General features: G+C 38.9%; 9 protein-coding genes across 19 annotated transcripts; 3 read left to right on the forward strand and 6 right to left on the reverse strand.

Moving 5' to 3' along the window:
• The first annotated feature begins 3,179 nt into the window (after positions 1-3,179).
• Positions 3,180-22,476, forward strand: rcan3 (regulator of calcineurin 3). Its single transcript, XM_079458246.1, has 4 exons — positions 3,180-3,448; positions 17,292-17,465; positions 18,452-18,623; positions 20,090-22,476. The coding sequence occupies exons 1-4, from the start codon at positions 3,362-3,364 to the stop codon at positions 20,242-20,244; spliced, it is 588 nt and encodes a 195-aa protein (XP_079314372.1). The 5' UTR covers positions 3,180-3,361; the 3' UTR covers positions 20,245-22,476.
• Positions 22,477-28,351: 5,875 nt separating this feature from the next.
• ncmap (non-compact myelin associated protein) lies at positions 28,352-36,222 on the forward strand. Its single transcript, XM_079459473.1, has 4 exons — positions 28,352-28,672; positions 33,989-34,071; positions 34,399-34,483; positions 35,321-36,222. The coding sequence occupies exons 2-4, from the start codon at positions 34,002-34,004 to the stop codon at positions 35,595-35,597; spliced, it is 432 nt and encodes a 143-aa protein (XP_079315599.1). The 5' UTR covers positions 28,352-28,672; positions 33,989-34,001; the 3' UTR covers positions 35,598-36,222.
• On the reverse strand, positions 36,100-43,047 carry jade1 (jade family PHD finger 1). Of its 5 annotated transcripts, none has more exons than XM_079459471.1 (12): positions 42,915-43,047; positions 41,188-41,271; positions 40,890-40,954; positions 40,588-40,745; positions 40,313-40,497; positions 39,979-40,190; positions 39,725-39,892; positions 39,447-39,563; positions 38,841-39,356; positions 38,379-38,496; positions 37,827-38,296; positions 37,265-37,584 (listed from the first exon to the last, which is right to left on the reverse strand). In XM_079459471.1, exons 1-12 carry the CDS (start codon positions 43,003-43,005, stop codon positions 37,561-37,563), a joined length of 2,208 nt encoding a protein of 735 aa, XP_079315597.1. In that variant the 5' UTR covers positions 43,006-43,047; the 3' UTR covers positions 37,265-37,560. The 5 variants fall into 5 exon arrangements, with proteins under 5 accessions (XP_079315594.1, XP_079315596.1, XP_079315595.1 ...); XM_079459472.1 differs by lacking the exon at positions 42,915-43,047 and adding an exon at positions 41,734-42,082 and having other exon boundaries at positions 37,266-37,584; XM_079459468.1 differs by having other exon boundaries at positions 36,100-38,296.
• A 422-nt stretch (positions 43,048-43,469) lies between these two features.
• Positions 43,470-48,388, reverse strand: asmt2 (acetylserotonin O-methyltransferase 2). Of its 4 annotated transcripts, none has more exons than XM_079458788.1 (10): positions 48,083-48,285; positions 47,744-47,908; positions 47,556-47,653; positions 46,617-46,791; positions 46,328-46,457; positions 46,001-46,069; positions 45,397-45,515; positions 45,112-45,249; positions 44,803-44,925; positions 43,470-44,450 (listed from the first exon to the last, which is right to left on the reverse strand). In XM_079458788.1, exons 3-10 carry the CDS (start codon positions 47,634-47,636, stop codon positions 44,239-44,241), a joined length of 1,047 nt encoding a protein of 348 aa, XP_079314914.1. In that variant the 5' UTR covers positions 47,637-47,653; positions 47,744-47,908; positions 48,083-48,285; the 3' UTR covers positions 43,470-44,238. The 4 variants fall into 4 exon arrangements, with proteins under 4 accessions (XP_079314914.1, XP_079314915.1, XP_079314916.1 ...); XM_079458789.1 differs by having other exon boundaries at positions 43,471-44,450; positions 47,744-47,814; positions 48,083-48,201; XM_079458790.1 differs by having other exon boundaries at positions 43,471-44,450; positions 47,759-47,908; positions 48,083-48,179.
• pgrmc2 (progesterone receptor membrane component 2) lies at positions 48,083-58,051 on the reverse strand. The gene is made up of 3 exons (XM_079458791.1): positions 57,616-58,051; positions 55,380-55,535; positions 48,083-50,920 (listed from the first exon to the last, which is right to left on the reverse strand). The coding sequence occupies exons 1-3, from the start codon at positions 57,965-57,967 to the stop codon at positions 50,823-50,825; spliced, it is 606 nt and encodes a 201-aa protein (XP_079314917.1). The 5' UTR covers positions 57,968-58,051; the 3' UTR covers positions 48,083-50,822.
• Positions 58,052-58,537: 486 nt separating this feature from the next.
• On the reverse strand, positions 58,538-81,398 carry larp1b (La ribonucleoprotein 1B). 2 transcript variants are annotated; one of them, XM_079458716.1, is made up of 18 exons: positions 80,637-81,398; positions 76,203-76,273; positions 72,923-72,982; positions 70,914-71,136; positions 69,263-69,385; positions 68,892-69,054; positions 66,885-67,029; positions 66,605-66,779; positions 66,200-66,438; positions 64,913-65,275; positions 62,979-63,096; positions 62,389-62,546; positions 62,061-62,167; positions 61,805-61,968; positions 61,564-61,708; positions 61,061-61,170; positions 60,399-60,526; positions 58,538-60,290 (listed from the first exon to the last, which is right to left on the reverse strand). In XM_079458716.1, exons 1-18 carry the CDS (start codon positions 80,995-80,997, stop codon positions 59,880-59,882), a joined length of 3,264 nt encoding a protein of 1,087 aa, XP_079314842.1. In that variant the 5' UTR covers positions 80,998-81,398; the 3' UTR covers positions 58,538-59,879. The 2 variants fall into 2 exon arrangements, with proteins under 2 accessions (XP_079314842.1, XP_079314841.1); XM_079458715.1 differs by having other exon boundaries at positions 70,914-71,139.
• A 118-nt stretch (positions 81,399-81,516) lies between these two features.
• LOC306895900 (phospholipase B1, membrane-associated-like) lies at positions 81,517-86,654 on the reverse strand. Of its 2 annotated transcripts, none has more exons than XM_079459480.1 (16): positions 86,506-86,654; positions 86,315-86,376; positions 85,744-85,834; positions 85,418-85,476; positions 85,124-85,191; positions 84,876-84,919; positions 84,661-84,781; positions 84,432-84,483; positions 84,234-84,314; positions 84,071-84,136; positions 83,875-83,966; positions 83,265-83,346; positions 82,978-83,079; positions 82,717-82,812; positions 82,367-82,438; positions 81,517-82,274 (listed from the first exon to the last, which is right to left on the reverse strand). In XM_079459480.1, the coding sequence occupies exons 1-16, from the start codon at positions 86,558-86,560 to the stop codon at positions 82,155-82,157; spliced, it is 1,263 nt and encodes a 420-aa protein (XP_079315606.1). In that variant the 5' UTR covers positions 86,561-86,654; the 3' UTR covers positions 81,517-82,154. The 2 variants fall into 2 exon arrangements, with proteins under 2 accessions (XP_079315606.1, XP_079315607.1); XM_079459481.1 differs by having other exon boundaries at positions 86,315-86,405; positions 86,506-86,634.
• Positions 86,655-87,575: 921 nt separating this feature from the next.
• nrde2 (NRDE-2, necessary for RNA interference, domain containing) lies at positions 87,576-100,206 on the reverse strand. The gene is made up of 14 exons (XM_079458535.1): positions 100,082-100,206; positions 99,539-99,654; positions 97,749-97,857; positions 97,427-97,600; positions 96,035-96,178; positions 94,223-94,682; positions 93,725-94,133; positions 91,328-91,461; positions 90,730-90,853; positions 90,382-90,554; positions 89,837-90,226; positions 88,123-89,151; positions 87,966-88,037; positions 87,576-87,844 (listed from the first exon to the last, which is right to left on the reverse strand). Exons 2-14 carry the CDS (start codon positions 99,597-99,599, stop codon positions 87,719-87,721), a joined length of 3,405 nt encoding a protein of 1,134 aa, XP_079314661.1. The 5' UTR covers positions 99,600-99,654; positions 100,082-100,206; the 3' UTR covers positions 87,576-87,718.
• Positions 100,207-101,100: 894 nt separating this feature from the next.
• calm1a (calmodulin 1a) lies at positions 101,101-108,981 on the forward strand. 2 transcript variants are annotated; one of them, XM_079458196.1, is made up of 7 exons: positions 101,103-101,227; positions 105,113-105,143; positions 105,335-105,478; positions 107,088-107,194; positions 107,599-107,734; positions 107,969-108,042; positions 108,814-108,981. In XM_079458196.1, exons 1-6 carry the CDS (start codon positions 101,225-101,227, stop codon positions 107,995-107,997), a joined length of 450 nt encoding a protein of 149 aa, XP_079314322.1. In that variant the 5' UTR covers positions 101,103-101,224; the 3' UTR covers positions 107,998-108,042; positions 108,814-108,981. The 2 variants fall into 2 exon arrangements, with proteins under 2 accessions (XP_079314321.1, XP_079314322.1); XM_079458195.1 differs by lacking the exon at positions 108,814-108,981 and having other exon boundaries at positions 101,101-101,227; positions 107,969-108,140.
• The last annotated feature ends 7,774 nt before the right edge of the window (positions 108,982-116,755 follow it).

The following is a 116,755-nucleotide window of genomic DNA, read 5'->3' on the forward strand; positions in this document are numbered from 1 at the left end:
ATTCAACCTGGTGTGTGGCAAAAGAAGAGCCCGTTCTCCCTCTCGCACAGATACATACGCTTTTATAGTTCTGTCATTTGGCTTTGTTGTTTCATTTAAGACTGTTGACCTGCTTTGGTGGCACGTGGCTCGATTTGACTCCCCACCCCCTTCTGTCTCCGTCCAATGAGCTTTGCCGGGGGTTAAAATCCTGATAAAGGACTCTTCAGATGGAGGGGCAAAACAATGGATGTGAGCCATGTATCCTTAGATTGGTGTCTATAAATAGTCCTAGTCAAGAAACCAGGCTGTGGATGGATTTGATAAACGTTTTAATGTACAGTCAGTCAGTCAAAAAATAAACTCCTGGGGGTCATAATGGATTGCCCTCTCTAGGTTTATTTTCAAACTGTACATTATCCAACTTATTCAATGGCTGTATATCAAATAAATAAGTGTAATCCATCTATTCTCTTTACAGTATGTAGAGTTTTGGGGCTGATGGCAAGTAAACATTTTGGACAGGTAGTCAGTATAAAGTACTTGGAATTGTTTAGATATATGGACAGTGATAATAAAGTTTAAATTGACTAAACATAATGGGTGAACCTTAAAGGGATACTTCACCCAAAAATGAAAATTCTATTAAGAATTACTACCCCACCCTACCCCCGCGAGTTGTTCCAAACCTGTATAAATGTCTTTGTTCTGTTGATCATAAAGATAGATATTTAGAAAAATGTTAGCACCTGACATATCTGGGACATCATTGAATACCACAGTAGAAAAAATGTAAATGTAGTCAAAGGGTCTTTGTGTTCAACAGAACAAAGAAATGTATACAGGTTTGGAACAACATGAGGGTGAGTACATGATGACAGAAGTTTCAGTTTTGGAAAAAGTAAAAGGATGAAAAAGATTATATGACCCAGAGCCATTGAGAGAGAAAGAGAGTCATGTCAACTATGTAGACTCCAATGGAAGGTTTTTTTCACAGTAATGGCTGTTCATGGAGCCTCTCAATAGTTCCCAGAAGTTACTAGCAAAGCAAGGAGCTGCAGGAAAAAAGATCTATTGAGGTGAACTTTTAACCCATTTAAATATTTAAGTCGTTTAATGAATTAAAAAAATTAAGGAAATAAAGAATAAAAAGAAAAAAATAACTTCCTGGAACTATTTGAAGGCTCCATGAATCACGCGAAAATGTTGAACTTCTGTTGTCTCAAATCTCTCTCAACGGCTCTGATATGGCCTAAATAATATGTGATGCTTAAACTCTTTCCTTAAGTATATGTGAAGTCAGATTATACTTTGTCGGTTTAGGAAATTCCACATGACATTGTTTTACATCACTAGTTCACAACTGGTGAGTTGGGACTCAAAATGAGTCACAGGTGTGTTAAAATCTTCTACTGCTGTTCAACTTAGGGTCCTAAAGGAAAACCAGTTGATAACCACTGCTCTACATGACACATCAGCACACTAGTTATTATATAATAAGGTGCATAAATAGATTTACCGCATTGCTTATTTTAGTGCCCCGGTGAGCAGTCCAGAAGCCTGCTGCTGACCCATTGATGATACTGAATGACATAGTTAGTAATTGTTCAGAATGATGTGGCTCATTTGCATTAGTGACATTTTTGTGATATGTGTAAACAGATTCCAGAGGAGAAAAGCTGCCAAAAGCCTGACTGATTGATCAACACACTAAGTTACGCATTCCTCTGTGCTTTATAATTTCCTCTTCTGTAATGTAAAATGTTACATACAATTACATTTTTGTCCATGTCCAGTTTATGAAATGTTCTTGCTTACTGTTCATAAACGTTGACTCAGCTTGTCCATCACTGTCTGTCAGCGCTTTCTTCCGTATCTCCTCTCCTGCAACCCATATCTGCTGCATCACCTGCTCCTCCTAGTTCTTGCACTCTTCTGCACCTGAACTCACTCGCTTTCTCTCTCACCCATATACACTCAGTCTCTCTCTCTCTCATTCTCCTCTCTGTGATATAAATAGCATGCCCTAGTTTGTGATAGCTGCAGTGGTGCCAGAGGGTGGTATAGCAATTCATGAGTGAGGTAGACTGGCAGTCTTTACACATGCACGTTTGCTATGATGGTGCATGTGTGTTGAAGCTGCACCCTGCTGAGCGTTGGTGTCTTTTAAACATTCTTTTCATAGAAAAGGAAGATTATGGATTCATGTGTGAATGAACAGTAACATGTTCATGGGTGTTCAGTTACTGTACTTGTCATCTCTTTGATGATTTACATTTTAGGCATTTGGCAGACGCTTTTATCCAAAGCGACTTACATAGCATTACCCTATACATTTTACATGGGTATCTGCAATCCCCTGGGACCGAACACACAACCTTGTGTTGTTAACACAATGCTCTTACCACTGAGCTACAGGAAAGCTTTTTTTAATCTAAAGCAATTAATGTGGCACTAATTGGAGGAATGGCCCCTTGGGAGCAGCTGGGGTTAAATGTCTTGCTCAAGGACACAATGTTGGTAATACTAAATTATGATCCAGTTTATTCTGTAATTGGGTGTGAACTTCTAATCTTTACATTACCCACACCAGGAATCAGGAATGGTGCAACACAGGAACGGACCTCCTGATCTTCATCAAACTTGTATCATTCCCTGCAGTTTTGACACCCCCTTAATTCTTTTTCACAAAATAAACTAATGTTTAACTAGTTTGACTAGAGTATATGTACAAAGCCATAGTACCCACAAATCAACCTGTTTCTCTTGTAACGGTAGATTAACCAGGATATTTGTAGTAAAACTATGGTACCAGACGTTAGCTAATCAAACATACAGATAAAATAAAAACACAGCCACTACACTATAAAACCACGGTTAATGTTCCTCTGGTGAGCACCTGCTTCAACAAACACTTACTGGACACTTTTCTTTTCTGTACGACTTTTCTATTATATATATTTTTAAAGGACCTCTTTGTTGTTTTGATTCTATTCTAAGGAGTTTATGAGCTCATGTTGACTATTAAAAAACCAAAATGTTAAATATTGACCACACCATCATTATATCAAAGGAACGATGACGGCATCGCTTGATGGCTTAAACAACCCGTTATGCAGCGGTCTGTGCGCGGGCCAACGAGGGAGGCGATGACGTCCATGTGGCGGCCGAGAGCTCTGATTGGTCCGTTCGCCAGAGCCAGAGCAGTCTTCACGCGCACAGAGTAGCATCGCTCTCAGATACAGAGCCGTAGAGTTCGAGTCAGTGAGTCAGTCAGCCAGTTTACCGACTGACTTTAAGCCTCAGAGAACCACATGAAAGTGTAAGCGAGAGAGAATAGAAGAACATTTTCTCTATCTGTTTGCAAGCAGCAAAAGAGGGAATGCCATCAATAAACATGAAACTGGAGATGCTGACGCTCATCGCCTGCGATGTAGACACTGATGTGTTTACGTCCGACAAAATGCAGGTAACGCAAGTTCATCTAAGAGTAGAAAAATGTGCACGTTGTGTTTATAAGCACCCGCGCAAGGAGCGCTATAACTGCATGCGCGCGCTCATATGTGTGACGTTTCACTCAGGCTGTTCGTTGTTTCTCAGCGTTGGAATTTTTGTCAATGAAACCGCAGTTCACATTAACATTCAGCTGCATGCGCACAGATGGCGTCAATGATCTGAACTACTGACGCGCGCGCCGCCTCGATGCGGAGAGCCTCCACACGGGCTGCGCCACCCGTTTTACGTGATCGTGAAGCAGTCGGTGTGGTTTTAAGTTTCATGCTCAAGAAACTGATATATAGGAATAGACAGTTTTATTGTGTTAGTGTAAATGTGATGATATCTAATGTAGACGCAGTGCCAGTTGCCCTTATACACCTGCCACCCAGAATATTGCAGGTGTGTCAGGTAGGACTTCAAGCAAGCACTGTTGCTGTGGTAGAGAAGCATGGAGCTGTGACATGATGTTTGCTACAGAAATGTCAGTGGAATTTTGATTTAAAGGAGAGACAGATGACAATAAGAGTCTGGGAGTGTCTGTCAGTTCCTCCGCTGGATTTTGCCTTTCGTGGCTTATTCATAGACACGAGAGCCACTGTGTTTTAGACAGGGATTCCAAGGAATCTTTTTTTACATTCCGGGATGAGCAGGGTGGTTTTTGCAGCATGCAACATTTGTACACATTATATAATTTAATTTAATTTTATAAATATATTTTTTACAATTTTATTTAATTTTGTTTTACTTGCCTATGTTGTCTTGTAGATGCAACGCAATACCCTGCTTACAATACACATTTATTTTGCTGAAACTATTAAACATTTGCCTTACGCAAGCCAGAAGAAAACAAGTTTTATGCTCTGTAGATTAAACCTCCTATTTTTATAAAATATCCTGTATATATATCGTATGTATACAAGTATTTATGTATTGTGTTTGTGACTGTCATTTATGTCACATTAAAAGATGTCATTAACTTCAAAATGAAAATAATGTGATTATTTACACGCCCCTTTGTCATTTCAAACCTGTATGACTTTCTTTCATAAAAGAAGATATTTTGAACAAAGTTGGTAACAGAACAGCACAGGCCCCCATTCACCTCTGTTGTAACAAATGCAAGTTAATGGGGGATGTTAACAACATTCTTCAAAATATCTTCTTTTCTGTTCTGCGGAAGGAAGGAAGTCATACAGGTTTGAAATGACAAGAGGGTGAGTAAATGATGACAGAATTTTCCTTTTTTTAGGTGAACTACTCCTTTAAAGAAAGCTCAAAGAATCAATAAGAAAAATGACAAGAATGCCATCTTTAAGTGACCATCTGTTTCTTGTAAGCAAAATAAAGAAATGCAAATAAAAGGATGGAAAGATAGGTGTTTCTGTGTTGGTACTGCAGACTGCAGTGGCTATGCATTCATCTACCCTGCAGTATCCTGCCCTGAGCGGGTACCAACAGCAAAGAAAGCAAAACAACATTCACAAGGAAAGCAAGTGGATGAAGGTGCTGGTATGTGTGTTTACATATATGCATATCTGTTGCTTCTAATCTGGGTTTTTAGCTGGTTTTGAGGACATGGAAGATAATATGGAGCAGCACGTGGGTCATGGTCAGTGATTACACTCATCTCTGCATAACAGCTTGCCTTTTTTCTTTTCTTTTTTAGCTCAAGGCTTTTTCTTTTAGTCTCTGATCTGCTTCTTTTATCTACGGATGGCAGAGAGTATCTGAGTCTGTGAGAACCGTGGATTGAAAAAAAAATTCTTTGGTAGAAGAGTTAAGAAAACAGGAACGGGCTTTTGGTAGCCGTTTGACCTGCAATGTCCACTTGGTCATCCTGGTCAAGAACTGCCCACCTAGACAGTAAGAGACTGTCTGACTGACATGTCAAGGAAGTTACTATTCATTCAAAATACATGTTATTTTTTGTGTTTGCTGGGAATTGAACCCACAACATGCTTGACCAGTTGACTTACAGCAATCCCATTTACACAAATGGATAATGCAATGCATGATTTTTAATAGGGAATAATTTGCGCTATACCTGACATAGGCTTGTGATGTGTGAGATATACGATCCTATTAGCTGTCCTTGCATCAATACTGTGTGTCGGATTCTGAGAGCAGCTGGGATCTGAGCATGGCCACTTGAACAGGTGTGGCCTGTAGTGTGCATGTGTGTTCCGTGGAAAATGATGTGCTATGGAAAATATGCAGACATCAGCACATTGTATCTGAAGGTTATGGGTAGGACCCTTGTCATTCACATGAGGACACATACACACACACACACACACACACATACCCTAATCCTTTAACACGTTTGTGCTTTGCTTGTTTAAATGATAACGACTAAAGCTTGATAGGCACTTTGTGTGTTGCCTTTATTAAACATCCTGTTGTGTTAGAAAGCAAGTACAGCCACAGTGATTCCGGTGAATTTCCATCAGCATGCTCTGTGTCATTGGATGTGATGATACTGTTGCAAGACAAAGGCCTTAAGTTATAATTGCAAGCAGTGGTGGTGCATGAACAGGAGAGGTATTGATATCAAAAGTCTGCTCCATCCATCCATTGTGCCCTTGATCTAAGCATTTTACTCCAGTGGCTCCCAGAGGAGACTTCTCATACAATTAGCAAACTGTAAATCAAGTAGGCTAAATGACAGCGAACAAAGTTCAATCTTTTAACTGGTGAGATTTCTAACGTTGAATTTTAAAGCTTGTTTACTGAAAATTATCCTTGAGTTTGGTAGAACTGACTTTGAGCTTTCATTCATTTTCTCTATTACACACGGGCCTTGCCAGTTGCAATTATGGGCACAAATTCGGAGATGTAGGTGGTTTTGTAGCTTGATGTTTGCTTTGTAACTTTAAATTAATTTACATATACATACTTAGTGGCTAACTACTTTGACATATACTCATTGGGGCGTGTGCTTCTGGAGATGTTCCACTAAGTATACTCATTGGGGCTGAGTGTGCATGTTGTGTCTACACATAGTTACTAAACATCTTGCCTCTTTAATGCATGATGGCTGTTGAACACATATTTTTTGTTGAAAATGTTATTACATTTTCTAATAAAAAATGGGCAGACTAATCATTCTAAACAAAGTATTGACTCAAGGTAGATGCCACATCATATGGTGCTAGAAGAAGAGATAGTGACAGGTAAGACTGAGGATTGCATAGGACTATGGATCAGGTTCTACTCAGGTGAGTAATAAGATCTGAGTTTTGGCAGGTGGGGAGACTGAAGCCTGTGGCCTGAGATAGCCCTCCAATGAGCATGCTTAGTTATGCCCACGTGCTTTATCTCTCTCTATCCTCTTTGATAGACTGATAGATGGATGAAACAGAAAGATGGATGGAGGAGAGATAGATATATCTGTAACCCAAGAGCAAAGCCAGAGCTCAGATGTCACTGTGAGGTTAAAGGCATTCGTAGGTAATGATGACGTTAGACAAAAGGCTTCTGGTCACCCACTTGTGTCCATTTTCCTTTGTGTCGGGTTACCATCCATCACAGCATGCACAGCAAATATCTTTCCTGCAAACTTGGTTCTCGGGAGGCAGCTGACCTGCTCCGAGAATATACTTACATTGATGTGACAACTGTAGAGAATTATGTAACTTTGGTGTTTTGTTCAAATTTTGACATTTAGTAGGATTGCATCATGTAATGTAAACGTTTTTCAAGGAGCATTGGTTGAAACCATGTTTACTGGATTTCAGAATAAAATTGTCAAAGACTCCTTTATGTTAGATGTTAAATATTAGGCTTTTTGTGTATTTATGGTTTTACATATATTCATAATTTATCAAATTAATTTCTGTATTGATTAAACAAGCATTTGCAGCAGGTATACTGGGTAGATACAATATACACAGATCTGACACGACTGTTATGTTGAGAATTGAGAAACACAAATGGAATTATTTTGAAGATTGTTGGTAACCGAACAACGGTGGTACCCGTTCACTTTGTTATTGTATGGAGACAAAACCAAGGCAAGTAAATGGGTACTGCTGTTGTAGGGCTACCAACATTGTTCAAAATATCTACTTCTGTGTTTTGCAGAAGAACGAAAGTCATACAGGTTTGAAATGACAGGTGAGTAAATTATGACGGAATTTTCATTTTTGGGTGAACTATCCCTTTAAAATAATAGAGAAGTACATTAAACCTTTTCCAGAGTCTGAGAAATTCCCATAATGGCATGAAATTCTGGGTGTGAATATCACTGTGAATCCTGGAAAATCCCCTGGGGCTTTTTCACCAGGCCTGTTAATTGGATATGTACTCTTCCATTGATTCTAGTACAAAAACCACAACAGAACTGAGTGATGGCACCAATTCCACTGGAACCAATCAGAGTGACAGCATTTGTTGTTGTTGTTTAACTGAGTGCTGATAAGAGTGAGGAAAGACCCAGCGCCCTCTGGATTTACAGCACACGTGATGAACCGCTCCTGCCACTATCCAGATTTCCTTTCACAGAAGGTCAGGGATCAGCTTCTTTTGTGCAAAACTGTTTTTTTCCTGGCAAGTTGGCAATGCAGAACAGCTACTTGGCTAAATGAGTAATGCTTGACATTATGATAACATTTAGATTTTGTCTTCTGGGTTGGTCCTCCTGTTTCCAGGCTCTGTTTTGCAGACTTGATTTAAAGTGGCAAACATTCACTCATCTGACAGGCGAAACAATGAATGAATGAACGATGGGGAACTAGTTGTGATATGGAGGAATGTAATGAACTGTGTAGAGTGAAGATTTGTTGGTGGTTTGGAAACTGGATGGTTTTATTATTAGACCATTTATTTAGAAAATGCCCATCATGTGCAACTGACTTCTGAGCATATGTTATGTAAAATTAGCTTTTTTTTGGATATTCAGTATTAATTTGTGTTTTGTTTGTGTATAAATAATAAAGTGTTGTTGTGACTCCTGCACGTTCTGGTTGTTGCGATTGACAGGTTATTTTAAACGTTTCTCCTTATTTAACAGATTCCTCTTCTTAATTATTTATTAATGGTTCTATTCTCAGCATAAACTCATGAGTCATGACAGAATCCCACAGTGCCATATGTCACAGATCGACCTTTTATGGCTTTTTAATCATTTTGAGAAATTGAGTAATTTAGTGAAACCCCCAATGAACACTCATTGAAGACTAGATGTTCGCACACAGTGGATCATGTGAATTAGAAATTTGCTGACCATCGTGTGAAATGTTGATTATATCAAGTTAATTTATTGTCTAACTGGACAAAATGTTATTAGCTTTTGTTTAACTTTTGGGTTGTGCTTTGCGTGGTGTTTAACGATCATGACTAGAACGCATGGACTGGGGTGACTTTTGTCTTTATTTAACTGCTGCACATTTTAAAGGTCCAGTGTGTAGGTTTTTGGGGGGTCTTTTGACATAAATGCAATATAATATACATAACTATGTCTTCAGAGGTTTATAAAGGCCTTACATAATGAAGCGTTATGTTGGTATTATCTTAGAATGAGCTATTTCTATGTACATACTCTACATACACCGCGGGTCCCCTTACATGGAATTCGTCAGGTTGTTTCTACAGTAGCCCTAAATAGACAAACTGCTCTACAATCCTTTGGCAAAGTAGTGAAATCGTTACATCTTAGTCCTGTGTTAGCCACCGTGGTGCTTCGAAAGGGAGGGATGGGTGGTGTAGCAGTCGGTTGCAATTCACAACCTCACCATTAGATACCGCTAAAAAAAATTTAAGCAATTAAGCAACAAAATAGGAAATGCAAAAAATATGCTGTCACTCATTCTATAACAATTTAGAGCTGGAACTCTTAGTTTTATAATATGTATTGTGGGACATCAAAATGTACTGCTTCCTAGAAATTATGCTTTCTGATATTTGTATATTTGTATTTATCTACTCTGTCTTTCTCAGACAGAGAGAATTAAAGATTTGTGCAGGCGGCCTTATAAAGAAAGATAAAGAATATCAACTTCCCTTACATATGCATTCCATCTTTTTGAAAGGTTTTAACTGAAACTCAAAGATTTCCAGGCTAATACGGGACTTATGTGTGACTGGACCTGATCTGAGAAACAGAAAGTTTGGTTTGTTGCAGCTGAACTATTTTACTTGCGAAAAGTCCTGGGCTGCGTCTCCCAAAAGCATTGTAACCGTAAATTGATCATCGAACCATTGTCACCAATGGAGCTACGATCAACGTGGGTTTATGATGCTTTTGGGAAACTAAGTCCTAATGTGAATGGAAAATGCTATTTTGCTGGTGATAATTTCTGTTAGTAGTGATAAACGCTTCTCTCTGTCCTTCAACAAAGTTGACCGCGGTGATCTCCTGTGTTGCCACATGTTCATGCCTTCCAGGCAGTTAAAAGGTGTGTAATCCATGTGATTGGCAGAGGTGTGAAGTGAGCCAGCGTGTACACACCTGTGCTGTTGCATAAAAGGCTTACATAGGCCTTACATCACATCAGTGCCCTATACAATGTCCGTAGCCTTCCTTTAAGAAAGGCCCTTTATCCCTGCCAAGTGTAATGTTGGTATCAAGTTAAATAATGAGGTTTTGTTTACTGTTTTTGTGTTCACTCCCCTACAGTCCTCTCTCTTACCCTCCTGTCTTGTCCTCTCCTCAGATGTCATACTGAACAGTCATTGGAACAGGCTGTACTCTTGTGTAACAAACAGAGATTCAGACTTTAAAAGGAAATCTACCTTGGTCACATGCACTGGCGTGTTGCATTTCAGATGCTGGAGCTCCCACCGGGGTTCTTAAGTATAGCTCAATGGAATAGTTCGCCCAAAATATATATATTTTATATCATGCAGTTTATTTCCCATGGCACTTGCTCTCTCACTCACACATGAACACATTAAAAGGTACCATCCTTTAGCTGTTTTCCAAGATTTGATTATGTTTTTTGGGTGATTAAAAATGGATGTTCATATTTCTAGTTTCAAAAAACGCTTTATATTTCACGTCTATTGTTCACATCTGTCCTTCTTTTCACAAAACGATGAGCTTTTTTCCGGTTTGTTTTAAGTCCCTGCTTCCGAAATGCTCTGATTGGTAAAGCTGACCCATTCTGTCGTGATTGGTTCCCCGCTTATACTGTGTGTCTGAAGATGTCCCACCCATACCATATCAGCAAGCTTTCGCTTCTTATGCTTAATTGGTCGGTCCCCCTCTCAGTGCACGTGTATTCAAAAGCTTTGGCTTTTAGCAATAAGCAGTCACAATGGCGTCAACTTCACTTCATCAGTTGAAAACATAGGGATCGATTGAGGTGTAACAGAGGTCTGCCAGTGCATGTGCAAACGTCAATCTTTGTTAGAGATTGAGTTTTCTTCCTACTATGGCGAGGGAAATTACGACTGGTTATAATAACATTAATAACAGAAGCATAAGTTTTATCTTTTTATATTGGACCTAAGTTGAATAGTAAAACAAGCAGATTGACCAGGAGACATTTGCAAGCAGGAAGTCAAAGGATATCAAGAGTTTTAGAGGTATACACACACACACATCATCATAGCTGTCCATCGTTTCCGATGATGCAATTGCTTCGGGGTTGGGGAGGGGATCAACGACATTGCCGTTGGTGCCACTTCTCGTGGGCGTTGAGGCCGATCCTTGAGCCGCACACTCGTCCCCAGGTGGAACAGGGGAAACCGAAGGACAGAGAAGCCCCAGCTGCCCTCTGTTATCTTCGTCTGCGTCTCGCGGCTCTCTGCTGTTGGTCTTTGTCGTGGATTTGTGAAACTACTCGAGCTTCAAGCTGCATGGCATTGATGTTGGAATACTTTAAAAGTCCCTTGGTGTAGTCCTTATAGCGCTTCTTTTGTCCGCCAGCTGCTCGTTTGGCGCCTTGTAGTTGGCCATAGAGGACTTGGCGGGGCAAGCGGTGGTCCGGCATACGGATGGTATGCCCTATCCATCGTAGGTGTTTCTTAGCCACTGCGGCTTCCATGCAGATAGAATTGGTGCTCTGTAGGATTTCCGCATGTTGGACTCGGTCCATCCAGGAGAGGTCGAGGATCTTCTGAAGGCAGCGGATGTGGAAGGATTGCAAGAGGGTGATGTGTCGGCTGTATGGAGTCCATGTTTCCGCCCCATAAAGCAGGGTGGAGACACACACAGCATTATAAACAGCAACCTTGGTGCTGATCCTCAGATTTCGATTTTCAAAAACCCTACTACGATGGGGGGTGAAGAGGTTTGAGAGAAGACTTGGGAAATAACTTCAGTTTTTTTAATGTTAACCTGAAGACCAAAGAATTGGTAGAGACAGGTTTTTGTGTTGAGGGCGTGCTGCATGGATTCTGGACTATATGCTAGAATTGCGCAGTCATCAGCATATTGTAGTTCACCTATGCAGCAGGATTTGGTCTTTGTGTAGGCCTCCGGATGTTAAAGAGGCTTCCATCAAGGCGGTATTCAAGAAGAACACCGTCCTTGTGTCCTAAAGCACAATGAAAAAGGTGCGTGACGGCAGAGAGAAGGAGGTTAAGAAGGACTGGAGCCAAGACACAGCCCTGCTTCGCCCTAACATTAAAGAACTCTGACTGAAGCTCTCCTGTGGTGACTCTAGCTTGCATCCAATTGTGAAGCTGCTGTAGAATGGTGAGGAACTTGGGTGGTACCCCAAGTTTGGAAAGTTGTTTCCAGAGCATCTCCCGGTTGATAGTGTCAAATGCATTACTGAGGTCAATGAAGGCTATGTAAAGGTCTGTGCGCTGCTCTCTGCTTTTTTCTAGCAACTGCCTTAAGACAAAAATCATGTTTAATTTTGAGGAGTGTCTGTATCTCAGCCGAATTGCTGTCAAACCAGTCCTGATGGTGTTTCCTCGGCTGGCCCAATGCCTCTGAAGCTGCACTGTGGATGGCTTGGCGCAGCGTTGGCCAGTCAGCTGATTCCTCCGGGATCTCTTTGAGGTTATCAGGGGGGAGCTGTCGAACGAGGTCTCGTGAAGTGGGGCTACTGAGTGCTGAGCAATTGATTTTTTGTTTTGTAGCTGTCCTCTGACCACGGGGTTTAAAATATTCATGAGGAGTTTGGATCTGACCATACGGTGGTCAGTCCAACACTCTGCTCCACGCATGACTCGAGTGGAGAGGACATCTTTCCGGTCATTTTGACGGACTATTACGTAGTCAAGGAGGTGCCAATGTTTTGAGCGTGGGTGCTGCCAGGTGGTTTTGAATCTGTTTGAGTTTGTCTGTGGCTGGAGTTTTTCTTATGGCAGAGTCGAGAGCAAGGTAAAAGTCCTCTTTGATGATAGACTCGGCAGCAAGCGTTGGTGCATAGGCACTAATGAGGGTGGCAAAGAATCCTTTCGCAAGGGGGATGCGCCAGGTCATCAGTCTCTCATTGATGCCGACAGGGGATTCAGGGATGAGCTGCAGTAGTTCGGTCTTCACTGCAAAACCTACTCCATGGGCGAGTGGCTTCGGGGACCCCTTTCCAGAAGAAAGTGTACCCTGCACCAATCTCCGTCAGGGAGTCCTCTCCATGAAGTCTGGTCTCACTGAGGGCTGCAACGTCTATGTTGTACCTTGCTAGCTCTAAGGCCACAAGTGCTGTTCTACGATGAGGCTTGTCAGGTCTTTCCCCATCTCGGGTGAGCAGCGTGGAACTGCTCAGTCGCAATGGAAGCTGCCGAGGCAATCTGCTGCTCCATCCCACAATTGCAACGACCATCACTCCATTGCCGCCTGTGTGCATGGTTTGGCTAGGCACTCCTAGCCACATCCTTGGCCTGTGCCTACCACCATTCCACGTCGCCACAGGACCTTTTTTTTGGGGGGGGGGGTAAATGGTGGGGGGAGCAAGGGGGAAGCAAGAAGCTTGCACATAGGTAAGGATTAAGGTGAAGGTGCAGGTGTGCATTCCACACTCCCACCGTCTTGGCTCCTTCCAGAAGGATCTCCGGTGGCATGAGAGAAACCCATGACGACCTTCGTCTGAAAGTAGTTGCAGGGGGCTGCCGGTAGCCCGGTCTGCTGGGTTCCGCCTATGCCTGTCCCCAAAGGCAGATTTGTGATCAGGGTTTACTCCCCTAGCCACTGTACACCTCCGGGTTTACCCACGTGGCAGTGGGGCTGCCTTCTTCAGATTTTTCCGCCATTTTGGTGGTTCTCTCACACCCACCATTTTCCGGCGACTCCATCGTTGAGGCGTTTGGGATCACTCTTAGTCTAGCCTCTACCCTTTGACCGATTCGGCATGGGTGGCCCTACCAGAAGTAGATTAGATTAGATTCAACTTTATTGCCATTACACATATACAAGTACAGTGTAACGAAATGTAGTTTAGGTCTAACCAGAAGTGCAGTTAGCAAGTGCAGGATATACAGTTAGAATAAATACAGAATACAATATGAGAGAATATAATACAATGGGCATGGACTATAAAAATATTTAGCAGTAGGAATGTTCTATGAACAATATATACAGATGGCTATATACTATGAACATTAATGTACAGGTGGATATGAACAGATAATAATTTAGACTAAAATAGTGCAAGTGACTTAGGTATGCATAAATTATTGACATTGGCTATTAAAGTTGCAGTGCAATAGGTGAGTTAATGCAGTTGTTGAAGTTAATGCAGTTATTAAAGTTACGGTGCAGTATACGATTTAATGCAGTTAATAGTTTGCAGACCAGAAGATGAGTTAATGCAGTTTATAGGTTACAGAGCAGTAGGTTAGTTAATGCAGTTATTGAAGTTACAGTGCAATAGATGAGTTGATGCCTACCGGAAGGCAGGAGAGTAAACAGTCTGTGAGCGGGGTGAGAGGAGTCCTTGAGAATGCTGCGAGCTTGACGCAAACAGCGTTTCTTCTGGATGTCCTCAATGGCAGAAAGTGTAGTCCCTGTGATGCGCTGGGCTGTTTTCACCACCCGCTGCAGTGCCTTGCGCTCAGCAACAGAACAGGTCCCGTACCAGACTGTGACACAGTTGGTCAGGATGCTCTCTATCGTGCAGCGATAGAAGTTCACCAGGATAGTTGAAGACAGTTGGTTCTTCTTCAGTGTCCTCAGAAAGAAGAGACGCTGGTGAGCCTTCTTGACCAGGCATGAGGTGTTGGTGGTCCAGGACAGGTCCTCCGAAATGTGAGTCCCCAGGAACTTAAAACTGGAAACACGTTCAACAGCCATCCCATTAATGTAGATGGGGTCGTGTGTGCCTCCTTTCGCCTTCCTGAAGTCCACGATGATCTCCTTTGTCTTGGAGGTGTTAAGGAGCAGGTTGTTGTCGGTGCACCATGTGGCCAGGTGCCGGACCTCCTCCCTGTATGCAGTCTCATCGTTGTTGCTGATGAGACCAATCACTGTTGTTTCGTCTGCAAACTTGATGAAGGAGTTAGATCCGTTCACAGGCCTGCAGTCGAGTGTGAAAAGGGAGTAGAGAAAGGGGCTCAGTACGCAGCCCTGTGGTACACCAGTGTTACGGGTGGTGGTGGTGGAGCAGATGGGGCCTAACCTAACAAGCTGAGGCCTGTTCGTCATGAAGTCCATAATCCAGTTGCAGGTAGGGTTGTTGATGCCTAGGTTCCCAAGTTTGACGATTGGCTTGGAAGGGATGACGGTATTGAAAGCAGAACTGAAGTCTACGAACAGCATACGTGCATAAGTGTCCTTATTGTCCAGATGTGTGAGCACAGAGTGCAGCGTCATGGACACTGCATCATCTGTGCTCCTATTGTTGCAAATTGGTATGGGTCCAGTGTGGGTGGTAGAGAGTTCTTTCATAGCAAGCTTGGCATCAGCATCCGGTGGAATATAAGCTGCCATTATAATGGTGGAAGTGAATTCCCGTGGCAGATAAAACGGTCTACATTTAACCATGAGAAACTCAAGGTTAGCCGAGCAGTGTCTCCCAACAATAACAGAGTTCGTGCACCAAGTTTTGTTGATGTAAATGCACAATCCACCTCCTCTTGTCTTATCGGATTCCTCTGCCGTTCTATCCGCCCGGTGTGTGTTGTAGCCCGCTAACTCAATAGCGTTGTCCGGTATGCCGCTGTGTAGCCATGTTTCCGTGAAGATTATGACATTGCAGTTCAAAAGTCTTTTGCTGTTGGTGATGCGGAGTCTAATCTCTACCATTTTGTTCACTAGTGATCGAACATTAGCAAGGAAAATGCTGGGTAAAGAGAGCCGGTGTGGTGTTAGCTTTAGCCTAGCTCTTAGCCCTCCACGCTTCCCCCGCCTTTGTTTACGATCTCGACGCCGCCGACAAGCACTTCCGCCCGGCCGTGTAGGGTGGGTAGCATCGGATGTTCTGACGATCTCAGGGACGAGTTGAATGTTGCTGATACAACTTCCGGACATGCGTAAACTGATATCCAAAAGCTCCTGCCGATGTAAATGCACGTAAATGCACGTAAATGATACGATGTAAATGCACAACTGTTCTGGACGAACAGACCCGAGATGAGCAAGAAATACACTATATAAATGCTAAAACTGGAGAGACGCTGAGCCTCGCGATGTTCACGCGCCGCCATCTTGGTCTACTAGAGTACAAGACTCCCGCCGACATAGCTCTAGGGGTCAAGGAGACACGCAAAGTGCCCCACCACGATATGGTGGTGATCCGTCGGGACACACACACACACACACACACACACACACACACACACACACACACACACACACACACACACACACACACAATATCAGTCTATTACACAAAACAGGTTTCACAGCCGATGTTGAAGTCACAGAGGCTGTTATTTGACCGTTGGTTATCGCAGAATGAGTGTTGGTGAATTCTTATTACCAGCTGTAGGACTTTGATGAAAGTGAAAATAATTAAACGCGTAGCTCAGTCAAATGTTTTCAATATCGGATAACCAAACATTACTCCAGAGGCTCTTGCTCTTCCCTAAGGAAGGCCTCGCCCCTTTTTTGGCGTATTCCTTTGGGCCGAGGTTATCCAAAAACTTGAATAGTGACATCATGCACCCGGGAAGTAAAGGGCTATAGCTCGATTCCAGCCATTCTCTGTAGTCCTTGAAAAGCTAATTCTGTTCAAGACAATATCTCGCTTGGCATTGAACTTTGAGCTTTATCATTTTGAAGATATTATTTATTATTATTATAACAGCAACATCACACACTAACTAAAGTTTGAAAAATGGCATCACGTGGGAATGGCACCTTTAAGAGCTGGCGTGTCATTGCGGTGTATGTTTGCACCTTCCCGGGTAGAGTGTGTAAGTCAACACCGCCTGCAGGAAACGCTCAGCGCTGCACATGAATTAGTGATTGACACATCCCCTCCTGTTACACAATATCTGACTTCAAAACACACGCTGTGGTCAGAAAAACACAAGCACACACACATGTCCATGTTGCGTGTGAAAAGGAAATGATGATCGTTGTGCCCAAATATTGTAGTTTTAATTCATCAGCAGATGAAGCTCAGGTCATAGTTTATTCTTATATACTTGCATTTCACTTGCGACTGCCATTATTTGTGCTGTCCAGATAATGAACAGAATAATAAAAAACATCAGCAGATAATGCATGAGATCTGTTTCAAACCAAGTGAGCTCACACAAATATTTTTGGAATATTCATTTATTCAGTTCAGGAAGCTTTTTATAAAAATCTTTCAGTATTAAATTAATTGTTTCTTTGATGCCAGCGCTGCCTTGGAACTTGTTTTGAGGTCAATATAAAAAGTCACCTTATTTAAACTGGAGTAGATAATTGAAACGAATTGACGTTTTAGCAATGCAAGTATGAAATGCGTGTTCCCTTTTTTTATTGTCCCCAGGAGCGGTTTGAAGCTCTATTTAGGATCTATGATGACCAGATGTCCTTTCAGATGTTCAAGAGTTTCAGAAGAGTTCGGATCAGCTTCAGCACCCCAGAAGCGGCTGCACGCGCACGTATCGAGCTCCATGAATCCGATTTCAACGGCACTAAGCTAAAACTCTACTTTGCACAGGTTTGTGTGTCTAAGGCTTTTTTTCATATTTCAAGTGATGATATCTGATCCTTTTGATTCATTTTCAGTGTATCTACATCACTTGCATTAAAAGGGCCACTGTATAAAATGTAGCTGCATCTAGTGGTCGGGTCTGCGAATTGCAACTAACAGCGAAGCACTACGGTGGCTTACATAGCACTAAGTTTTGTTGTCATGTCTTTGCTACTTTGCCGAAGGAGATAATGTATTTACAAAACGCGCTCTGTAGAGCAGTGTATGTAGATGCAAATAGCTCATTCTAAGGTAATAAAAATATCACTTCATTCCTCTGAAGACATAGTTATGTTTTTTATATTGCTTTTCCGTCAATAGATCCTCCAAAAACAATTACACACCAGCCCTTTAACACAACACCAATTGACAGATGATAAGACTAATTTCCATTATGAAATCTTGCCGCAGTGCTAAACTCACCAGGCAGCATACTTGTCAGCATAAGGGAGGAACATGAGATCTTGGGAATTATTATATAAATGTATTATTGTAGTGTATTATTATTAACAGGAGACCCAAGAAGAGAACAGGACAGTTTAGTTCCTGATTTATCTTTTCCTGAAGGTTTTTCAGCTGGGATTACTAAAAGAACACGTAGTTCTCGGCATGGCAACACACGAACACACCTTCATGTATGGCAGATCATTGTTATCATTAATTGTATGAATCAGACGAATACAATTATAGAACCATTATATAGTAAATGTGGTGGATGTTATTGACACTTCTTATTGTGCATTTGTGTGTGGGTGTGTGCAGATAGGATCTAGGACATTGTGTGTCTTTAACAGTTTAAGAATAACCCGGTTCCTCAGTGGGATGGTGAGACTACGGTCAGATATCCTGTATGAAAATGACTTCAATTACATCTAAGCTAGAAATGTGTTATCTGCTATATTTAGCCTGAAAACCAAATTTGTTGCAGTAAAGTTTTCTTTCTCTGGCCGCAGGTGCAGAATTCAGGCGAGGACGTGGACAAGACCTACCTGGCCCCGCCTCAACCTGTCAAGCAGTTCCTTATCTCTCCACCTGCATCCCCACCCGTGGTGTGGAGTCAGAGTGAGGACGCCACACCTGTGATCAACTACGACCTGCTGTGTGCTGTGGCCAAACTAGGTCCAGGTAGTGTCACACTTATTTCTTACATAGAGAGACATGCTGTATGTGGAACCACACACACAAACTATCAACATGCAAGCATATGCCACACATGTACACATACAAGCTGGTGTATTGTGTGTGTTTGTGTGTTGGGGACCATCTGGTCTAAACATCTGTGTTTTCTGTGACACACAAACTGCATATCAAGTAGATACAAAGGCTTCTGAATTTTCTGTATTTTGACACGGGAATCAGATAAACATGTATGGACGTTTTTACTTTATAAACAAGTATTGTCCATTGTAAACGTCACATTTGAAAATTGCAAAATGTGCTGTTGGCGAACACTTCTACAAAGAATTTGGCTTTAATAAAACAAATGTGAACAGACTGTTAAACTGAGTTTTTGTTGGTGCGAGTCAACGTTTTCTGCGCCCTCTGCTGGTTCGTATTAAAACTCACATAAGAAACCTGTTATTTGTCTGCCCTATTACAATAGCACGCTCATTTTGTTTCGTATGTGTTTGTACAGTGCTCAGTTGTGGGCTTCCTATTACTTATTCTCAGTTAAGTAAAACACAGGTAGTGTTTGCTAACAGGCATAATCTATTAATGGTTTTCACATTTAGAAACAATTGACCAAAACATTATAACCAAAGCAGTTCGATTGAGAAGACTGATATAGTTTCTCCTTTAACAGTTTATTACATTTATTGATCAGACAAACATTAGCTTAGGAATGTTCAATATTTGTTGTATTGTGTGAAGAACATTGAGGTGAGTAATGTTAGCAGCACAAATATCTGGAACCTCTAGTTCTTAAAGGGATACTCCAGCCAAATGTTTTTATTCTGTCATGAATTACTCACCCTCTAGTTGTTCCAAACATGTAAACATTTATTTGTTTCGGTTGAACACAAAGAGAGATATTGCCATTGTATGAAAACAGTTTTAGTCATTTTTTGGTTCTGTTGAACACAGAAGAAGATTTTTTGAGGAATGTAGGAATACACTTCTGTGGGACTTTTGACTACCATTTAAAATGTTCCTACTATTGAAGTCAATGGTGCTTCAGAACTGTTGGTTGCTAACATTATTACAAAATATCTCTCTTTGTGTTCAACTGAACAAATCAATTTATACATGTTTGGAACAACTAGAGGGGGAGTAATTAATGACAGAATTAAAATTTTTGGTTGGAGTATCCCTTTGAAGCAGAATTTTGAAACCTTGCTGCATAACTTTGTTATTTCTGTCAGGCCGCACACATGAAGTACTAAATGGATGTAAGAGCTTAACGTCCTGCATAGTTTAGTGGCGTGTCACTTTTCTGGGAAAGTGTGTTATTGGAAGTGCAGTGAATGTCTGTTGATGTAATGAAAGCTAAAAACAAACAATTTGTTCTCTTATACACCCTATAAAATATGGCTACAGATATCCAGCATCATTTAAGTGTTTCTCAAAAAAAAACATCTGTCATCCACCAGGTGAGAAGTACGAACTGCATGCAGGTACAGAGTCTACTCCCAGCGTGGTGGTCCATGTGTGCGACAGCGAAACCGAGGAAGAGGAAGAAGCTCAGCCCAAAATGAAGATCTTGCAGACCAGACGTCCCGACGCCCCCCCGAACGTCTACAACTAAATCCTTTGCCGCACTGCACACGTTATTTCTCTCTATCTTTCTCTCATCCAGAGAAAGACACGCTTTATTTAAACAACAAAAGGCTAAGAAACGGATGCATTTGAAGGGGTGCTGCTTAACGCACCAGAGGCTTATGGTGTTCTGAACTGAACTAGTGGAATTAACACAGTCTCACCGATGCCTCACCGGGACAGCCAGGGGGAAATGAGTTTGCAACCTCACCCCCTCATTTATACCACTTTCATTCCCTCATTCCGAGTCTTTGTACTATAGCATTACGGAACAGTAATTGTATTTAACAGTCGTAGAAATAGGTTACATGTAAACTTTGTTACGGTTCGTCACTTTGATCATCAACCAAAAAAGGGAACTTTTATGTCCACCGTTTCTCTCTGATGGCTGTGTCCACGTTTTTCTCCATATCGGTCTGCAGAGGTGCCGGACCAGAGTCTGCGTGTGTTTGATCCACACCAGAGCGGCATGAGATTTTCAATGAAAGCATTGAGAACGAAGGGTTTAGTTGAAATGTTTAAATAATATTGAAACGTTTGTGACGATGAACGATTTTTGAGAGCGAGGGGTGTTAAACGTGTTCGTTTACTAGGATGGATGTGCATTATTCTTACCGTGTATTTTAATACCATACCCATTTTTGCATGCTAACTGGTATATTTTATACTATGTTTAAGATTAAAGCAACTGCTGTTGAGCATATCTGACCGCTGTCAGTCAGTGATATGAACCGGCCTATAGGAAATTGAAGAGGTTTGACAGACTTTTGTACTTGTGGAACTCAATGTTCACGTATGGGCCTAGTTAGATCATAGTGAAAAATGAATCTATAATGCAAAAGCACACTGAGTTGTGTCTTTCTTTCCTCCAGTTTCTATTTGGCGCTCTCCTTTCGCTTTTATGATCAAATTATAATGGGGGCTTTCTGTACTGCTTGCATTGTTAACCACATAAAGTGTTGGGGATCTCTGCATAGATTTACTAAATCTAAATGCTGGAGTTTCAAGATTATGTGCTGAATACGGACAGTATCAGAAAGTTCCCAGCTCAATTACTATATTCTGTAATATATTACTATATATTACTATATTTTCAAAGAGGAATTGTCAGGGCGTCAAAAACTCTTAGACTAACTTTTTGTTATGTGCAGTTACCGGCCCAGTACTGCTTTGTGAATATTTCTTTACTGCTCTTTGTTGTTAGGTTTGTACTTGACATTGACAAAAATTAAGATATTTTGTGTCTTGTATTTGGTTTATTTTGGCCATTAACATCCACTGTGTTAATTCATACCAAAATTCTTAATACTGAAAACCTCTGCAATAATGTGTTGTACCCATATTAGAGTGTAATAGCACTCCAGTTTGCTTCACAAAATCACATTTCCGTGTAAAAGGGATGAGACCAGTTGATTGTTGTTAAATTCAATCGTATGTCCAAATGTGATACCAAATGTTGCAGACGCTTATGTGAATCACAATAGATATTATGCAAACAAATTACTGTGATGTGACTTTATAATTTGCCTTATTTTCACTGCTCACACGAAAGTGTTTTGTTTAAAAGCTAATTCTTTAAAGACAAAGGACTCCTTTAACAAATAATACAAAAAGTCTGAGAAAGTGAAAGATTTTAATTGTTTTGTAATTCAGAATTTTGATTCATGCATGTTGTCACTGGAATAGATGTCATTTACAGTTTCATTTCATGTTGAATGCAATGATTCTTTCCATCATGTTGTGTTTCAGGTGTTCGATCAGCGCGGTGGGAGAAACAAGTTACTGATATTCAGCTTGAAATAATTTTTTTTTCTTTGTGTGTGTTTAAGCTCATGTTGAAGACAAAAGATTCAGAAGAGAAGTGAAATACAGGAACAGATGATGCAGGTTTGCAGTAAATGGCAGTGTAATGTATTGACATTTTTTTACTGGCGTGTTGTTGCAGTTGCGTCGTAACGCAGTGAAAATGATCTTGTTCTTTTTTCTAAGTGTACAGATGGTCAGTGTTGATGTTCTGTTTGGATGTAGATATCGTCTCGTATCGTAACTGTAGTTCATGAGTAGTGACTACAAAGCAATAATTTAGAATTATATACGTCTCTGTCCAGTATGGTATGTATTTATTTGCAGAGTTGATTCTAAGCTTGCTTATGTGTGTGTAAATATGATTGTTATTTGTTTCTCGTTAACATATAAATAAAGGTAGAGAAATGATTCCTTAAAAAACTGGTGTTGTAGTGTCTTTTGCACACTGATAGTCAGCTAGCAGAAAAGAAACAGAAAAGGGTGCGTCTAAAATTTAGACTGATGTTTTAGATGACGTCTCATTTCTCTGTTAAAGCTCAAGTACCATATCAGTCAAGTGTTACCATGGTGCTCTTTTACAATAGAACTCTTTTAAAACATGCAGGACAATACAAAAGCAATGGAAGTTTAAGCTTGAGCAATAATAATAAACATAGACGTAGACATACACTTATATATGCAGTTTCTATATATACATGTGATTGATTTAAGCCATAATAACAGATAACAAAATAAAACACAGCAAAAACATGATAAAATAATAAAAAATATAATTTTGGAAACCAAACTCTTCATATATAGATATATGGGTTGTTGATGTGACGTGGCATTTTCACTGTCAAACAATATAAAAATGTATATAATTAAGCTTATATTACATGGACCTATCTTTTTAAGAAGCATTTTTAATAAGTTAATAATACATTTTGATAATTTGCAGTGATCTTAAATGTAATGGTTACATTGATAAAAAAAATTCTGATGCTTAAAATTTATTGTTGTAGGTGTTATGAAAATACTGTCAATAAAAGGAATGGAAGAGAGAGCACACAGGTGTATAGAGAGAAATTGTACAGGGATCCACAAAGAAGGGAGGAGATCCTAAGAGAACAATGCAGAAAGACAATAGAATAAAAAAAGATCCCTTAAAAAGAGACTTATACTTAGAAAATTAATTCAGATAATGAATATAGTTTGAATATCAACTAGAAACGTGTCAGTAATATACTGATTGACTGAATGAGTGACATAGAAATGTCCACATTTACTAGGGGAAACTTTTAGCAATTATATTGTGAATGAATTTATTAATTTATATCTTTTAATTTTTAAAGCATAGTCAAAATTAAATGAAAAAAAGATGTACTATCGTTTAATACAATAACTACCATTTCCGTCCTTTAGTAAGACATAATGTCCTTTGAACATAAAGAACCACAAATTATCATTATAATTATCATAATCTCATAATATCTTAAAGACCTTTTGGGTATTGCAATAGGGCAGTTATTGCCATCGCTCATCTTTAAATAGTATAATTTTCAGTAGTTTTGAAAGGTTGACGGCATATCAGTTAAGTAACTCTTATTTCATGGTCTTTTGTCTTCACAGGAACCAGCGCAACATTTGAATTTTCTCATGCAGTAAGCCCTGAACAGGTGGAAATAAGGTCGAGCAGAAGCATTCCTTACCAAAGTACACTGGTAACAGTGTCACTGTAGCCTTAAAGGTCCAGTGTGTGACTTTTTGGAGGATCTATTGACAGAAATGCAATAAAAGATACATAACTATGTCTTCAGGTGTATAAAGACCTTACATAATGAACCAGTAGATTTTTGTTGCCTTAGAATGAGCTATTTCTATCTACATACACCGCGGGTCCCCTAACATGGAATTCACCATGTTGTTTCTACAGTAGCCCTAAACGGACAAATTGCTCTACAGAGCGTGTTTCGTAAATATCTTATCTCCTTCCGGAAAGAAATGAAAACATTAAGACATCTTAACTATGTATCAGCCACCATAGTGTTTCGAAAGGGAGGGGAGATTTGCAATTCGCAACCTCTCCACTAGAAGCCGCTCAATTTCATACAATGCTTTTAAAGCATTCGATAAAACCACTTTAACCACCAATATTAGTTTCCTGATTTGTATTTAGCTTTCTTAAGGAGGGCTTTTTGGAGTGGACTATTTGCTGGACAGCCACTTCAGAGGGTGGACCCGGTTGCAGATTAGACAGACCAGCTGCTGGAGGAGGTTGGTATGGAACAACAGGAAGACGAAGGATTGGAAAAACTCCACTGTTGATACTACAATGGCATTACTCTCTGAGGATATTGCTGCCACTTCTTAAAGGGATCCATCTAGAATTTCACCTCTCCCCACACTTCCACCTCCTGCGCCGGCCTTGCCAGCCACTGAGACATCCATAGTTCAGTCTAAAAGTGCTCCAGATTCCCCATTCAAGTACCTGGAAAATGTCAGTATTTCCAAAAAATTTGTTGCCAATAAAATATGTTTGAAAACAAATCTTGGTCTCCTCTCTCAGATAACTTCCCATAACACCCTCAAGGAATTGTGGACCCAGCCACTCTTGCTACCCACCCCACCCCTGCTTTCACATTCTTTCTTGTCCCTATACCCTCTGCCACCCCTTTGTTAACTCCACAGGCCAGCAGTGTCCCATCATCTTCTGCAACACTCCACAGCATAAACGGCCATAGCACAGAAGATTGGAGGTAAACAATAGTAAAACAGTAGAACAGTAGAAACTGGACACAGCCGGTATAGGCACTATATAGTCCAATATCAGAGACCTTGACAAAAGAACAGTGGCTTGAGCAAGTTTAGAAGAAATAGATACATACCTTAATTGTTTTAATACACTTTAATACACGCATCTTCATCTTATATTTGTTTTCATCTAAAAAAATGAAGTTAGGGTTTAACAGTAATAACCTATTAAAGCAATCAATTCAAAGGATATTCTCTTCGTTAGAAGTATTCATGTTTTATTGTTTTACAATGTGTGCATAAGTACTCATTGCGCATCATGTCAGTACTTAATGGATGAACTTTGGCTGTGTGGACAGGTCCCTTTCAGCTTTGCACACCTGGTTTTCCCCACAATATTCACTGCAATAGTGCTACAGTTATTTTTCCCTCACAAGCCTTCCTGGGCCTTTTGCAGAACAGAATCTTCAAATCATGATGTGCCTAGAATGGGGTATTTCGGATGACTAAAATGTTTTTTTTATTCGCTTTGAGACTTCGAGAAAGGCATCATTTGAAATCGCGAGAGACGTATATTTTTTTCTGTTGGGATTAGTCTGGTAATTATAGAAAATAAAAAACAAGAAGTGATGGTGTCCCCATTTACGTCCTCATACCATTAGGAACAGTCATAAGGTTCTGTAATGAATAGACACCCTTTTAGGGTCTTTATTTGACACTTTAATGAAAAGATCATTGTAAATTCAGTTTGTGCCAGTTAGTATAAATATATAATAGCTGACGTAAATTTACACACAATTCGAACCTGCACTATGTGAAAGAAACCGTGTGGACAACCACTTGTCTGTCTCATAAAATGTAAAGCAAATATACTGAAAGTTATATGTTCAGAGGTCATGTTGTATAAAAATACTTTCATTAACTTTGTGCCTCTCTTATAATATTGACCTGCTGAAGGAATATGTGTTTTTGCATTTTGACGTGGGTTTTGTTTTACTTGAAAGGTCCTGACTTAACTGTAGGTTACTTTACGCACTTCTCTAGAATCATCCAAATGATCTAAGTCAAATGACGACAAATTTTCATTTCCCAAAAAATTCTACCCAACAGATTAACATGAGGTTTGATTTTCTAAGATTTTTTTAAAGTGGATTTTTGATGATTTCCTATCACCAAAAGGAAGTTACGGATTGCAGTTTAAATCATTTTTCTGTCATCTGACCCAAAGATGAATATATGTGTGTATGTATTAGCGCCTTTGACTTCAAAGGACTACAGAAGCTTAAATATGATAAAGGGGTAAATCAAGAGAGTTAAAACTATGTCAACATTCTAATCTTGAAGCCGGATGTGTAATGACCTCAGGGTTGTTGAGTGATTGCAGTACTGTATGTACATGTGGTCGTCATGTGTTTGCTAATGGCCAATGGAAACACAGCCTGGCTTAAGGTTTAATCTTTAATACCTGTAAAGCAGATGGTGTATGCAAGAGATTCCACTCTCACATACCAACTTAAGTATTGTTTATGAATTAGTATAATTTCATTAACCTTGTTTCTTTAACTACAGACAGATTTTGTACAAGATGCTTTGTTTTATTGAAACTTACAAGGTTAGTTCACCCAAAAATGACAATTCTTTCATTTACTCACCCAGAGATTGTTCCAAACCTGTATTCATTTCTTTGTTTTGCTAAACACAAAGGAAGATATTTGGAAGAATGTCAGTAACCGAGCAGATCTCATCCCCCATTGATTCCCATGGTATTCATTTTTCCTACTATGGAAGTAAATGGGGGATGAGATTAGTTTTTTACTTACATTCTAGCCAATATCTGTGTTCATCAGAACAAAGAAACTTTACAGATCAATCAATCAAATCACATGATGTAACACGCTCGTGGCGGTGGCTATTATACAATATCAGCTTTGTTTGAACTAGATTAAGGCCAAGGAAACTATATAGTTACTTCTGCAAATCTCTCTCCTCCAGTTGTTTGTGAAAGCTGAGTAGGACCTTTAAAAGAGCTCTTGTTATATAATGATCCCTACTGACAAAAAGCTTCCCACAGAGGAAAAAAGGGAAAGGTGCCAAATACAGGAACCACATTAGCCCACTGGGACTATCAAGCTTAGTTACACCTCACCCAAAAAAGACGGACATAGAAAAGTCAGAAGAAGAGAAAGAAATGTAAATACTGTATATGAGTGTATCTTGATATAGAAATAAACAACAACATGTTGCATGTGGATGCTATGATAAAAAAATGAAATGAAACTGATTGTCTCATTTGAAAAGAATGAAAACAAGTTTGCTCTTTACAGGTAACTTGATTCTCATTGTGGCACCTTGCCCTGGCTGGCCGAACGGAAACCCCATGAGTGAAACTTTGTCATGAGATCGCTTCGAGGACGGAATCCCTCAAAAGAACAAATGTCTCCTTTCTTTTATTGATGCATGTGTGTGTGTGTGTGTGTGTCGGGATTAAATATACCCTACACAAGGCACAAAATACACCAAAGTATGACTCATCTTAACCAGACTTAATTATGTTGTTCTGCTACATAACTACACAAACAATTACACAGAACATAATCGCTACATTCTCAGAAAGATTTAAATGGTTAAATGGTTTTGCCAGTTTATTTAGAAAATATAATTACTCCATTAGATTGCACAATCTAATGCATAAAAGCAGGGTAAGATTACACTTTATAATATACAGTACATTAGTTATAACAGCATTTATAAAAAGTACTTTAATCACAATTAATCGATTCCAAAATAAATGTTTGTGTGTATATATGTGTGTGTGGCATATATATCTTTATGTAAATATAAATGTATATAATTATTAACATACAGGCACACGCACATATATATATATATATTTATATATGTGTATATATGTATTTACAGTACATTTAAATATGATGTAATATCACTATATTACTCATATTTCTTAAATATATACATGTATGCTTGTATATTTATTTATACATAAAAATGGATTCATCGTGATTAATCATCAAACTAAAATGAACATTATCCAAGATTAATAAATGCTGTAAAATGCTGTTCAAAACGTTAAAATTTACGCCTCTTTTAAACTCACATCAAGCTATGCAAAACATATCATTTATTCTGGTATCTGTTCGAATCATCTCATTGTGCCGAGTGTGTGTCAGGAATGCACTGATAGAAAATACGGATATTTTAAGGCTGTAAACTATCAGCTCACTCAGCCCTTGATTTGCATGGGAACATTACAGGTGGCATTACAATCCTCTAACAAATTTGAACTCTAACATTGTATCAAACATAGGCAGAAAGTCAATGAAAAGTGCTGCTGTGTGTTTAATTCACGTTTACATTTAGTCATTTAGCAGACGCTTTTATCCAAAGCGACTTACAGATCAGGCTTATTGCTCAATGAATTCTTTGTAAGTCACTTTGGATAAAAGCGTCTGCTAAATGACTAAATGTAATGAAAGGTGAGTTTTGACTAAGAACGGAGCGTGTGAATTGTGATATGAATGTGGCACGCCTTCGGGGCCAGGCCAGACCTGAAAAACCAGCTACCGCATTTAGTCCAGAGTGCTCTGATATGGCACGTCGTGTTTACCTCACTGCCAAGGACTGAAACTCTTTTTTTGCCTTTTTCATTTTCTTTCCCAATACACCTTAAGTGAATTTTTCTTTTATCTAACCCATTCAGATGCAATTTTCAGTCGTGGACTATTCGGTTTTGTTTGTTCTAAGTTGTGTGAACAGTGTTGACTGTGTGGACTATGCTCACCTTAGCCGATTAAAGAAGGGGGAGTGGAGGAATTGATTCTGTGGAGTGTGAAGCTCCACAGCCGAGACTGATCGTACAGGTGAGCCACAAGAATTGAGTCAAATAATGTAACCGAGCTTTGCTGTGTTTATACCCATTAGCTCTTTGTACTATTCTTTGTGTGTATTTGATCTTAACAGCTGTTAGGGGATCTAAGGGGATCTAAGGGTATGTGTGTGACAAAGCGAGTCAAATGGACAGATTTTGAGTAAAGCGAGTTAAATAGTTGTGCTTTGTGTGCTTTTGACATTGAGTACAGCATTGTACATCTGAAGTTGTTAACAAATTATAACCAAAATGAACAAACCCAGTTTAAAAAGTCAGTTCAGTGTTTCTTCAACCTTGTTTAAGAAAAACGTGAAATTACTATTTGTTACCTTGAGGAGCTATTTTTACCTGATCTGTCCTTTTCAAATTGTGTGTGTTTGGTAAGTTGGCAGACGCTTTTGTTTTTGGATAAAAGCATCTGCCAAACAAATAAATGATTCACACCTATTCAATTTTACAAAACTGGTTGCCACATGCGAGCACATTCTTATGTTGCCTGAATATTTTGTAAATATATGACAGAACTCCAAATTCTATGATAATATTGTACCCTGGTTTATCATATAAGAATATTTCATGTTATGACATCAGAGTCGTATTTTTTTCTTCATGGCAGTCACATGATGATAATATTGAATCAAGAAGATTCTGGAGTTTTGTCAGGCTGAGCAACTGTCACAGGACGGTTTTGATGTCATCGAGAACACCCAAAAGAGTGTTTTGTTCTATACATCTAATAATCTGATAAACAAACAATAACGTATAGTCTCGAGTTTTGTTCACCCCAACTACTTTCTTTTCCAGCCTCCTTTGATGTGATTGCAACCTTAGCCTGACATTGAAAACAAAGCTCTGGCAGGGCTCGGAATGTCTTATTGTTTCCTGGTGTTCAGGAACAATACGCAGGGTTTCTGTAAACAATCAGGCTGGATCCATTAGATGTTCAGTTAACGTTTTTTAAGATCTGTTTTGAGACATGAGGTGGCTTAGCAAGTGAGTGGGCAAAGGATCAAAAATCCATTCTCGGACGAATGCATACCTGTGATAGAAAATGATGAATCGACCTATTGTTTGAGTAAGGGGAGCAGAGGATTTAGGGCTGGGATCAGTAATAGTGCTTGTATAGAAACATTGTGACGTACATTGCACACCAGACGTGAGAGCACACCTGTGATTTACAGGTGGAGAGATATAATTGCTTTATTAAACATATATATGATTTTTTTCCCATTTAATTTTTCCATTTAGTAAAATGACACCAGAGAAAATCAAAACATACACAGCAAACTGGAAAATTAATAAAAGCCTATATAAGCAGAAATGTGATGTTTTGGAAACAAGTTCTGAGCACACCTGTACTCTTGCGAGAAATATTAAAATGCCCTTGAAAGGGTGGTGAAATCATGAGAAAGGGATCACATTTAGTAATTTCTTACACTGGAGTAGTCGTATCAAACCATCACAAATCACGATCAAATATTAAAAGGGATCATTTGCATGAGGGTGACTCCCCTTTTTGGTGTTGCTCTTGATAATCTGTGTTATTACTGAACAGGTTTATCATTAATGCTTATTTTAAAATAAAGCAAATATTCAAAACAATGAGAAGTGAGATAACAGAATAGGAAGTTTCAAGTATTGAACTTAGCGTGGGGGCATTTGTTTTTACCCATTCGACCAACACTCTTCTCTGGCTGTAATGTAGTGCTCACAAAAATGCTATTTTAGTATGTAATATAAGTATAAATATATTGTATATTATTATATCATTTAATGTTGTATTGTATTTAAAGCGGGTTTATGTCCAAATCGGAACACCACACCAAACCTGACACTTTCATTATACAGTACATAGGATTAAGACTGGGTTATTAAAATATGAATAAATAAACACAGAATGTTGTGTTAATGGCTATTATGTGAATGTTTAATAATCATTTCCGAGGGCAGAGATTAATAAATTAGTAAATGCCGAGAATATATTTTTTGAAGATCGTCTTTGAAGACTTTCTGAAGCTTATTTTTGACCTATTAGACAATAACAGGAGCCCTGGTTCATATAAGCTTTTAATTGGTAATCTGATCAACAAAATTAGATTCATTTCAATTTCATAATCTTTTGATTCGGAGAGAAAAGTGAATTGCTTTTAGAAAAATATTTAACTTTGAGTTGAATATCCAGAAGACTCGGCAAGAATGATATAGTTTGTCTTGTTCTGTCCAAGCTGCCCTGTTCTTCTGAGAGAGTTTATAGTGGCTATAAATTAAATCAAGTGTTACGGGCTGACACCTGTATCAGTGAGTGTATAGTAGCGTTTTATGGCGGTGTGAAACAGAACTCAACTAGATATTGATGTTTTATGATTCACCATGTTGCCCAGGCAACAAAATTTACAACTATTTGCTGTTCTTTGGTGGCAGCGGGCTTGTTATTTTCTTTCCATCAACTCTGATTGCTTCTGTCAGAAATACTCATGTGAGCCAATATCAAATATTATGGCCTGTCGGGAACTAAAGAGGTTGTTTTATGAAGCTGTTCAGATTATAACAAAGATGCACTCGGCAACAGTGCAGATCAATGCAGGCCTTTATGCCCGGTATAAGGTTTAAGACTAAAATGAAAGTTTGAGCAGTATTATGTAACAATTATTTGCCCTGACATAGCTTCAAATATGAAATTGCCATTGTTTTGTCTCAAGATGCGCACAAGTAATGTTTTTATCGAAGGTTTTCTTATGTGACTTAAATATTGTTATTTAACTAATATATAGTCCTGGCTTAAAGGGATGGTTCCCCCCAACATTTCTGTCATCATTTACTCACCCTCATGTAATTTCAAACCTGTATACATTTCTTTGTCCTGATGAACACAGAGAAAGATATTTGGAACTATGTCAGCAATTTTCTGTTCAGTGCATCTTTGACAACCATAGGAACAATAAAATGGGAGTCAAAGGTGCGCCAAAACTGTTTGTTTCCCTTTATTCTTCAAACTATCTAATTTAGTTTTCAACGATAATGTACTAGAACTGAAAAAACGAGCATTCTTTCAAATATCGTCCTTTGTTTTCAACAGAACAAAGAAAATTATACAGGCTTGAAACAACCTGAGGGTGAGTAAATGATGACAGAGTTTTCCTTTCTGAGTGAACTAAGCCTTGTCTGTGAAACTGGCCTTGAAGTCTAATGCCAGTGACATACTTCTTTTTTTACGTGCACGCGTGCAGGCCGCTGTATCCCTTCTATTCTACAACTATAACAAAATTCCGGCGGAGCACGTTTATAGGCGCATGCTATTCTGATGATGAAAGTAAGCTAACCCTCGCGTACGCATAAAAAGGGAACTATACTTCAGCCTTAAGCCGGTTCTTTTTTTATGTCCTTCGAAGGCTGAAATATATGATGAGCCAAATCTACACTACTATGTTTACCCGAAAATAACAGACAGATTGATAAATAAAGTGCCCAAAATGTAAACTTGTGAAAAAAGCTAAAAATAAATATATAGAACTATAATGGAAAAACTATCATTGAGAACGTAAATCTCCTTTCACCTGGATTGGTAAAAATGGCTATTGAATGCCAAAATGACCTCAGAATCAACTGTTTTTGGTTATAAACGGCAAATTCTCTAAACCCGCTTAATCTCTGCAGGGGTCACAGCAGATGGCCCAAGCATCTCAGGCCACAGGCAAACAAACAGTTAATCTGAGTAAAAGATGCCCATAATATGTTTTTTTTATCATTTCAAAGTTTTAAACCTAAAGAAATAAAAAGCAAAAAATATATTTAAAGTCATGCACACTCACATGAGAGGAAGATTCCAGTCATGTTCTACATGGAGCAGGTCGCCTCATGGAGATCACACGACCAGCTTACTATTAGCGTAGCTGTTTTATCTTGACAACTCTCCTGTGCACACATTCACTTGCCAAATTATCAAACAATGAACTGATTTTGACACGTTGCAGTTTTCTATCATCCGTAACCACAAATGATTGATTTCGCATAATGCTTCATCCACACTGCACATATGCTAGTGCGACGTAACCAGAACATTACAAACCACATCTTTTAATGTGCCACAAAGAATGATGTTTTTCCCCCAGGCTGGTGCTGTTAAGCCAGCGCTGTCACAAAACATGAGACGTAATGAAACTAAAAGATTTGCATGTTTTGTAGTTGTCTGTCTATTTGAATATAATCAGCAAGAGAATGATTGACTTTGCCTATGTGAGCTTGTGAAAGACATGAAGGCAATAATAGTCCCTGGAGACAAATGCACTTTAAACTCAACTGTGTAATTTGCGTGATTTATGGGTTATTCTGGGTTGTTGTGATAAAAATGAAAAGATTCGCCCCTTCTGGGTGTCCAACTTTTAAAAGGCAATGTAAATAGCAGGGGCTTCTCTAACTGTATTGTGGAAGAAACAGTATTCGCACAAATAAAAGAACGAATCCAGCTTTAGAATTTGATGTTATGGTTTGCCACTGCAGTCCTACATCAGGTGATGCACAACAGACAGTGAGATGGTGAAGTACAAAAAGCCCTAAAGTAAATCAAATTAGACCTGTTTTGGGCAATCCCTCTGATTCAGAAACATTTGAAACTGGTGACAGTTTTAATATTAGTGCTGAATATAGGAGATAAAAGGGGAAGTTCATGGGTGTGTGAGGTGTTTATATTGCTGGGATGTATATACAATAATTTTATGTTCAACAGATTCACTTCAATCATTTCATGGGTTTCTGTCAATATGGTACCTTTAAGGTGGGCTGACTTAAATCACATGTTCAAAGAATCCATAAAATCCCCCCAAGCTGAATTTCTTTCTTCTGCACAACACAAAAGAACAAAATGTGAAAAATGTTCTGCCGTACGAAAACTGTGCAAGACAATGTGTACCGCCATTGTTGGGTTACCAAAATATCTTCTTTTATGTTATGCAGAAGAAAGAAAGTCATACAGGTTTGAAATTACACGAGTAAATGATGACAACAATTTGGTTTTTGGAACAATTTCTTTAATAGTCAGAAGTCAGTCTACATTAGAAACCAAAGCACAATGCATTTGATGACGTAAGCAGTGTGGTTAAACCAAACAGTTCCCAAAGATGTAGCTTTGTTTGTTTTGTATGAGGCAAAACGTTTTTTAACATGCTTTTGAACAAAACTTTACGTTGAAATCTGCAAAGCATTATGATGATTCACCAAACTAATTACATTAAACTTTCTCTGTTTACAAATGGATTGTAGGTTTCATCACCTAAAAGGGAATCAATATGTGTTTTGTTTGGTTTATTTTCAGAACAATTCTAAAGATGCAAAGGAACACCACAACGTCTGTGCCCCTGAATACCACCAAATCGAGGGAACAAATCCTCACCCAGAGTAAGTTTGTTTTCGCTGTGAATTTTAGCATACCTTTAGATAAAGAAATCTAAAATGCACCACCATTGTCCTCAGCATCACTTCCTGAAACCTGTTCTACAACAATCTGAAAATTAATCACATTAAATTAGCGCATTCAATATAATCATTTTCCTCAGTTTTGTCTTAATATGAAATAACTTTCTATATAGAGCAAAAGTTACACTGTGCTAAAAAGAATCTAAAATTTGAGAGATTATGTTCATAAGCATGTATATATATATTATCTCACCAACCTCTAACGTTTGCAGTAGACCGTGAAATATCATTTGTTTCTTTTGTTCACAGGTTCCGGAGCCATGATAGCTGTAATCGTCATTGGAATAATCATCATTCTTACATTTCTGCTCATAGTTCTCAAGACATACAACAGGTATGGCAACATTTTGATGTGACGCATTATGATTCAGTCGCACACCATGAGGTGAACTCATTGTCTCCTAACAATAGCAGGCTATTTTAAGGCTGAGGACTAAAAAAGAGTTTTAGCAACAAGAGTTTGTAGGCTATGAGTTGTGTCTATCAAATCTGAGAGAAGAAGCCTGTGTTATTATGCAACAATAATCTGTCTGATATTGCTTTTGTAATAAAAGGTTTACAGACATGGAAGAATACAGTATATGCAAATAATTACATCAAATGTGTTCTGTTATTTTTAGAATGATAATATTGTACAGTTTATAAATTACTTTAAAATGTACATTAACCATTTGTAACCACCAAAATAGTTTATGTAAATGTATGTCATTTTTGGTTTTGCCAATTTTATGCAAATGTTTTTCTTTTTATATATATCGTTTGCGTTCGTCCCCTCATTGTTAATTGGGATGTAAGCAATTACAAAAACAATTCTATTATGGTCTCTATTTTAAAAATTATATAGATAATGTTTTTGTATATTATATGCCCTACATCAGTAATGTATAAAAAAACAGTAAATATACCTAAAGTGGGTTAAGCGTCCCAGTGGTTTTGATCCTAGTCAGGACTCTCCTCTAATCAGATTTCCCATTTTCTCATTAAACTTATTGAACATAATGAAGAAAAAAAGCTAGGAAAAAGGTTAACATTTTGGCAGTTAGGCTACAGATACATTAACATAATCTTTTACTTTTTTATATGAATAGATATATTTATATATATATATAAATGATTTTGTTGTTTAATTTAAATTGAATTACATAATAATTTATCATGAACTCCATGACAGGAGGACCCATGTGAACAGGATGCTGACAGGGAATTCCAGCAAACCCAGAAAGAAGACATCTTCTACTACCACACACCTGGCCATGAGCAACATGGGGCAAGGTTCAGCCAATGGAAGCATCATCCAGTCTGACTCTAACACACCTTCAGAAAATGGATTTCGCATACCACGGGTGGACCTTACAAACATGAATTACAATAATGGGGAACATTTCAGCAACACAAGTGGTTCAACCATAGTGACGATACATGACATGCCATCAGTGGATAACACATAGCAGACATGCTCTGGAGTCACATGTGGAAAAACGGTCACACTAACATGAACAAATCTGTGGAACAGTCCCATGGAAAATGAGCCTTGAGCCCCTGTTGAACATTCACTGCACCAACGGGGTCTTGTGGAAGACTGGGGACAGGCCAGATAGGCTTGGCATTACAGAAAACTTTAAAAGACCACATATATTATAATGAAGGACCTAAGGAATACTAAATTCCAAACACTTGATATGAATATAGTTTAAATTCACACTGAATTTGTTGATAAAATATATTATGTAATCTATATTTTTCTGAAGTGAGCAGAAAACTGTTTTTAATAACAATGGAAATGGACCATGCTTTCTGATCCCTCTGAAAGCCAGAGTTGTCATAATGTCCAGTTCATTTTTGTGTATTATAGCATTTGCACTCTTATTGTAAAGTCCTTGTTGTCAACAAACACGTTCAAATGTTTGGCCGTGCTAAATATACCATTTAAATGTAAAAACAGTACACAGTAACTGTTGTTGTTTTTTAATCAATTTCACACATCTCCAAAAGAAACCTCAAGAAAATGTATTCACAATCTGCAACAAAACTAATGTATCGCATAAGGACACAAGAACGAAGAAAAACACAGCAGCGTTCCGTTTATATAAACATGTAGAAATACATTTCGAGAACAGTTATAGCAAGCTCTCTGGCTAATGTTCTAGTGCAATATCTCAACAAAAATCACAAAAGCACTCAGGCACAAGAGAAACATTTTTGAAGGAGATCAACTCACAAATTACAAGCTATAAAGAAAATATTTCAAAACACATTTTATTTTAGTACTACTCCAAGGCAACCTTGTCAAGAAGAATAGTCCTTTCAATGCAATAGTGTGTTATTAGAACAATTATAGTGTTTTATGTTATTATTAAATATCGAGTGCAAAAGTGAATTCTAGGTAATGGATGTTGCATGTAAATGAAGTACCTGATCACAGCTGCTAATGGTTTCAGTCCTCAAACAGTGTCCATCTATTGCTGAAGAATATTTTTAACTGAAATAGTTGGAAGGTTTTTTCTAATTTCATGGAAAGGTATTATATGACCAAAGAGAGTACATAAGGCATTGACCTGTTACACACTTGGATCATTTGAAAGAGAAGAAAAAATTACAAAACATGATACTATAAATTAAAGTACACGTACAAGCAGATTTTACCTGAGAAGTAAAAGGTGCCAGAAATATGGCATATGTCACAAATGCAACACACGATGGCCTTTTAAGTTAGTAGAATACTGAGAATTAAATAAAAACAAACTTCTCACTTTTGGGCACTTATAGTGGTCAGAAAATTAAGTGCTCAGTTATGTGCAGTAATTCTAGGGGACTTATAGGAATATTTCCCCCAAAATGGTTCCCCATTTACACTTGACCATAGTAATTTTTATTCCTACAATAGGGACAATTTTTGGATGAACTATTCCTTTAAGACGGTTTGGCCGTACAAGTTTTTTTACGCTGGTTATATCAGGACAATTGCTCAAAAGTAACTATAAACTGTGCCAGTTCAATTAACCTGATTTTAAAGGGTTGAACTAAAAATTAAGAAGATATTTATTCTTCATCAGGTTTCTTTGAAACCTCTACATGTATGTTTTGCACACTAAAGCCAAAGCATCAAAACAAGAGAAAAGGTTATACACACAAATTTATAGTTTTAGCAATTACTGACATATTACAGAATAGAAAAATAAATATTGTTCCGCTAGTTGAAGTGCTGATTTTACTTAGAGCAAATCAACGAGAAAATTATATATATTTCTTGACACTTAATGTCATCGTTTTCATGACGCAAGAACTCCACGTTGGATGACATCAGAACCGTAACGTCCAGTCATTGGATCATGACTTCGAAGTCTTTGGGTGTGACACCTTTTGCCCTGCTCCGACTGGCCATGCTCAGAGTCTCCCACGTGACTTCGGTTCTCACTGCCTGTCCTTAGCCGGGTTCTAATCGGAGGGGAGGAAGAAGTAGGAGTTGCATTAGTTTCCATTAAGGAATAATTTAGGTTGTCACTTTCTTCCTGTCCACCTTTACCCCCCGCTGTTCTCTCGCTCCTTTTGGGAATTCTGAAACTGCCCCAGTTTTTCAGATGTCTCCCATTTGGCACAGGTTTTCTCTGATGCTGGCTTGGATTCGTCTTTCTTGGCGATCCGTTGTATGTTGTTGGTGAGTCATTCATATCGCTTACCTCCACTTCGTTCTTCACTGTATCCTCCAGGAGCTTTGACTGCCTCAGTTTATCTTTCACAGAAACCTGCTCCAATAGCTTGTTTCGCCTCCTCCTGTCCTCTAGGGGGCACTCAGTCTCATCATCTTTTCTATGAGCAACATTCCCTCTCAGCCTGGACTCTGAACGTTTTGCTGTAGCTGATGCTGCCGGCTCGTTTTTCGAAACCTTGCAACCTCCCGAGTTGAATTCGACGACTCCCTCGGAATTATAAAACTTGTCTATAACCAAGCCCTCCAGCCTGGTCATATGAACTGAGGCCTGTTTTGAAATTCTGTAATGGTTGCTCCCCTTCTCGTGAGTCTGAACTGTGGACCCCAGTGCACTGTTCTGCCCGCAGTGACCTTTCAGAGGTTGGGGGGAAGCTGGCACTGGAGGTGCCTTTCGGAAGTAAAACATAGCCTCCTCCAAACGTCTAGTAGAAGATACACCTGACCAAAAGCGAAACAAGGATTAAACAAAACCGGTCATGTTTTATTAGTGCAGAAGTCTAGTGTATGGTATAATGCTCACCAGCAACCCGCCCCTGCTCGAGCAGTTTAATGTGATGGTGAAAGATCTGCTCCTGTACTCGACACAAGGTTCGTTTTATCCTCTCCCGGCGACTTACCATGTACGTTAAATTACGCACCTGAACACAAACATATGTAGGTGAGACATTCCACTGTCTAAGCCAAAATAAGCAATGTTATTTGTTTTTAAGCTACTGATTGATTCACAGCTTCATGTTAAATAGAGGAAAGAGTTTCAACTCTCAACCTTAATTTGGACTGTGGTGCTTTTAAAGCACTTTCAATTAGACACACCTGCTCTAGACTGCCAAAAAGACACAAAAACCTACACTAAAAGGTTAAAAGACGAACTAAAGAAGACCAGGGACTGGCTGTTTACATCACTTGTCTTACAATGCTGAGTGGTGATTGGCTGCTTGGGATCTCCCTTACATTCATTAATGAAGGCGGAGTCGCTACCTACCCGCTCAAGATCTTGTCGCAAATGGGTGAAAAGGCGAAGTCGCCGCAAAAGCACTTCCTGTTCCCGCCGGGCAAGGCTGTCTTCTTCTTCCTTCTTGGGCATTATCAGTGGCTGGTTAAAGTTTACCTTTCGTTTTAACTTCCAAAATTGGAAAAGGAAGTCCACCAGCTCCAGAGGCAATTGCAGGTGTTCGGCAACCTCATCAGCAGCGACGAAGCGATAGAACTCATCCTCGAGCTGTTGCACCCGTAGCTTTCTCTCGCTAATTCTCGTCTCCTCTTGGGTTTGTACGGTTTTGTGTTCGGAAGAGAAATCAATCCCCCTATTTTTGTCTCTTTGCTCTTTCAATGGTCTAATTTCCTCTCCCTCTTCCTCACTCCAGTACATGCCTGAGTGCTTGGGACAAAAGGATTTAAACTTGACCTCGTCCGCCTCTGTTAGGATTGTGTTCATCTTTAAACCATAATGTAGACCACAGGTCACGTGGAAAGCCACACGGCAACTTTTGGCAGAACACTGGTTAAGGTAAAGAGAAGGCGATCGTTTTTGCCACATTTATAGACTCTACATTTTAAACATTTACTTATAAATATCCAAGTGATATACCTGTATACAAGCTCCTGTTTTCTCTTTACACAGACAGCAAATTAGCGCCCATCTGTTGCCGGGTATATGAGACACATTAGTGATAGGCTCCATCTTCTCAGGGTTACCAATGCTCACCTTGATAGAGAGATAAAGAGATTGTAACAAAGACCAGTTTACATACAATTGATAATCTGACCAGTGGTACCACAACAATAAAGATAAAAGGTTTATAAATGTTTATATTTTTTGCTGTATGTTTTGTTCATGACAGGCTCTGTAAAGGGATCACTCCTTACTTCTGGTATCCAGAGAGCACAGCTGACGTGTACCCACTTAGTTCCACTGCGGGTGGGTTTCATGGCTCCGCCTTTCTTAGGGCACAGATGGCACTTGGGAAAGATGCCCAGAGCACAAGTACGGCAGAGCCAGCTGCCCTCCGGAACCTTCAGTATACCGTAACATGCCTGTGGGAAGGTACAAGGATATTATTGTCATGAAATACATATGCGCTTGCCCATACATTTATACACTTTAAAATATGCACACACACCTGGTGCACGCATATGTTGCATTTGTCACAGAAAACCATCTCGTTGCCGTCCTCGCCGTCAGGTGACTTACAGACGTCACAGACCACATCCTCATCATATTCGATTCCAAGCCCCTCCTCTGTCTCCATGGCGTGACTCATGTTGTCATAGCAACGCCTTTCAAACTCCTCCATGACCCGCTCCATTGTCAGCTCGTCCAGGGATTGCATACCTACAGCCAAACCAGTTTGACTTAGTATGGCATTTGTTTACATTAGTTTACCACTGTTTCATAAATTTGTCTTTTTGAGTTCATCATAGGTAAATGAACATTTTCGATCGCATTTAACTCACCCATCTTACTGAACTCTGCATTAGCAATCTCTAGCCAAGCTACGTCCTCTTCATTCAGGTTATATCGACACATGCCATCAGCTAGAGCCTGAATACCCACATAGCCCAGCATTGATGACTCAGAAGAGCGAATCAGCTTCTTTGGTCTGACGAACAGTGCAGCGGGACATTTCTCAGCTACAGTGCTAAGGGAATAACAATACACCACATGATAGTAAACATCTGATGTCTCCAATACTAAGAATGCAAAAATGGAAAATGAGATGTCACCCTACCACACTTTAGGCTGCGGTATGGAGTCAGGACTGACGGGCACTTGAACTCCTTTCTCCCACTCCTGTCGCCATGGATCAGCCAACTCATAAAAATCTTCTGGATTCAGCTGGTTTGAGTCATGCAACTTCATAGCCGTGATTAGGTCTGTTCTAAACACCTGGAAGAGGGGGAAAAGGGAGTGTGACTATTAGAAAATTCAATGTTTGGTGTGAAAGCAAAGATTAGTCTAAAATAATTTATGTTGATGTTTCCACATTTGGGTATGTTACATTTATATGACATTGGAGTGGATGGAACTTACTTCTGAAGGTCTCTTTCCATTCTGTTTCCTGTGCTTGGAGTGCTGCGACCAGGATGTGGAGTTACCTGAGAGAAATATAAAAATAGGGTACTCTGAATTACAAGGCTTGTGATCCCTAATAATTACACATAAACATTATAACAGTTTCAAGTACACCAACTTCCTAACTTGTATAAACAACCCTATAGAAACGTGATATAGCTCTTGATAGTCCTCATTTTAATCGTTCAACTGAAGTTTTAGCAGAAGGATTAAATAAATTGCCTAATTCACACTGGTCCTTAGGAAAGGCACTTACTTTCATTGTCCGAATCCTCACTGGTGCTTGGGACGCGGCTTCGCTTCATCATCGGCTGCCGTTGTCTTGCGGAGACCAGGAAATCTGCAGAGATGATCAACATTAAAAGAACATTCCTGAAAACTGATCCTACACACTTCATTGCTGAGTGTGCTTTCCGATCCAGCCAACCAAAACTTGTCAGACACTAAAGTCAGCACAACAGGCCAGACAGATGCAACATTCACAATAGGCTGTGATTCCAGAAGAGTTTTCCTCAGCTTATGTTATGTTGCTTTGATGAGATGAACCCGCCCCAACACACACTTTTGTTTTGCTCTATTTTTCGCGCATGAAACTGAAATTCCAGGAATGTAACAATCAATTAACAATCCATATCATATATCTAGTTACACTTGCAAAATATGTTAAATAGGTTCTTATTCATTTTTAGCAAAACGTCACCGTTGGAAAAATAATATAAACAAGCTGTCAGAGCTAAATTATCATTAAACTTCGTTTTTTAACAACGATACAATTACATTGTAAACTTCATCAGTACGTCACCTTTAGTTGTATAGTTTCAAAGCATAAGTACAAGAGTGTCGTTTTATACGATGCAGCGTGTTCAAAACAACAGACTGTCAACGTTCCGTGACGTCAAACACAGACGTGTCAAATTTCACTGAGCGCTAGTGAAGTAGTTTTCTATATTTTTTTAGTAGTCTCTTAAAAAATGTTCACTGGCCCTCCGGTGATGTGCTTGTTATAAATGTTTCACTATTCAACGCGTATTTTGAGTCATATCACCACGTCTCTCTTCACATAAACAGCAGCTCAAGCTGTTCAAACTCGCCATGCGACACATATGACAGGCCACGCCCCTTGACGTAACAAGAGTGTCCACTCCGACGCCAGTTCAGAATTGGCGAAAATATTATTTATTTCCTCTGTGTGCCACAAGAAAATAACAAGGTTTGTCAAACAATCACTTTTGCATTCACTTGTATAACACGGATGTTAGCCAATTTAAATCACGTATCTAAAGTATATATAAAAACGTATACAAGTTCTGTTTTGGCCATATATGTTCGACCACAAAACGAATAATTATCGCACGAAAAACGAAGCTTTGGGTGGATTTGGGTTAAAATGCCAAACCTACGAAATTACAATATCGCAATGTAACAACGCTATTTTACAACATCAAGGCAAAACTAAATCCGGTCCAGCCCAGATCGTGACACGCGGAAGGTTGTTTAGACATCCCTGTATCAACCCCTCACAATTTGCAAGTGCTGCAAGATGTGGACACTTGTTTAACGTTATTTACTCTATCAACGTATATCCACCGGCGTCAGGCCACGAGGTACGCAAAGAACTTGTGATGTGACGCTCGAGCCCACAAACACACATGCACAGGCTGTTACACATCAACATACAGGGCCCACGTCTTTCGCGATTCAAAGTAATTGCCAAACATAAAACAACCATACCAGGAGCACATATCATTTAATAAAGAAACCAGACGCATGTAAACATTTATTTATGGAAGCCTCTGAAGCTGCTAAACTTAATCTTTTGGCGCCATTTTAATGACGTGCTACATTCGCACCGGATCATCTGCATGGAGAGCTCGCGGAAATCCTGGACAACACTGTAAGCATGTAGAAAAATATTCCCGTCTCTGCTTTTAAACGTATCTAACGTTATACCACATCACAGAAAGAAAAATGCAATGTACCTACACAAAATGGCCTTGCTGATGCTGCGCTGGCGTTTGTAAGGGTCTAGTTCTTGCTCACAGTTTGAGTAGTCGCTCTCCTCCACCCCACACATACAAACACGCGCAGGTTGCGTATGCGTGCCGCTACTGCTGTGTGCCTCATCATCCACCAGGCTGAGGTCGCACACATAGACTGGCTGGCTGATTTTCATTTTCATACCAAGATAATGATATGTTTTATTAATATTTATTTCTAAAACATTGCGATATGCCAAAATCACTTTAGGATGACCACGGCAATCTTTCAAGTTGCTGCATATGGAGACAACTTGTGTAAGCAGGTACCGTCGGTTTTCAATGTGTTTCGCAATTTATTGTGATGCCATTCTCAAAGAAAAAGCTCCAAAGACAATTATATATATTTATATTTATATATATGAAAATATTTATGAAAAATATTTGTAATATTTATGAAAAATTTATATATATATTGAAAATATCGATTTGTTTACTTGCTCTTTTTTAAGAAGGCAATGTGAACTTGTAAAAACAGAAAAACACAATTGCACAACAAAATTAACTTTGATTATTGTTTCCTTTTATTATAAAGAAATCTAGGACAACAAATGTGTAGCCCGAGGTCAGGATGGTGCATGTTTTCACTAAAAAGTACACTGTAACACAAACAATTTACAAACAATTCTTCCTGTGTTTCCTGAAAAGGGCTGGGAATTGTGTCATTATGTCACATGTTAGGAATACTGGACGCCACACACAATCATTTAATCATACAGTTAAAATGCTAGTTAGACAGAAATAGCTGAAGTCAGAAATTGACAGGAAGTGTGTGTAGGAGTTAAAAAACACTTTGTTTTATTTTTGTGTTAAAAAAGTATTTGTGTTATTTCAACAAATCACCACTAGGGGTCATACGTAACCATGACTAAAAAAGACCACCCTCTCAAAAAATACAGGACAGGACGGAGGGAGGAGCTCATTTAAACCTGGCCAATGATCAAAAGACCTCCTCAACACTCCCACTTTCTAGAATCTAGAATGTGATCTAGAATTAGAAAAAACTGCATCAAATCTTAATAGTTTAGCCTGTGTTAATAAAGTAATTTTGGTTTGTGGGGTTTAAAGTATGCTGGGTTAATGTTCTTATTTGCATATTTATGGAGTCAATAACATAGACTGGGTGAATAACATTCCGATATGCATATAATGAGAGATCAATATTACTTGCAGGACACACAAAACTATGTGAAAAAACAGATGTCTAAAATGGGCATCAGTCTAATCGCTAATGTGTCTTATCATCTGTAGATGAGGCAGAATACCAAAGTTCATTTGAGTGCCAGAATAGCATCATATGATTTTCCGGTCCGACAAACCTGCACGTCCCTGAATCCAGCGTCAGTTAGCAGATGTGTGTAGTAAGAGGGTGGGTGCTCTTTCCCTTCAGTCTGGACCAGCATGTTCAGAGAGAATGTCTGAACCATAGTTGGACCCCGCCGGTTCTCAAACAGCAGTGCCTCTGCAATCAGAACACCTCCACCTAGTGTAAGAACATAAGAGATGGGAAAGGGGAAGGTTTTCGTTTAAAATCCATCAGATGTTTTGCAAGTAACTAGATCCAAAACGCCACTTTGAAAATAATCCAATTTAACATTAAGTAAATCACTGTTTTTGGAAAATGACCCCCATTGTTTTGACCATTTCTATAGAATAGCACAACATTGTAACATTAGGTTATAATGTTTGTGCAAAATGAATTCGCAGAACAAGAATACAACAGTACAAACAAAGCATCAAATTCCAAAGCAGTTAAAAATCGTTGTATTATACAGAATAACAGTCAAATAGACGCCATGCTGATTTTCACCCATCTTTTCCACCCTCTGTCTCACCTTTATTACATGCTGAATGAATCTTTTTCAGTAGTTTGACATTTTTATCATCTTTCCAGTCATGAATTATCCGGGCCAGAATGTACAAATCTGCACAAGGGATTTCTCCATCGAAGAAGTCTCCTTCACACAAAAACATTTACAGTACTAGTTTTACCTTTTCAACATATCATAGAACTAATAATGGCTTTGAAAAATACTAATAGAGAGGGCAGCCAGATGGCCTGCCTGCGATTTCAACACATTGAGATTGACAGAGACCATACAGAATAAGAATCATTAGTAAGGTTAAAAATAATGATTTCCCACCCTCTTGAAAACAAATGGTGTCATTTTGCTGAGCGAAATGTCGCCGAGCGGACTGGATCACTTCTGGAAGATCCAGAACCGTGAGGGTAGAGGATGGATATTCTTTTGCTATCTCCCGCGCTAATGCACCAGAACAGCCTGCAAAGGGTTTTACAGTGACTACACGATATAGTTTAAAAAAAAAATTTTTATTATTGGAGACAAATCACTTTCACAACTAAAGAGTAAATCTTATTTACACATTAAAAAGGAAAGAGCAGAAACTAAAACTACATTAACACTCACCACCCAGATCTATGATAGACTTGAAACAGGAGAGATCGAACGCTGTTGCTATGTCATGGCCATCAATGACCCACGTAGAGTTCATCAGACCCATAAACTTCAGCATCTCCTCTTCTGACCTGAAACAAACACGCAAACCTGTGTCAACATCGGGATAGTTTCCAACTGGATTCACAGAAAATATAATACAAACAAACCCAAGTATCGAGCCATCTGACATCAACATGGCAAATATTATGCACAGAGATTGTGACATATTATGGTGACAGAATTATACATTAATACAAAAAGGTAGAAAATGATTACATATCATTACCAGACCAACTGAAGCAAACTCACAACATCATTGACACCCAAACAATTCCAAGACACACACCTCATGGTTGAATCAAACACGCACCATCCCCTCACAGATGAGAACAGCCTGTCATAAAGCCTCAAATATTTCAGGGCTTAAAGTACATGCCCTAGTATTTCTCAGCACCAGCGGCTAATCGCTTAAGACCGCATCACTGGAGTTAAATAAAGCACTTTCAATCTGCACTGACATTCACCCAAACAGCACTGCTAAAGTTATATAAAATGTATAATACATTGCGCAAACCTGTATATGGCAGAGAAGATTTCTTCAGACGGAAGGCCGAACGTTTTCTCATTCTGGTTTTTTCCTTCCCTGTGAGGTTTTAAATGATGCTGATGATATGACATGTTTTTTTAAACAGAATAAATATTCAAAATTCCAAATACTGTTTAGTTTAAAGGCAAGGCTTTTTAGTCGACTTGAATTGATCAGTAGCATTTCAAGTCTTTCAAATCTGCATCCAAACAAACTACATCAAAGGCATTTATTATAATAGGCAAGTTAAATGGACATGAAGACAAAGCAGTGGTCACATAATGTCAATACTAAAATGAAAATATCTACACCCACCTAACGGCATCTACCAGATTGTTCCAGAGCGGATAGATGGTTTGAGAATAATAGATGATTAAACTGTGTAGAGATTTGGGGCTGGATTTAGCCAAGTACAGATTAGCAACAGCTGTACTGTTATAATAGGCTACAAGAAAATAAACAGCAGTGGTTCAGAGACAGGAAGCTGTATTAAATAACATCCATTAGGGTGATTTCATCAACACGTTCTCTTTGACCAGTTATATTAAATGTCAGAATTTTCCATAGCGAAAATGAATACTGCTGGAATTACTAGATAAACCACCTGTTCCTTGTATAAATTCGACTTCCAAAATCTCAATGGCAACCAGCAGATCCAGTAAACGTTCAATTCCATCTCCACTGGTGCCAAGGTTCTGTGCCACTTCACCTGCAGTCAGGGGCTTTTGGGACTCTAGCAGGAGGTCAAACACGCCTAGATCACACGCTGAGAATATCGCCTGAAAGGGTTCAGAGAAGTGAAAATTATTCACAAAACACAACTAATTAACTAACTAACTAACTAACTAACTAAAGTTTTCGCAGGGAAATATCACACTTTTATCCACATATTTAAACCTAGAAAGGCACATTAATACTGTGTAAACTTTTAAGTAGATTTTCAATACATTTTGACATTGACTTTAGAGAGATGCCCTGTGTAGTGTTGTAACTACAGGAGATACAAGCAGGACTGATTCCACAGGTGTAGACGACCAAGTAATACTGCCGTTTTGTTGTAAAGTAAGGGAGTGGCCTGAACCTTTATGAATGATGTTTGATAAATAAAGATAATTGACAGTAAAGGCAGAGCAGAAGGCATCCCAGACATAACTTCTATCACAAAATATATATATATTCTGAATACTCTTTTTATAAAGCCATGTTTAAAAACAATGATATTTTTTATTTTATTCCGTGAACCAGTGACATAATTTCTCCAAAATAAAAATATTGTTTAAACAATACAATACTAATGGTATGGGGTTATTTTACGATCTACTTACAAATTAATATGTTTTGGATCAAGGTTGATTTTAACATGTTTAGCATTTTCTGTCTTTCACAGGTTTGTTTATGTTGGATTGAAATTATTTACAATATACAAAGTACACGCAGAAACCCTGCAGTCATTTGGTGACCCTGGTGAAAATTTTGTTATTTATTTATTTAAAGCCCAAATTATAGAAATGATAGGGTGATTTACAGAGCATAAAACCCAAACCTTGGAGATCCTGAATCCGTTTAAATACTCCATAAGTTTGAAAGGGTAGTCCAGTTCACTCTGTGATAAATGTTCGGCCATGATGGCAGAATTCCCTCCTGCAGAAATCAATTCAAGTAAATCATCAATAGTCATTGCACACTTGATGCATACGAAATATTAACGATGTCAGATTGTGTTTAGATAACATTCCTGTTCCTGACATTGTGCAGCCAGCATGCATTCCCTCTCTGAAATGTGGGGCCCCTGATGGGAGAGCCTTTCCCAGCAAAAGTGGAACAATGTAAGGTATAACCACATCAGCATCGTCATGCATCTTATACTCATTTCTAGATCTCGATTTAGCGCTAAACCTGCAGTCAGAGTGCAGATGAATTAGTGCTTATGAGAAAACGTAGCAGTTTGAGCATCGTTTGCCAACCAAACTCACAATTAAAAACAAACTAATACCACCACACTACTATAGACTCACAAGCACGTGATACTGTTAAACAGGTCCAATAATGTGTTCTGATCGAGACACTTACCAAACAAAAAAGCGCCACGTTCTGATATGCAATTCTGCTCAAGAAAACGCTACTCGGCGATTAAAGCAAAACCTCAAGAAGCGAGATAACATTTGGTGTCTCTGTATCCCTCTATCGGTAAACACACTACCAGCCGCACAAACAAACACGTCACGCGTTTAACGCGATCTAACCGCGAGATGGCGCTGCAGGGTAAATGCAACGTCAAATGCGTAACACCAAACGCCAGATGTCACTAAAACTTTGAGAAATCATGTTGCACACCAATGTTTTCAAAACATATCGTTGAACGCAAGCTTTAAATCTGAAGGCTGAAAGAGCCTAGCTCTGCATTTTTGTATGTGCAATTTCGGTTATTGCAACTTGAGGGTGTCAAATACGTCAACCACAAACTCCCCCCGGTTGCTCCAGCACATCGCTTGCATATGTTTAATGCGTTGCTGTAGATGTGAAAATCCCTAATAACATACAAATTGCACTTAATTTACTCTTAGAAATGCTATTTACTTTTGTACGTATTTACACTTCATGAGGCGAAGTCCACATTTACATTTAGCAGACGCTTTTATCCAAAGTGACTTACAAAGAGTTCATAAAAGAGCAATAGTACAATAGGTGCTAATACAAAGTTATTAGTTTCAACAAAAGCCAGAACAATACCTGTTGAGAGAAGATGGTTAGTGTACTTTATTTTTTTCATTTGTCTTTCAAGTATATTATTATGCTATTAAGCTTATATTAGTCATATTTAGAAAGTTTTAAACAATTTTAGTTCTTGTATTTTAAATAATAAATGTTGCACTTAAGTTCAAGAAAATAGGCAGAGGATAACAGTCGTTATTAACAAATGAATATTTTATTTCTGTAACAACACTAATCCTTCTCTCTTGAGCTCTCTCGCTCTCTCTCTCTCCCTCTCTCTCTCTCTCACTCACACACACACACACACACACACACCCTTGCAATCTCCACATTTAAATACATGACGTGAGAGCCAGCATTGCCTCACTGTTTGCTGCACATGCTTTAATAAAATGATACACATATTTACAGAATCCTCAACTTGTTTGGATTTTGCCTCATCCCCCAGCAAAGACAGAATAATGTTCCAAACACACTGTTCCCTCTCCAGAAAAAAAAACAATTAAAGGTGGCTTTGAAAAATTACCCACAATTAAAAATAAATTCAACAGAGGGGAAAGAGAGATGGATACAAGAGAAAGAGCAATGGATCTTTTGGCCAGTACAACACAGCAGTGCGTGGAGTTTAATAACAGCGCAGATATGGCAGTAACACTGAAATAGCTCAAAGTCTATATACAAGGTCGCGATAACAGCGGTCAAGCCCCTAGTGTCTGGTTCTCTCACAGACGAGAGCATGACTCTGTCTTCTGAACAGTGAAAACATTGGGAATGCCGTGGCTTCTCAAAATCCTCCCGTATTTAGGAAATGTGGAAAGGGCAGAGCTGAACGTGTTCTGCGTGAATCTTTGCATGTTCTCACTCCGATTTCTACAATTTTGTCTTTATTCCCTTCACCTATTGACTATTCTGGACCGTCCTGTAGTAGAATTAAACGGAAATAAGGCACAATAACTACACTGACTGTTTTGTTAATAGAGGAAGGTAGAATTCTGTTGGCCAATGAGTAGATCCATTCCAACTGCAAAAGCAACCGTCCCTTTTCATCACAACCAGCCATTCAGATTCATATAAAATGACAATGCCAAATCCACCCACCCAAACCTTTCCCACATCTTTTAAACAATCACGAGAGTCGCTACACACTAGGGGTGCACACAATACAAAAAATTGCTAAAATAGCACCCATCTATCCCGGCACCCCAACTTTGGATTGGCTCATTGCAGACACATTAGATTTTTGGACTTGTTACTATTTCCACTTGACATTTCCTTCGATTTACAATAAGAAAGTTTCCACCGTGAACAAGCAGGCATGACATTTAAATGCTCAAAATGTGTGTTTTGGTACATATTACACAAAAAAACTTGCAAAATAAAAAGCAACAAAGAGAGAACCCATTGAGATTTTAAACCTGTTTTGTATCGAACTCCCAGATTCTGCCCCTCTATGTTTGACATAAACATACAATTCTTTACCTTATAGGTCACGTACAGTGAAGCCCCCAAATTACAGAAAAACTGTGAATAAAATAAATGTGCATTCAGTGTTTCCTTCTTTCTCGTTTGATTCATCTCTCACTTTCAGTCTAAGCCTGAACACATAAATGTGCAGGGTTTGATAAAAAGAAGTCAATTTCACTTTCTGACAGACTGAGGGTGTAGATGCTGGGTATATAACAGAGTTCAGAGTGTAGAGTATGTGAAGGAGGCTTTAGGGTTTTTACTGCATGGCTGACCATTAAGAGTGTAGAACTGATGGAATAGAGTATGTTAGTGAGGGTTTTATTCAAGTGTTGTTGAGGTGCTGCTCGACACAGGAGCTGGATTAAGGACAAGCAAGGCCAGACAGGAATTTCGACAGGCTATTGATCTGTTTTGGGAGGAGGTGAAGAACAGTCCAAACGAAACAGGCATCTTGATCCGTTGTGAGGGAGCATCAGTAAAGGTAATCGGGGGTTGGTCATACAGAACTGGAGACACCGAGATTGATGTGAAGCCGGGCAGATTCTGAGGTGTATTTCTGCTGGGGGTATCACAATTCTGAATGTTGGCCTTCTCAGTCCTGGGGCTTTAGCTGCTGTGATGATTCAGCAGATCATTCAGCTTTTTGATGATCCTTCATGTCTTCCTCATCTGTGTACTCTGATGGCTCATCTCCCGGCTTTAACAAGCGTCCAACGTAGTCGTATTTCTCTGAGAGAGAGGAAGGATGAAGAGGTGTGGGGAGGAAAGAGAAATTATTATTTACAGAAGATTGTTTACTGTCATCAGGTCAGTTTTCAATTTACAAAATCTCTAATATTTAACGCCAGATTTAACTAACTGAAAAGAGCAGCCAATGACTCATTTGACGTCTTACACAGCAACACAAACAGCCATGAGGTGAGTCACTTCATAGTGAGTCAGACAAAACTGAAAGTGAAACTTCTTTACTGCATTAAAATGCAAGCTCACCGCATTGTCAAATTACGTTTTTTTTTACATTTAAAGACAGGAAACAATACCCATATATTTTATAGCTCTTTGATCTTGGGGTTAAAGGCACAATAACGTTACGGGCACTCATATTATAGCCTATTCCTGCATCTGGCAGTCATTTATCTCCTAGGAAGCAATACAGGTTATAGTCAGAACTTGAACTCGTGGTTTTTACTTTTTGCCATAAATCATCATCCTTTATGTTTGTCACTGGGTTTTGCAAATACTATAACTAATAAAAAGTGCTTGTCATGGAGCCTGTGTATCACCAAAAGATTCACTATACAATACGCATCCAGATTAGGCTAAAAGTTTTTACACTTCTCTTATGACAGATTTAGAGAAAGATATTCGGCTAAATGTTTTTACACTTCTCTTATGACAGATTTAGAGAAAAATATACTCGCAGAGAAATACCATTCACAACTACTTATCAGTTAATCTGACAAATCAGTGCATAAAGTAGTTTTGAGAATGAGTTTGAGAATAAAGTTGCAAAAGATCAAGTCCTTATACAGAGACGCTTGTTTCTAAAACAGGATTTCTAGGCTACATCATATGTATGCATGCGTTTTTACAAATAGAAAATATGTATAACGGATAAATATTGAATTGAAATAGATCACGGATTTCTAGATATAATAACTTTATTGTCATCGTTAAGGGAACAATGAAATACAGTTTAGCAGCTCTTCTGGATGGCAGTTGTCTACATACATAAACAAAGGTATATATACACACAATATTATAAAAATTGTATCCACTGAGGTAGTGCAGTGACCGTGCAAGTAAAACAATAGTGCAGTAATATAGTAGGGGGGGGGTTATTGCACCTTTATAGTTTTTACTGCACATTTTAGTTTGTTTGGGAGTGTGCAAGTGTTTATGTATTTAAGCATCAAACTGCTTGGGGATAGAAACTTTTCTTCAGTCTGTTGGTTTTGGTTTTTTATCAGTCTGTACCTTCTCCCAGAAGGTGAGGGAGAGAATAGATGATGTCCAGGGTGAGCAGGGTCTTTTGCAATGCAATTGGCCTTCTTTTGAAGTCAGCCAGTGTAGATGTCATGGAGTATGGGTAGTGACATACCAATCACACGTTTAGCTGCCCTCACTACCCTCCGCAGGTCCTTCCTGTTCTCTTCTGTAAAGCTGGAGTACCATACCGTGCAGCAGTAAGTTACCAGGCTCTCTATGGCGGAACGATAAAAGTTGGTCAGCAGGTTTTGAGGTAGGCGAGAGTGTTTCAACTTCCTGAGTCTTTGTTGGGCTTTCCCCACCTGCTGGGAGATGTGTGTGGACCAGGTGAGGTCGGACGAGATGTTCATCTAATTTAAAGCTCTCTAGCTCCTCTCCATGTGTGCAGAGGGTGGAGTGCTCTGTACATTTTGATTTCTTGAAGTCCAAAATAATTTTCTTGGTTTTGCTAATGTTTATGTTCAGATTATTGTAAGAGCACCAATCTGTGAAATGCAGAATAGTCTCGGTAGTACCCCCCCGGCCTGCGTGGGGCGATGGGGGTAAGTGGCAAGCATGGCGGGACAAGAGCCGTGAGGGAATGGCACGAGGCCGGTGACATGAGTGATAACTCTCACAGAGGAGCGACAACAGGGAAGGGCAAGAGAGGACCAGGCCTGGATTATATGTGATGTTTTATTATGTTTGTGTGGCCGGCGGTCGACCTTGAGGGAGCTGCCAACATTTTAAGTTGGTTTTGTTGTTTGTTTATTTTATTAAAAGTCTGTTTTATGTTCGCTGGTTCCTGCCTCCTTCCTTTATTGAGCTTTGCTACAGCGTACTATTAAACTTTTGTGAATGGTGAAACTTTGCAGTTAATACGTGGGTCACATGCATATAGAATCGTGAGGGTCACCGTAAAGAACAGTATAAACTCCCATCAGATCCTTTACACAATTAATAATTGCTGCACAATATTTTTTGCATAATAGGTGGCAAATTTCAATAGTGCAATCGATACGGAGGCAGATATACCGATGCACGCATCATCAGGAGACTATGTATTGCCGTATTGATATTTTGAACACAGGCCTATTGTCAACATTGCCACCACAGTATTTAATTCAATTCAATTTAATTTTATTTATATAGCGCTTTTCACAATTTGCATTGTTCCAAAGCAGCTTTACAGGGGAAAAACGAAAAACCCAAGAAAGGGTAAAACACACTACATGGTGTGTTATATAATAAATCCAATTATTCTAGTAAATAATATCTAATGTCAGCATCTCCTGGTGGTTTATTAAGGATATTTGCTTTAAGTGAATGCTTGGCTGAAAAGATGTGTCTTTAATCTAGATTTAAATTGGGCGAGTGTGTCTGATCCTCGAATAGTGTCAGGAAGGCTATTCCAGAGTTTAGGTGCTACGTATGAGAAAGCTCGACCCCCTTTGGTGGATTTAGTTATTCTAGGTATTATCAAAAGTCCTGCGTTTTGAGATCTTAGAGAGCGTGATGGGTTGTAGTGTGATAGAAGCTCTGTTAGGTAGGTAGGGGCTAAACCCTTTAAGGCTTTATAAGTGATTAAAAGAACTTTTAAGTCAATACGATACTTAATGGGTAGCCAGTGAAGGGTTGATAACATTGGGGTTATGTGATGGTATTTTCTGGACCTGGTTAGAACTCTGGCAGCTGCGTTCTGAACTAACTGTAGTTTGTTTATTGATGATGCAGGACAACCACTAAGTAGCGCATTACAGTAGTCAAGTCTTGAGGTCATAAATGCATGAATAAGCTTCTCCGCGTCAGCAACACACAGAATATTTTGTAACTTTTTCTTAGGTGGAAAAAGGCTGTTTTTGTGACATTTGAGATGTGATTTCGAAATGACAGGTTGCTGTCTAATATAACGCCTAGATATTTTACTGTATTTGTTGGAGTAACGTTACATCCTTCAACTTGCAGTTTATAATCAGAAATATTCGGTTTGCGTGTTTAATTTAAAAAGTATAGCGTTTTCCATTTCCTGAAAAACATCCATTTGGACATCCTAGGTCTGGGAAGAAATGTGACGATTTCCAACACAATCCAACCAATAGAACATTCATAAATAATTTAAAAGTTGAACCATCATCTTTAAGCCTTATTATTCTTATAAGACTCCTTATAGTTATGTATGTAGTGAGGTGTAACGGTTCAAATTACTGGGTTCGGTTTGTGTCACGGATTTAGGGTCACGAATTCGGTTCGGTATGTGCCATGTTCAGGGAAAAGGGACAACTGACAAATAAAAAAAAAGAACAAATAATCAAGCTACAAGTAACAGAATCAATAAAACAACAGAGAAAAGCAGAATATAATATAAAATACTGTATATATATACATTTTAAGGTATAGAAATGTATTAAAGTAATCAAATATAACATAGCATATGTAAAAATTATATAAAGATGGATCATAATTGAAGTTACAGAGGCTATTGAGTCACAAGCAGTGAGTGATTTACTTGACTTTTAACAGACAACAGGAATATTTCAGAGGAATGCAACAGATCCAGTACACGTTCATTTTCGTCTGTTCCGTCCGTTCACTTAAGACATAACCTACTTTGTTTCTTACGCTACTTGACAAGAGGGCCATGTTGACCTACTTTGAGTGTGAATTTGTCCATTTAAGCGCAAGACTTTAAAGGCAACTCAATATATGCTCCATGTCTGAGACTACGCTTTCCTTGTGTATACTTCGAATCTTCTCACAGCGCGCAAGCGAGTTTTCTTGTGCATCATCTCGCACTTAAATGTTTAAATTGGCAAGGCTTGAACCAGCAGTTGAACCAGCAGTTTAACCAGCAATATGTGCTGTTCAGGTCTCACCTGCACTCGCGCGCTCACAACACCCGGGTGATGACAGCGTTAATGACTGGTCATATTACAGCATAGTCTGTTTTACCCATTATAATTTTTAACGAACCATATTATAAATGCGTTGTCAGATTTAAGATGAACTGCATAACGAACTGTTGGTTGACAATGGTGCGGTAAAAATTTTACCAAGCACCGTTGCACCCCTAGAATGTACCAGTAAAAGTGTTTCTGGAAAAGTGATGTTAACATCTGATCTTGCTCAATGGTCTATAACCGATCATACCTTCAAGGTTAAAAGAATAATACTTTCATTCTTTAATACATTTACTAAATTAACAGGCAAAACATAAACTTACCCATGAACTGCATCTCCCATTCCCGAACGCTTTCCATTTGCACTGCGTTCAGGTCTGAGAGATCATCGTACTCATCCGGTAACGCATCTTTTTCCAGACAGAATGTGGCCAGACCCCGGGAAGCATCACGTCCCGCAAAGATTCCATAAGGACCCTCTGGAAGGGAGAAGATATTGTTAGTACAAAGGTCAGCGAAACATGTTCAACAACAGATATACAGTACAAATTCTGAACATGCTACTGCATTATTTGGACTTCTAACACAGCACCCAAAGAATGCATTGCTGTATTAAAACTAAGTAACAGGTGTGCAAGAAAAACAAAAACAATATTACTATTATTTTAGGTTTTGAGGCATGCTTCCAGCTGAGAGTAAAGTAACAAACATAAATTCTGTATTTACGTAATAACTGAGCAGGTAGGCCAGACAATCCCCGGCAGCTAAATTGTTGGTGTGAATACAGATGCTTGGGTCTATCTAAGGAATGCAGGTAACCCAAAACAGCTGTGAGGGATTCTTTCAATAAAATACTGTTTCATAAGAAAACTGATGTGAGGCCGCACAAAAACATGTAACACCACACAACCCCAGCTGTGTGTTGGTTCAGGCTACTTTCTTTTCCTCAAACCTAGACATGACAGAAGAACACAACAAACTGACGAACTTCAGTCACATGACATCAAACGTAGATAAAGAGAGAGATGATGAAAACAGGCACGTATCACAGTCGCCTGATACATTACGAACAACTAGAGAAAAGGTCTCGGGCTAAGAGGACTTGAGATTCTTATAATCCTGATTTTAAACCTCAAATCCTGAAACAAACAAATCAACGCCTCCGAGAGCAGATGACTGGACCTCAGTCAAAACTTGCATTAAGAACGGAAGGTGTAAAAAAAAGCCCCTTTCAATACTTTCTCGGCTCATCATCTGACACCCATGTGCAAAAGCAGCTGAACATATTTGCACACAAACACACTGTTTAGCAATTGTGTAATAATAATCTTAAAAGGAACAATCCGTGCCAGCCAAACGCTAACCCAAATGAGCGAGATAACCTATGGTCCACTGATAAAACTATAAACATTTAATAGTGACATGATCGCATCTCATGTAACGGAGGTAAACACAAATCTGATTTTGTGATGATATGCTGCATGATGTCCGGTCAGAATGCAGGCGTCTACAATAAGGACATACTGGTTAGGGTCTGCTCTGCAGATACCCAGCAGTCACCCATGAACTCCACAGATGGTCAGATAACATATCGCAAATACAAATATAGCTGTGACAGATCTGACTCTTAATCATAGAGCCCTGGTTTAGTCTACCAATAAAGCTTGCACAATAAATGCAATCAAAGTTCACGATTATTCAAACACATACTCCAGAACCTTCTTTCTGAAAACTTCAGAACCTTCTCCCAAATACACTCGCAAGACGATCACATGACCGCAGTTTCTGCTTTTTGCTGCAAAATATTTCGAGTATTTGCGCAGGAAACTGCAGCTGAAGCCAATAAACAGCTCTTAAAGTCAAGACAAGACAGCAGGAAGGAGAATGGAAGTGGTAAGACCCTGTGCCTGATTTCTTAACAAGGGCCACTGCTATACTTAGCTGACCTAATATGCATCACTGGCAAATCAATCTGCTAACTGTAAACGATTACAGAAATAAATATACATTTCAGAAAGCTATGCGCACATCAGTCACGGGTGAAGCATGTCTGGTGTGACATGATAAGATTTAAAGAAAAGGGAGATGGGTGTGTCAGCACATGGCGTTGACCCCTTTTGTCCACGTCACACATGGCTCCTAGTCAAAAATGCATGTCAGGTTGAAGTCTGGGAAAGCCAAGCTATGGCAAAACAGACTGCCTATGGGGGAAAATACAGAGTACTTGCATAGCTGTACACATATATGAATGATACAGAAAAAACGTATTACATATAGTAACTCAAGCTTGCGTTTCAGTTAAACCAAGTTGATAATAGATGAGATTAGCAGACAGATGCTTAGCCTGGCGGTACTGTCACCAATATCTTTACCAGTATAATACAATCTGGGGATATATTACAGAAAGAAACATTCACTGAAAGCAGCATGGTTACAAAACTGATCAAATAGACCTTATGTTTCTGCAACTGTTGTATTGATTAGCATAAGCTGGCCAGCACGCAAGCTGAAGTTAAACAACACCTCTGAATGTGAGCGTGAGCCACAACGCGCCCTTACCGCGTCCATAAAACTTTTTGCCGCTGGTCACGTCGAAGACCTTGGTGTTCACTGCCATGAGTATCCGCGGGTTTTGCACGCCGTCGTACTCGCGCAGCTGCTGCTGGGTGAAGTCGCGCCTTCTCATCTTGGGCAGCTGCGAGGCCTCGCTGCTCCGGCCCGATTGCGCTCCCGCCCTCTTCCACCACCGCGCGTAAATCACGTAACACGCGGCGAGCACTAACACTAGGACGCTGAGATTGAGTAACATGCCGCCTATACCGAGACCGGCTCCCGGATCCAGTTCCTCCGTCGTGCCCTGGCTGCCGCTAGTGTCCTCCGCTGTGCTCCTACCGTCCCCATCGTCCGCCATACTGCAACGATAGCGCCTTCCCACAGCTCGCTCGCGCCCGCCCACCTGGCAGGCAGAAACGCGTTTGATTGGCTATTCGGCGGCGGAAATTAGCGCTGCTGATGGGATTTGTAGTTTTATTCCGGGGCGCCTGTGTCGTTTCGACTGTGTTACGCCTACAAGACCACCAAGCACATGCGTCAAAACAAAAGATTTGGATAATGAATGTGCTTAACGTGTTATATTTACCGTTAGCTAATCGCTACAAAATGCTACATTTTGAACAAAACGTGTCCATTGACCGATATCTTGCAATATCAGCGCTATGAATTTAAAAATTAAAATGTTTTATATATGCATGCGTGTTTTTTTTGTTTTGATTCATCTTAGGAAATGTAAACAGTACTTTTAAACTATAAAATAAAAACATATACACACGTATTTATTTGGATTCAGTCTTTTAAACCAAACACAAAATATTTTTGGGTTTAATAATTAATATCGGGTTTTGTCCAAATCAGACTTCTTTCTTCACATCGATCTTAATAACTTGACTTTAAAATCACAATTGACATGATATACACAAATATTGGAGTTTTTATAAACAGTTTAATATATTTTATATTTTTTTTACATTTTACAATTTATGAGGAAAGAAAATTTGAAACCGACATGCATACCAACACAAGCGCACACAAACAAAATATCACAATAAAATGAATCAATAAAATATTTCAATTGATTGAAATTAGAGAGCTGGTTCTAATTATTTTTATGTACAGTTTTTAAAGCAAATATGATACAATCAAGACATCAATTCAGTGTTTGATTAATGATCGTAAGTGAGAAAAGAACACTGATTTAATATAATCATCCAAGATCCATCCTTGAAATAAAGATATAACGCAAATAAATGTATTCTCTGGGTGGCCATGTTTGCAGTCATCTATACTCTCTCACTACTAACAATAAAAAAAATATTAGAATCAATTAAGCTTTTACAAGAGAGGAAAAATAAATTATCTAAACTCCAATAAAATTCAAAGTATTTAAAAGAAAGAATAATTCCTTTCAAAACAGAACATTTCTTAGAAAACTTCAAGTATACAGATGTTTTCCAAATTAAGTCAAAATTATCGTAAAAGGTCATCAACATGTCTTTCTTCTCTCCTATGCACCTAAACTGGAGTCTGACCTGTCTCCATAATGTGAATGGCACAATATTTATACTTGTAAGCAAGAACAATGTGTAGATATCATCACTTTTCACAATCCCTCACCACGCTGGGTCGTACTTTTCAAATATTTAGCCTAGACACTCAGCTAATCATAAAAGCGCATAGAACTTAGAATTCCATCACAGTCATATTTTCTACATAAGCTAAAAGAGCAAAAACGCAATAGGTTATATATAGTGTGTTATTGTGTCTCAACCATATTAAAGTTAGATTTTGATGAGCTTTTTTTGAATTTTTAAAATAAACATGTGATCTTGTCAGACACACAAACAGATGTGTCGCTCAAGACAGGCACGTGCACAAATTAAAAATACACAATACAGATAAAAGCCAAGAGATTATTATGAATGTCAAGAGAGCTGTATGTTTTGCTGCTTTTGAAATGTAAGGCCTCGGCAAAGGTAAAACTAACAAAAAAAGGGAAAGAATGCATATTCTATAAACCTCACATTAAAACAAGTTCACCGTGAGCGCTGAGGATTTTGCAATGTACTACTTATGCGGGAAAAACAGAAGAACAAAAAAAAAGATGTTACAGAAGTTAACCTATCCAGAAATGTTCTCGTGTGACAAACATAATCTGATTTACTCTTCAGTTTGTTACGACAGTTGGTCTTTGCTCTAATGGTTGACTGTCTCCTTTCAAGGGCTATAGCTCTAAAGCAACTCAAATACTGTATAGTGTAGCAGAGGCTTCATTTTTTTGGCTGTTGGCCATCTATGGTTTTGTTTGCTGCTGCATCTCCTTTGCGAGCATCTGATGAGGTATTTTTCTTCACATTCTCTTTGGGCGGGGCTTTCGTAGCAGCATTGTTAGACGTGTTGTTCTTGGTAGTCGAAGGTGTTGGTTTCTGATTGGCCAAAGCTGATTTGGATGACCCTGGCCCCGATGATTGATTGGATGGGACTGCTTTCGTTGTAGTTGTGACGGTGGTCTGATCAGTTGAGAACGCCTTATCCCCTCCTCCAACAGCATGTTGATTGTCTGTAGAAGCCTTGGTAACCGTGGTCTGTTTTGATGATGAATTGTGCCGTCTACGTTTTGGCACGTCTCCTGCGGAAGACAAGTGTGCTTTTCTTCTCACTCCTTCCTCTCCCATCGGTGGCTAAGTAAAAATAAATGTTATTTCCATTTCATAACACCAAATACTTTTTAAAAAAATGAATAAAAAATGAATTCGGCATGAACACTTTTAAAAACCATCCATACTCACATCCACTCTGAAATCATCAATGCTTCTGAATTTCTTGAGGTATTCTTGAAGTTTGGGGTCAATGGTCTGATTCTTCATTTGAGAATATTTCAGGAAAGCCCAGAATTTCTCCAGTCCATATAGTTGACCTACACACATCAAATACAAATACAAAGACAGTGATTACTGTTTCTACACGGAAAAAATCACTTCAAAACTTCAAAAAATTGGCAAAACCTCATTACAAGTACATTTGAAGATTGCTTAAATAAGACAATAAAAAAATACGCAGGGTTCAACAGAGTAAGGATTTATTTCAGGCTAATCATTTTTATTTCCCCTGACAATTTTTCACAGGTCAAACAAGTATTATTATATTTTTTTGCAGATATACAGTAGGTAGAATTTATAAAGTTGTCCTTATACTTCATAGCAGGTTTTTTCATCACGGCTTTTGTTAGAAAATTATAACGATGGCATATGATGCCAATTACAGGTTGATCAGGGAAAAAACAACCCTAATTTGAGAGAAGAAATGGCATCAGGACATGACACAGGCCGAACTTGAACAGTCCAGTTTAGGTTTTAATAATTCAGTTTGGTCAATTGGCAATAGGTTAGCAGTTCTTGTTGAGTCCTTCACAGTCTCTCTCAAAATTACCATGTCCAAATAAACACCTCACCCCTCTCATAGTCATTTATGGTCTCCTCCTGGAAGTCCTTAAAGATATCCTGTCTGAACCTCCTCTCCAGTCCATAACTGTAGAACCTGAACAGACACTCCAATCCATACCTGCAACAACAACCAAAAGTAAACACTACAGTACTGTTGGTTTATTTCAGGTAACTCTTACCAGAGTAATTATTTGCATATAGAACAAATCTGAATACAGAAAATGCACGGCAGAAAGAGATGGTTTCTGGAGGTTTGCACATGTACTGGTCTTATGGCCTATTCAGACCAAGTCTAAACTTTTTGTATGTAATTATTAAACATAATATCTATATTAACATAAAATCCTTAGTCAGAAATATTCTAGAATGAACAAAATTATCGTAACCAACTGTCCAACTGTAACCAAATTATCAAACCAACTGTCCGCCTGTTTACATTTGTGACCTTCTGGCTTAAGGAATAATACTCAATGCAAACACAAAACACAGAATACAGCCCAAACACCCTCACCTGTAGTTCTCTTTGCTGTCCTCCAGGGAAAACTGCTTAAACTCCTCATACATCTTTCTGTTAAAGTTGTCTCTGAGGAAGAAGGACCAGAACCTAAAGAGGGTGTTCATCTCCTGAGACTGACCGACCCCCAACCGCTTCCTCTCTGAGTAAAAAAAAACATTGACATGAGGAACTGGCCTGTTGATGGCAGAAGATTAGTACAAGGGCTGCTTGTACAGAAACCAAATCATAATTGTACCATTAAGACAGCGGCGGCGGTATTTGTGGTAAACTTGCTGGGTGAAGCCGGTTTCTCTCAGGAGCTCATGTGAAGGATGCCAAAACTTTGGCAGGGACTGAGGGGTACAGCCGTAACTGCCTGATAATGCTGGAGCTCCTTCTGATGGAGATGCATTTGAACTGCTGTACAAAGGAAACAGGTAGTGAAGTTAGACGAAAGACAAACAGTGACTGTCTATCAGTGATGTAACATCAGCATTTAGTTAGCCACAAACCTGACAGAGGAAGTGCGGGGTCTGTGTTCACGCGAGTCCATCACCCATCCTACGTGGCACTCCAGAGGAGGGTTAGAACTGTGCCGAGTTTTCCTCTTTCTGGGTGTCTTTGAGGGCAAACAATGAAAGAAAAATCATAAGAGACATGCAGATCACAAACATAATATACTATGTAGCGACGAACAATGTGTGTCTACACTCAATGTGCCGTTGTGCAATTCCACGAGAGTTCCACAACAAGTCACAGTGTAAATGCTATGCTATTAGTCTGGGCAAGCATGTCCACACAAATGTTCTTCTGACAATAACCTACAATTTGGCAACTTACATGTCCGTCAAAGTTTCCACTCTCTTTCATGACAGGGTAGAAACGTGGAGTTTTGGTAGGGTCCTGTCTGCCAGGGGTGCGTGGGGTACGAGGGGTCCGGGGCACACTGGAGTCTTCTGGGACATCCGTGGGGACAGAATGAGCCAAATTACACTCATCTAAAGCAGAAAGGAAAAAACTGTTTTAGAATTTAAAAAAAGGACATTTTCAAACAAACTTTTATAAGTTGCATATAATATTTATATTTATAATATCTTTTGATTAATATTATAATAAAATATTATCATAAACAAATTAGTTTTTTATTTGTGATAATATTTACATATACAATATGACATAAAATATTAATTATATTATAAATATTACCACAAATATAATTATAAAAAATACAACAATAAAAATAATATATTATATTATTATAACAATGTAATAAATATATATACAAATAATTATAAAAAAAATTTTTTTTAAAAGTTTAAATACAGTATAGTTCTATATGATTTAAATAATAATATATCAAATAATATTGTTAAATTGTACACATAAAATATTCCATGATTATCCCATAAAAATGAGATGTGTGCAATCACCTGCTTGTGATGGTGGAGGGGGCGGGATTTCCTGGTTGGGATCAACAGGAATTTTAGGGGTCAGAGTTTCAAACTCGTCTTGGCTGATCACGTTAAGCTTTTTAAAGTTCTCCATTTCCTAATAATAGGAATAAAACAGACATGTTGTAAAAAAGATCAAACCTGTTGCTCTTTGAGGACTGACAGTATAGAAACTACAACTGAAGCGTATAAATACAAAGAGATACCAGTTGAGTGATGGTTTTAAGTCTTCTGAATTTTAAGAAAGTTAAATTATCACACCCTTTTCATTTATCGACACAGGGAAGCAAGATAATGTACCATAAAATCAAACCAATCCCAGACTGCAGATAAAATCACAAACCAGCCACTACAGGCTTTGTGTTTCAGCCTCTATGGAAAATGAGGTCATCACTACTGTGAATTTGAATCCAGGCAGTGCACTTCAGTAGATTTCCTGGCATTATTTTAGAAGTTACATCTTTATAGTCCATCACTCTGATCATAAATTGCCATTTGGCCATTCAAAGTGATGATGCACCTGTTCTACTCAAATCTTTTATGGCTATCAGGGGGTATTAAGTCTGACTGGGGTTTATATGAGGAGTTTTAAAAGCATATCATTTACATTAACAAAGATAAACAGCCTGTAAGTTTCTTGGTGCAGACTGATGTGTCAAATTGATTTATGTAAATGCATTTGGTTACAAGAGAACCCGTTCATCTTGTGCATAATTTATAGTATGTAGATAATTTCAATAAATAAACCGCACAAGATCACTTAACTTGATGTCATAGTACGAATGATATAGCAATCTTAAAAAGTTTTGAAGCAAACGACACGTGAGCATTCCTGTTGTTTAGCGCAGCTGTTTATCAGCTGTTTGTACTTGAAACTTCAGAAAGCTGAGTTTTATTGCAGACCTTGGGACAGTTAACACAGGTGTTAAAACTCCCATAAGTGGGTATAGAAGACATCACCGATACCACAGGTACCACTGAACAAACATCCTTTGAATTTGTCACGTGTAGTTTGAATCGCAAAGGAAAAACTCTTTAAGAAGATTAGGAATACATTTTAAAGAAAATGAATGGAGACCAAGGTTGTCAAATACGACACCCCTGCAAGTGTTTACTGTATCGAAATAAGAATTTTCATCACTGTAAAAAATGGTTAATGACTATAAAACAAGTATAACTGGACTTTTTTTAAATTTCATTTTAAATTTTATTAAAGCTCAATATTCTCCAAGGGTCTGTTTTAAATTTAAAATAAAGTGGGGTTTCTTCAAGTAAATAGCTTTCTTGTCTGATTGGCTGACCATGAAGGGTACATAAAAGTTGATATATAAATCAAACTACTGCTGCTACACACATTAAAATCTGCGTGAACCGCATGTAGTGATCACTTTATTTTGTATTGTGACATTAAACTGGAATCAAATAGTACGATTCAGTACATATTTGTTTCATCTTTGCACTGTGCACAATTTGATTCTTAATAAACAAGAATCCCTTTGTGTCACAATGAAATTCCAATATTATGATAAAACTAATATATCAAGCAGTCTATTTCATTGTGTCAGTCTCTCACTTTGTCTGGACATTAGTTGAGAAATAGTCTGACACATCAGCTAGTCATTTTATTTCCTTTGAGATATGATCTCTTACGCAAATCTTTCAGCATATTTCTATAACCACAGAGCCAGTGAATGTCAAGTGTTTGCCCTGGAAAATTCCCAAATTAGTGCTGAGTGTGAGCATCTAACTGAAGCCAACAGCTGCTGAACCAACATCACATTCAGCACAATGTTCTAGACTACATTTAGACTCGGCCGAAACCAATAAACAGCAAACACATCTGTTTTTTTTTTCAACATTTTTAAATGGACGTGTCTAAAGTTTGGATGTGTGCATTTTGCCTCTAATCTCACCTTAGTATTGGTACACTCTTGCGGTCCCTCTTCATTCGTCCAAAGATCCTGCTCATAATAGAACAATCCATCGTTAATGGTTTTGGCGAGGTCAACTGTAATTTTAGCCCGTGACACGTGGTTTCCTGTCCGATCGCCCCCAGGGTGTTTCCGCAGGTGAGGGGGGGTCTGAGTAACGATCAGGATCTTGTTTACGTCTCGGTCGTCAAGTTCATCGTCAGAGTCGTCGTCAGACCAATCGGTGAAATTGTTCTTGCGAGGTGCGGCGAGTCTTTCCATTTCCTCATCAAACAGGAAGTCCAGTTCTTCCTGGTCTGCCTCAGGCTGCTGCTTTGGGCTGGACTGAGCCAATTCTGGATGCTCCTGAAGCAAACACAAAACATTTGGTTTTCGTAAGTCATGCATCTAGACCGTAACGTTGCGTTTATGTTGTCACATGACGGCGTCACAAGGCATTAATGCATCCATTAGCAGCATCCATACAATTATTTTTGTCCATGACCGTAAGATAAAAATAAAACTAAAAGCAAGGAAAATACTCAACTGATGAAGGGAACAACTCAAGAGGAGAAAGAGGAGGGGAAGAAGGAGCATGAGTAAGAAGAAGAGGAGTTATTGAGGTTTGCACACCCACAGGACAATTAATGGTGTAATGGATGGAGAAAAGGTTTGATGGATGAGTTTATTGTTATTGTTATTAAAGAACACAGAAAAGTGTCCAATTCCTGTGCCAGTAGCGGCACCAAATTAAAGTTAATAACACTCATTCTGTCTGCTATTGGTCAGACTAGCAGGTAGCGCAGTCCCAAATGGGGGGGGGGAGCGGTGACATACTATGCACTCAACCATGTGTGTGAATTTAAGAAGGGTAGTATCGTCCCAAGTGGAATACCAAACGGTTTTATACTAAGAGGGAAGTATACTGGTTTCCCAGACGAGCGCAAGGCACAATGCGTGTGATTAAAAGCCAACTTGTTCATTGTACATTTAATGTAGTTTTCATCAGATAATAGTCATCATCAGATTGAAACGTTATCACTCTGCAGAAGAGATTTGCATGAGCAACGTCTGATAGCCCCACCTTCCCACCTCACACTATTTATACTACAAAATGCCATAGAATAGTGCATAATAATTTAATAACGATTTGGGACGCACCTTCACACTATTGGTTACCTTATTCTGTTTCAGCCCACTCAAGAAAAAAAACGGAGATTAACGATCTGTTTAGGTTCTAGTGGCTCAGAAACTGACATTAATGTGTGAACTCTCACCACTGGTGAGTACCTTGCTTTTTCCTGAAGATTTTCTGTGCTGTTTTTCCACCTGTATCCACGGCTGGGCGTCTGGGTCAGAATGGCTGCTGGAGCGCTCTTTAGGGCTGCTCGCATCTTCACTAGAGTTACTTCTAGAAGGAGAGGACTCTTTCGACTGCGGTTTGCCTGTGTCCGTGTCAGTGGTGTCGCTAGACAGACCGTTTACCAGAACGGGTTCATCTATGTGCTGATTGACTGGGGAGGATGACACTGTAACCACAGAGAATAAGAGATGTTAACCAAACCAAATCTGGAGGTAAGAAAGAAAGAAATAGCACTTTCTTAAACGAATAGCACAATAAAAGTATAATTACAAAAATTTCATTTAAATAACAACAGAACAGATTACAGAGCTGAAATAATGAAAAGGGTGAACCTGAACTGAGAGAGGTGAACGTCTGTCCTGGGATGAACTCTGGGCAATTAATAAGCTGGGTGAAATCTGTGCGTGGGGAGTCCAGAGAAGGACCGGGAATGGGCCAAGATTCTGGCTCCTCTTTCCTACGTATCTGCTCATCGACCAGCTCCACGACTTCGCTGTTCTTTACCGCCTGAGTTCACACACAAAACTAGATATAACACAGGCTAAAAACAACAATTTATGTTAACATATGTTGTCTGTGTCCTGAAAGTGTAGGGCAAAGGTTAAAGGTCACCTCCTTAATAAGGTTGATATCAGTGGTGAGGGCCTGGACTCTGTGGAAACTGGCGATCAGAGAGATGGGCAAGAAGCCTTTCGAATCCATCTTCCTACGCAGGAAAAAGTCTCTCTGCAGGTTTGGGAGGCTAAAGTAGTATTCGCTAAAAACAAACAACAAACAGAAACAAAAGATGTTATGTTCTGCAGTTTTGACAAAACCACTGTCTGCTTTTCATGTTTGTGGATTCACAGAACTTACGGTGTTGCCATGTTTTACATATGAAAACCATTTTTCAAACTTGTTTGGCTTAGGCTCATAAAGCAATTTATGTATTAAATTTATTAATGTGGACATGTAAAGTTTTTTTTGGCGTTTGGATTAATTCCGCTTTATTATGGGCTTTTCTTGTATGCTGATTTTCCTCATAAGATCTGGCAAGGCGAGTAAGTAAACGCCCATACTTCTTTTCATATGATATGTCCCTGATTCACTATTAAATAGTGTCTTCTGAAGACCCAGAGCATTACAGTCTTGCTCCGTAACCACGGTGACTGATGCATGACAGTAATTATAAACTGTGCAGTTGTGCCTGTGATGGGTGCCATTGCAACACACACGTGTCTCTGGCAGTATTCAAGTGACACAAGGTGCCGATGATAACCTGACAGCAGGATCACCTGTGTCTTAAAGCCATAGCTTCACAATCACTGCTCATTGTCATATTTAAATACCATTGTAATTCTCAAGAAAATCTATCAACGAGGCATTTGGCAAAAGTTAAAGGTCTCTAAGCATATGCATGTTCTTGCAAAAGCACCTTAAAGGCAGCAGAAGTTGTATCTTCAGGGATGTGACTGATGATTGGATGACTGTCAGGCGCTTCAACCAATAAGACATTTTCATACCAAAATGAAATACGTTCAACTATTTTCCTGTAAAAGCCAAAGTGGGTCCTCCACCCAGAACACACCTCACATTCCAGCAGCTTTAGTCAGGCGAGGTTGAGACGCCCCGAGTGCTGAACACAATTCTGGGAAGTTTCAGTGGAGGTGTTGTGCAAGTTATGCTGTTTAAAAAACTGGACTGGGAATACATCCAGCACAAGGGATTCGAAAATATACAGGCAACATTTGTGGCTATGAATACAAATGATCATTTTTATATTGCATTGAAACAGAAAAATGACAGAATTTAAAGAAAATAAACGGGGTGTTTTCCCACCGATTTGTGACCACTGCTTTAATTTTTAGTTTCCCCAACAATCACTTGTTATTGTTACAAATCTTAATGTTTTCAGAAGTCAGAATTCACATTATAACCAGCTGCCAGTCATCAGCCACAGAAAGGTGTGTGTGGCACTCGTAGACTTTAAGCTTGTGAAGGTGTTGACACAGTGTTGAGTGAAGTAAGTTTAGGTGAACCGTGAGAAGACTTAAGAGCAGCAGGAAACACGCATACAATGAAATCGCATGTGCAAACAAATACTTATTTTAATTCCACACTCAGAATTATCTTAAACTAACTAAGAGGCACTTACACAGTGTCCTACTCCCTGATCTCACAGAACCCTTCCTCAACAGACAAGCTAAATTAAGGACAGTCAGGAATGCAGCGTCTGCTCCACCTGCTGGTGGTAATGTGTTAAACACACTTTTAAAAATACCACAAAGCACCTAACTTAAAGGCACAGTTCACCCAAAAATAAACATTCTGTCATCGTTTACTCACCCTCGAATTGCTCCAAATCTATATAAATGTATTTGTTCTGATAAACATACAGAAAGATGTTTGGAAGAATACTTGTAACCAAATATTTATTTGCCAACCTAGTACCAATGGTAGTCAGAAAAGCCCCAGAACTGTTTGCTTTCCTACATTTCCTACATTGTGTTCAACAAAGACATCTCTCAAAGTATTTTGTCATAGGTCTATAAAATGGTGCACCCAAATGTTATTAAATTTAACAAAATTCAAGCTGGAAAAGCATTTTAAAATGTAAGTCAAGGGGGAACCTGAACGTACATTTGGCGTTTGATGTATTCTTTAAGCAGGTTCTCCTCAATCGTATACATCTGCACACGATTACCGTCGTCATAGTAATAGACCATGTTACTGTTCAAATCAGCCGGAACTGAAGACCCATCCTTGTAAGACTCCCGGAAACTGTGGGAATGGTCGTAGCGACCTGAGAAGAGAAAGAACAGAAAAAGCAATAAAGAAAAGGAAGGTATTTTAGTTTGGCTGTCTGGAATACTCTATTCTGATTGGCTCATCTCACAACCAATTTGCTACACTGTGCTGTGTAGGATTATATGTTTCAAGGGTAAATCAATATTTCATGTCCATTTATGAATTCGAAGTAGTTTTGTAACAAGTAGGATATTCCGGGGTACCTCGGCCACGACCTCTGCCCCGCCCACGACCTCTGCCCCGGCCCCTAGGACCTCCACGGACATTACTGCCCTCGCTGCGAATGCTTGCCGTGTCATCAAAGAAATCTCTTTCTCTTCTCCAGCCTGTGGAACAAAAAAGTCACAAATAAACAGAGATGGTCAGTGCAATTTAAAGTAAAGTTCTGCATTGGGATCTGAGAAGACCCTGTCTACAGCTATGGACTACAAATCCAGTCGCATGGTCTTCAGGCAGCAGGGACTCAAAGTTTGCACTTGACCATTCCAAATGTAAAAATGTACTTTCTGTACATTTGGTTGGTGAGCTAGAAATAATAAAAACGCTTTTATCCATGCTTTATGTCCTTGGCACATGACCTGCCATTATAAAAAGATAATTTACCTCACACAACTGTACATCTAAAAGTACTTAAGGGAACATCCAGTTAAATATACATTTCAAAAATACAGAATGAGACAGTTAGTGTGGTGGTGTTAAGACTTCAAGCTTTTACGTGTCTGAAACCCACCCAGTCATCATGAAAATGTTGTTAGCGCTTGTCTATCTCGCTTTTGGCTGAAGATTTCTGTTGGTACACGTGTGATCATGCTCAAGTTCAAACATTTGTTTCCCACGGTGTCTTAAAGGTGCAGAACTCAATTTACACGTAAAGAAATGAATAGTCATAGTGACATATCATATGCCAACACAAATAAATAAAAATAATCATAAGAATGAGGGAGTGGTACAAGAAAGTGAAGAAAAGGTAAGTTGAAGTTGCTATACAAGTATAACACAAGCTGGAGTCGAACCTCAGGCTCCATGAGCTAAAGATTCACACGTCAAATGCTAGAAACGTAGCAAAGGTGCCAAATCACAAACTGTAATTCATAAAGCACGTGCCCCTCTCTCACTCTCTCTCTCTCTCTCGTTTTCTTTCTGTGAGGGGTGATCATATCACACGTCATGTTTTTTATTAGCTATTTTTCGGTTGCCGAACATTCGGTGCATTCCTACTTTGGACAAATATGAAACTAATTATACAAAATGCAAATCACTTGGAAAATGGCATTTAAAACTTTTAAGGGCCTTAATTTTCTCTAAATTTGTTTATCAACTTTTAATACTTTTAAGACCCTGCGGACACCCTGGAGCTACCAAAGATGATCAAATTACACAACAGATTGATATATAAATGTTATTTTTCTTTTCACAGAGATTTGAATATTAAACTAGAATAAAACAAAGGAAAAAAACGGAAACAACTGGCTAGATTAAATCATAGATAGCGCTGGTAGTTAATACTGCTTTTAACACATTTATTAACAAGTGGATGTAATAAGATCTGTTTACTGGTTATGTCACATGACATTCGACCTACATCCTATTAAAAAACCAGCAGAAAGAAAATAATTATGTTTGTTTGAAATGGTAGTTGGTTTGGGTGCAATAATTTCCTAGGAGAACTTTCTTTATAATTTCACATACTATATATAATTAAGTCTTAAATACGTTCGTCTAACATTTCTATTCACTTCTAAATGTTATTTTGGCTGTATGTTGTTCCAATGTTTAAGTTTGTGTTAAAATTTTTTAAAACCGAACGTGCTTCGTAAATTCATGTAATGTTTGTAAAGTATGTGGCTGTCTCACCTCCTCTCCTGCGAGGGGCGCTGCTTTGCGTCTCCTGTCCATCCTCTGCTTCCTGATCATTTGAAAGTCCTGTGATTGGATCCGACTGCGCCTCCCTGTTCTCCTTACTGTCACTTCCATCACTACTGCACTCCTTCTCTCTCTTCTCTCCTCCGGAAACTTTCTTTCTCTCCCTCCGGCCAGACGGGCCCTTGCTCCCGTTTGTATTGATCACATTCTGGTGCTGCTAAGGGACACAATTATATCAAGCTAGTAAATTCAAGCAGTGGTTCAGTAAGTAAAACCCAAAAAGGCATTTTTTACTTTGGAGTTAACTTTTCATGCCTCTCTATTATAAAGTTTCTTAATTTTGTAAAATCATACATTTACACAGTTACATAAACCCCTTTCACACATACGGTCTTTACTGCTAAATTACCAGAAAATTTGCTGTAAACAGATAATGTGTGAACAGGATCTTTCTGATAAATCAGTACTCCCAATTTACCAGTAATAGAAATTGTAACATTTCCGCATAATTACCAGTATGAGGACGGCACAACGTGAATTAAGATACAGGTAAAACCACTTTACAACGAATGATGCGCTGACTGTATTGGGCCAATCACACTCTAACGCAGATGACGCGACACCAAGCTGTTTTACTTCCCTCGCGTTTAATAAGGCTATTTGTGCATCGTCACAGTCATCAGCATACATGCAGATTCGAACGACAAAACATAAAAGGTATCACTCTTCGGTCACAGAAACAAAATAAGAAAAAATTAAAGAACAGAAGCCGGCGGAGTTCTCTCATCTCTCATTATGTTTCCCCCTCCATCTTGACATGCCGCCTCACACATGCCCAGATCTTGATTAACGTAAATACACAAAGTGACCGTACACTGTTTACACCACAAAAGCGTGGCACGGCACTTTGTATTTGTATTAAGAGCAAGGGTATGATCCAAATATCAACAACATTGTGTTTGTTTGGATAAAATCACACCCCAGCATATTTTCTCGGTGTATTTGCAGCTATTTATATGGAATCTTCCGCTTGATGACATAATATAACTGGCATTTTGAGACAGCTGTGAGAACACTGTCTTACCAGTCAATTTTATAGAATGCCGTTGCTTGTGTGATCAGCACGTTTTGTATTTACCATCAATTTACCAGAATGACTTCACCAGTAATTTACCAGCATTGCTTTATGAAAAGGACTATAGCAACATATTTTGGCAGCTCTAAAAGGGACAGTTCCCCTAAAAAAAATGTAAGTGTAATTTTTTCTGAAGTCTTTGTGTGATATTTGTGTAAGAACTTAAACTGAATTAACTATTTATTTAAAACAAAACGGATGTCCTGTCACACATAAAGGAACCACTTTAGGCTCTATGCGAACAAAAATGTTCTCCTGTGTATCATGGTTTGATCCATTTAAAGGCAATATTTCCTATATATTTTTTTCCTGGCCATTATTGTATGGTGCCAGAATTATATAAACAAACATATCACTGCTGTCGTTCTGAAATCTTGTATCTCCTTATTTCTTGCTTTTTTGTATTTTTTTTACATAAATCTTTATTATTAGTCACCCTTTATGTTTGTCACTCCTCGTCTTTAGAAATATCCAACCAATACAAAGTATTAAAAAGTGCTTATCAACTTAATCATTGAAAAAGCACAGTGTTTTTTTCCATTTCCTGAAAAACTGGGAATTGGGCATCTGGACAGTGACAAAATGTTTATTATAACATAAGGGTAAAGGCCACTGCACATCGAGTCAGAAATTTACGTCTGAAATTTCCCCACCATAAAAAATGTTACAACCTCACGTTATGTCAATCACATTTACACACTCGCTCTGATATTTTCGTCAGTCATCAAAAAAAATATTCCGCATTTTTCACATCCGTAACAAGCATTTTGAGAGGCATTTTGAAAATTCAGAGATTGAAATTTGGGACTCAATCAGGTTAAAACATAAAATGTTATATAATTTAAAACGCAAAAAATTCCTTCACCTCCTTAGTGGCGATCTCTCCTGGCGTAGGCCAATTTGTGATGTCACTGAAGTCACTCGACTGCAATATAAGCAAAAGAGAAGCAATGTTAAGAATTCAAAAAGAAGGGTATAAATCCTTTCTTCTGCAACATTTACCTTACAAAACCTAAAATAAATCTCACATTTAACTATATTTTCACATAAATATTTTGGCAAAACTTACCATGTATAAAGTTGAAGAATGCTGGCATTAGATCAACACAAACACTTAGTTGTTTCACTTACATTAAAAAACGTGTATAACTTGCGCAAAAAAATAAATTAATATATTATTATCTTATTTGTCTGATATGAAAATGCACAAGTTTGTATAGTGGAGTAAAACACTCCTCAAGCACAGTTTCCACCCTTGACTTTTCCACTTTGTAACACACAAAACACTTCCCAAATATGGAACTATTTTTGTGGAAATAAAAACGAACGCAAACTTTAAAAAACTAACATAAAATATACAATGGGAAAGAAGAGAAACACTTTGATAATGAAAACAATAAACTTTTACAATTATGCATTTGGCAGACGCTTTTATCCAAAGCGACTTACATTCCATTATCCTATACATTTGTTTCTAAGCATGTGCAATCCCTTAGGATCGAACCCATGACCTTGGCGTAGTTAGCGTCATGCTCTTACCACTGAGCTTCAGGAAAGCTGAGATTGACATGATTTTCAAACAAACTGCATTTTTCTTAACAAGGCGAGCCTGATTTGGATTGTCAGCTCCCTGACCAAGAAGTCGATACTGAAGAAAGTCCAGCGGATTAGAGAGCGATCTGCATGCGGTTTTCTGTATTGTTTTGTTTTAGTGTTTGTACTTAAATTACTTTCTTATTTCGTTAGTTTATAACCACTCTCACACACTTAAGAGTGGAACATGCGCTTCCAGGCTCCATCACGCCGGAACAACAAGCCAACGTCGAGTACATAAAGGAAAGATATATTCACATGCAACATTACGTGGTGGGTTTGGAGGCAGTCAAGACAGCGGTCTAAAATTTATAGTTACAATGATATCTGGGAAACGAGATGCCTGAGTTTTTAGAAGAATAGAATAAAGTGTTATGTTTTTAGATCATATTTATAGATTATAATTGTGGAGGCATTTTCTATATTGTTTCTACCTTTAAATGTTTGTTTGTGTTTTAATTTGTCGCTTCTACCTTTCTTTGACCTATTTTATGAAGTTATGTGTGTATGTATGTATGTATGTATATATATATAAATCAAATGAAAGAGTTGTTTGCAAGAGGCAGACTTCATTGATAAAACACTCTAAAGACCTCCAATTGTGTTTTGTTGTAGCGTTTAAAAAACATAAATGTAATTTGAATGTATTGATGCTATTTTATAAGGTGTACTTTTTGTGAATGTAAAGAAAGGCTTATAAGGGCACTTAATTCTTCAGGAGACTGTATGCAGTAGTGACATCATCCTCCTCCTCCTCAGCTGGACACAAAAGTCACCCTCAGGAAAGTTAATGTAGCCGTGATAATAAAATCGCTAAAAGTATGCTGCAGCAATGTTTTCATTTACCCCATTCATTTTTCTAAAATTTTCATCCAATAGTCTGTAACTTGTCTTCTTATTGAATGTTATAATGCATGTTGTTCGTTTATGCTTAAGAAAATAATCTTTATCGTCCATAAAACAATTCCTGACCAAACATAGCCAAGTAAAGACAGAATTGCTACTGTACAGGCATACGACTTTTAGCAATTTTCTATATTATCTGAACTACATTCATTAACCTAAGGATGGGGAGGATGATGATGAGGAAGACGCTCGGATCCACAACGTGCATGTCTAACCAACTTCAATACCAATTACTAACTAAAACACTAACTAAAGAGAGAAAGTAAACACTTTCTCTAGTGTTTTTAAGTAAAAACACTAAAAACAACAGAGAAATGAAATCGCTCTCTAAAATCAGTTCAGTCTCAACTTCCTTGTCAGGGAGCGGTCAATCATAAACAAACTATCCAATCAGCATAACGTGGCCATAAGTCCCATAACGAAAACTTGAGTAGCGTAAACAGACACTCTGAAAGTGCAAAAGAAAAATATAGAAGCGAATTCACAAACTACTATATAGGAAAACGAGAGTTAGAAAATGATTAAGAAAAAATACAGTTTATTTGAAAATCATGTCACAGTCTTGCAATTGAGTTTATTGTTTTCATTATCAAAGTGCAAATATTTTTGTTACTTTTTTAAAGTTTGCTTTCATTTTTATTGGCACAAAAATAATCCCAAACCCTATGCAGGAAGTGTGGCCGTCCCTTTCTCCAAGATCATTTCACCTTCTATTACTGGAGGAACGTCAATCATTCCTCACGCAGCAAAGCAACCCAGAATTCCAAGTGTCATATCCGATTCCACCACCGTCCAGAAATGGGTCCTGGGTGTCCCAGATGCTAAAGCTGGACAGTCAAAGCTTAATTTGTAATGGAGTGTCTCGGAGTTTAATGGTGCAGGACACAGGTTGGCCAACTAACCCAAACCCTCTCACATGACCCTCAAAACCACTAATAAATGTGGTACAGAAGACACGGAAAGTGCTGGTGGTCATAAGTGTGCAAGAAACCTGTGGAGGGTCATGTAAGTGGAGTTAAACTATCATGCCCTGGAGTCACTCATGGGGACGACTCCCCTGCCCTGCTAGGACTGAATTTGAGCCCTGTGTGTGCTCTCTCTGGAATGTCCTGCTGAGGTAAAAGTCAAAAACTCATGTGCTGACTCTGTTGACCATTTCACCCAGACAAAAGACTGAACATAGAGAACAAATAACCACTTAAATACAAACACGAGCTAAGCTGCTCTGTGACTGGCTGACGCTGACCTCTGATCTAGACTCTGTTACACAAACAGACTGGAGGAAAAACTGTGAGTTTACACAAAAACATGAGTGTATTTGCATTTACATTACAAATGTGGCAAACGCTTTAATACGAAGCAGCTTGCGGGGCAGTTGGGGAAAAATTAAGATTAGTTCTGGTCATCTGAAATGGAGTAAAACATCACTGTATTTGCAGATTGCAGTTTACATTGCATTGCATTTTCTCAGGAAAAACTGTTGTATAACACCATTTGCAATTGTACTATTACACATATCAACAGTTGTGCTTACCTGTGGTGTCGTCCCCACAACCAAATCGCTAATACTTACTATAATATTTATTATATAAGGTAAATGGGTTGGTGTTGCCTCAACTTTATACAAAGCAATGAGAGTGCTTTACCTTGCTGGTCTTTCTGGACCTGGGTTTGCTGGCACGGACAACTTTGGCAGGACTCTGGGGATCTGTGGACACTGAACAAAAACACTTTGTTTGATGTAGTTCATTACAGAGGGATAGAGAGAAAAAGATAAGATGACAGTTGCATGGAACATTCAGTTAAAGATATGAGGACTCTTGACACTTTAGAGACGTTTACACTTTAAACCAACTTCTACATGTGTTACAGGCATTTGTACAGTAATCACCTCTTAAAGGGATAGTTCACCTAAAAATGTAACTTCTTTCATGAATTACTCTTGAGTTGTTTTTTTACTACCGTGGTCATTTTTCCTACAATGGGGTCCAATAACTGTTTGGTGATAAGCATCCTTCAAAATATATTTCTCTGTGTTCATGAGAACGAAGAAATGTATACAGGTTTGGAACAATGCAAAGGTGAGGCAATGATGACAAGATTTTGGTTTTTAGGGAGAACTGTCCCTTTAAATTAACTTCTAACGGTCTTCTGATAAAATTTTGTGCACGCATCAAAGACAGTTAACACACAAGGCCTAGCTTATACTAAAACACCACAGGCAAAAAAAATATAGCTTTAGTTAATTAATAGCTCCAAGTATGACCATAAATACTGTGCATCTTAATCATGTGACTCATGAATGAAGACCGAGTTTTGTCCTCTGAAATGAGATTTGCCCTTACGGTTGGGAAATCGTGATGAAAATCTACCCACAATGCCTCTCGGAATCTGCTGGTCAAATCCGAGCAAGTGCTGCGTGTCAATTATTTGAGAACGGCAACATTAAAACAGATTGTAAAGCCACACGCCAGCACCTGCACTGCAAGGTCATACATCCACATGAGTAAAACATTAACTTCCTTTAAAAGATGGAGCAGCAGCAAACAACATTTCAACGAGGGCCGGTGAAAGTGGATTGATCTGGGGTATTCAGATCCGCTCCAACACAATGACATGGCCCCTATGGGTTTTGTGCTGTTGTTCACACAACCAACAAAGCATCGGGCCCTGTTCTGTGATAATAGAGATCTAGAGAGTCACAGAAGCAGTGTTTTAAAACAGGAAAATGATTGCTAATCTTGCCATAGTCTTGCCTAAGATCAGGATTTCTAAAAGGCGTGAAGCTTCATGCTAAGGAGCCAAATGATGACAAAACCATTTGTTTGCCTTTCGAAAGAAATTGAACTTGTATCCCTTCATTGCAACATTAGGATCAATTGCACGGTTTAAATTCTTTGTGGTGATGAGAAACAACTTAAGTCTTAATTAGCTATTTTAGTCTTAAGTGATCCCATCGAACCAAAGCATTGCCTTTAGGGAGAAACAAACGTGCTTCTTGTTACATTGTTGTAATTGCTTACAAAACCGGTTTATTTTTGTACAAAAAAAAGGCAGAAAACTGTCAGAATTAAACAGGCAATAGAGAGGGACGCCCATTCCTGGGAGTGTCTGGGGTCCTTTATCATTACTGAAAGGATGGCCTGTATGATAAGGTGCTGGGCGCTTGCTGACAGTGTGGGGTGTGACCAAACACTCAAACTCACTGATACTGCCCTGCCTGCCAACACCTTTCTTTCACTTATTGCCGCCCGAGGCAGAATAACATTATCCAATGTAAATTATCATTTAAATCACATTAAACATAAAGCCAAAATGAAGCAAAGGCAGTTTCTATTCAAATCATAGGCTAGAATTTGAAATCTATCAACAGCTGCAAAAGAGCAAAGCTTTTTTTCTCAGGTAATCGTAAAGGGATAGTTCACCCAAAAATTTAACTTGTGTCATGAATTACTCAACCTCAAGTTGTTCCAAACCTGTCTTTGTTTGGTTGAACACAAAAAATGTTTTGAAAGAATGTTAGCAACTGACATTTCTGGGGACCATTGACAAAAATATTAGATTTTTTAGTGCACTAGAAATTGTTGCATTCCTACATTTCACAAAATATGTTATTTTGTGTTAAACAGAAAAAAATACAGTAGTCAATGATGCCCCAGAAATGTCAGTTGTTAACATTCTTCAAAATCTTTCTGTGTGTTCAACCGAACAAAGAAATGTATACAGGCTTTGAACAACTAGAGGAAGAGTACATCATGACAGACTTTTCATTTTTGGGTGAACTATCCCTTTAAGTTTGTATGGACATCATTGAAGAAGTACTTTTTCTCTTGCAGCTCAAGACAGCTTAGTTCCTAATATTTGACAGAACACAGCCATAGCTGTCTAACAAAGTAAACATTTGCATACTATGCTATATCTATGCTACGTCCAAACACAATATTGTCACAACACAAGCCCCGTGGAGTGGCTTTCTATTCTCAACGTCACGTCATGTGTACACACGCGAGTTCCACTGTCATGATGCTGAGAATGTTAAAATACACTTGTCATCTAAAGGTCGGACAATACGTTGGTTTATATTGATTAAGCTGTGCTAATAGTGATGATTATAGATTATATACTATTATATACCAAACTTTCATGGTTACAAAAAATGGTGGTTCGGCCCCATTAGGCTATTGCCAAAATCCATCATGTTGCAGTACTCTGATCATTCAAAATGCACACATCCCCAAAGGATCAACCTGAGAGCCTCTCTCATATCGCTGTCCCTTTTTCAAATACTTTGAATCACGACATGTATCCCACTTTGCAGAAAACACAAAGACATGGCTTAACAATGTCAGTGAGATCTTCAGTGCTGTTCATTCAGCAACAGAGAATCTAAAACAACAATGTGCACAATGCATATGGGATGATAACAACGGCCTGTGCTGGCTTGCTGGTCTCGAACCACAATGGGGAAATGTTTAAATATGAGGCTCTATTTAAAGCTAGCATGAAACCAGCAAGTAGGTAGTCTTTAAAAGACTAAGAAACAGAAACACAAACGCTATTACACAACTCAGAATGTCTTCTCTACTTGACAAGATGCGCATTACCCAAAACTAGATACAAAGAACAAAAGTACAACCAGTGTATTTGGGTATCAGGTTCCAATCGGACCCACCCTTTTAACCAAACTAGTGCCGTCTCCTCGGCTATGCACAGAAATGAATGCCTGCAAAAAAAATCTTCTGTTCTTATTAGATACTAAAATGGGATTGTCACCGCCAAGCTCATGAACAAAACCTGCGGATCAGCATCTGTTATTTAAGTCCGCTGAACTGTCGTCCAAGAAACTTTCGCTACTCTAAACGAATCGCAAAAAAACAAACATAACGGAGAATATAAATTTACTTTTAACAGACTTTATGAACACACTGCTCGTGTAAACAAATGCATCACAGGGCCTTATCATAATAGGCAGCATAAAATACAGAGTTTAGGGAGTGGTCTCCCTGCTTCATAATTCATAAACTACAATAAAGCAACACTATACTCTCCTAAAGTTAGAACAATCAACAGGTAAGCGGTCAGTGCTTTATTAACACAGGATAGAAAAAACACAGTATGTGTGGGCTTGAAGCAGGAGGGTGTAAAGGCCTAGATCAGCTCCTGCTGGAGTTGCAGTGCTCAGCACTACACGTGCTCCCGTGCAACACGATCAGATGGGGTTAGGAGGGGGGCTAAATCTGCCCGCATCAGCAAGTCTGTCCAAATACACCCAAATGACCGAGGCACACATGGGTCTGTGGGTAAAATTATGTGGGAACGGGCGTTTTGATGGGCGTTTATTCCCCACCACCATATTTGGTCACAGTTATGGCAGGAGCTCGAGGCTTCCTGACAACAAGACGTTTTTTTAGCAGCCACATAGATTGAATCAGCCGAAAGCGAGTCAAAGCGATATTTGAGTCACACGCGAGATGCCAGATGATATGATCAGGATATCGGGTCGTTTTATGTATTATCAAACTTTAACAGCGGTATTTTCAATCAGGCAAACCAGGGCAGCACAACCATATGTTCGGACCACAGGACACGCCGAAACTAGTTTTGGCCAAAAACACAACGGCTTCAGTGATAAAACGCGTATTTCATTAAAACCCGAGTAGTTTGATTTTCAAGCAGTTTTCCTGCATTAAGGGATTATTACAACGTTCTAGCCGTGTGGTTAGCGCGATGCTACTGCTAACAGGCCACGCCCCCATTCATGATTGGTCCGTTTCTCTGACCATGTATGAAAAACACACTTTACGGATATGGGCACAAAGTTTCTGAATATTTATTAAAGGGACATAATGCCCACAGTTATCATACGTTTCGATTCACGGGTTGCACAAGTATGTGAAAGAGTCCATAAAAGTGATTTGGTCGGAGTTTGTGGGCCGCTGCTGGTTGCAGTAGCACACGCGGCTAACCGAGCACATGTGTGCATGGAAATAAATGCTGCGAGATGCATAACGCAAATGTGTCTGTTGTGAGCATAAATGATATTTCTTACATACACGCGTGAGATCTCACATGGGCCGTACCTGTTTGTATGGGGCTGTTAGTGGCAGTATTAGCAGGGCAGGAATTCCTCTTCGTCCAAGGGTTGACTTTCGGCGGAGGCGCCTCGATCACTTTCTTCTTGTCAGTTTCTGTCGCTTTGGGGCTAGATGCATTCTGTTCGTTCTCTTTGTCGTTGGTGCTGTCCGCGCTCAGTCCATCCGCTTTGCTTTCCATGACCCCTTGTTTTTGATGTTCGCAGTCGACTTGAGGGGGATCCTGCTGCCCCTCCTCGTGGCTCGCTCGATCAGGTTTCTTGGGTCGATCCGTGTTCGACTTGTTTTGGTTCCCTTCACCCAAACAACTGACTGTCACGTCCAGGTTACTCGCAACTTCTGTGGACATGGTTCAAAGGAGCAAACGCCCACACGTGGATATTTTCCCCGACCCGTAAATATGTTATTCGGCGCAAATAAAGAGAAAGAGTCGACTAACGCCGTTGCAGCTAGAGCGCAAGTTGACAGCCAGCAGCTTGAAACACGACGGAGAGCTGCATCGGACTTTTCCTTGTTTTTAAACGTCAAAATGCTCGATCTCTTAAAGAAGCCATATCGTCCGATCACAAGAACCGATCATATCGCAACGCAAGTAAAAGAAACAAACGCTTTACCAAGGATTTCAAACCCACTTGTCGATTTGGCTCATAGGCAAGTCACCTAAATAAAAGGAAATACTACCAACGGCCACGAGTCATTGGGTAAGAGTGTGTTGCGCCTCTCTGTTGCCCCTATCGGTCGATCTGCGGTACTAAAGGACGGCCAGTTGAACGTGGTTGATCAGAGCCAGTCTGACGTGGCCTTTCCTCCAGTCAACACACCAACTCACGGTCACAAAAAGCTAAAATCATACAGCCAGTATCACACAGATCTCAAAACCTGGTTTAATCCGTTTGACAGTTAAAAAAACGAGTAAGTTTACATTTGAAGTGGGAGACGTTAGAGGGACTTAATGTTGTTTACTTTAACTATAACAGTACGTGTACAACTTCATCATAATAAAATTACTATTACTCATTTCCGTAAATAATTCTGTTATAAGCATACATGTCATTTAACGTGTTTTGCGAGGAAATAATAAACATTCAAAACAGTATAAGGCCACTAGATGGTACACTTCCACGTGTAAAATGTTCCCTTTAAGAGAAGCTCATTTTGTTCATATTTTATATAAATGTTCATATTTTTTAAACATTTAATTATCATCAAAATGTATTGACTTCATTTTTGAAATGCCATCTCGTTTTCTGTACAGCAGCATCAATTTTAGGACATGAAGTGTAAATGCAATTTTCTGTATTATTTCCACATTCTGCCATTTACAGTCAAAAATTTTCAATGAATGGATTGTAAAAATCCATAAAACTATTAAGAAAGTTTTCCACACAGGTTAAATATCAGAAATATTATCTTATCAAATCTCATTAATGTGGAGAGAATACACATTTAATATGCATAGATGGGGTTTCTTAGCACGTATGTTGCATGTTAAATTATCAGGTATTTTCAGATTTGCATAATAAGAAAAGGGCTTAGAAACAAAAATGTGCAGAGAGCTTGATGACAGCTTGCTGAAGACTTTACTTGGCGTCCTCTTTGCGGTCTTGTGAATATGTAAGGGTGATCCTGGAAAAATCAAAGTTTTATTGAATAAAGTTTTCTTCTGCTTAGCATTGAAATAAGAATCGACAAATGAGGAAGATGCATTGTAATCTTACTTGGGATGGGCAGATGAGTTCAACTGGATTTGAGAAACTGTCAATCATTGTCTTCTTTTCCTCAGGTTCAAACTTAAAGGGAAGGAAAACAAATGTATCAACTTTGAAGACACAAAGTTGCACAAAGACAAACTACAAAAGTAAGAGCCTTGGCTAAAAAAATGAAACAAGTTTCAGATCTGAGATCAGACACAGAAAACAATATTTATGTCTTCATAAAAGACAAAATTTGTTTACTAAAATACTGGTGTCATCTAAGGGGGTTTCTGTTAGTGGTAAATGGGTTTAAGTTTAGTTTGTTCTTTATGGGAATGTCCAGGATCTAAGCAGCACCAGTGGTTGCTACTAACCATGTTGTTCCAGAGTCCTTTAGCCAGCTCCTCATGACCTTTAACAGTGAAGTGAAAACAATCGGCTGTGAAGAAAGTCGTGTCGATTTTGTCATCCTGAAAGAGCCAAAAACCACCAGAGCTGTTGAGTCCCACTTCATGTGACATTATTATGACAACTCCAATGACTTACAGTGTAACAAGATTTTTGCAGTCTTGCTATTTGTGCACTGCACAAAAAATGCAGAGTTGTATAGGAACTTTAAGAAGGCAGTAACTCACAGGTAGTCTGGGTGGCTTGGCGTAGGTCAGGTAGGGCTGAAGAACCACTGCAAAGTCCTCTTTAAAGAAACGATCTGAATGTAGAAGTTCCTCGAGCCTCCTCTGAGCAAAATAATTACATTGAATATAAAATATAGAACATTTTAATATATTTCATTTTAACCAAATATCCTTAATGATTAGAAATTTTGCCTTGGTAATAAAATGAAATACATTTTTGTGGAGGAACTTAAAAATAAATATCAGAATATGGTCTATTCATGTGGAGTATGTTTTACACTGGCCACCTGAAATTCCAGGTTCAACATCAACAACTCTTGCAGCTCTGGAGAGTTTTCTCCCGGTCGCGTCAGACATGAGCAAAAAAATCTGCAAGGGGAAAAAAAAGACTGAAATGAAATATCTGGGATTATTCCAGTATGAGATTGTTATTTTGGCGTTTAATTCCAAGACAACATCAGAAGTTAATGAGGGAAACTATGCCCCTTGCTGGCCAAAACATTCTTCAGGATTTAGCCATGGAGTTTTTAAGGAATATTGTATCTCGTTCTGCCACAGAAAACACAATCTGTTCGTTTCTGGTTGTAAAATGCTTATTATTTTTTTATTTAAGATTTAAAAAAAAAAGTCTGTATGAGATTAAAGGAGGGTAGGAAAAACATCACAAAAACATTGTCACTGTCCTTCCAAAACCTCAGATATCCAAATTTGCTGTTTTTCAAGAAATGGAAAAAACAGTACTTTTGAAACGATTAAATAATGTGTTATCAAAGTTGACAAGCACTTTTTGATACTTTATTGGTTAGATAAAATATCTCCAAAAAATATGGAGATACAAGGTTTCAGAAGGACAGCAGCGATATCAGAAATACATGAAACATGTACTATTTCACATACTTATTTAGCATGCAGCCAATGTTGGGCTTGGCAACCTCTCTGAGCGGCTTCATGGGAAGAATTTGAACAACATTCACAATTAATCTTGGAACCTGAAAAAATACAGAGTGAGGCAGAAGGGCTCAATATTCAAGATATCGCTGCATTATTTTTGTTTCCAGTTTAAATTGCTAACAAGTAAATGTTCACACTCTACCTCCTGCATCATCATTTCCAGATTGTCTGTCATGTAGTGGATGAAGTTGTCCACAGAAAACAGTGACTGCAAAATGACAAGCATAACTTAAGTTCACAGTCATACACATGTGAATTCAAACACACTGCTTAGATCTGATCATAAGATTTCAAGACTGACTGACTTTGTTTTTACAGTGATCACATATGTCATTCATCCCGATCAAAATAGTCAAAAGTTTCCAGTCTTCTTTGTAATTTAGCCCCTGTATAGAAAACACAGTAAATCCACATTAAACAGCCATAAAGTGCAATCCTAAAATGTTTTAATGTAAAAGATTTTGTATGTATTTTTGATGTGAACATGAGAATTGAGATCTTACAGGGTATGTCTTAAACGTGTCTATCATGTGCCTTGTCTGCTCAGAGAGATTTCTAGGAAACAGTCAATATATACCGTAACATAAAAAATGGATTCATTGTGAAACCGGGCATTCAGATCAACCAGATTTTATTCCACTGTGCATTACCATACCTAATACTTTAGACTCAAACTTATTGTATAGTGTGTTTATATGGCTCTGATATTGGTCTAATACTTATGTTGCATACAGTGTATTGTGTCCGGTAACTGCAAAATTGAATCGGGTCTCATCAATTGTTGTTGGGTGGCCATGCAAGGTCGCCACAAGGGATGGCCCAAGAACATTGGGGTTGAATAGTTTCACAATGTCTGGGATGGAATGGTAAGATGAGGTGAACTTTTTAATACCAAAATGTTTCATTCTACGACCCCATATTAATCATAAAAAAACTTCAAATCCTACTTGCAAGAGTAATGACATCCTGATATGTTCCATATCCTCCAATACTGCCATTCACACATAGAAAACAAGGAATCAGAGATACTGTTTTAAAACATCACTAAGGTTTTGTTCTTCAGTCTGATCAATCACTTAAGCAATAATCAAATAACCATTAAAGTTAATAAGTAACAATGATAAGCTCTCAAAGACATTAGGGTGAAATGATAAGAGCATAATCTTTGTTATTATCTTTTGTTTGTGTGTGGTACCTCCAGGAAACTTGACGATACTCAATAGGGATTTCCAAAACAGTAGAACCATTGGCACCTATGGCAGTCTGTCAAAATGGAAAGCAAAAAAATATTGAAGAGAATAATATCTAATCCTCTGTTTAAGCGACATACCAATTTTAAGCGAGAAAACGTTTTCTTGGGAAATTCTGTATATGTGCATTTCACATTTCACCAAGAAATTCATGCAAGAGGTGTAAGTAATGCCATCATGTATTATTGACTTTGTCATGCATTTCCTCGTGAAGTTTTTTGAGATTGCATGAAACTCACAGTCAGTGAATCTCCAAAAGCTACGATAACCTTAATGTCTGCTGCTTTCACCCTCTCCACTGCAAAACACATGCAAGGTTAAACCTTTAAAGAAGACTCTTTCTCAGCAAACAAAACAACGAAAATCTTGTGCAGTTCACTTCATAATTCCTGTAGCTGATAGAAATGTTTCATTTGTCAAAGTAATTTTAATTTTGTAACATTTCGATTAAACGCTTGTTTCATGACTAAAGAGTTTGCAACTTTCTGTTTAGATAACAACAAACATCAGAGCGGCAAACATTCACTTTCTCAGAAAGTGCCGTGAATGGAAGAGGCCATCGTACCTGAGGTGGGCACCGTGGGTGAAGGAGTCATATCAGGGCAATGGAAGGGAGCATGCCGATAACTTTGTGGTCGTGTTTTTTCTTGATGTTTCTAAAGGACAAACACACAATCAAGTAAATACAGCCTTATAAAGTTAAACATTTTATGTTAAAAGCTCAAATAAAACCATGCAAAATTGTGCAATTGTTTATCTATAGTTGTGCATGAAGATACATAATTCATTTTCAACATATTCCTCGAACTTGATCTGACATTCAACTTTGTATATTTTATTTCTATAACTTTACAGTTGTGTTTTTATTTTATTTTATATTGTCACAACTGTTATCCAGAAGAGCTGCTAAACCTGTATTTCATTGTTCCCTTAACAAAGACAATAAAGTTATATTCTATCTATTCCATTCTTCACTATCGTATTAGAAATGCTAAAATGAATAAAGATTTTATTTTAAGGTTACACAAAAAAACCCTATGAACCAGATGCAAATGGGTTGGAGCTACTCTAAAACAGACAACCCTATATAACCGTTACGAAACCACACAGATTTGTGTGCAGTAAATGCATCAGACCTTGTGAAGCTCTTCTTGGCTGTAATACTTCAAGGATTCGTGATATTCATTCCACCAGTTTCCTTAAGAACACATAGGATTGGTCATAAAACTGAAATATGCAAAGGGAATGGTATATAAATGAAAAGAAAAATTTAATCATTAAATATCATGAGATAAAAAGATATACAGATTTTTTTCCATGCACTCACCTTTAACACTGCAAATCAAAAGAACTGTTATAGTGGCAAAATTAAAAAACATCATACTTTTAGCCTTATAACCAAAACTAAAATAGTAAGTTTGATGCTGCTGCAGAGGTGATTTGCATTTAATACTTGGTTTTTGGAAGGCAGTATATATGTCTAAACATTGCAATCTTTGCTTTCAAAGTCCTTCTTTTAATCTTTTATGACCTCTTTGCTGTTCATGTTATAAATGCATGATAGGGATAATATAAGGACATATAATTAAATGCAAACGCACAGCTACAAATGATCATCTTAAGAAAAAAAGGGTGTGACCCTGCTGTAGTAACATTGTGGCTGAAAGAAAAAATATAACAGAAGGAGGAAGAATAAAAATAAACTCTGGCCTGAGTCCATTGAGAAAATGTTGTTCTCTTTCTTATCTAATAAATACAGGCAAATGAATATCATGACTTATACACCCTGTCTGAAACAGCTTGATGACTTGTATTACTTTATCAGAGTTCATCATGATAATGATAAAATGATTACGCTACATTATTTGATTAGTGTTTTAAAGTCAAAGTACTACAAGTACAAGAAGTTTATCTACATTGCAATATTGAGATATATTTGTTAAGGAAAAATATATTTGTCTCGTTGAATTTCAACAAAATGAAACCTCAGGAGTAACAAAGTCATCCAACAGCAATGTGAAAGACTGACAGCAAACAAGACACATAAAAATTATGATAAAAGTTGAGGTTAATACATAAAAATACTTTTTGAACTGACCCTAATACTTTGACAAAATATTACTGTTATATTTCTTAAAAGTGAACATGAACTTGTTTTCTTTGCAGTATTTGAGTTGAGGAAAAATACAGCGCATCCTTTCTGTTGTTTTGACCCGTTTTTAAATTTTTTATTTGAAATTTAGTAGAAATACTGAGAGTAGTTCACAGAATGAAACAAAAACTATTGTTGTACCTAAACACATCCATATATATATATATATATATATATATATATATAGAGAGAGAGAGAGAGAGAGAGAGAGAGAGAGAGAGAGAGAGAGAGAGACCAGACAATGTAATGCTCCAATTTATATTTATTGTATCCCAAAGTATGGAAAAAGTACAATAGAGCTCATAGAGCTCAGTAGGTTTTATAGTATCAGCAACAACGATTAAAATATTCTAATGTATTTTGGGAAATCATGTATTTTGGGAAATCATTAGTCCTCCAGCAAGATATCCAATTCCTCCATGGGCAGTCTCAGGCGCAACTCCTTTTCAGTCATCAGGTCCGAAAACTCCTGCACGCGTTCTGGAAACAGCTGCACTGCATCCATGTACAAACCCTGTGAGTACACATAGACACAAGTATCTTCAAATGAAACATTCCCATGCACTTGGCGAATTGTAACAGTGGGAAACAACGGGTTTTTGCTTGCAATATATGCAAAAGGAAAATGACCTTACCTTTACCCATGGCACTTCCTGAAGAGCTTTGTAGAAAATCCCCCTTCCCCTCTCAGCATTCCCATCCCACACCTGTGGAAAATATGCAGGGCGTGAGCTCACACCTATGTCCTGTTTTATTGCTGGGTATTTCATGAATCTTTAGTTTCAACTTTACCATGAAGTTCAAATACATTCTCCACAGCAGAGGACAATGAGCTCCATGTTCTGTTGCCGTAGCAGTTTCAAACAGACAGCGGATACGGTTGCTAAGGCCATTCTCCGGCAGGACGGAGAGAACGTCACTTGGAAGACCAGACCTCTGCACAGAGTCTAGCAGCTGTTTAAGTCTCTGTTCTGCAGTGATGGCGAATAGATAGGGCACAACACTTTCAGTTGTTTTAGCTACCTTGTGGAAAAACCTTCGGCTGCGACCTGCAGTGTGATAGCGGTTCTCTGCTTGAAGGTAAAGATGCCACAAGGGGGCGCTGGAGGGCAGCAATGAAAGAGCTTCAGAAAGAGCTAGTCTGAGTCGAGAAAGAGGGAAAACGTTGGTGTTGGTGTGGTGGCGCATCAAGTCCACATGCTGGACGGCAATAGACTCCAAATCTGATCTTCTTGTTTCTGAATTCATAGCGCTGGAGGTCAGTCTTTGCCTGGCCTGACTGTAAACAGCATCCGCTGCATCTATCCCCATTGTCAGGTACTGGAAAAGCCCAAAACACCCAACCAGGCTGGATGTTCGACTAATTTTACTGCTCCCATTCGGCTCTGGTAAAGCGGTAAAAAGAGCCTGCTCATAAGTCTTCCGAGCCTTCAGTATGGTCACTGGGTTGATTTCGCCGGAGAAAGGGGTGTACTCAGCCCCTTCTGCTAATTTAGTGAGAATGTATACAGCTGGGGAGGATGTGGGGGCCGTCCCACCCTTCAAGGCATGCTCTACTTCTAACTGGGCATAGAGGAGGCAGAGGTTGCAGAGGGCTGGGTCATTCAGACCTCTGGACACACCCATCACCAGAGCAGTGTCAAATACTTTGCGAGCTTCTTCCAGATTATCCAGAAGCCACTCAAGATGTGCATACTCTCTCCATAATGCCAGACTGCCTCGGTTCTCTGGCTCCTTTAGCAGCCGCTTGGCAAGACGTTTACTACGCTTCCCCTGAGACTTCACCCGTTTTTTATTCCCGCTGCGTAAACACCTCAGCACCTTCGAGACATATAACAGACAATAAATTGAAAAGTGACACAAGACGGTAAAGTAGTTAAACTGATGTGTGAAGCATACGATAACTGTCAAGACATGTCTGGGTCTTGGACAAATGTAACCACAAAAGAAAATATATAATATATGTTATTTTGTATAAAGAAAATTAAGCTTAATGATATAGCATCTTTTTGCAAGCTTAAACATGTGATTCACTGTCAAGAAAATAATGTAACAATAAAATACATTCCTAAAATACATTAATATAAAATATGATATATATGCAATATTAAAAAATATAATCTAAAAATAAAAAATAAATGGATTAAAATAAATCCTTAACTTTTGTGGTGAAATATTATATTAATATATACATTTTTTATGAAAATATACCCTAACAATATATATATATATATATATATATATAAACAATAAATATATATGGGCCATTGACGTATAACAGCCACTTATGAGGATGTGGTGCACCCAGTAACATCAATAATTGTATTAAAAAAATCAAAATTGTATGGCCGAAATAGGAATCTCTTATACAGTATGCTCAAGTGAATGGCATTTTTAAAACATTTGTATCAGTTGTATGTTGTATATATCTTATACGTCATTGATCCATTTAAACGAATCCAGAAAATATGATTCTTTAAAATTGTGTTTTCTTTTTCACACGCACCTTGAGTTTCTCATACTGCAGCCAGCAGAGAGTAACAACAGTTCGGCTATGTGCAGAGACGAGTGGCAGGGTTTGCTCCAGAACGTTCGCCAGAAACTCCTCCCCTGCCTTACAAAGCCCTGCCTGCGTCCTGCGGTCACTCAGAAATGTCATGTGACCCACTGAAGAGATCCCAGTTGTCGGAAGGTCATAAGAGGTCAGAGGTCTCTCTGCATCAGGACCCTCCTCAAGTAAAGAGAGATCGTCCAGAAGAACGTTTAAGGAAGTGGGTGCAGAGGTCCTTCTAGATACTGGCAGCCCTAGGAACTGCAGGAAGGACAGGATCAACCGCAACTGAAGATCCGGCCTGTCTACACGGATCAAAGACGGGCCGATATCATCAAACAAGACCTGCATGGAGACAGAACATCTTCCAGTTAAAAAGTGTGCAATTTATTTTGTTCAACCTTTGCGTCTTTATATATATTTTGGCAAACTTTTATCAAAGTTTGATTAAATCCATCTCAGTGTCATGATTTTTATCAATACAAATCAATACACCGCACCTGCCTGTCGGGGTCGTCACAGTCTTCTTCTGATTGGTCTTTGGTTTTATCTGGTCTCCATGGCAACCAATTCTTTGCCTCACGGGACGCTTCCACATCTAGCCAGATCTTCCACTTAGGCCAGGTTTTATCTTTGATCTCAAAGTCCTCTTGTTCATCATCATCTTCATCATCTGCAGATTTCACAGTGAAGTTAGCTCTTGAAAATCTTTGATGTTTTGCATTGGGTCCGAGTTCCCGTTAAATGACTACTAAGGTAATGCATTTGTACCCATTAGCTATAAGATATTGAACTGTCCCATTTTTCTAATCGTGCCTTCTAAATAATTGTGTGTGTAGTATGAGCACCTGGCTCAGGTGGAACCACCCATCCTCCTCTTTGCTGCTGAATCATCCATGCTTTCCACCCCCGAGCGCCCCGCTCGCCGATCCTAGGCTCTCCACTGTCCCAAAATGGCTCAAAAAATTCCACCTAGATGCACAAATAAATACACATTTGTTGACTTGGACATTTCATACTTTACACTTTTCTACTCTCCTTTTTTCAGAAAAGAATTCACACTAACTATTATCTGACAAGGAACATTTTGACTTCAGCTCTTGCTCAGCTGAATGTGTACGTGACTCTTGACATGACAGATATTTCAGCTGTTGAAGAATAAAGTTTGTTTTGAAAAGCAACAGCGCATGTGAATGTGCTTCTTCAGCAAATCCTCTAGCTGAAAGGGAGACAGACAGCGGACAGATTATTATTGTAAGCTGTTATTCAGGTTAAAGATAAAATAAGCTACTTAAAAAGTCTGACGTTAAGTACTAAAAGGTTATCCTTGTTTGGTGTAAGTGAAGGGAGCGGGGATATGGGGGATACATAACAGATACGAGTTGAGAAACTGTTGTAGTTGTTCATGTCAAGTTTGTCCGGTTTCCGTTTAACCTTGTGTTTTACCTGCTGTCTTGTGGGCAGGTCTTTCACACTGTCTGGCTTAAAGAATGTGAAGTCCAGCAGGGCTTGGAAGAGACACACAGCTTTCTCGGTGTGACCTGCCTGCCTCAGAAAATGGCACTGCTGGAGAAAGATCCCTGCCGAACGAAAGAACACAAACTTCTTGTTAGTGTTTCACTGGAATTCTGGTAAAAATGTAGATACATTTTTAGATTTAATTCACACAACATCTCCACCACTGACCACTAGAGGGAAGCACAGAGTTATAAAAACATATTCAAGGAAGAATTCATCTTATACATCAACAGATGTCATCAAAGAAAAACCTACATGACTTTTTCCTTCTGCAAAACACAATTTAGCATGATGTTGACACGGCTCTTCTGTAAACATAGGAAGCCTACAGTGACCACAGACTGTCATGTGTTACAAAGAACCGGTGCATCAAATGGTGAGTCTTCTATAACCACAGAACAGCTTTTGCAAGAAACAGAATCAAATTCTGTATGGCCACAGAAGACAAAGAAGAATATGGAACATACAGGGACAGTGTCAACATAAATATAAATCATGTATATGACTCGTCTATTTCATCTGTGGAACAAAAAAGATGATATTTTGAGAAATGTCTTGTGTCAGTACAAAAGAAGTCAATGGGGGCCAATTTTGTTTGGTTTCCAGTGTTCTTCAAAATATCATCTTTTGTTTTCTGCAGGTCTGGAATTACGTGATGGAGAATAAATGACCAAAACATTTTTGTGTCAACCATCCCTTTGACAGTCCATTGTCACTGCATGCTTTCAACATTCAGCTTTAGTCTTTTATGTAATCTACAAAGAAAGGTCATGTGAGTTTAGAACAACACGAGGGCCAGTAAATGATGACCGAACAAAAATGTTTGGATTATTCCTTTAACATCGAGCCTTCAAAGAACTTCCGATATGCTAAATTATGTCATCAATGATATGTGCGAACAGATATTTTATTTGATCAGTTTTAAATTGTATTATTTAAGCATAGTCTGACAAATGTGAACCCATGAAGTGTTGGTCCAAATACTGTGTCCTCTGAACATCTAACCAAGGCTAAGAGAGCGACCCGGACAAAAGAAGGCGTGCCTTAAAATCCCTGCTGTCCATCCACAAACACAGTCACAAAGATTTTATCACCTATTCATTTCAGTAAATCCCTGCGTGGGGAAGCCAGGGATAGCGATGTTTGTATTTTGTCCTTGTCAAATTCAGTGTCTGACTCTCTCCAAACAGACCTGCACAATACAGCCACTAAACTAGCTGACAAACAACATGCCAATCCACTTTAAACCCACCACATCATCACCTTTGTACTGCTGGCTGTCAGTTTCAACTCAACTGCGGCCAAAGCAACACAAGGGAAGAGAAAGAACAAAAAATCACCTGGTGCTGCAAATAAAGCTGTAAAAACCTTAAAGCTCCTAAAACCCCAAAAGAGAATGAGCTTTTCCCAGCCAAGAATTCCCTTTAGACTTTGAATAGGCTTTTAGAAAACCAGTTTCAGCTTATGAGCAAAATTCGTCTATAATTAGTAATAAATACTTAAGATACATTTTGTTCTACAACATAAATTCTATACCGTCATTAAACAAACGTGAATTTTGAAACCATTGTGGTCTTTAAGGACATATGCTGTGAACAAGTTGTCACGGTACCATAAACATATTTAACGATTCTACGATAACAAGTAAGTTAGTATCAGATTTGAATTCTACTAAATAAACAAAACTTCCTAAATACACAAATTTAAATGAAACATTTTGTATTAACTAGAGTAAACGTTTTACTGTACACTACAATATAATATACAATATACTCAAAACAGTAGTGTCTAGGAATTTTAGTAAAGTTTGTAGTAAATGCTAAAGTAAACTAGAACATATTTCACGTGGGAACTAATTCAAATGTGCCACAAAATTATATTATACAGCAATTTTTATAAAGGGCAATGTTAGGCTTACTTTAAATGTGAAACTAGGTGGGGCAATTCTTTACCGAGTCAATAGGGTTGATTTATTCAATAACTAAGCAAGTGTCTTCATGAATGACTCACTGAATCAACATCTCTTCTGAGTCGTTGAAAACACTGATTTGTTTAAGAGAGAGACACCGCAAAAAGACAGATGTAAAAGTTCTAACAAACGTTAATGCGCCTTAGCAACATTACATACGGTTCTACGATACTACAGTTAAAAATATTGTGTGGTATGTTGAAGAGTTTTGCAAGGAAATCAATTAAACTAAAACCGTTTCTAAACTGTGTGGAATTGAACTACATCCATTTTAAACTACATCAACACAAGACATCAAACATTTTTTGTTTTAAATATGCTTAGTGTGTATATTTATCAAGAAAACACAAAATTACCCCAAAGGTCCTCCTCTGTGCCTGGCAGTGGAGGGTGAGACACCATGCTGCCGTCCTGCACTGCCCTGAGGGTGCTCAGACACTTTCCGAACACGGCGTTGACTTTTGACACCGAGAAAGTACTGAAATGACTCTGTGTAAAAAGTAGATACTTCCTCCATAAGGCGCCGCTGTTTGGGTGGACGAACACAAGTTTCTTCCATTCTTTTAGCAGGACTGCAGGCTCCCACAGTTCTTTGCACAAACGGAGTTTCTCCAGTTTTAGGTCTACGTTCCCAGGGTTACTCTCCACCGCCTTTTCCATGATGGACAACTTTTTCTCCAGAACGGCACGATGAGACATCTTCATCGTGTCGCCATCACTCTCCTTGATTGCAGAAAAAGACCCGGAACCAAAGGCCAGCTCGTCCTAATCAGAAAGAAAGGGAAAACAAAAATGAAATAATGAACTAATCTATCCAGGACGGTTCAAACCAAAGAACATAATTTTTTCAGTACCTGAAATTGTACAAAGTCTAGCCACATATGAATGTCGGTAGGGTTCTCCCGCAGCTTCCTGTTAAACTCCTCCACTCGTGAAGTTAGCTGGGTGCTGCCATTCCCCTGGACAGCTTGCTGATCTACCTTGACCTCAGGCTGACCCTTGCCCTCCAGCCACATAGAGGTGCCAGCATCATAAATGCCCAGTGGATTGAGCCATGATACAGGTGCTCGGGTGGAAGAATTTTGCTCATCGGTGCAGGCTGGGAGCTCGATGTAAGGATCGGAGCTGGTGGGGGTGCTTTTAGATGAAGGCAAAACCAGCAGGCAATCTGAATGGAGTAGCTGACGCGTCGAAGGAGAAAAATAACGTTCAGGTTTCTTGTCTGCGCGCTTTTTTTCTAGGCCACCGTCAACCCAGCTCACGGCCTGCGTCCTGAAGTTCATACCCATACAAGAGTTCCCCTTCCGCTTATACCTGAAGAAAGAAAAACTGTTCCATTTCAAACCAGTTCCATTTTTTTATGAAGTAAACTTTTTACAGTTTGTCTCTCCTTTGCTTTATTTAACACATTTGAGCACATGGAGGGCCTGCTGAGAGGGAAAAGCAGTAAAACCAAAAGCTTGCATGTCACTATGCAATAATGAGAAAATAGTGAGAAAGACATCGAAAGAAAAGGATTTGTATCCTCTTCCATGTAGCATTCGACCTTCTCAAGAAAAGAAAACTTTGCACAAGGCTCGGAATTGATGGAGGATCTGTGCGAGGGTGGACGTCGGTAGAGACAGAAAATCACAAAGTATTGATTGAGGCCTCTCAAGTTACAGATGGCAGTTCTGACACCAGTTTAAAGATGATAGAAGTTGGAGAACAGCCAGGCGTGAGATTTGTTGCCTCTGAGCAGCTAATAAACCCTTCTCTACAGCCTTCAGTGCCACAACAATTGATGTAAATAAGACACAGAAAGACGCTTTAAATACAGAGCTGCAGGCTCCGTAAACTAGATTCACATTTCCAGAAGAAAATACCAGTAGCTGCCATAAAGTTACAGAAGAATTCAGCTGGGCAAATAGATTAAGTTTTATGAATTTGTAAAATAGGATATCGCTACCCCAGTTGTCCTGACAACCAATGAGAACATTTATTTATGACAGCCCTGAACCTATCTTTGGGTAGAGGTGACCAATTACAATTAGGCATGAAAAAAATGACAAGAAATCCCATTCCATTAAATGCTGTTATTCTGACTTCTGTACAATGTTAAACTGCTGTCTTCTCATGCTTGACATGGCCCCACAAATGGTATGACGTAGTACTTCTGTGCACGATACACTTTGCATTCGCAAAGTTCAGCTGTGTTTCTTTGTTCACTGCATTTCGGTGAGGAATGTTATATGAACGTGGATATAACGCCGGATGTGGAGATTGTTTGAAACTAATAGATGGGACTTTAAACAGAATGAACAATCCTAATGCATATCATCGGTTCTATAATCTTTACATTGACAATAGCATTTCTTCTAATAAATTGTAATGAACATTTGAGATGCAAGTTTTACCATACAAACTGACTAGCAGCTTAACAAACAGGACACTGTTGTTACACTAATGACATGACCAAAGGCTGAAATGCAAATAAACAGTAGAAAATATTTGAGGTGAGATGCAGAATATTTTACACACATGCGCACAAGGTGCAGTATACCACTGCATAACGAAGCTTCTGGCACCTGCTGCTGAGACAGAATGACCTTCAAGAGGACCAGCGAGACAGAATGAAAATGGAGAGCATCTGTGTGTGAGAGAGAAAGTGAATCAAGTAAAGTTACCTGGCTATGTCTCCCCTATAGAGAGATTTGTATTCCCAGTTGGCACGGTCCGCCCTCCTGTCGATACAGAAGGGGGAATCAGTTGGGGACTGGAGGTCATCCAGCCACATAAAAGTCCCGCTCACCCGAACCTGAGCTTCCTGCCTGCACCCAAGAGGATGAAAGACAAGGAAGTTAAAACTCAAGACACACACACACACCATCAGCCACCAAGAACGAGAAGTAAAACTGCACTGAATGGAGTGTCTGGAAAGATTTCTACATTTCAAGTTTTGTAATGATGCAAACTCAACAAAGTTTGTGTGTTCAGGCAGTAAAACTAAGAATCACATCAAGCTGCTAAATATTTGGACCATTGGAAACTTCTGAACATCCAGAAGTAATATTCTTAACTTTACTATGTGTCTCGAGCGTGATTATTACAAATTTAGCACAAAATAAGTGGATGTGATTCATTTTTAAGAATATAAATGTTTTTCCTTGATATCAAAGGCCATCCCTACTCTCCTGGTGACAAAAATGTTTCTCATAACCTAAATATCTTTTCAATGTTTGATATCACTTTTGTGGACAAACATATAAATGTGCCAGCAACACAAAAAACATTTTTAAATAATTCAATATATATATACAGCCATTTCAGACCGCTTTTCTGATATTTAAAGTTAATATTTATAGGTATGTGTAGAGGTAAAATTATAATTTTTTATTTCATACCGAGAACTACTTACAACATTTTCTCTATTTGCAGAGATATAGGTCAAAATAACAGAAAAGATGCTCTGTATTTTTTTAGACCTCAAATACTACAAAGAAAACAAGTTCATATACACTTTTAAGCAATAGAACAGTAATATTTGTACATGTATTTAGGAAAAGTTCAAAAATATTTTTATGTGATAATCTGATTTTTATCACAGTTTTCATGTATCTTGCCATGCTGTCAGCCTTCCACATTGCTGTTGGATGACTTTATGTCTTTACTCCTGAGGTTTGACACTGAACTGGAATGGCCACAATACATTTAGAAATGTTGATTTGAAATTAAAATAAGTAGTGCTCTTTTAATGTTTTCTTCTGCATTTTTGTTATGAATGACTTGGACCAAATAATTAAGAATCAGCCAATAAGAGTCCGGCGTTGATGGAAATGTTTTCAATACTGTTTAAAATGTATTTAATTTTGCAGTGGCAATAGTATGTTAAACACAGCTATTCTTAGTCATATAGTCATACTGTATGTAGTCATACCATGTAATATTCGTGTAATTTTATAATGCTTATTTTGGAGCCTGAGAACTCTGGCTTTTTGTGTGTGTAAAAAAGATTAACAATTATAGTTAAAATTAATAAATTATTGTGTTTTAAGGAACAAAGTCAAACATGAACAAACCCATCATTGTCTTCTTGTTTTAACAGGTCACTCGGATAGACTGTGTCTGATTCAGAGCCACTGGTCCCAGATTGATCTCTGCTCTTCTTATCCTTCTTTCGCTTCTTCTTTTTGTCTTTCTTTCGTTTCTTAGATCTGCCATGGCTGCCATCTTCCCCCTCTAGTTTCTGCTGACTGTATAAACAAACAAAAACAATGCAGAATTCTTCATTACCAAGTAAACCTTTTACAATGATGTTAATGTTCTTAAAAGAGATCACACACACACATATATAGCATCAGTAACTGTTGTTATAGTTTTGCACTGTGAAGATTAAATTACCTTGTGTATGACGGTTCCTCTGCCTCTGCTCGTGTTCTCTCTGTGGCTCGCTGGTGGGTCTTCAAGGCATCTTCTGTGCTGAAACTCGGATTGCTCAGCCATTCCAGATCTGGAGCCGAGAGGAGAAACACAATTAGCTATGCTGGCTCTTTAAGAACTGAATAAATCAGCAAGTCACGGCCTGTCCAAATAAACAAAAACCTCAAAGAGCATCTTAAGTGAAATGAATGCAAAATCACAAGGAAGTGGGATGATTTCCTCAAGCATTCCCTCAAGGACAGAGTCATGATGCTCTGACAGTTTGAGATGGAGCCAGATGCATTGCTGACCTGGCCGATATTCTGCACAAATCCCCCACGGCAGCAGAAGTCATCTGCATGCAAGAGCAGTTTGTTCTTTTCTACTGTACTGATGTGAGAGCAGTCCTTTCCCAATAATTTGAAATCGATTAGTTGAAATGTATGTCTTCATCTAACTTATTAAAACCTCAAGGATCAGAACCGTTTGAACAGAACATCTGACAGATTGCAGTGTGTTGAAGTGCAGCCAATGTCACGAAATGGACTAAATAAACGCACTGCAGACAACACATCTAGTGCAAGAAGCACATGATAATATGCTTATGTGAATGGATGCTGCCATCACAATAAAAGAGAGACATTTTTGTACATTTGCCAGTGAGTTGTGAGACATTTGTATTCCCAGTTTTCCTGTCGATACAGAAGTTGAAATTTGTTGAAATTCAACACACATTAGACTGGAATGGCAACAATACATCTAGAAATGCTGATTTGAAATGAAAATTAGCAGTGGTCTCTTCACATTTTTGGAATGGATGACTTGGACCAAATAATGAAAAAGCACAGTCTAGCATTGATGGGAATTCCTTCAACTCGGATTTAAATGCTTCTGTTTAGAATGTATTTCGTCAAACGCAGGAATATATTTATATATGTAGTCATAAAAAGTCATAATATTTGTGCACTTTTATAATATTAATATGCTTATGTGAATGGATGCTGTCATCACAGTACAAAGACATTTGCCAGTTAGTTGTTGTGCTTGCTAGGAAACGCATCACTAATACCATGGTTCACATTTAGGGGTAGGGATCTGGGCCCGGTTGCAGGAAACCCCTTTGGGTAAGAAAACCCTCAATTCTAATTGTAACAGTATTGTTATGGAGGGTTTTCTTAACAACTGGACTTAAGTGGTTTCTTGCAACTGGACTCTGAACCCTACAAATGGTAAATTAGAAAACGTTTGGACAGTCATGGCAAAGTGAAAAGGTTAAAATTTTACTTGAAATCAACCTTTTATAATGTCCCATACTGTAGATGTAAGTTACATTGACAGTATTCAGACTGAACCCATGGGCTCAGGGGCGAAAGATGGGAACAATTCTAGAAGTCTAATTCAATGCTTTTCCAGCAGACTCACTACAAATCAGCTCTTGCTGTAGCTTATATTAATCTATCTTGCACAATAAATTTACCATTGTTGTAAACTTCATTGATTCGTTTCCACATTGGCCTACATAGGCTATCAGGCTTACAGTTGATAAACTTTAATATTAACTGTATACAACTATTGTAATATCAATAGCTGCATATTTGTTCAGTGAGTTTTAAAGCCATCAAGTGTAAGAATTTAAGGTCGGAAGGATTAGGTCGAAAAACTAGTTGTCAATGATCGCACCTGACTTCCAGAGCTCCTAACTGTGATATCATGATATCAGCAAAAGACACGGAGTGTAACTATTTCAGACGTAGAATAAAAATGGAATTTACCTTTTTCGCCAGAAGAGCTATTAGTCTTTGATGTCCCAGCAAAAGAAGGAAACAGAGCCATGCTTCATTCGAATCAAAACAGACGCGCACTGATGACGTCGCCCACCCGCGACAACCTGTCAGCACATTGAAAGCATGCAGTTCAGTAGTTGAATGTTTTGGGGAATTATCATTGCATTACATTATTTTATTGTGATGATTGGCAATATATCCAAGCAATCCTTTTGTGGATCGTGGCTTTTATTCACTGTTAGGAAAACGAACACAGAGATGCGGAAGTTCAGATATTGCAATAGGCTGACTTGATAAGTTCTGCAAACGTTTTCGGCAAATAATGATGTTATTAACTGAAGCTTTCCAATGACCACTCATAACAGGCCGGTTCATAACATTATTTGCTTATTTAACGTACAAATGTCGTAACGTCCATCGTGCGTTTCAACCTGCAACTGGTCAAAATCAGTTGATATGTAACTTACACAAAAAGTACAACACTGTGCATAAAGTTACCACCTATACTCATAAACTTAATTTAATCTTAACCTCCATGATTTAAAAGAGCCTCGCTGTAAGAGATCTGATCCCGGGAGAGAAATTTAATCAGCCCTGTGACAGACCCGTATAACCTAAGGACTTGTTGGCCCGTCGGCTCCAGTGCTGCGTGATCCGGGATACACCGAGCGCAAGGCTTGACGCATTGCAGGTCTAACGTAACCAATAAGAGACGCTGTTACGCTCATGAGCGGATTGCAGGTCTCAACTGGCCAATCAGAAAACGTGTAACATGCTGAGGCGAAATTTCACTAGCGTCGACAGAGACAGTGGACTTGATGCAAGAAGTAATCTTCCTCCAAAAAACAAACTAGTGCCGTACAGACAAGTAGTTCCCCAAGATATGAAGTTTCTAAGCCAATGTTCTGGAAATATGACTCTAATTAACTGATTTCTTGAATGTTGATCTTCCTACAATTTTTAATCATACGTGATATTTTATTACTTTTTTCTAATATAGTACATAAACAGATATTATTGAAACACGATAGATCAGATTTTACGGATCAGTTTTTGAGAGACAACAAATATTACTTTTAGTGCACAGGGGATTACTGGTCAACATGTTTTTTTTCAGCATTTAATTTGAGATTGTTTAATGAAAGCTTATTTTACTAGTTATTTTATTGAATTAAATAAGCGATCATGGGATTCTTTGCATTTTTATTTATTTTCTTTGTAAAAGTTCATTTTTTAAAATAGAAATTTAGAATATCTACAAGGAATTTATTTTTAAATAGCTAAGAGGAAGAAAGGAACACACTTTCTTTAACAATTTTCTATGTAGGCTACCATCAGACATACATTTAATAAAAATCAAGCAAAATAACAAAGTTCAAACTTAATTTTACTTGTTATCTTATTAATTTAATACTTTTGTCTTCGATAGTGATTACATCAGGCCTCTGTTTTTGAAGAGTACATGAAAAAGTAGGTAGGCGGGGCCAACGGCAGGAACATGCGGAAGTGAGTGACAGGAGTCCAGACGGCGGAGGACTACACCGATGTATATAGAACCGGATCACCTTTAACACCCTGCGAGCGGCGTTAGTACCGGTGGAGCATTAACTGGGAACAGAGCAGCGTTGCAGTCTAGTGTAGATTAACAAACCTACTCCACTCTCCACCTCAGACATGGTACGTATAAGTTTCATCAGATAACCATCAAAAATGCATCACTCATCTTTCACGACATTTGCGATGAATATACAGATCCGTAAACGCTGTTCGTATTTGCTACGTTTTTGGTACTTACAATAGGATTGCATATGCATTACGTTCTGCGATTCACTGTATTTGTATCTGTTCATTATTATAAATGTGTTGCCTTGTTTTTGATGTCATGGTGCGGCAGGAAATGTGACATACGTTTTGTTATGGTGTGATGATGTGCAGAACAGCAGCGGAGAGATGATCGGCGATCATATGCTGTTAAATAAGGACATGAACGGGCCGTGCTCCGAACATAAATCAGTCTCTAAAATCAGTGTATGACCGGAAAAGTGTATGAAATTTGGTACGTTTTCAGTCTAATGAAATGAATGAGATGCTGTCATTTGGATTTTGTTGGTTGTAGATAGTCGTTCCTTCATTTGTATTAAGAAGCTCGCGTCATTAAATGATTGTTTCCCCTTTATGTATGTATGTATGACCACGTCCTCCATTTCGTGTGATCGTTTATTGGGCATCAAAATGATGATATCAAATCTGTCGACGTAACAAGAGAAGACCCGATGGTGGGGTTATGCTTTTGTTTGGGATGCCACAAACGTTTTATACATCATTTAAAGCCACTGCTGTCATTCTTCTAATATTTGTTGGATTGTTAATGTAACAGGTGTATGTGATGGTCTGCAAGTGAACGTCTTAACAGCGTGCACCGTGGATGCATGACAAGAAAACTAAAGGGAGAAATGAACAACCTTTGTTTAAAAGGTGTCGTTTAGCTCAAGAAAGCAAACATTGTTCAAGAAACATGGAAAGAATGTCCGAACCAGAATGAGTTCAATAAAGCATGAGTCAATATGGATCGAATGAGTCCACTCAAATGTTTCAGGTTCAGCTTTTCCACTGCACCCTGCCAGAAGGTTCAGTTTGACATCTTTCCTTTCTGGGCGTTATTCAAGACCGTGCTGGGTTTGGTGATATTTATCTCTGCTTGCATTATAAACATACAGCAAATGGTCTGTGAGGGTAGTGTGATGCAAGTCTCATTGGTCTGTTTCCTCCCTGGGGTTGGATCTTGTAAAATCTTCTTCCTCTGGCTGGGTTGAAGCTCTAGTTTCGACTTCCCGCCCGTACAGGCAGCCATGCCATGGGATTCAGCAAGCCCTGGTGAGGAAGATAACCTAAGTTTTTTTCTGCCGCGCAGAACGGTCTAGAAATGGTCTGTTCTACTTCATGGAGCCGTTTCTCACATCTTAAAGATGGTTTGGTTCATAAGCCGCCTTTACACTTTTGGTCTGGAGTTTATATTCAGTCATCTTCCGGTCTTGAGTGTTTAATGTGGTAATATCTGCGTTCATTTAGTTTTCTGGCTAGAGAGTAGTACACAAACTGTGCATGGGAGTGACCAAATCTAGTCTACGTAGAGTATATGCTTCAACCTGTCCCGCCAACATCTTTCTGGCAGCGTGGTGGTTACGGGCCTTGGGGGCTTCCTGTTAACATGGTGTGAAAGTGGCAATACCCACTCATTATCATACGCCGGCCGTCCAAAGCACCGTCTCAATCTCTCAGCTGCTGCTGCTTGGCGACTCCTAAATCAAGGCTAGATTCCAGGCAATGTTATGCAGCGTTTTCACATCCAGGCCAAATTCCTGGCGGTGGTGTGTGATGTGTTTGAAACCTTGCTGGATGGCAAGTGGCCTGGAAGACTTCCAGTATTGGTTCAGGATCTCATTCTCCTTCCATCAGCTGAAAGAAATCCTTCCTACTCATTGAATCTGTAATTTAAACTCAGAGTTGAGAGTACCGCTCTCTTATTAGAGCATAATGGTATTTGTCGAAATATGTTGGTAGCCGAACAACAGCGGTACCCTTCACTTCTACTGTATGGACACAAAACCAATTCTATTCAATGGGTACCGCCATTGTTCGGTTACCAAAATTATAAAGAAGATCTTTTGTTTTCTGCAGAAGTAAGTCATGCAGGTTTGAAATGACATCAAATGATGACAGAATTTTCATTTTTGGGTAAACTATCACTTTAATGCTAATAATGATGGAAATAAGTAAAGGGTTAATCCTGACATTCTCATATTTAGGTTACATTTAGAGAGAGAGAGAGAGCAGTAATGGAGAAAACGCGCAGTACACTAATTGCTGGTAGATTCCCCTTGGAGAAAGGTGTGCTGAGATGCACAACAGCACAGTCATTATAGGGTGGGAGGAACATTTGCAACTCTCCAGGTCATGCTTTGTCCCTACCTGGATTTGAACTTGCAACCTTTGTGTTAGCAGTCCGGATCTTTAACCCTCAGGCTAACTGCAGCCCAAGGGTGGTAAGGTAGAGAAAAATTAAACACGATGAGATGGTTACTGTGGGATAAGTGAAATCATGCATCTGCACTTGGAAACGTAAAACCATTGTTGGCACGTCTACCAGACGCAATGCAACTCATGTGATAAAAGAGACATGAACTCAAACGCACAGCCGGCTGTAAACCGAGATGACCGTGGGAGCAGGTAAAGTGACCGTACTGTCATGCCCTCCTTTTAATTTAGCTGTCAATTGTCACAGAGTGTACCCGCTAACCTGCCTCATAATACATCTTAGAATTCTTTGGTGAGATGATGCAACCCCCTGCTCCAATCTGTGATATGGAAACAATCCCTGTTTCTCGTCTTTGTAACCACAGCACGCTGGTGACAGCCCCGAAATGTGGCACTATGGTGTCAATCAAGACTTTGGGCTTCTCAAAAATCGCCCAATTCCTTGGCACATGATACTCGGCACAACCTCTGTCATGCAGCCCAGGAGGTTGTTACAGTAACACTGGCCTCGGGCATCAGGTGAGCTTTTTTCTCTCTGAGTCCCATTAGCCTGATCAACTAGACTCGCTGCTACGTGCAAGCGGCAACATCTGCTCGCAAAACAGATCAGAATGCCTCCAAAGAGACCTGTGATTTACCCTGAGGACAACTCCGTATCGCTCTCCATGGTCTACGACCTTCTCAATCAGCAGCAGTTCTTTTATAAAGAACTGATTGAGTCCTTTCTGCAGATGCTGGTGGACTCCACCAACAGCCGCATTTACAGCGTTGTGCGAGATGTTCAAGATTTGAAGAACTGCTTGCACCATTGTCGGACAGAGCTCAACGATGTCAGGCGGCAGGGTGCGCAGAACTTCAAAAGGGGAGAATTTCTGGCAGAAGGTCTGGTGAAGGTCCAGGGAACTGTCGATGGCCTTACCAATCTAAAAAGCCCCACCGTAGAGGTCAAACCTAGGAAAGCACCAGTGAAGATGGACAACACGCAAGAAATAATGAAAAGTGATGGTTGGGACAACGAACCCAAGGCGAAGAAGCTGGTGACTGACTTGACTGCAATTCAGCTGGATGGCATAAAGGTTGTGCTTGTGAAAGTTGAAATATAGTCTTCTTGTTATTGGTTGTTGTGGACTTTGAGAATCTGTAGGTTCGGGAGGTGCGAGTGTCCCAGACAGGGTGTCTATTGCTTGAATCTGGTCAGTATGGGACGATTATTTCTGAGTGCTTTTTGAAAGACAGTTTATCATAACAAACTTTTTAATTCAAGATCTAATTTGTAAGTTTTTGTATGATCAACTTTAACCTATTCACTTTAGGTTTTGCGAGACGTTGTTTTAAAATCTAGGTGTGTTGTGTTTTGATTCTGTTATGTTGTTTTTCTTGTGGACCCAACATATGCGCCATTAAAGATTGTTCAGTTACACAGTGCATAACAGTAAAGACTGCTTCAAGCTTTTATTGACCCACATTTTCTCTCTTTTATCCCCCTTCATCTCTCCTTGCATACATACATTTCTTCTCCATCTTCAGGCAGACCAACTTACCGAGGAGCAAATTGCTGGTAAGTCAAGTTTCCTTTGTGTGTTTGTAGTGTAAACGTGACTTTAATTTATTGGTGTCCAGAATGAAAGACAAGCAACTTTCAACTTTTCATTAAACTGCTCTCTCTTTAAAAGACCTCAGACAAGTGGATCTTATAAACATAATGTTTCAAATGGATCTATCTAATGCTTTTGTCATTTGTTTCCTCAGAGTTTAAGGAGGCGTTTTCCTTGTTCGATAAGGATGGGGACGGTACTATCACAACTAAAGAGTTGGGAACAGTGATGCGATCACTCGGGCAGAACCCCACAGAGGCTGAATTGCAGGACATGATCAATGAAGTGGACGCTGACGGTGAGTGCGCGATTACACCTGAGGAAGGTATCGCAGCAGGCGTGTCGCTAGCACAGATTTGTGTTTGAAGAATATGCATGTCAGTTTTGCTGTCCATCAGTCTTATATGTCATGCAGAAACATGAAGATGACTATTTTAAGGGATAGTTCGCCCAAAAATGAAAATTCTGTCTTCCTTTACTCACTCTCGGGTTGTTCCAAACCTGTATAAATTTCTTTTGTTCTGCTAAACACAAAGGAAGATATTTGGAAGAATGTCAGTAACCAACCAGATGTCATCCCCCATTGACTCTAATAGTATTATTTTCTCCACCATGGCAGAAAACAGGTGCCGAGATCTTACTGACATTCTTCCAAATATCTTCCTTTTTGTTTAGCAGAACAAAGACATTTATACAGCTTTGGAACAATCTGATGACATAATCTTCATTTTTGGGTGAACTATCCCTTACTAGCTTGAATTACTTTAGGGTATAAGAGACTTTATTATGTAATTAATTTGAGGGAATGACACAAATGACATTCAATTATTGAAGAGTAACATTATACTGTGACACAATATATCACAATACAAAAAATGTGTTGTGGATGTTATATAGAGCTACAGCATATTTTTGTAAAATCACGTCTTTTGGTTGATTCGCCAGCATGTGACCTGCATCAAAATATGTAATGTTTTATTTTGTTTATTTCAAAAATACTTTTTCTTGTTAATTTAAATGTTATGTTAAACCTCAGGACAGTCTTGGCTTGTGAGGAAACCCCCTAACTGGCACATTTTCTGTTGGAAGCTGTCCTAACCTCATCGAGAGTAAACGGTCTCTCCCTGTGATTAAACGGTTATCTTGTTGTGTAATTAGCTGGGGTGCAAGGGAGCTTGCAGATAAATGTAAAAGGCCTGGGACGCTTCTCTCATTACAGAGGTGATATCATTACCACATGATCCAATACGCTGTTGTGATATTAGATGAGAGGGGGTCATTGTTAAAATGCACGGTGATATCACATGATACCGCCCAAACATTGTTGGATTATTAGCACTTTCGATTATGCAGAGCGCTTATGAGTTTCTGTAATATTGTGATTAAAAAATTGTACAGAGTCTTTTTATAGGTCAGACAGCACTAAAGCCCATTGAATAACAGTTGGTAATAAAGACCGCATTGAATCCTTTACATAATCCACTTTGGCAGCGACACCAATGGAATCGAGAGAGTGTTTGTGTTTGTTTGCGAAGTGCAAAGAGGGACATAGAAAGTGAAGAAACACAAATACGCACACACATGCGTATACACCCACAATGTCAGATTACACACGCAGTGTGAGCCCTCTGGGAACGGATCTGGTGATCATTTTCACACACATATGCACACGGGGGGATGTCATATTTGTCCCGTCTAATGGAAATATTCCACCTTAGCTTGATAAACCTCAGGGGAACCGAAACCACACATAGTTCAACCTGAAAACCCCAGATCAGTGTTGTGTGTTGGTCCACTGAGAGCTACAGTTTTATTTCTTTTCCCCAAACGCATCTGACTAGATCTGTTTATTCTCTCTCTCTCTCTCTCTCTCTCTCTCTCTCTCTCTCTCTCTCTCTCTCTATCAGGTAATGGAACCATTGACTTTCCAGAGTTTCTGACAATGATGGCCCGTAAAATGAAAGACACAGACAGTGAGGAGGAGATCCGTGAAGCTTTCAGAGTGTTTGACAAGGTCAGTGTTTGGAACAGCGGTATTGTGGGAAGATTATGTTGTTGTTACTATGGAAACAGTAAAGAGGCAGGGAGAAAACAACCAATCCTTGGAAAAATAAACAACATGCGCCTGTTCCACAAAGCTGCTGTTGCTTAAAAAAGCACATGACAACACAACAATTCATGTAAAGGTTGTTTTCACTGTTGATGGAGGGTTTACGGGGAATTTTGCTGAATTTTACTATGTTGTGCACAATTTGAATTCTGTAAATATATGCACAAAATTCTACATGTTTGTCTACAAAAAACCATTTGAGCATCCATAACTTGTCATTAACATTTGTCCCAGTGGCCGCAATTGATTTCAATAGATTTTTTTAATTGCATGACTAAATGGATGATGTATTGATCGGTCTCTGTTAGGATGGGAACGGCTACATCAGCGCAGCTGAGCTTCGCCATGTTATGACGAACTTGGGCGAGAAGCTGACGGATGAAGAGGTGGATGAGATGATCAGAGAAGCTGACATTGACGGTGACGGTCAGGTCAATTATGAAGGTACGACACAGCTGTGCGCTGGGATTACCTGCGGCGAAACGGGTCACCTTTATCCACGGATTAGAAATTACTTTTGACTTCAATTACAATAATGTAGTTTGGATTATGAAAGGTTATTCAAGCATAAGAGAGAATAGATAAATTCAAAGGTTTAAATGAATATGAATGAATTGTTTTTATGTTTGCTAAACGTCACCCTCATGTTTAATGTCCTGCGTCTCTTTCTTTCCACAGAATTTGTACAAATGATGACGGCAAAGTGAAGCTCCTCTGTTTTCGCTGACCTCTTTAGAAGACAAAAAAATCAAGTCAAATATTTTACTTACCTCTTACGCAAAAATATTCATTTATTCATACTGTTTCTGTATAGAAATACTGAATGTTAAAAAATATAAAATGTCCATATATAGAAAAAAATAATAAAAATATATATATACATAACAAAACAAACAAAAAAAGTAAACAAACATAAATGACCTGCATGTACTGGTTAGTGGTCCTGTTCCTAAAGAACTGCTTAGACATCTTCAAAAAGATAAACCTAATAATCCTGATATCAAACCTTCAGAAACTAAAGTAAAAGCATCTGGTGAACTGCTTAACTGGTTCCATTTGCTGGTGGCGATGTTTGGGCTGGCCAATCGTCTTCTACTTCCTGTTTCTGTTCTACATGCATGCAGCTCGAAGCCGCCACTGGGCGGAAACCTCAGCGATGTCTGTCAGAGCGTTCTAGGGGTTCGGAACAGTCTGAATTAATAAAAGTGGGATAATACAGTTTGGAACTGGGATTTGGGAGGGTGGGGGTGGTATCGGAATCTGCGTAGAGGACAAATGAATGGGACCTTTGCAGTTTGCTTCAATAACTAAAGAGATATTTTTAAGGAAAAAAGCATTTAAGAGATTTTAAACTATGTTTGGCATGTCAGGATATTTGGTGTTTTGTTTCTTTGTGCATTGTGCCCGATAGTGGGGCGTTTAGTGGGAGGGAGTGGCTGGGGTGTTCAGGGTGCGATCTTTCACCTTGTGTGAAAGTGCTTTTTGGGGATCAGTGACTGTACCATAAATGTTTTTATCTTTAGTTTTGCTCTGGGCGCTGACCGTGAGCACGTCGATTTCTCTGGAGAGTGCAGAGGGCTTTTCACCAGGGTTTTCTTTCGACTGCCCACCTTCGGTTCTATTTTTGTTCATTCCAAGTTGTACATGCTCGTCTTTTAATTTTTTTTCCAATAAAACAACATGAATCCGACAATGACCATGTTTGTCGTTATTGTCATCAGTGTGCTTTTATACAGCTCAGCCCCATACATGAACCAGCATATAGGCTTTGCAGCCATCCTACAGAAATCGCCATGGCAACCACTCTCTTTTCCTATGTCTCTGTGTGTATATATATATATATATACCATGTCATGTTGCATGAGCGTTGAGCTATCCAAGCAGAGGCTTGAGTGTGTGTGTCTGTGGGGATTTGAAGGGTTGCCTGGCAACATGGGTCTGTGGCTCTAGTGGATGAGGGGGATATCAAAAGCCATGTGGGAGCCGAAAAAGATACTCTAGAGACAAGTGTGTGTGTTTCTACACCTAATTAAACTACAGCAACAGGATCCACCTCCTGTAGTCGGGCAGAGTTTATTTCTACAGCAGATCCTTGTTAAGGTTCTTTTATTGTAATTATCATAACAAAATTTTCTTGCTGTACTATATATATCGTGCTCTCACGTGATCGGTTCACATTTTTCAGATGCGCTCTTTAATTTTGAGCTATTTAAAGACTGCTCCTGTGAGTTCTATAATGTGCTGGGTAGGGTGGGTGGGTGGGTGGGGGTGCATGATAGTGCATCTACTATGTGCTGCTTAGCAATGAAGAATAGGATACAGTGACAGGAGTGTGGGTGGAGAGAATGTTAGCGTGTGTGTGTGCACGGCCCACGTCTCTATTCCCTATTGACTGAGAAACTGCACATGGCATCCAAGAAGAAGAAGAAGAAAAAGCGAATGGCTAAAGGAAATACTGGAATGGAAGAATGGTCCCCTATCAGAGATGATTTGGACAAAGCTTCTCGGGTTTTGGGAAAAAGCCTCCTGTGTGCCTCCAAGATACAGTATGCCTCCAGACAGTTCACTCTTTTGGTTGCATACTTTCAGGTTTTATGGGGAGGAATCTGAGCAAGAACAGCCAAAACTTCCCACATACAGAGAGCACTTACATAACTGAGCTGAACACCACACAAACATACTGTAGAAAAGTAAAATTAGTTTTCATTTTGCCTTAGAAATGTATTAGGTTGCATTCTTTGCATTGAATTACTTTGAATGTAAAGGGATAGTTCACATACAAGAGAAAGTTCTGACATCATTAAGTCATCCTCATTTCAAACCTGAATGACTTTCTTTCCAGTGCAGAACACAAAAGATATGTTCAAAACTGTTGGTGACCACAACGTTGTCCCTATTTTGCTTTTACTGTATGGACACAATGACTCAAAATATATTTTCTGTTCCAAAGAAGAGTCATATAGATTTTAAATGATTTTAAAAGAGTTTGTTTTATACATTCTTAACACCATTCCCGCGTTTGCAGGCTATATGGCGAGAATCAGTCAATCCATACACAAGTCTGTTCTATACACAAGTTATTCATACACAAGTTGGGGAACAATTAGGAATTCTCGATCAACCTAACCTGCATGTCTTTGGGCTGTGGGAGGAAACCCACGCTGACACGGGGAGAACGTGCGAACTCCACACAGAACAGGGACTTTCTTGCTGTGAGGCAACAGTGCTAACTACGGAACTACTTTTTTTAGTGTGAACTATGAGGGTTTTGTCTTTTTTAATCTGATTCAGGCTTTTAGTGCAAACAACAAACAACTAGTGCATCAATTGTGCGGTGATAAAACTTTGAGGAAGAAAGTACGAATGCATTTACATAATGCTCAGTCAAGCAGATTCCATTAACTGTGAAACGCCGTTTCTTTGCTCTCGGCCCTCCTCTGTGTTGCTTTAAACTCTTTCTACACAACCGCACACAATACCCTGCGCTCTAAAGCTGAATCAAGGCAACAGGCCTGTCATTCACTCAATTGCTCTGCATTCACACAGTGCCAATAAGGTCATCTTATCCTGATGGCTCCTTTCTCACCCCGCCCGAGCTGGCTCTATAAGGCAGAGATTTTAAATCCACACCCAGCCAAGAGTTCAGCTCCTATAGTTCTCCACAAATGCGGGGCACTTTTAGAGGTGACGCACATGGAGCGGTCCATGCTTTAAAACTTTTCCCCGCAAATATATACAGTATACTTCATCAATTACTTACCCTCGTGTGCTTACAAACCTGTATGACTTTCTTTCTTTTGCAGAACACAAAAAGAGTGAAGAAAGTTGTTACCCAAAAAACATTGGCTCGCATTGGCCTTCATTGTAAGAGCACAAAACCACTGAAACATTTCTCATAATATCTTTTATCTTTGTGTTCCACAAACAAAGAGTCATACAGGTTTTGAACCACATTACGGTGAATAAATGATGATAGTATTTGTATTTTGGGCTAAACTATCCCTTTAAACACAGCACCTCTTCAACAGTCAAATGCTTGGTGTCACACGCCTGTGGGTAACAGCTCACGTTACAACAAGGCATGAAATGTATCAGGAGCTTTTGTTATCTGTTAACACCCTGACCTTCACAGATCTTTAAAGCCGGGGTTTTAAACCAGGGCCCCCTGGGGGTCCGTACACCTCATTGACGTGGAGAAACTTGAGATGACATTTTAAACTAATACTGATTAAGAAAATGCTGCCTGAAGATGAGTTAAATGGACAAAAGACAAAGACTTTTTAAAACGACGCACATTTTTGAGAGAGACAACATACGTTGTAGGTTGTGAATTAATCAATCAAATGTGCAAATCAGAAGCAATATTACACATCAAATAAAGAGGCTCTTCATAGATCAAAAAACTTTGAGACTTCATAGTATTTAAAACACCAAAACTGACATCTATCAGTGTGTTAAAAAAAAATCTTTGTTAAAAACGTAATTGTTTTCATCTTACGTTTGCATGGAATTGCCCATACATGACCTCTAAAACTGTGTATTTTATTGTTGTCCCAGGCACTTTATTTTCTACATTTCATGAATCTCATGTCACTCCACATTCTCTTCCCTCTTAATTAAATAACTTCAAATCAATATTTCACTATGAAATGAGTGTGCAGTGTTACCATAAAAATCAGTGTATTTTAAAGGTCTAGTGTATGACATTCAATCTAGTGATAAGTTTGTCCATTGCACCCAATGCCTTACTCCACCCCTCCCTTTCGAAGCACCATGGTGGCTAACACAGGACAAAGATGTCGTCATGTTTTTGCTTCTTTGCCGAATAACATATTTATGAAAGCACTCACAGTTTGTCCGTTACACTGTAGAAACAATATGGTTAATTCCATGTAAGGGGACCCGCAGTGTATGTAGATAGAAATAGCTCATTTTTGGAGGATTTTTGGAGGATTTTGTTCACACAACACCTTCAAATTACTCATTGGCTCAGAGTGTGATTGTGTGTCTGGTCTAAGTGTGTGTCAGACACCAAGTGTGTGTGTTTGAGTGTGCACGGACGTGGGAAAGCCCATATGGCGTTAGAAAAATGCCCAGTAGGGGGGAATAAGATATGAGTGTGTGATGCGTGGGCAGTTTAAAAATGCAGCCATCAGCATTTCGACTGTCACACCTCCCGCTTCACTTTGTACGTGTGTGTGTGTGTGTGTAAGGGGAAGAGAGTGAGGTCATGCATTATAAGTATGAGGGGAGGTAGGGGTGGAGTTTATTGATTGACAGGTGCTCTGTGGGGTTAAATGATGCTGGAGTGAAACAGTGCATTAATATTTCACAAGCACACACACACACTGCGGGTCAGTGACACATTGGCTGCTGAAAGAATACAAGCTTGTGTTACAGTAACATAAGAAACCATCCACAAAACCCACACTATCGGGCATTTTCAAGGGGGGGGGGTTTGCGCTTCACGCTTCACACACGTACAGTAAATAGCTGTGTTGTGGAATGATCTTGTTAAATTCCACATTTAGCCGCAGCAGTGTTCTAGGATCTCAAAATAACTTGCAGGGTGAGACATTCTGAATGCTCTCTTTGATTGATTTATAATTCCGATATTTTGTAGTAAATTTCAGCCACAAACGTAACAAAAACATTATATAACAAGTCCAAAACAGCTAGTTTTCTATATTTCAAGTCGTGTAAAACCATACATTTGGTGTGCGTGAAATGTATTCGAAATCAAATATGAGTAATTCTGTAATTCACTGCTATTCTGAAATCTTATCCATGTTTGAGTTCAATTTTAAGACATGAGGCCGATTACATTTACTGAAGGGTCATTTGGGTAAATAAAATTTTAAGGACGGTGTATAAAAGTACATTTTAAAGCTACTTGGAGACAATGTGCACTGTTATAAGAGCTATAAATAAAGTGAATTTACTTGAATTGAATTTCCTTTAATTAACATAGGACAGTAAGTTCTGCCCATAGTTAATGCTTTCTATCTCTCCCTCGCTGGGTGTTCCTGCTATGTCCGACTCTTTCCCCACTCTCCATCTGCTCCCCGTCCACCCACGTGTCCAGATGACGGATGACTGGATAGATGGATGAGGACCGAGTGACGGTTTTAATAGATGTAAAATCAAACACACATTTTTATTGTATCATATTATGATATTATCATATCATTAAAAATGTATCCATCTATATAAACAGTAAGGTATATACTGTGTATTCAGTGTGTATGTTTGTGTGTGTGAGAAAGAGAGGTAGGGACGTACTGGAAGGACAGTCGTTTGCTGTAGCAGTTTTGAGACTGGACACCCCTGTGGGAAATACATAATTTGTACCAACTAGTGTCAGCAATCTTGAGTAGTTTCTAAGCATAACAGCCACGGGGGGGGGGGGGGGGGGTGGGGTAGATGGGTGTTGGTGTGTGTGTGTGTGCGCGCGTGCTGTGTTCCAGTTGATTTGTAATGAGAGAAGTTTTTGGTGGACAGAAATATAACTTGAAATGCTATCAATAAGTTACAGAAATCCAAAATCCAAAAAATTATAACGTAATTTTAAACATTCATTTACCAGCTTCTAGTTCAAAACTGGTACATGAGTCTATTTTGAGAAGTATATTTTTGGGGAAATGGTTTTGTGTCCATTTGGAAGTCAATAGGCTCCAATGTTGTTTGACTACAGATGTTCTTCAAAATATATTCTTGGTGTGTTGTGCAGCAGAAGGTTATACAGGTTTGGAATGACACAAGAGTGAATAAAGGTGAAAAAATATTTTTTGGCTGTATATATATATATATTATAACAGCTAGCAACACAGAATTGCAAAACCGTTGAAACAAGCATATATGAATTAATATATGTATTTAAAATTCTTGTAACAAAACGGTTCTTTGCCACCAATGACTATCATAGTAGGAAAAATTACAATGGTAGTCAAAAGTGCCCCAGAACTGTTTGCTGTCCTACATTCTTCAAAATATCTTATTTTGTGTTCAACAGAACTAAAACATTTTTTAGTCAATGGTGGTCAAGAACTGTTTGGTCACAAGCATTCTTTATTTTTGGGTGAACTGTTCCTTTAAGTCCTGACTATGAGGCGTATATTTATTGAGGCCTTAGTTGGACCTTCAATATAGATCCAAATAATAACCCAAGATCAGACAGGTCCGGAGGCTGTGTGAAGGGTCACCGGCCCCTGAGAATTCTCAGCGTGTGACACTGACACTGAGAACTGTCACGCTTAAAAACAATGAGCCACATTTCTATGTCCCGTCTCTCACATACACACACACACTAATCTACTGCTGATAGATGACACTTTGCTATCAACACTCTGTGGGTGCTGTTTGAACCAGCGGGGGTCACGGATGAAAGACTCACCTCTACAGAACGCACTTTCCCCACACGTTTGAAAGCCACTGCAAAGTCTAGCTACATTATCTGCCAGGCTAATGCTGTTGGGACATAAATGAGAGTAAATGCCCTTGTGCAATGTCAACACCCCTCGCTGGGATAATCGGCAGTCAACATGTGGACAGACATGTAAAGAGAGGGCATATCGATCCATGTGAAATCGCTGTCGGATTTTCTGGGAAAATAGCAAATGAATTTGTCAAGAACATAATTAGGAACCTAAAAATAGGATTATTAAATAACAGTGAGCCAAAAAATTTGAATTTTGTCATCGTTTACTGATCCTCATGTTCCAACCAAGTATGACCTCATGATATCATACATATCTGATAAGTTGTCTGGACCACCTTTGTGATATTTTATATTGATTTGATTTTAATGTTTTTAAACTGTCCCAGTTCCCATTAGTTTCAAATTGAATGGGGATCACTCAAAACGGCTAGAACACTACAGCATCAAAAAAAACCTTTTGCATTATACAGAAGAAAATGATAAGGATTTGTAAAATGAAGGTGTAAAACTGTAATAAGAAATTCTCGTAAAAAAACTGAAAAAGTAAAATAAGATTTTTGTTGTTATTTTGAATCCAGCTTGTAAATGTGCTGTTTATTTCTGTAATTTCACTTTTTTAGCATTTCTGTCATTTAACAAACTAGTTAATTCTGTAAAACAAACAGTTAAATAAAATAAAATACATGTTTTGTTATTTTATTTACAGTGTAGTTGTCATTTCTGAATGAGCTGTTCTTTATACGTTTCTGCGTGACCTGAAAATCCTCTTGAATGCTGCAGACCAACTTTCCCAATAGAGAACGTGAGAATGTGAGCAAACCCTTTCACCCAAAAAATCAATTTCCCCAGGGTCTCTCTTATTGATCCTGTCCTCTGATGTGAGAACTGAGCTTGGGTGCCTATCAATGACAGGATCCGAGGAATAATACCAATGAAACCATAGTGATAGAAAGCAAGAGAGAGTGAGAAAAGCAGAGACAAGGTCGATAAAAATGATTGACTGGTTTGAATAAAAGCTTGATCCATTAGAAAAGATCAAAATAATTCATCATATTTATAAAGCAAAGCACTTTTGTACACGGTAGCATATGTATCATATAGACAGTGGTCTGATGCCCTATAATCTAGATCATCCAGTGTCTGAATAGTAATGCTTTCACGAAGGCTTCATTAATGTTTTCTGTGCTCCTGACCTAGATCAAAAACCCAGTGAGCAAGTGTTCTTGGCTGTTTAAGCCATACGGCTCTCTACAGCTAAAATGTGGTGAGGCAAAAAAACCTCTAGAGGCGTAAACACTTTGGCTGACATTAAAAAACACCTCTTTAATAACAACCAGACCCTTGTTGCGGCTTTTTCTATGTTCTCGAGAACCTCCCGGAGGCCTCCAGGGAGCACGGGCAAGCTCTCATTAGTTTAAGACAGTCCAGTAAGTGTATTAAATAATTCACTCTCTACATTTCCCACCTTGCATTCCTTACTCTCCCCAACTTCTTTTTTATTAGGACACGTCATTCATTTGCCTTTTACATAGTGGCTGCCCTGGCTGTGTCTTTTAACTGTATTATTTCCATGCTTGTGAGCTTTTGGACCTTCATCAATCTTTGAATGCTTTAAAAGGTATTCAACCGTGCCTTGAGACAGGAAACAGTCAGCTCATCTAACATACATGAGCTGCGGTGAAAAGGGAAGTGTGTGTGTGTGTATGAGAGAGGGAAATAAATTAATCCGGGAATAGCAAGGCCTGGATCATACTTGAATTTACAGCTTTTTAAATGATGCGCACGCAACCAATTTCAATGAATTGCAATCTGAGATGTGTTAAGGCCTGTTCACACCAAAACCCATAACTAGAAAGATATTATTGATAGTTCATAACTAGTTTTTAGTTAATAACAATACATATAGAATCTTTCAAACCAGTGTGTGGTAATTACCCTTTTAAATCATTTTAACCCTGTGTGACTTTCTTCTGCAGAACACAAAAGAAGATATTTTAAAGAATAAACAGTTTGTGATTTTTAACGTC

This window comes from Barbatula barbatula (genome assembly GCF_947034865.1).
Source record: "Barbatula barbatula genome assembly, chromosome: 6".
NCBI lineage: Eukaryota > Metazoa > Chordata > Actinopteri > Cypriniformes > Nemacheilidae > Barbatula > Barbatula barbatula.

Coding starts and splice junctions, on each gene's coding strand:
- rcan3 (XM_079458246.1), top strand. CDS start 3,362: ATGCCATCAATAAACATGAAACTGGAGATGCTGACGCTCATCGCCTGC. Junction 17,466..18,451: donor TAAAACTCTACTTTGCACAG/GTTTGTGTGTCT, acceptor CTCTGGCCGCAG/GTGCAGAATTCAGGCGAGGA. Junction 18,624..20,089: donor TGTGGCCAAACTAGGTCCAG/GTAGTGTCACAC, acceptor GTCATCCACCAG/GTGAGAAGTACGAACTGCAT.
- ncmap (XM_079459473.1), top strand. CDS start 34,002: ATGCAAAGGAACACCACAACGTCTGTGCCCCTGAATACCACCAAATCG. Junction 34,072..34,398: donor GGAACAAATCCTCACCCAGA/GTAAGTTTGTTT, acceptor TTTTGTTCACAG/GTTCCGGAGCCATGATAGCT. Junction 34,484..35,320: donor GTTCTCAAGACATACAACAG/GTATGGCAACAT, acceptor ACTCCATGACAG/GAGGACCCATGTGAACAGGA.
- jade1 (XM_079459468.1), bottom strand. CDS start 43,005: ATGTGTGGGGTGGAGGAGAGCGACTACTCAAACTGTGAGCAAGAACTA. Junction 41,272..42,914: donor CATCAGCAAGGCCATTTTGT/GTAGGTACATTG, acceptor TCATCTCTGCAG/ATTTCCTGGTCTCCGCAAGA. Junction 39,564..39,724: donor GTGCTCTCTGGATACCAGAA/GTAAGGAGTGAT, acceptor CTCTCTATCAAG/GTGAGCATTGGTAACCCTGA.
- asmt2 (XM_079458788.1), bottom strand. CDS start 47,636: ATGGCCGAACATTTATCACAGAGTGAACTGGACTACCCTTTCAAACTT. Junction 45,516..46,000: donor ATCTTCTCTGCCATATACAG/GTTTGCGCAATG, acceptor TGTTTGTTTCAG/GTCAGAAGAGGAGATGCTGA. Junction 44,451..44,802: donor TCATTCAGCATGTAATAAAG/GTGAGACAGAGG, acceptor TTCTTACACTAG/GTGGAGGTGTTCTGATTGCA.
- pgrmc2 (XM_079458791.1), bottom strand. CDS start 57,967: ATGGCGGACGATGGGGACGGTAGGAGCACAGCGGAGGACACTAGCGGC. Junction 55,536..57,615: donor CAAAAAGTTTTATGGACGCG/GTAAGGGCGCGT, acceptor TCTCCCTTCCAG/AGGGTCCTTATGGAATCTTT. Junction 50,921..55,379: donor ATGGGAGATGCAGTTCATGG/GTAAGTTTATGT, acceptor CCTCTCTCTCAG/AGAAATACGACTACGTTGGA.
- larp1b (XM_079458715.1), bottom strand. CDS start 80,997: ATGTCCACAGAAGTTGCGAGTAACCTGGACGTGACAGTCAGTTGTTTG. Junction 66,780..66,884: donor ATATCAACCTTATTAAGGAG/GTGACCTTTAAC, acceptor GTGTGAACTCAG/GCGGTAAAGAACAGCGAAGT. Junction 62,168..62,388: donor GTGGAAACTTTGACGGACAT/GTAAGTTGCCAA, acceptor TTGCCCTCAAAG/ACACCCAGAAAGAGGAAAAC.
- LOC306895900 (XM_079459480.1), bottom strand. CDS start 86,560: ATGATGTTTTTTAATTTTGCCACTATAACAGTTCTTTTGATTTGCAGT. Junction 83,967..84,070: donor TGGAAATGATGATGCAGGAG/GTAGAGTGTGAA, acceptor GTATTTTTTCAG/GTTCCAAGATTAATTGTGAA. Junction 83,347..83,874: donor ATTGGCTGCATGCTAAATAA/GTATGTGAAATA, acceptor TTCCCCTTGCAG/ATTTTTTTGCTCATGTCTGA.
- nrde2 (XM_079458535.1), bottom strand. CDS start 99,599: ATGGCTCTGTTTCCTTCTTTTGCTGGGACATCAAAGACTAATAGCTCT. Junction 94,134..94,222: donor TAGACTTTGTACAATTTCAG/GTACTGAAAAAA, acceptor CTTTCTGATTAG/GACGAGCTGGCCTTTGGTTC. Junction 89,152..89,836: donor TGCAGTATGAGAAACTCAAG/GTGCGTGTGAAA, acceptor TATGTCTCGAAG/GTGCTGAGGTGTTTACGCAG.
- calm1a (XM_079458195.1), top strand. Junction 105,144..105,334: donor TACCGAGGAGCAAATTGCTG/GTAAGTCAAGTT, acceptor TTGTTTCCTCAG/AGTTTAAGGAGGCGTTTTCC. Junction 107,735..107,968: donor CGGTCAGGTCAATTATGAAG/GTACGACACAGC, acceptor TTCTTTCCACAG/AATTTGTACAAATGATGACG.